Here is a 144179-nt window from a genome sequence, read left to right on the forward strand (position 1 = left end):
AAACTGTTCCCAAGATACTTTCTTTCTCAAAGGAATCTTAGAAAGTGCCTTTCTAGAGAGGACCGGGGAAGTTTCCCGTGACGCCAGAGGACCGCGTGTTTAATGCGATCACTGGAAATGCTGCTGATGAAAGAACTAGTTGCGGAAGAAATAGGGTACTAGGTGCTGAAAGCGGATAGGTGTGAGAATCTAAGTCTGTCTGAATAAAATACATAAAATCCGGGTATCCCAGTTATCAGTGATTAGCTCTGGCTTGACCACTGTGATTAAATTTAACGTAGTTTTTTGGTTTTGCACAGTACCTGATTTTCATCTGAGAAGCATTTAGTCTCTGAAACCTAGTTGAGTGAAACTTTCATGTTCTGTAACCTTGTAATAGTTCACTTAGTTCCCCAATAAAATTGAAGTTAATTTTTACTCCATTTCTATTCCAACTGGCAAGCAAACTGACTAGTACACGAGAAAATATTGTAGGCAAAGAGGTTTGGGGTGGGGGAGAAAGAGCATACTGTATTGTATACTGGGGGAAAAGTCCAGAGCCTAAACCAGCCTAAAAGCACCAACGCATACAAACAAAGATGCAACTCAAGTGCCTGGAAAACAAGAGATGTAGAATTTCATTCCTTGTTGGACCATCCTAGATAACTGCTGAAATAAAAGCCACGCCAAGAATAACAATGAGGAGCTAAAGGGATAGATAGTACAGCCAGTAGTGTGTCAACACAGCTGATCCAGATGTATCCCAGGCACCCTATATGATCCCCTGAGCACCATCAGGAGTGAGCCAGGAGTTAGCCTTGAACATCATTGGATGTGGGGCCCTGCTATCAAAAGAAAATCATCAACTGCTTTAACTCACCTCCTGGGCAACTATTTCTTTGGCTGGGTTGGGGATGGGGGTCGGGTAGATAGTTCCGGGAAACTATGTGAATTAACTTGGCAGAGGAAAGGTGCGCACTTGCCTGCATCTCCTCTTTAGGTACTTAATTTACCCTACAGATCTATTTGTCTTCCTCTTCCCTAGATGTATACTTTATTTTAGGATGCATTTACCCATTCTGGGAAGTCCCCTGCTTGGAATATGTACTTGACACTTGACACTTTGGAGGAACCTGTGTTCTTGAGCACCTATCTTCCCTTCAGTTTCTTAAATAAACTTGTTTCACTTCACTATTTGTGTTATCCTTGAAGTTATTTTCTGAGGGAAGGCAGTGGACCTAGAAAGCCTAGGTAAAACAGAACCAACTTTGCTTTTCTGAAAGGCATAATTCCTTGTTCAACCTGGGTTTCTGGGTGCCATGGGTCCCTGAGAAACTGGGTGGTAGGAATCATTTCCCATGCCAGGCAGAACAAGTATACCACGTAGGTGCTCCCAGTCTACTCTTATCAGTCCTAGATTTCCCCAGGCCCTGCCCGTGACCTGGGTGGATAGAGAGGGAAACAATGACACCCTTCTCAAGGCTGCCACCTATCTTCAACCCATGTCACATAAGCCACCTGGGGAACCCTCCTCCTTAGTCTCTTCTCCCTCCAGTCTCTGTCTTCAACAAACATAGGTCATTTTTAAATCTGCTGTCAAATGGAGAAAATTTAGGACCTTGTGTGTTTTTGTTGTTGTTGTTAAATTTAAGGAGACATACCCAGCAGCGAGTTTACCAGAATAGTTTTGCATTGCCATTTCCCTTTATCATCATGATGTATCAGCTAGGTATGGTATATGTTTACTGTATGAACTGAAGATGTTATGTTGACCCTTTGCTTTATGGGGAATGCGGAAGGGGGCTAGGGGTCACATCAATTGTGCTTTGAGATTACTCCTGGCTCTGTGCTCAGGGACCACCTTTGGCAGGTGGTGCTTGGGAATCATATGCAGTGTTGGCGAGATCAAGCCCAAGACTAATGGGTGCAAGTTGAACAGTATGTTGCTTAGGCCCCTCATGTTGACCTTTAATTAGATTTAAACTGCATGTATAAAAGAATAGAAATTGTCTAATTTCACATAGATGAGATACGTTCACAGGAGACCAATAATAGTTGCTAAAGGAGGGAAACAGTTATTAAACAGTTGCAGAGTTTAAATTTGGGATTATAAAAAATGATGATGACTGTACAACTGTGAATGTTCTTAATGTCATTCACTAAAATAGTAAAAATGATCAAGGTAGATTTTTTTGGTTTTTGTTTGTGCCACGGATTAAACCTAAGTATCATTCACACAGGGCAACCACTAAGCCACAACTCTGAACCCTAAAAATGTTATATTTTATTTTACATATATATAAAGTGACATTTATTTATATATTATATAAGAAAATTGGTCTATAAAAAGATATTTTGTTCTAAAATCTGAAGTATATTTTAGATATAGCAAAGTAAACAGTGTTGACAAATAAAATATCCTGTCATTAATATACACTGCAAATACTTCAGAACCAATATTAAAACAGAAGGCAAGTAAGAATTTAATATTTATTATGCATATTTATACATGAAAAATGCTCAGTAAGTTACATAGCTGTTTTCTAAAAACACTGCAAAAGAAGGTGAGGATCAAACAGTAGGAATGATATAACCAATATCACTCAAAACTTAAAGCATAGTTATCTTCTAAACATTTGATTTATTCATGAACCTAAACATTTTAAACATCTAAAAAATATTTTAATCCACTAGGTAATATATAAAGGCTCAGTCATACTACACATAACATTTGGTTTAGGCTTGTCTAATCAGGTAACATGCAAATAAATTATGAATATAAATTTAAGAAAAGTAGTTAGCATGTTATTTTGTGCTATAAAAACTAGATAAAAGATGATACATTTCACAGTTTAATCTTCAGGAAATTTTGTTTATCGTATAAAATCACTAAAATATCAGACATGCAAGCTAATTATAGTAAAATAGCTCTGTTGACATGTATGAACTCTATGAACTGATATCGACTCCCACTTCTCCTTGGTTATCCAAAAAGGAGGTAGTCCTACCAGCATTAAAAACATTAAATGACAAAAATATTTTATAATTTTTTTGGACCATTCCCAAAGGTGCTCCTGGCTCTGTGCTCAAGGGTGACTCCTGCTTGGGTTCAGGGGACCATGTGGGGTGCTGAGATCAAACTTGGGTCAGCCACATTCAAGGCAAACTTACTTTCTGCATGTACTATTGTTCTGACCCCTCCCCCAAAATATTTTTAAATATATATATTTAGCTCTGTCAAAAATATAGTTGGCACATAATAAAAGTTTATCATTTTAAATATGGAAAAGTGGAGTTAAAGATACTCTGTAAACTAATTTCTAAATCTAATGAATTTTGTTTTACCTTTTAAGTTCATTTGGTCATACACTTGTACTTAGGATCTGTAAACAATCTCACTTACTGACAGTTTTCTGAGGCCATCTAGAAACTATTGCTTTTATAGTAGTTTAACACTTTCCCTGGAAATGTGTTCTGGAAATACCCAAAATAACAAAAAAATTAAATGTAATTCTATATGTAACCCACCTGCTAGAGGCCATGAAGGGGTGGAGGGCTTTCTCTATTAAAAAATTACCTTTATGACATTCTTGGATATCCAAAATGTTTCTACAAGACCTGGAAAGGCATTCCTAAAGTCCAGGCTACTGGCAGTGGGGGTGTGGTGGGGGGAGAGGATTTCAGAATTAGACTATTTAACATTGTGAAAACTGATGGAATTGTCTCATTGTCATTTTACTTCTGAAACTTATGTGTAGCTTTCTAATTTAGTTTTGGGTCTCACCAGGTGGTTCTCTGAGCTGACACTTGGCTTTGTGTTCAAGGATCATTCCTGGCACTGCTCTGGAGACCATATGTGGTACTGGGGATTCCTTGTGGGTGCCCAGGTCACCACAAGCAAGGCAAGTGCCTTGCCTGTGGCACTATCTCACTGTCCTCCTTATTTTGTGGGGCTTTTTTAAAAAGTGTGAGGAGGGGCTGGAGCGACAGCATAGCAGGTAGGGCGTTTGCCTTGCACGCGGTCGACCCTGGTTCGATTCCCAGCATTCCATATGGTCCCCCAGCACCGCCAGGAGTAATTCCTGAGTGCAGAGCCAGGAGTAACCCCTGTGCACTGCTGGGTGTGACCCAAAAAGAAAAAAAAAAGTGTGAGGAGAGTACAGGTGTTCACATTATATATACTTAATAAATATGAGCTCAAAAGTATATCCTTCAGTACATGAGTACTGAGGCAATATTCTGAAGCTACAAGTCTATCAATGAAAGTTCAATATCACTGGCACTCAGAGTAAAGCTTAAAAGATCTATTTGATAAGTATAGCACTGATGTACTTCCAGGCATTATTATCAATGGAAAGAGGAATAATAAACTTTTCTTGATTCTTGCCTTCCACTATCATTCATCATTTTGGACTTTGTGTAAGAGATAAGGCAAAGGGAATAGAAAAGTATTCTCTCCTTTTCTGTCTCCACAAGCAGCAGATGACCATCTAATCAAAACTGCATACCTCTAAATGACATCTTTTTAGGAGAAAAATGAGGTCACTTAATATTTACATTTAGCTGAAGGGATGGCAAGTTCTGCACCACTGCTCTGATACTGAAATGTTAATTAATTTTAATCAAGAGAAAACCTGTTTATATTACTTATACAGAATACAATCTAGGTTTGGGTATTAACTTACAAAAATACATTTCTAGGGCTGGAGTGATGGTACAGTGGGAAGGGTGCTTGCCTTGCATGCAATGGATCTGGGTTCAATTCCTGGCATCCCATAGGGTCCCCCAAGCAACACCACGTGATTCCTGAGTGCAGAGCCAGGAGTATGCCCTGAGCACCACTGGGTGTGCCCACCCTCACCCCCGCAAAGAAAATAAATAAAACTGAAAAATTAAGAATTATATAAAAAATACATTTCTCCATTTCACAAATAAAAGCAAATTAAAACATTATTGCAGGCTGGAGCAATGGTAAGTGCACAGGGTGCTTGCCTTGCACACAGCCAACCTGGGTTCAATCCCCAGCACCCTATATAGTTCCCCAAGCTGGTCAGAAGTGATTCCAGAATACAGAGCTTGGAGTAACCCCTGAATACCTCTGGATGTGGCCCAAACAAGCAAAAGAAAAAAAAAACCACCCCATTATTGAGATATCAGCTTAAAAATTACTCATGTAATGATATTTTAAGCTCTGTATAACTCTAATTATAACTTCATTCATTCATTTATCAAAATGTGGAAGTAGCAACCCTGATGTTATATATACTTATAAATCAGAAAGTCAAGACTCTTGATTGGGCTGGAGTGATAGCACAGCGGGTAGGGCATTTGCCTTGCACGCAGCTGACCCAGGTTCAATTCCCAGCATCCCATGTAGTCCCCTGAGCACTGCCAGGAGTAATTCCTGAGTTCAGAGCCAGGAGTAACCCCTGTGAATCGCCAGGTGTGACCCAAAAAGCAAAGAAAAAAAAAAGACTCGATTAAATATTTCCACACATGATCTATAGTCACTAATCTTTATGCTGTTGTTGGTTCTGTTTTGGGGCCACCCCCGGCAGCGCACAGGACTTACTCCTGGTTCTGTGCTCAGGGATCACTCATGAGGGAACAAGGGACCATATGGGGTGCTAGGGATCAAACCCGGGATAGCTGCATGTAAGATAAGCACCTGCTGTACTATCTCTCTAGCCCTACTAATCTTATTCTTCATCACAAAATAACAATAAACTAGGACCAGGCACATATCAAGCATCTGCCTATAAAATATTTCCTAGGCATTAATAAATAGGATGGGTGAAACCATGGCGTCTGTGTTTTGATTCAATAATGTGACTCTAAGACAGGGTGATGTTTTGAAATTTAAGCCTAATATTTTCATGACAATTTTGACAGCCTAATGATTTCTATCCTGAGAGGAAAATTATCATTTTTGCTATTCTATAAAGAAAACTAAAAACTTTAAACTTTGTAAAAATGAAAGCTACGTCTTCTTGAACTTATTAGTCATGCATATTGAAGATGAAAGAAAGTGATCTCAAATTCTTAAAATCACGATTAATATTTACTTACCTACCGAGGTAGAAAATATATTTCTCTATTAAGTACAATAAGTATATTACCTGTCACTTACAAATATGTGGTACTTTATATTTCAAAAGTATAATATGATTACATTTGTACTAACAACTTCAAAAGACCAATTCTGCATGTTACGGTTATCTACATTTTGGGTCATGTAGGGAGCCACACTTGGTAGCATTCGGGGCTGCCTTACTCTTAGTTCTCTGCTTATAGGTAACTCCTGCAGAGCTTGAAGAATCATATGCAGTGCCAGGGATCAAACCAGGGTTGGCCACCTGCCTTACATATGCTTTAGCTCCTGTATTACCTCTCTGACCCTCTGCAATTGTATTTCTACTTCAGCTAATTGATTGCAAATTATCCTCAACTCTACCAGGTATGTTCTACAAGTATGTTAGTAAAATATCTGATATTTTAAAATATTTCAAAATCTCAAAGCAATAAAGTAATAAATATATTATTTGCAAACCCATATTACTGAAATTACAGCGGTACCTTTTCACATGGCTGAATCACACATAGTATGAAAGGCTCTAAGCCATATTAAAATATCATATACTTTAACTTCAGGTAATACCACATCAATGCCACTAGATAGTCCTGAGATGATGTTAAGAGGAGTGCTAGATGAAACAAAACAGTTTTTGATAGTTATACATTTATTGTAATATTTATTAGAAAAATATAACTGGCACATAAAATGATAGTATGAGTACTCAAAATAAGGGTAGGGTAAAAAAGGTAAAACTGAAAAGATAGGGTTTGAAATAGTAGTAAACAGAAAGCAAGAGATAGATTTATGTATCTCTGAGATCAGGAAAATCAGGAAAATGGTATGTGACTCTCACTTGAGAAGTACTGTTTTAAGGAATGACCTGATTAAGCCAGCATCATTTTTTAATTCATATAGAAAGCCATATCATAAAGGAGTTTCCTTTATACTACAAACTATGTTTTGTTTTGTTTTGTTTTTTTTTCATGACAAATATATCTCCTTTTCTCTTTTTCCTTTTTGGGTAGTGCCAGGGATGGAATCTAGCACCTCAGACATGCAAGGCAAGTGCTTTGCCACTGAGCTATGTTCCAAACCCCTGACAAATATTCTTTTAAAAACATGGCTTTAGAGTTATTTTTAATAATTTCCATTTGAAAGCACTGGGTAAATTTAAGTTTTCTTTAAAAGTATTCATCAAAAAGGTAAAATATTTTCAGGAGTATTTGAGGGGTATGCTTACTCCTATTAGAGAGAAAAGACTACAAAGGCACATTGCATAATATGGTCATCGCTGCAGCATTTAAATAAAAGCAATCTAAGTAATCGTTATCATAAATAATTAATACAGAATTATAATATTCTTTCATAAAACAGAAGGTATGCTTGGGCACTAAGTGCTCGTGCTTCGGGAACCGCCTGCACGTAAGTGTCACTAACATGGACCCACTGGTCTGCCGATTCACTCTCCGATTCCTTCAAACCTAGCAAAATAACAAAGTATAATTTTACAGTAAGAATGTTGTGTCCTTGCAGTATTTCATAAACAACATAGATTCATTGCAAACTATATTTATCTAATGTTAGATCTTATTGCTAAAGTCCCTTTCATGCACATGGCACAGACATTTTTTTTTCACCCCTTTGGTTTTGGGATCATAACCGGCTGACTCCTGGCCCTACAACATTCAGAGTCACTCCTGACAGCTCGGGGGACCACCAGGGATAGAACCCAGGTTGGCAACATGCATGGCAAGCAGCTTACCCACTATCCTATGTCACTGGCCCCTGGCACAGATTTTACAAAGAGAAGCAGAAGTCCCCACAGAGCTTGTAGAAGGAAACCCCAGCTATGGGGAAGGATAGGAGGCTACAACATGGAAGTGGCCTACTGGCCAACTACTACTGCCTTCAGCTTCCCACCAGACCCTTGCCACCCAGAGGCCTGAGGTCAGGTGAAGGCCACCTCTGATGGTTTGCTTAGGCCCAAAGGTGGGCCTGTGAAATCACTGGTCTGGCCCTGACAAGACAACCACAGCAAAATAATGCAAATGTTTGACTAAATAGCTAGCTGATTTAAAGTTGATAACTCAATAAAAGCCTACAAATAATGTTATAAATAAATAAATGGCCCTTGGCTGAACAAACGTTCCCCACCCTTGCTTACAAGAAGGTGGGACAGAAAGGGAGGAAGCCCAAAGTAGGCCTGGCAGAGGGCCAGAGGGGCTACAATTCTTGCCTGAGTGTTCCTGAACCACTTTGCCAGGAAGCCCCACACATTTAGATATAACTGTCCTGATGGGGCAGGGAGAAAAGGATAAAAAATCAAAGATTGCTAGTCCATAAACAAAGCTAGCAATATATTTTTAGGGAGTTGGGGGGGAGTTTTCAGGGGACACACCCAGTGGTGTTCAGGGCTTACTTCTTACTTGGTGCTCAGAGATCACTCCTGGTGGGGCTCAGGGGACCATATGTGGTGCTAGGAATTGAAACTGGGTCTACTACATGCAAGGCAAGTGTTGTATTTGCTGTACTATCTCCAGCTCCATTCAAGCACATTTTTAACTGTGACTCTATTCTGAAGACCTGGTATGCCTTCAAAATTTGGGGGTATTGTTAAATAAAAAGCTACTTCACTGAAAACACATAATGACTCAACATTTCATGTTAACTAGAGGGTAAATACACAGTCTTAAGATATTTCATTCTCTAAGAATTATCTAAGTAAGCTTACAGGTAATTTTCACTTAATATTATTAAAATGCATCCACTTAAGGTATCCATGAAATCCATTATTCACCTCTTCTAAGAAAGGAAGAATAAATTTTATTTTTTTTTAGCATCCCATATGGTCCCTCAAGCACTGCCAGGAGTAAATCCTGAGGACAGAGCCAGGTGTAACACCGCTGGGTATATCCCCACCCAGTGAGAATTACTGGGTGTGACACCCCACCTCCCCGCCCCCCCCAAAAAAGAGTAGTTAGGATAGCATACCAGGGACATTTTTCTTTCCAGTTATATGTTCCAATAACTTCCTGGAGGGTGTTCTCACTTTCACATAAGCAGTGTAGTGACCTCCTCGCATAGAGCCGCTATGTTCCACTATGCCATAGAGGCCATAGAGAACTTGATCGCCAGCATTCACATTCTTTCAAAGAAAAAAGCCCAGATTAGTAATGGTACATGTGAAGAACTAAGATTATTTATAATATCGAAAGACTGGAACAGTTATGAGAGAGAGCTCAATGGGCTACAGGGGGCCCACGTTCAATTCCCTGCATGTCCTGGTAGGCCAAGCACCACCAGGTGTGACCACTGGGCACTGAGTAGTCCTTGAACACTGATGAGCATGGTCCAAACACATGCAGAAAAGAAGACTGGAACCTGGGGGCTGGAGCAATAGTACAGAAGGTAGGGTGTTTGCCTTGCACACAACTGATCTGGATTTGATCCCCGGCATCACATATGGTCCCCTGAGCACTGCCAGGAGTAATTCCTGAGTGCAGAGCCAGGAGTAACCCCTGAGCATTGCTGGGTGTGACCCAAAAAGTCAAAAAAATTGAAAAAGAAGACTAGAACTGTACTAAAATCTCTAAGTTGGGGAGACTGACTGAATAAACTGCGACACATCCACGAGACTATTATGCTGCTTTACTCCATTGAGTAGTGGAACACAAAATATCTCTAAACATTGGCTATAGAATAATCTCCACATTAAGAATTAGGTAAAAAACAAGAATGCAAGGGCCAGAAAAATAGTAGGTAGGGCATTTGCCTTGCACATGGCTGACCCGAGTTTGATCCCTGTATCCCATATGGTTCACTGAGTACCACCAGGAGTAAATCCTGAATGCAGAGCCAGGAGTAACCCTTGAGCATTGTTGGGTGTCACCCAAGCCAAAAAAAGAAAAAAAAAAGAAAAAATGATGCACATTGTAAACTATGATAACTCAAAAGAGAGATGCAGATTCTTTCATCTTAGAATTTATAAACAATAATACAAGAACGCGCCATAACTTTCCCTTATTTCTTTGTGGTGTTAGAAATCAAATCTAAGACCTAATACACACAAGGCCTGCAGCCTACTGCTCAGCCATGTCCCCTGTCTTGATGGGAAGACTTAAGACTTCTATAAGGGATGGGAAGGAAAAGATGGAACAGACATAAAGAAAAGGTGTACTTCTTTGAATTTATCTTGTTTTGTACATTTCATGTACTTAATTTAGAAACTATGTAATAATTTATGTAATTATTAAACAAACTTTAAATAATCTCTAAAAGTGACAATAAAAAGCTAAGCAAATAAATGACATATCCAGCTGGTGGCAGTTGCTTTAAAGAAGATATAAAGGGTCATATCCAAGGAATCCAGCAGCCAACTTAAAGCAGCTTCAGCACAAACCATTAGAATAAAGTCAGTGTGTGAATAAAAAGAATAGTAATTGAAACATATTCATATGTGTGAGTCCACTAATTCACAGTTATTTACGGTCAGAGGTTGCCACTGAACAGATCCATTATTCTAAAAATTGGTTCAGGGCCAGAGTGAGAGGACAGAGGGTAAGGTAGCCTTGCACCCAGCCAACTGAGTTTGATCCCAGACATCCCATATCATCCCTCAAACTTGCCAGGAGTGAATCCTGAGCACAGAGTTAGGGTTAAGCCCTGACAATCTCCAGATGTGGCCCCCAAACAAATAATTAATAAAACTAATATTAAACGTCCTGACATGAATGCCATCTTGTGAGGTATCCTAAGGGAGACATCAAGATTGCTGAAAATTCCCATTCATCAATCATATTGTAATATTGTATAATTTTGCAGTTAAGATGTGCTTGGAGGGAACAGAGCCGTAGTAGTATCACTCTATCACTGTCATTCATTGCTCATCGATTTGCTCGAGCAGGCACCAGTAACGTCTCCATTGTGAAACTTGTGGTTACTGTTTCTGGCATATCGAATACACCACGGGGAGCTTGCCAGGCTCTGCTGTGTGGGCAAGATACTCTCAGTAGCTTGCCGGGCTCTCCGAGAGGGGTGGAGGAATCAAACCCGGGTCAGCCATGGGCAAGGTGAATGCCCTACCTGCTGCGCTACCACTCCAGCCCAAGCCGTAGTAGTACTCAAGGATTTGCAGCCACTCCCAACAGTGCTTGGCCCCAGGCTTGGGAGCCTACACGATCAACAATGGCAGTGCTTAGAGGATCATGCAGGGCCAATGACTGAACCCAGGCATCCTGCATTCAGGACCTGCATCTTTACCACTAAGCCATATTTTCAACCTCAATTCTTCAATTCTTAATAAACTCATGAACTAGAGGCTAGAGTGTTAGTACAGCAGGTAGGGCAGTTGCTTTTCCTCGGCATCCCTTATGGTCCCCCAAATACCACCAGGAGTATTTCCTGAGTGCAGAGCCAGGAGTAACCCCTGAGCTGCCAAGTGTGACCCCCAAAAACAAAAAAAATTAAAATTTTAAAAATAAATAAGTAAACTTACAAACTAAGCATTACACATTATTGGTTGCTGATACATACAAAGATAAATGGCATCATGTATGACTTAATAAAAAAATATCACACTTCATATCAAATAGCTTTATATCATGGGGGGGGGAGGACTATCAAAGCTTCTCTAGCTCTCGACTACCTATTTGTAGGAAATGAAACAGAGGAACATTCGAGGACGAATGGTCCACAGTTGGATGCCTGCCTCAAGGGCTGGGGGAGAGGGTAATTGAGATAGAGAAGGGACCATTAGGACAATCGTGGTTGGAAGGGATCACTCTGGATGGAAGATGTGTGCTGAAAGTGGGCAAAGGACCAAACATGATGCCTCAGTATCTATATTGCAAACCACAATGTCCAAAAGGAGAGAGAGAGGAGAGAGTGCTGAGAGAGAGAGTGGGGAGAAGGTGGGAAGGGGAGAGAGAGGTGTGTGATGAGAGGAGAGGGGAGATGGGAGGGAGAAAGAGAGAGAGAGAGGAGAAAAGTGTTTGCCACAGAGGCAGGCTGAGGAGATGATAGGAGGGATACAAGAAATATTGGTGGTGGTAAATATATACTGGTTGAGTTATGGGTATTGGAACATTGTATTACTGAAACTCGATCATGAAAGCTTTGTAACTGTATCTGATTGTGATTCAATTAAAAAAAAAAAGCAAAACTAAATAAACAGGAGCTGGAGTGATAGCACAGCAGGTAGGGCATTTGCCTTGCAAGCAGGCGACCAAGGTTCGATTCCCAGCATCCCATATGGTCCCTGAGCACCACCAGGAGTTATTCCTGAGTGCATGAGCCAGGAGTAACCCCTGTGCATTACCAGGCGTGACCCAAAAATTAAAAAAAAAAACTAAATAAAACAAAGAAACATTGTAAAAATCTAAGATGAAATGACCAGGAAGGTGCCCTGGTTTTGTCAACAAATAAACTGTAATTGAGAGGAGAGATGGGAAGAGGGTTATGAGAGTAGAAACTGTATATTAAAGGAGATTAAAAGAATCAGAGAGATAGTACAGTGGGTAGGACGCTTGACTTGCATGTGGCTAACTGGGGTTTGATTGTTAGCACCATCCAGTCCCCCAAGCCTGCCAGAAGTAATCCCTGAGCATCACTGGCTGTATATACCACATGGCCCACGCTTGGATATTCTACGGGTGATGCGTAAAATTGAGGATTCACATTTGAATGTCACACAAGACAGACTGTGTCAGCAGAAATGATTATTGTTGCCAAAATTTCATATTACACTTTAGACAAAGTGGAGCACTATTAATGAGCTGGCAGATGGTAAGAAACACAAATTGCAATGCCAGCATCAAATACTAAGATACTAATTCACCTTTAATTTTAATATATAAGACAACTGGAAATCTAGGCACTACATGATATAAAGGAAATACTGTTATTTGTTTTAGTATGGAAGAGATATTACAGCTACATAGTATTTGTAAAATAATTAGGTGACTGAATAAGATGCACTTGTACTGTACCTTACAAGAAGCAGAACAGAATGGTGCTAAATCAAGCGTAAGTGGAAAATCCACATGTCTGTTTACTTTGCGAAGACTCATGCCAGCCTTAAAAAGATGCAGTTAGAAAAAATTAGTGCAACAACAATTTTAATTATACTTAAATCACTATTTGTTAAAGCATAACATAAGGAATCCAAGAAGTTACATTTTGCACACACACACACACACACACACACACAGACACACACACACACACCTAATGAGCAATTCAAAACTGAAACAAGACTTAGTTTTTAATTAGGTTTCAAAAATTATTACTGCAAAACCTATCCATTTACATGAAAATTTTTACCAGAAGTATGGAAATAATTACTTTTATGATGGCCTTTGAACATAAACTCAATGTGATAAAAAGTGAAGTGAAAACAAAATCAAGTAGAATAGGTGCCTATTGTTAAGGCCCAGTTCAATGACTGGTTAACAGTTAACTTGATTCGATACTACTTAATAAGATCAAGGCAAAGAATGAGCAGCAATGAATGGTAATAGTTCCTGATTTCTAAAACTCAGTGATACTTATTCATTAGAAAGAAAACTTATGGGACTGTGGAGTTAGTACAACAGGTAAGGCATTTGCCTTGCACATGGCAAATTCCATCCAGCTCAATTGCTAGCACCACATATGGTCCCCTGAACACTGTGAGGAGTGATCCTACAGAACCAAAACTAAACCAAGAGGGAAGAAGTGAAGAAGGAAGGCCCTGAGCACCAGTATGGTGGCCAGGTAATCCCTGGAGTTTTGAAGCCCTCCTAACACCCCTACAGCTCCCCGCTCCAACCGAAACACACATGAAAAATCTTCAATACTTAAATCATTTACTCAATCCTAGTAAATGTTAGTACTAAGAAAAACAAGTCTTGATGTTCTCACATAAGCTCTACTTTTTGTTCTGGTTTTATTTACTTGCTTTGTTTTTTGGGCCCTCCTGGCAGTGTTCAGGGTTACTCCTGGATTTATGCTCAAGAGTGACGTCTGGCATGGCTCAGGGAACTATATTTAGGGCCAGGGATCAAACCAGGATTAGCCACATACAAAACAAGAGCGTTAACTCCTGAACTGTCTCTCTATCCTTATTTTCTATCTTCAATTTCCAAAGGAAAACTTTGAAAATTATATATACTTTGTATTTTGTGATAATAAAAGCTACCTGGGTAGACTGCCAGAAGTATTAAATAAGACCCATAAACATAAACAGACTTATGAGAATGAGAAAATTTATACATGTGTGTGTTTTGGGACCATAATTGGCGGGGGTGTTCTGGAGACCATGTAGCATAGAATGAACCCAAGTTTCTTGCATGCAAAGCATATACTTGGCCTCTTGAGCTCTCTGGCCCTAGAATGATTAAGACAGTAAGTCTGAAATCTTTGGATTTCAGAACTAAACTTACATGTAGGGCTTTCATGACCTACTTCAAGTATTGGTCTTTTTCTATTTTTTTCCAAAATTGTAATTTATTAAAGCATCATGAATTACAAAGTTAGTCATAGTTGGATTTTTGACATAAAATGTTCTATCCCACTTCTGCCACCAATGTCAACTTCTACCAGTGTTCCCAGCTTCCTTGTCCTACCCCCTAGCCCCAGCCTCTATCTTAACAGGCACCTTTTAAATTTGGTTATAAATGTTTGAATCTTGCAACTTCAGTGTTGTTGACTCTGTGATTTTGATATTTAGTTCTATCATTCCTTAATACCACCTATGTACCTGGATTCCACATCTCAGGCCCACAAACTTAATTTTGTGAACAAAATATACTCACACTGATGTGTTTTTCTACTGATCTTTAGAAGACTTAACATGGTATCTGAGAGTCCTTTTCCCATTTGAGAATTTTCCTCTATCAAATAGCTTTAAATTATACTGAGGCTTTATAGCATTGACAAATCCAATTATATATTTTATCAAGTGCAAAAAAATTACTAAGATAAAGCATTGAATAACACCATACATAACTGGAAAAAATCTGATACACTGAAAGAATGTGATTCTTCATGACAGAGTCCTACATAAAGCTTGCATTGAAGCTCTTTCGAATTTATTTCTAGTCAACAGTACCCACTCCAATCCCAGAGGAATTACATGATTTCATAAAGCTAAGATTTTCTTGCTTCTAAGTGCTGGTAATACATCTTTTCCATTCACACACACACACACACACACACACACACACACACACAAACATACACAGATACCATTTAATTTCCTACCATCTATGTCTTCAAATACTGAAAATCAAATAATTTTAATAAAAAAAAAGCCTTACAAAGTTCCTTTTTTTTAATCTTAAAGAAGCCACTTTACTGATAAAAATTTATTTATTTATTTATTTTATTTTTTTATTGAATCACCATGTGGAAAGTTACAATGCTTTTAGGCTTAAGTCTCAGTTAAACAATGCTCAAAAACCAGAGTGCCCAAAAACAGATGACTGGTCAAAGTTTTTATTTGGGGGCCATAACAACAATGCTCAGAGATTACTCCTCACTCTACATTCCACATTTAGGAATCACTCCTGGAGGTGCTCAGGAACCATATGGGGTGCTAGGGATTGAACCCGGATCGGCTGCATACAAGGCAAGTGCCCTACCAGCTGTATCATCTCTCCAGCCCCAAGCAAAGAAAGCCTTCAAAACCATAGTGGCAAAAAAAAAAGTAAATTCTAATGACAAATCTTTAAATTAATAAAATTATAGTCTAATTCATGGCAGTATTTATAAAACTTAGAAATTTATAGAACATACAATGAAAATGACTACAATGCTACTCTAGAGACATTTTACCTGATGGAATCTTTTAAGATGGAGAATTAGGATAGCAGGAACAGCAGAAATGAGTAGTTGCTTTCTGGCATTGGTATAAACCCCTTCTGCTTTGCTTTCTGCAAAAATATAAGGCATTTACTTGTAAACTTCCACTTTATACAGTACTATATAACTAGCATTTACAGAAACTCACCAAACCACTTTTTTATTTTTGGACCACACCCAGTGGTGTGCTCAGGCTCTCCTGGCTCTGTGCTCAGGTATCGCTTCTGGTAGGCTCCAGGGACAAAATGGGGTGCTGGGCATTGAACCCAAATTGGTGGTGTGCAAGGCAAGCAACTAATCTGCTGTACTATCATTCTGACCCATCTATAACTATTTTTTTCTTTTCTTTTTGGGTCACACCCAGTGATGCACAGGGGTTACTCCTGGCTTTGCACTCAGGAATTACTCCTGGCGGTGTTCAGGGGACCATATGGGACGCTGGGAGTAGAACCTGGGTCGACCGCGTCTGAAGCAAAAGCCCTACCTGATGTACCATTGCTCCAGCCCCGCATCCATAACTCTTTAATGTTAAAAAGGGACCCAGACTTCTGGTTTCAAAAACATGTTTTCTTCCCAAAACTCCACTAAGATGAAAGTATTTTGAAAGAAAAGAGAGACACATTTATAAGTATAATGAATAAGTGAGGTGACATACAACAAAGTTCAGGAACTGGGAAGCAGATTAGGGTAAGATTAATGTTAATGTTTTCTGTCCAAGATGATCAGAAACATACCTAGAGTTGAAAACATCTCATTATTCATTGCAGCAAAAAGAGACCACACAAGTAAACCTTGGGCATTTTAATAAAAAGCTGTTGGAAAGGACCTATGATATAACTGAGAACAGATATAACTTGGGGCCAGAGAGATAGTACAATGGATAAGGCGTCTGCCATGCACGCAGCTGACCCATGTTCAATCCCCAGAACTGGACATGGTCCCCAGAGCCCCAACAGGAGTGATCCCTGAGCATAAAGCCAGGCGTAAGCCCTGGGTACTGCTGGAGGTAACTCCAAAATCAAGACCAAAATAGAATAGAGACATTTTCCAGTTCCTCTAACTTATTACTGGTCAGGCTATCAGATAATAAAAAATCAGTATTGACACGTAAAAAATTTTAAGATTAAGCTCAGTATTTACCTGCAGAACTGGTTTCATTTTGGTGCTTCTGTTTCTTTTCAGTACAGTTCTCACACAGAAGCTTGTTATTCCCCATTAGTAACTCCATTGATGTAAACTGGTAGAGGCAGGACTGAACGGAACATTCTTTTGAAGTCGTTATATAGCTCTGAGAAAGGGTCTGAAAAGCATTTTGGGGGCTGGGAGGTATCAAATGCTTCTCCGAAAAACATAAATTATTTGGAACATTAAGCAGCTGGTTTTCTCTGTCAAAATTTTTCTCTCTGATCACAGTATTGGTCAAACGAAGTTCAGACACAGCTTCAGCCAGGCCCTCATCACCACTGTCGCTCTCTTGGGCGTGTCGCTGTCCACTTGCCAATGAGTGGTGAAGGTGGCCATTGGTATGCAAGAAGCATCTGCTACTGGACCGCAGCAGCATGGTGCACTGGGAAGCACTTTCCGATTCGGAAGCCTCACTGTCTGCATCAGCGCTGCTGTCAGAGCCGCTGGCCTCCCTGTCGCTGCCGTCCGTAGGGCTTTCCGTCAGAGCTGATTCCGGATGCCTGATGCTGGCAAACACCAGAGAATCCCCATTCATGTCAAGATTTTCGTTTCTCTGGTATATGACAACACCGTTATCTACTCCAGATGATAATTTTCTTACACGTTTTCTGTCATGAATTAGTTGGTTCTGTAAGTTGACAGTGTTTTCAAAGAAAAGAATCTTGTGATCTTACTGAAAATAAATGCTAATTATTCTCATTTAAACGTTGAAAACTGAACAATTGGTAAGCCAACTATTTCTGGGATTTCTCTGGGTGCCATTTCCTAATGACCTAAATCACAACAGCAGAAAATATACTAAAAACAGTTTTGATTTAAAAAACAAAAACCAAACAAACAAAAAAACAACCTATGCTGAAGAAACTGCAATGGACACTCCTTTTCTGTCACAGAAAAGGAGACAGGATTTTTGTGGAACAGAATGAGGTTGGAGGCTGTTCTGTATGGTTTGACTTTGGGGTCACACCCAGGGTCCTAGGGGTCTGGCAACACTCCATGCACTCACGGGCATCATTGAAAAACATTCACAGAGCCCTCTGAGCTGTCACTCTGGCCCTGAAGACAGTTTTTAATTTTTTAGTAAAACGAAAATTTAATTTCTTTAAAATTATATGGGATTAATTTAACAACTATGTATGCCCCCAGTGAATGGGTCTACTGTAGATCAGTATTTCCCAAAGAGGGCAATACTCTTCCCTTACCTCACCCTTTGATGGAACAATGAAAGGGGCAATAGAAGTGTCAGGTACAATTGGGGAAGAGTTTTCTGTTTGTTCACTTGAGGAGGATGAGAATATAGTGAATAATTTCCTAAAATTAATTTTTAGAAAATAAAAATTATTTTTAGTAAAATAATTTTTAGAAATTTAGAAATACCTAAAAAGGTACTCGTAAGTCAAATAAGTTTGGGAGCCTCTGGTCTAGACAACAGTCATCAATGACTGGCGGCATCACAGGAAGACAGCATTGGGCACCCCTCCATGATGAAAGCATACTCACCATTTAAAAGTTGTCTGGCCACAACTTTTGGGGGGACAGTATAGTGGGTGAGGCACTTGCCTTGCATGCAGTCAACCCAGGTTACATCCTCAGTACCACATATGATTGCCCCAAGTACCATCAGGAGTAATTCTTCAGAGACCAGAGTAACCCTGAGCATCTCTAGCTATAACCCAAACCACAGTCCCCTCCCCCGCAAAAAAGTTTTCTGGCCTACAAATTAACAATCAAACTTGAATCTAATTTGATCTAACGTAGAGCGAGAATAAGGACAAAAGAAAGAATCTATTAACACCAAAAGGGTGCTGAGAGCATTAATTATTAATATTAGTACCATATTAATGGTGCTGTGATTATATTTTTAAGAGGAGGACACTTACTTTTAACTTATCTCTAATCAGGAACGGGAAGGAGGAGAATGTAGGATACAGACAAAAGACGATTAGCCACTAACATAATTATGAAGCTAAGGAATAGGTATACAGGAGATAATACTACTTTATTTTTTATATTTTTAGAGATTTTCTTAATTAAAAAAAAACTTTAAAAGTAGATGTTATACAAATGCACATTTTCTTACCCGATTTTTGGGTGAAGAATGCTTCACAGTAGCTCTGGAGTGATGAGTATTTTCTAACACAATAGTATTATATTGACCATTGTCTGTCTCCTGTAAGCTCCTACATTTATTAATTTTCCCCAGAAGTACAGGTTTTGAAGCCTATATAGATGCATATACAAAACACAAAGCCATAGTAAGTAAGTCCTCGATATTACATTTTAAAATGTTTAATTTATTTAAAATATATACAATTTTCTTAATATTAATTCTCAAAATATAAAGCATGAGCTTAAATTCCTTGGAAATAAATATTATGCCTTGTTACACATACATACATAAATACCAATATCAAATATACGAAAATTCTGTCATATAAAAGTGATTCTCAGATACCTGTAATGTATTTAACGAACGTTAATGTATGAACAAAATAAGTTCTTCTCCTTACCCTTTCTTCTATTATAGGAAGTGAAATATCAATGAAAGGATCCTTCACCATAGAGATCTTTAAAAAACAAAAAGTTCAGTTAGAATTCAAATACAGTAGTAGTGTAGTTTTAGAAAGTCTGGGGGAAAAAAAGTCAAATATCTCAGGAAACAACATTTTTGCTTTTTCGGTATTGTTTTGGGGCCACCCCTGGTGATGCTCGGGCTTATTCCTAGCTCTGTGCTCAGGAATCACACTTGGGGGACTCAGGGGACAATATGGGGTATAGGAAATCAACTGAAGTCGGCCATGAGCTAGGCAAACACCCTATGCACCAGACTATAGCTCAGGTCCTGATTTTCTTTAGGGAACTTAAACTTTTAATTAAACAATGTTCCTGGAGCAAAGTGATTTAGTTTGGTATAAAAGTTCGTATTGTTATTTCTTTCTTTATTTTGCTTTTTGGATCACACCTGGAGATGCACAGGGGTTACTCCTGGCTGTACACTAAGGTACACTAAGGAATTACTCTTGACGGTGCTCAGGGAACCATATGGGATGTTGGGAATCGAACCCGCATGCAAGGTAAACACCCTACCTGCTGTGTTATTGCTCCAGCCCCTGTTATTTCTTTTAAATCATTCAAAATTTCAATAAAAGTCATCCAATTGAATTTTACAATATAGCAAATATAACCGGTAATATCTAAAAGTTACAAAATAAAGTGGGTTATTTTGGTTTGGGGGTACACCCAGGGCACTTGCGACTGATCTTGGCTCTATACTCAGGACTGACTTCTGGTGATGCCTTGGAGACCAAATCTGATGCTGAGGACAGAACCCAACACACCTTACCTTCTGTACTATCTCTCTGCCCCCAAAAGAAACTGTTTAAAAATGGTAAGTATTTACTTCTTGAGAGGTTATTTTGTTTCTTTTGTTTGTCTGTTCTTGGGCCAAGTATAGCACAGTTCAGGGTTTTTGATTTTTGTTTCGGGGCCACATCTGGCAATGCTCAGGGGTTGCTACTGGCTCTGCATTCAGAAGTCTCTCCTGGCAGTGCTTGGGGGATGGCGGGGTCAAACCCTGCTTGTCTTATTCTGTACAAGGAAGCACCTATCCACTGTACTATCTCTTCAGCTCCAACTTTTCTAGAGATTTTGTTTGTATGTATGTGTAAACATGATCGTCTGTTCCATGTTGAAGGGAATACCAAAATACCTACATTTGCACATTCTTCACACATGACTGTGCTGGTTAATTCACCAATAAAGATCCGATCAATGAAGTTCATTTTCACACCTTCTCTGCCATATGCTGTAAAAATAAAACTTTTTAATGCAAAAAAAAAAAAGTCAACCACCACCGACCAATGCAACATCTTTCTTTCTATTTCAAAAGAAATCTGAATAAGGCAGATGTCCACATTTAATAATACATTTTGTTATATAATAATGCTATGTCTTTCTGCTTCACAATTACTCAACTAGTCTCCAAGGAATGAGTAACTACTAAAATTAAGAGTCAAAATTAATGATTACAGCAAAGCCCAATCTTTGTATCATTCTTCAACAGCTCTCAATAAACCCTTGACAGCCTCTGAATCTCACCCACAGGTTGATGGAGGGATGGGAAAGGAGATTACTCATTTAAGGTTATAGGTGCCATGGAAACAAGAATAATAAAAAACAAGTGAACATAGTAAAATTAATTTAACAAGAGCAATTAATGACTCAACTATATGTATATAAGTTATGTGATATTATTCAAATAGTTCCAATATTTATAAATCAAGAAATTATGCTTACTATTGTCTGCAAAATAATATAAAATATAAAACTAAGAAAACTGGGGCCTGGAGCGATAGCACAGCAGGTAGAGTGTTTGCCTTGCACTTGGCCAACCCAAGTTCGATTCCCAGCATCCCACATGGTCCCCTGAGCACCGCCAGGGTAATTCCTGAGTGCAGAGCCAGGAGTATCCCCTGTGCATCACCGAGTGTGATCCCCCAAAAAAGAAAAAATAAAATGAACTGAGAAAACTGATAAAGGATAATGCATTGACAGTAGTATAAGCATGGATTACGGATACAAGGAACTTCTGTCTTCAGAGGAAGTGGCTAGGACTGCACCCAGCAGTGCTCAGGCTCCTTCCTGGTGTGCTAGGGATCAAACCTGGTTTGGCTACATGCAAGATAAGTGCTTTAAAAAAGAAGAAGAAAAAAAAAGATAAGTACCTTAATCCTGTACTATCTCTCTGGTGCCAGGCACAGGGATCTTAATTATACCATTTGCTTCACTTTAAGATGGAAAATTTCCATAGAAAATTTCAATTTTCCGCAGAAACCATAAAAATTTCCATATAAACCATGTGGGAAAGAACACTAACAAACCTATTCTCTACTCTTTCAAATGTCTCTTCTTTTTGGTTTGAGCGTCAATTCAAATTTCATACAAATAACACCTGAAATCACTAAAGACATTACTTGTAGCACTAAATTACAGAGCAGACTTACATATGGATAGATAAAAATGTTATGCTAAATTAAGCAGCTAAATTTTAAAAACGCAAAGGATTGAAAATAAAGGTAACAGGAAAGCGAAAGCGGGCAATTATTCTAAGCATGCACTAGATGGCAGTCTCTCAAAACAAAAGTACAAAAACCATATACACATACCGGCTATTTTTTAAATCTGTTTTTAAAAACAGGTACCATTAAGTGTAACATGGTTTGGGAATATATAATCCAAATAATAAAATACTTAAAATTCTTTTTCTAAAAATTATTTCCTTCTATATCGCAGGGCAGAATGTACATTTACTAAAAGGTAGGTTTAAATCTACAATTATAAGTGATGGGCTCTGATTAATTGTTTATGTCTCACACTTGGCTGGCAAAGGGTCAATAGGAGTGGTTTTAAAAGTTTACATGTAAGCATGACTTAATACTCTGGTGAATAAATCATTTTTAGAACTCTTTGGAACACTTAAGCATTTTACCTAGTTAAAGCAGACAATATAATAATAACAAAATTAGATAATAGTTATTAATCCAGTTATCCAAGCATATTTTAACTGCAAAAATTGTACACTAAGATTGATGAATGGGAGTTTCAAAAGCATTTATGTCTCCCTTAGGATACCTCACAAGATGGCATTCATGTCAGGCTGTTTATTATTAGTTTTATTCCTTTATTTTTGGTTTTGAGGTCACACCCAGCAATGCTTACAGCAAACTACTATCTCTTCGCACAGGGATCACTCCTGGTGAGCTTGGGGGACCATATGGGGCGGTGGGGATCAAGCCCAGGTCAGCCATGTGCAAGACAAGTACCATACAAACTATACTATCACCCCAGCCCCTGTTGTTTTTTTTAAATTCTTTTTTTTTTTTTTTTTTTTTTTTTTTGCTTTTTGGGTCACACCCGGCAATGCACAGGGGTCATTCCTGGCTCATGCACTCAGGAATTACCCCTGGCGGTGCTCAGGGGGACCATATGGGATGCTGGGATTGGAACCCGGGTCGGCCGCGTGCAAGGCAAACGCCCTACCCGCTGTGCTATCTCTCCAGCCCCATTTTTAAATTCTTTTTAATTCACACCAATACATTTCTTTTTTTTTTTTTTTTTTTTTTTTTGCTTTTTGGGTCACACCCAGCGATGCTCAGGGGTTACTCCTGGCTTTGCACTCAGGAATTACTCCTGGCGGTGCTGGGGGACCATATGGGATGCCGGGGATCGAACCCAGGTCGGCCGCGTGCAAGGCAAACGCCCTACCCGCTGTGCTATCGCTCCAGCCCCTCAAATTTTTCTATTACTATTTTGTAGTCATTTGAATATACTCTCATTTATTTATTTATTTATTTACTTTGCATTTGGAAACCATACCATACCTGGTCATGAAACTATTCCTGGTTTTGTGCTCAGGAGTCACTCCTGATAGTACTGGGGATTTAATTAGGTTAGTGTGATTGGCCACACGCAAGGTGAGCACATTAACTCCTGAACTATCTTATTAATCCACCATACTCTCCTCTTAAGACCATTGCATTAAAGAATTAATTCATACAATGCTGAGCTTCTCCCCCTACCTCCCAAAAGAAACCTAGAACACTTTAACAGAAAATGAATGAACATACCTTTGACTTTCTTCCTAGTTTCATCATCAGCAGTTTTAGTAGTGGGGTTGTTAAATGCTTTTAGAATGCTGGCTTGTATTCTCTATAAAACAAAATGAGTAAAAATTTAGTAAGAATCTATACTAGAACATACTCTTTCAAAGCAGTTGGTTTGTATTTCCACTGAATAGTTACTGGCCTATTAAACCTCATTTGGTGGGAAGGAGCACACTGGTGGCTTTGCACTCAGGGATTGCTCCTGGCAGTGCTCAGGGGAACATATGCAGTACCAGTGGGGCACCCTACCCATTGTACTATCTCTCTGGCCCAAGCCCCATTGAGGGAGGGGTGGCACACCCATCTAAATACTCCAGGCTTACTCCTGGCTTTATACTCAGTAATCACTCCTGGTGATGCTCAGGGAACCATGTGGGGTACTGGGGATCCAAGACGGGTTTGCTGTGTCCAAGGTAAGTGCTCTGTTCTATCTCTCCTGTTCTCAAAGCAACCACCTATTACATATTTTGAGGCTCTTAGTAAATTATGAGCTTTATATTTACACATCCCTTGCATATGTTCCAGAAGAAGCCAGCTTAATTGATAGTTTTCAGAATAAAAGTATATATTTCAAGAAATAGGTGAAGTTAGGAAAGGGACAAATATAGAATGATCTCTATGTGAAATATAAAGAAGCATAATAAGGGGATTGAAAAACAGCCAAAGGCAATTGAACCTGAGAACTGGTCTACAAAACTGTGCTTACCACCTTGGGGACAGAACGGATAGGCGGTTTTTAAGGGGAGGACCCTGAGACAGTGCGGGGGAAGCAGACACACTGGTGGAGGGCTTGGTGCTGAACATCGCTGGCATGAAGCCCTATCATTACTAATATTAGAAACCATGATGCCTTCTATTCGTAAATTTTGAAAATTTTTTTAAGTTAACAAATATTATTTTTTCCACAATAATTCCTGGATATACGTATGCCCTGTTTTGTTTAGGGCTTCTCCCACATCACTTGCAGCAGTGAATCAGTAACTATGTAGTGTTTAGGATCAAATATAGAAGTTCAATATGCAAAGTAAAGTGGATGTTTCTAATCTCTAATTCACACTGTGAAAGTAGGGGTTAGGGTAAGCTTGTTAATTATCCTTCAAAAGTTTCTTTTAAAGACTTCAAAGCAGGTTCTCAAATGTGAAACCACTGTTTGACTGGGACTTACTAAAAGATCCAGATATACCAAACCCAAATTGTTAACATCTCAGGGAAGAAAAAAAAAATGACAAATTAGAATCCAGTGCTTCCAGTGTTGAGAAGAAAATTCACTACATTCGGTGTCAAGCCAATTGAACAGAATTAGAACAAATGATGAGTTCAGCAGCCAAATAAAAAACTTAGGGGAAAAAATACAAAAACTGAACAAAAGCAGAAGGAAAGTATTAATGAAACTTAAAAATCAAGAGAAAAAAATTAATCAAACGCTGCCTGAGGGGCAAAGTAACAGAAATTGCCTTGCTTTGCCTGGGGCTGGTCTTGTAGGATTTCTCAGCACCACAAAACTCCCTAGAGCACCTCAGGGGTCACATCCCAGCACAAAGCCAGAAACAGCCCCACAGCACCACTGGTGTGCCCACTGCACCTCCCCCACAAAGATACTGACTGAGAATAACCCACTACCTAATCTTAAAATAAAGCTGAGTAGCCTAACAAACACACCTAAGAGGAAAGCCACTTTAAAAAATGAAAAACAATTTAAATAATCATACTTGACTGTACCACAAAAATGTGGAAATTCAGATCACTTCCCAAGAAATTAATGCCAGAAGAGAAACAAAATCTGCCAGCTTTCATGGGAGCATCTGGGGAGAGGGAATGCATTTTTAAAGAGTGATGCCCAACAAAAAGCTCCAGCCCCTAAAAATTTAAGAAGAATGCCCATGAAACCAATGTTCCAGGGCACAGAAAAGAAAGAACTATTCAATTATTTTCATGAAGAATTAGGTTGGTACCAAAATCTGAGAGAGTGTACACAGTCCACACCAATATCATTTGTGAAAAAGTTCTAAATAAAATATCAGCTACATATAATACAGCAACATAGGCCTAAAGAGTTTAGCATAGTGGGTAGGTGCTTGTCTCACATGTCGACTTGGGTTTGATCCTTAGTACCATATAAAGGTTCCTTGAACTACTGCCAGGAGTGATCCCTGAGCACAGAGTCAGAAGAAAGCCATAAATCCTGCCAATGTGGTCCAAAATCCACCCACTCTCCCCAAATACAGCATCACATTAATTAAACTGTGGCAGATGCATCCTCGCTGGAGTGACCCATAGCATTCAGGAACCGTTTTCCCGTGAACTATTCCTGAAAGCTCTCAGGAGCAGAAAACACAGAGTGGCCTATAACTTATTTTTTTAACCAGGTTGCTATTTGTGATTGCTCCTACACCTCTACCAGATGTTTGGATTTAGACAAATCTAGCTCAGAATGTATTCCTGATCCTGCCCACTGACCTCTGCAAAGAGAGCCTTCGTCAATGCTAGGATACTTCAGGGAGCCACAGCCAGGCAATGTTTGAGATTCTTTGAGCTATTCTTTTAGGAGCTCTTATCGAACAATGGCAATTAATTTGTGCTTGCTACTCATAAAGACTAAGTAATGCTATTTAAGCATGCACAGCTCTCAAAGCAATTGAATAATTTAGATAAAAATCAAAATAGTAGTTCCCTCCAAAGGGGTAGTCATGCTTGGGAGGAAAGGAATCATTAGGGTACTAGTAACTTTTTTTTAAAAAAAAAACTCTGGGGTGGAATCTGGAAAAAACCCGAGTGCCCTAGGACAGATGACTGGTTGAAGAAACTCTGGTACATCTATACAATGGAATACTATGCAGCTGTTAGGAAAAATGAGGTCATGACGTTTGCATATAAGTGGATCAACATGGAAAGTATCATGCTAAGTGAAATGAGTCAGAAAGAGAGAGACAGACATAGAAAGATTGCACTCATCTGTGGAATATAGAATAATGGACTATAAGACTAACGCCCAAGAATAGTAGAAATAAGTACCAGGAGATTGTTTCCATGGCTTGGAGGCTGGTCTCTCATTCTGGGCAACTCAGGGAAGGGAACACCAAGTAAAATGTGGTTGGAGGTCATGTGGGGGAAGGGTGAGGCGGGCCGAATACAGACTAGAGACTGAACACAATGGCCACTCAACACCTTTATTGCAAACCACAACACCTAATCAGAGAGAGAGAACAAAAGGGAATTCCCTGCCATAGTGGCAGGGTGGGGTGGGGGGAGACGGGACTGGGGAGGGGGGGAGGGATGTTGGGTTTACTGGTGGTGGAGAATGGGCGCTGGTGAAGGGATGGGTTCTCGAACTTTGTATGGGGGAAACATGAGCACAAAGATGTATGGATCTGTAACTGTACCCTCACGATGACTCTCTAATTAAAAATAAACTAATAAAAAAAAGAAAATATAGGATAAGGACAAAAAATCATAAACTTAGACAAACTGATTAAGAATTAAAGAATATTCAAAGTAAATTTCCGATTACCTCTACCAAGGCAGGAAGAACAATAAAATAACTATTAATCTTTAAAAAAAAAAAAAAACCTCTGAGGTGGTGGTAAGAAGGAGTGTTATTGTAAATAATTTCTGGGAGGTCAGGGACATGCTCCTAGGGTCACAACCATCATTACTTATCCCAGCTCTTGGGATATATAAGATGGTTCTGTGGTTGGGTTTGGCAATGGGATGCTTCTTAGGGCCCAAAGTGATGAGGGCCATCAGAGGCACCCTGGAGAGGTTCTTGGGTTAAGGATATACTCAGTGATGCTCAGGGGACCATACACTGCAGACACCAAACTCAGGGGGTGGTGCTCCAGCCCTTTGACTATCTCCTGGTCCATAAATGACTCTATAATATGCTTTAAACTGTATGTTTGTGTACACTCTTCAGTATACCTGGTTTGTTAATACATTTTTAATGACATCCCCTCAAAACTCTGAAACCAAGTTTCATTTCTCAACTGGCCCATGCTCAGCACATTATATTTCCTAAATACTTACTATAACTGTAAAATTCTCTTAGATATCAAAGACCTTTAACACAACTTAGAAGTCTAAATTTATATTACAATTTAAACATTTTGCTAATTCAGATATGATTTTCAAGATAATTCAGTGAGCCCTTACTATATTCTGAAATGTAATTTGTGATATCACTTTTTAAAAAGTAAAAACAATGAAATTATTTAAATATTAACTGGTAGAATTTTGCATCTTTCTCATATTCAAATCATGAATTTATGATCTCTAATTTCCATTAATAAGTAATTTATCAAGATGAACAAAATTAATGGGCTTGTACAAGCTCACATTGTTAGGAGCTATTCTTTGGGGCATTTAGGTTAAAAAAACATGCATCCTTCAGTCAGGGGTACTGCTAAACAGTAACACATCAATCACTTAGCAGTTTCAATGTTCAACTCTTTAAAAATCTTCATCTTAACTTTTTTTCAAACATAGGGATGTGAAAAACATGTAAAGTTGCCAATATTCTTACCTAAATGATCCTATTTGGTAAAGCATTAGTGATGTGGGAATGAGAAAAGTCTGTATCATTTAATGATTGCCCAAATTGAGAAAAAAGCTATAGCACATATTTCTAAGTTGAAAAGAAAAGACTGCCTATAAAGATTCTTAGAAGAAGTTTAAATTTAGTCTACACATGAAAATTTACAATCTTTGCATAAATGAACCCCTGAGGGTTCATATTCTAAGAGCATGTCCTCAACCTTATATCACAAAAAAAAAAAAGAAAGAAAGAAAACCCCACAATAAGCAACAGGAACAATGGTTTTTAATCATTACTAAAAGATTCTGGTGGCAGACACAAAGCTGTGGCCTTTCTTCAATTAAAAAAATACATGCAGTGACAAACTGCAACAGCAGCACGAGTGACAGCTGTGGCGTTCCCACGCCAGACAATGGGGCTCCAGCTCGGGCACTCACTGTATCTGACCTCCAGGACTGTCCTTGCAATGGAGGGGACTGAATAGATCTACAGAAGTGACATTTTAATTTTGTCACACCATCTGAAACCCTCAAGCAGGGGAAGATAAGAGCTTCAAAAAAAAATAAATAAACACCAATGTTTTCTGTTTCACTGTCTGAATGTTTTAGATACCGTGTATCACACCACACCACTATGACAAAACTATAATTGTATGAGAAAATATCACTGATAGAAGTAAAAATTTAAAAGAGAGGCATGGATTTTATTTGTAACATCAACAGGGAAAAGACCAGGTAAACATCATTCTAAATTCCACTTACAAAAATACATTTATAATACTGAATGGCTATGTGTAAAAACAAACAATTCTGCAAATTTCAGGGAAAGAAAATCATTTTACCAACTGATAATTTGAATGAATCTTAAGTAACTTTTATTTGCAAAGCTCAGAAACATCATAATGCATTCACAAGAGAAGGACAATCTCTCTCTCTACCTTATACTTTGTATGTATTTATCCCCCAACAAAAAATATCAATTTATCAGCTAGTGGCTCAGGCTTCTTATATTTCCAAAAAGTGAAGCAATTACAAATTTTAAACAGCAAGCATAAAAAAAATTATACTGGTCACCGATGACCACACACTAAAACTAAACCTTACAAGAACCAGGAATGGGCTGGGGAAATGACTTAAATGGTAGAGCAGATGTGTTACATGTTTGAGGTACTCAATTCTATCTCTGGCACCACACGCCTCCCCCGACCCAATGTGTATGGCTCAAACTTAAAAAAAAAACTATACATAAATCTAAATACATTTAGACAGACTTAAATTTAGATTAAATTGATATTTTTATTTCAAAAATTAAGTAACCACTTAGGGTTAAGCACAATTTATTCAACATTCACTAAACATCTACTATGTACAGGCACATGGAATACAGAAATAATACATAGTACTATTTCTTTAAGGGATCACAACCTGAGAGATGACAATGACATAAATCTAAACATAAAGTCAGAAATATGGCAAAAAGGAAGAGACACTTTGAAAAGTTGATTTACCAAACTAGTTTAACATGGTAAACTAGACCAATAGTACAGCAGGCAAGGCTTGCATATGGCTGACCTGGGTTCGATCCCCAGCACTCTATATGGTCCCCTGAGCCTACTAGTAGTGATTCCTGAAGGCAGAGTCAGAAGTAAGCATTGCCAGTTGTGGCCACTACCCCCCCAAAAAAAATTAGAACGTAACTCTTCATTAAAAACTGTCATTAGGAGTAAAGAAACAGCAATGACACAATTCAAAGTAGAACTTAAAGTGTAAATAAGAAGTCACCCCACCTCAAGTATATGAGGACTTCAGTTTCATGCACTTGCTTTACTATTTAATAAGAGAGACTAGTAAGTGTATTCAAAAATGCACAGAAAAGCAGAACTTCTAATATAAGCATTATGATTGACAGGGACTGCAAACAGTACTATGTTGCGTATTCAGAGGCTGAATCCACTCAGCAGAAATGATTAATTACTAGAAATGTTTGTTCTAAGTGAAAAAGGAGCAAAAATAGACAATGTGTGCTATGTAATCGACATCTTTAATCTCTTGTATTTCTCTGAAAATCCTATTTCCATAAACCCCTACAAAAAAGAAAGTAGAATTTACCTGACTTAAAGCCAGCAAACAGTCAAATAAGGGCTAGGATTGTAACAATCACCAAAGAATCTATCCAGTCCTTCTTTCCTTCTTTTCCCAGAAAAGTTCCCTGATCCAAGCAAGACGCTGGGACTCCATGCCTTTGCCACAAATGACCAACTGATCCCTGAGTGCATCCTGATCCAACACCGAACAATTATGTTTCCCTCAGGAATTTAGAGCTGGGATTCACAAATGACCAGGTCCAGTTTGCTATGTTGGATCGGCGACATGCCAATAGTGGTGGTGTCAAGTGGTACCATCAGAGAGAAGCTACTCAGTCTGAAAAGAAATTAAAGAAATCTGGGGAGCAAGAACACTTCTGAATTTCTGAGAATTTTCTTATTCCAGTTTTCCCAGCTATTTCTTCCTGTACCTGAACTCTTAGAGTCCTTCATTCAAGCAAGTTTAAATTGGTTTGTTATCTATAGTCAAGGGGATCATTTATAAACAATAATAGAGATGTGTCTCGTAAAAGAAAACCTTACAGGAGAGGAAAAATAGAATAGATAGGGAAAAATCAAATTATTCCCAACAATATATTAAAACTATGGTAGACATTAAGGAAATTTTATGTTTTGTTTTGTTTTGTTTTTTAGGAATTTATGTGATAAAGAAACCTGACCTTTGTTTCTTCTGTCCTCACTGCATCCAGCAGATAGTGAAGAAGTTCCTGGCTGTCTTGCTGTTGCAAACTTTTAAATCCAGGGGCTCTATGATTTAAAAACAATAAGAAAACAATAGCAATAACAAAATGATCCTATTGTGATACATCAACAATATGTTAGTATTTTAAATCAGGTTGATATAACAGAGTTGAAGGTTTAATTTCCTTCTTTTTTCCTTTAATTAGGTAAACAGAGGAAAAAGGTGAATACTAGAGGAGGTGATAAGTGCACTAACAATAATATAGTATTGCTATCAGTAAGCAATTAACACATGCAAAGCACATTACTCAGAGCTTTACTTGAGATGTACCATTTTCTCCAGCTTATAGATTTTTAAATCAGAGATTTTTAAAAATAACTTGCAAGGTCATATAAATATTAAAACACAAACAAACCAGTTTTCAAATTCAAGCTGTTATAATCAATTATATTTGTACCTTAAATAATCAAAAGCAAAAGAATATTTACATTAACTATCTATAAAGTAGTATCTTTGTGAATGTATTTCTTTAAATGAGTCAACAATTTTATTTCCTTGACATTATTTAAAAATGAAAAGAGCAGGTCCTATTCATCGACACACAGGAACAGCAAATGTTTGATTGCAGCAAGTTTAAAAAGCAGTATTTTCTTCAAAAAAAAAAAAAAAACCCGGTGCTAAGGATGAACATTTTTGCTTTAAATGAAAACAAGTACTTAATTTAGAAAGTTCTCTTATCAAAGATAAAGGATGAATCATGTCAAAATACAAAATAAAGCTTGCAGTAGTAAAAGACAAATTTGCTGTAGTCTCATGACATACACAATAGTGTTATTAACACAAACTTTCTACACTTGAAAACTGAAAAAGCAGCTAATTCATATAGCCACTGACATATACCCAGTTGTTTGGTTCTTTTTGTTTGTTTGTTTGGTTCACACCTGGCTATACTCAGGGCTGACTCCTGGATCGGTGCTCAAGGATCACTCCTGGCAGGGCTCAGGAGATCAGGGATCGAACAGGGTTCTGCAAGCGTAAGTACCCACCGTCCTATCACTCTAGCCTGTCTTTTTTTTTTTTTTTTTTTTTTGCTTTTTGGGTCACACCCAGCGATGCTCAGGGGTTACTCCTGGCTTTGCACTCAGGAATTACTCCTGGCGGTGCTTGGGGGACCATATGGGATGCCGGGGATCGAACCTGGGTCGGCCGCGTGCAAGGCAAACGCCCTACCTGCTGTGCTATCGCTCCGGCCCCTCCTAGCCTCAGTCTTTTGATTCCTTTTTTTTTTTTCCTTTTTTGCTTTTTGGGTCACACCCAGGATGTTCAGGGATGACTCCTAACTCCTGGCGGTGCTCAGGGAATCATATGGGATGCCGGGGATTGAACCCGAATGGGCCTCATGCAAGGTAAATCCCCTACCTGCTGTACGATCACTTCTGCCCAGTCTTTTGGTTCTTACAGTTCAGTACTTTTAAGAATTACCCCTCATTATCTAATGACAAATATTCATCCTAAATATTTCACTAAAATATGTCCTTCTGCTTAAACACCTATCAACTAGCAGTGGCTCCCATTTGTAACAGGAATCTTCATTTACTTTATGCACTTCTGCTGAGCAGAACCATAAGGTCACAAAGCTTTCACTTACTCCCCTGGCAAGCTTCACTTTCTATATGTGGTGGATGGTGACCCCCTCACTTGCAGATCACAGTGGAGGACAGAAACCAAGCTGAACTCAAATTCTAATCCTATTTGGGAGAGGCAGGAAATACATGAAACTCCACTTATATTACAGCTATGAGGGAAGGCCAGTGAAGTGGAGCAAGATTGGAAGGGAAATTCTTCAGAGATGCTCAGCAGCCAAGAGGCAGGCAGGAGGAACATTTACAATTCTCAAAGCACATTTGCTGGAAGGAAATCAAACTGTTGCTGAATATAGAAAAAAAACTCTCCGACAAGCTTCTGCTTATAGCTCTATCTCAGCCACACACAAATCACTCAAATGCCTTCTAAACCATAGAAGAGTATATAATAAACCAGAATATTTTTACCAAGAACTCAGCAAAAAGAATCTTAAATGACTTACAGAATCTCTAATAGCAGACAGCTGAGCTACCCACTCTAGTCAAAATAAAGGTAATCCAGGCTGGAGTGAGAATACAGAGGAAAGGGCACTTGCCTGGCATGCACCCAGCCCAATTTGATCCCCAGAATCCTATATCCTGCACTGCCAGGAGTGACTCCTGAGTGCAGAGCTAGGAGTAACCCCTGAGCATTACTGGATGGGGCCCCAAAAATACAAAACAAAAAACAACCCAAAATAAGGGGAAAGCCAATCACAGAAAATGTACCTCACCTAAAACTGTTACTTGTAGGCAAACAGAGTAAACTTTCCAAAATCTTAGGTTATAAGAAGAAAATGTATGCACACTCATAAAATGGGAATGAACCATCAAAAAGAAATTTAGAACAAGAGAGAATTTGTGAAGAGGTCTTATGGGAGAAGATGAGTCAGTCTGATGAACAAAATACAAAAAAAAATTTTTTTTTTAATCCAAAGAAAGTATGGAAAAAGAGAGAAATGGAACAATCAAAGTAGAACTGATCACAAAACAAATCACTCAAAGCAAAATCAGGACACAAAATTGTAGGATGAGAGAGGGAATAATACATAAACAAACAAACAAACATAAATATCAGTATCACTGTCATCTGTTGCTCATCAATTTGCTCGAGTGGGCACCAGTAATGTCTCCATTAAGACTTGTTGTTACTGGGTTTTTTTACTGCTTTTTTAAAAACACTTCCTTTTTTTTTTTTATGAATCTGTTGAATCTGTTACTGTTTTCGGCATATCAAATATGCCACGGGTAACTTGTCAGTCTCTGCCGTGCGGGCGAGATATTCTCAGTAGCTTGCTGGCTATCTGAGAGGGGCGGAGGAATCAAACCCGAGTCAGCCACATGCAAGGCATATGCCCTACCTACTGTGCTAATGCTCCAGCCCAAATAAATAAGTACATACATACATACATACATACATACATAAAACCCAGACTTGATAGGCCACTGGCCCGAAAGAGTTCATTCAACCCTGTACGGTAGAAAAAGCTGTTTAACCTCAGACAGGGACCAGGCCAGGCTCTAAAAGGAAGTCCTCAGGCAAATACAATCTAAAGATTCAACAAAACAGACACAGCCTCTGGATAGACTCTTTGCGAATCCCCCAAGCCAGTGAGGTACTGAGCCATAAAGAGACCTGGATCTCCATGGTCAGGAGGGAGGTCTAGGGAAAGGCAATCCCCCGCCCCTTTTCAGATCTTAAGCAGAAAGGAGAGAGGCAAAGGAGGGGAAGAAGAGCTGGGGTGGGAGAAGGGTAGAGGGAAAGGGAGAGCAGAGTGGGAAAGACAAAGAGACAAAAGAAAATCTATACTACAGGAGTCTACAAACCAACACTATGAAAGTCATAGTAAGAGGCCGGAGCAAAAGTAACGGAAGGTAGGGCACCTGCCTTGCATGTGGCTGACTGGGGTTCAATTCTGGGCATCCCTTATGTTCGCCCAAGCCAGGAGTGATCCCAGAGTGCAGAGCCACAAGCAAGCTCTGAGCAATGGTGGGTGTGGCCCCCAAACAAAACAAAACAACTCATAAAAAAATCCAATGTTAAAACACCCAACAAATGAATTTACTTCAGTCCAAAACTGTCAGAAAAGATGCTAAAAATAAGCACGTTCCAAATATTCAGACACACCAAATAAAGGTGATCATTACCAATGAAAGACAAAATTAGAGTACAGAATAAATAAGAGCATGAAGATACTGAAAGACAGTTAAAAACAGTAAAAATAGGGGCTGAGGAGATAGCTCAGAGAGCTGGGACAGTTTTCTATTTTGTTTTTTCAGAGGAGGGAGGGTAGGGTACACCTGGCTATGCTCCAAGCTTACTCCCAGCTCTGCACCCAGGAATCACTCCTGGTAGGGCTCAGGGGACCATATAGGATGCCAAGGTTCCAACCAAGGCCAGCCGCACAAAAGGCAAATGCCCAACCTGCTCTATTATTTCTCTGGTCCCCAGAACACACTTTTCATGCACAAAGCTTGGGTTAGATGTCCTATATCTCAGAATTCCCAAAGCATTGCAGCTACAACAGGCCCCCAAGTATCAAGTTGGGAGTAGACTCTGGGCATTGTCACACAAGAAATACGGGCCCGTGGGTACAAATGGCACTTGCCTAGCATGCAGCTGACCTGGATCCAATGCCCAGCAGCACCAAGAATAACCCCTGAGCACTCCAGATGTGGCTTAAAAACCAAAACCTTATTTTTCTTTTTTTAGATATCATAAGTAAGATAAGGTCATAGGTACAAGAACATGAAGGGTAGAGTCAAGTCTAAAATTTTAAAAATCTAGATAGTGGAGTTGGGTGCTCAGGTCGTACCCCTGGCTCTGTGCTCAGGGATCACTCCTGGCGGTACTCAGGGGACTACAAGGAGTGACAGGGAACAAACTTGGGCCAGCTGTGTGCAAGGTTAATTACCATCTCTCCAGCCTGCCAAAAACAAATTTGTAAAACATATAATGTCCTTAGGTCAGAGCAATAGGACAGAGGTTAAGGCACTTAGTCCTACAGTGCCACCAACCCCAGCATGACCCCAGGCACCACATATGGTCTCCAGAACACCACCAGGAGTAACGCAGCACCGTGTCCAGAGTAAGCTCTGAGTTCTGCCGACTGAGACCCAAGCCCCACTCGACTACCCAAAAGAAATATACAATGTCCTAAAAACTTTTGAACCCTTTGAAACACAGCACCAATACATCTGGAGACTTTGAAGGAAAATTTTTGTATTTCAGGCTTTAAAAGAACAGTATGTGCCGACTAGATGAAACACAAAATAAATTCTCTACATTTCTGTTTTCATTTTGCCAGTCAAATAGGGTGATGGTCAGGGTTCCTAAGTGGTACTCTGGGAGTCTGTGAGCCACACCTGGCGATATGTGACCTGGTGCTTCTTGGGCTCAGCAGTGCTGCAGGTCACCAGTGCCACACAGATGTGCTCAGGGACCGTGCGGTGCAAGGAATCGAACTCCAGGTCTCCACAATCCAGGCAAGAACTCTCGTGCTATCTCCCCAGGCCCATCCATTATTCTGGACTAATTTAAAACACTACAAAGATAAAAAAAAAATTCTCTTTCCCTTAAAATGTTTGTCCAGTGTTGTTCAACCCTACTGCTGCATGCACCCCCATATTACAAACTTATTAACACTAAAAATAAAGCACCAGGACATTAAGCTAAGTGACTAGATAAGTGACTAGAAAATGACAAATATTTGTCATTTTCCCAATATGAAGAATCTAAAATTGCCAGATTCAAGGAGTCAAAGAGAAGAATGGTGGTTGTCGAGAGTCTGGGGGAAGGAAAAGAGGAACTGATGCTCAGTAGGCAAAGAGGTTCAGTCAAGGAAAATGAACAAACTTTGGAGATCTGCAGCTGAACATGAGAACTATAATCAACAATAAATTATACAACTTAAAACATTTTTTAAAAAGTAAATCTCAGGGGTTCTCTCCACAATAAAGAAAAACAAAAAATTAAGTATTAGTATAATACAATTATGTGAAAAATAATAAAAATAGGGTCCGTGGGAGCAGAAAGATAGTTTAATGGGCTGAGAGCACGTTGGGTATAAACAGGAGTCAGGAGTTGTCCCAGAGCACTGCTGGGTACAGCCCACAAACAAACAAATGAAAAATAGGGACCAGGGAGACAAAATGTATAGACAAAATGTATAGGCCAAGTATAGACAAAATGCCAAGTATGTGCAAAGCTCTGGGTTTGATGTCTGGCACGACACACCCCGCACTCCACAGCCCCACTAGGGCTAGTTCTGGTGGGACCCAGACACTGAACTATCAGGACCTCATGTGGAAGCCAAGCCTGGCGGGGTGTCCACCCTCTCCAGCACACTGGGTACAGCTTGAGTTCTTGAAAATGTAAATCAAGTAAGACACCATGGCAAATATAACCTCATATAAATTAAAATCAGATTTTATACCAGCATATACAAAAACTCCTATTTTAAAATGTTTCTATATATTTTATGTAAACTAGAATAGCCTATGGGGTCCCTGACAAAGTGCTTTTTTAATACATTATGTATTGTGCATCCCTGGATTCTAGAAAATACAACAAAACAAACTACCAATTTTCAAGATTAAGAATTAAACAGATGCATTAAAGTCACATCTTTTCTGTTATGTACTTATTTCCAGGCACACGAGAATTTTTTTTTTCTTTTTGGATCACACCCGGCGATGCACAGGGGTTACTCCTGGTTCTACACTCAGGAATAACTCCTGGTGGTGCTCAGGGGACCATATGGGATGCTGGGATTCGAACCCGGGTCAGCCGCATGCAAGGCAAACGCCCTTCCCGCTGTGCTATCGCTCCAGCCCCGAGAATTATTTTTAAAGAGATCTATTATCTATTATCTCGGCATCCCATATGGTCCTCCAAGCACCGCCAGGAGTAATTCCTGAGTGCAAAGCCAGGAGTAACCCCTGAGCATCGCTGGGTGTGACCCAAAAAGCAAAAAAAAAAAAAAAAAAAAAGGATCTATTATCTTGGAAAAAATTAAGCTTAAAATTTACTTGTCTCAAGTTCATCCTTCAAAATAATGAAGCTAGATTAAATGATCTATTAGAAACCATTTAGAATCTTACAGTTCAGTTTCATAGTAATACTACAATACGATAAGGGCTTCCAAGTCAGGCGAGACCTTTAAGTCCTGTCTCTGTCATGTGAACTGGTTAAGGCCCTCAACTTCTATTGGCCTCAGCTTCCTTACACATCACATGAGGATAAACAAACAACTTCTATAGAATATCATGAAACATTTATATAAAGCAGAGGTGCAACAAATATTGTTTCTCTTGCTGAACTAGGCAATAATTGCAATGTAACAGTAAGTAAAAATTACTCATTAAGTATACATACATTAGTACTTTTAAACTCAATTATTTATATTAAGAACATAGGTGCACCCACTTCTGACAAAGCTGATTAAAAAGAACTTTGGGAGAAAGTGGCCCCTTTTCCATCTCCTTCATGTTTTGAAGAAACAGGAACAAGGCTGAGGTCAATGGTCCAGGGCTGGAAAGTTCCACCACTAGTGGGTCCTTTAAAAACATGATCAGCTCCATGTCAGACACACAATTTTAAAATACTAAAAACCTACAAATTATACTTTATTTAAATGATAAACACTAAATTACCCCGAGGGTATTCAGAAACTTTACTCATGTACAAAATGAATATATAAAAATGAAAAATGAGATTAAATACCTTGCCTGAAAAAAAAGTTATTCTCATAACCCCTACCTTTTATATAAAACTACTAGCTTAAGAGTGAAATCATCAATCTTTACTTATTTGCAACTACTTGTCTCTCAATGAGCTCTCTGAGAAGTAGAATTAATCATCTACTTGGTATCTGTTTATCTTCACAAATCATAAATTACATTTATTTTCACAGCATCCTTTCCTTCAAATATTTTACTAATGATGAGTTTATGTCACAAATTGACACATGTCCTTCTGTTGGAAACAAAGCTTCTAGAAATGTATGGAGATCAATATATCTATGAGATCAATATATCAAATACAACTTGATATATTAGATATACCAATATATCTAAGAGCCCAATATATGAAGTACAACTTGAAATATTTGGGTATATGCTTATCCAAATATGTATGTGAAGTTCTCTCCTCCATCTCTATAACCTCAAAAAGTTTTCTGTTGTCCTAGCCTTTTGATGTGTGTGTATTAAGAATGCTTACCTTGATATCTACTTTTCACAATTCCTTAGTACACACTATTTTATTGTTAGATATAGTCCCCATGTGGTAAAGATTTCTAGAACTTACTATATACATATATATATACATGTTATTTTTAAAATAATCCCCTCTCTTTAAAACAATGAATTAAAATCAGATCCCAAATATAATTTTAGGACAACTTCTGGGGCCAATGTGGTAGGACAGCCAGTAGGGCACTTGTTTTGTAGACAGACCTAGAGCCAATCCCTGGCACCACATATGGTCCCCCAAGCCCCACCAAGGGTGATCCCTGAGCACAGAGCCAGGAGTTAGCCCTAAGCACCCCTAGGGGTGGCCCCAAAACAAAAAAAATAAAATACCATCAGCTGAAATCATAGAAAGAACAGGCTATAATTCCTCATAGCTTCTGAATATCTAAAGAACTCTTTGCAATATTAAGTAAACTGAAAATAAACCATCAAAGGTCAAAAATAAAATCTATGGCAGATTTGGAGTCCAAGCACCTAGATGCAAGGATTTCCTACTACCAATCACAGCATTTTTAAACAAAGTAAAAACCTCCAGAATTCAAAGAAGAAATAAAATATTTTTAATAAACTGAAGCTTTGAAAACAAGTTTTCTGATGAGAACATAATACAGATGAATCTCTGTTGATAAGCCAAATGCAAAAGACAGTATGATTTCAGTGATGTACATAAAACAGGCAACATGTAAATGCCTGCAGAAATCAGATTAGAGGCTATCCTTTGGGCAAGGGAGGTAGTGAATGGAAAACAATCTGATGGATGTTTCTAGTCTCTGGTAACATTTCTTGAGCAAAATATTGGAACAAAATAGCTTCTGTTCAGTATGTGGAAAGTTATTAGCTAATTCAGTTATAGCTAATTCAGTTATAAATATAAATGATATATGCATTTCTGTACAAGTACTTTCTAATTTATATTAACAAAAAGTTTTAAAAAGTGTACTACCAAAAATGCATATAAATGTTAACAAATTGAATCAAGCAAAAAAAAAACACCATAAATTGAATCAAGCTATATATAAGAATATATCATCTAAGATTTTTGTCTTAATATAAGTTTAACATTTGAAAACCAATGTAACTTACCACAATGACATATAATTAAAGAAAAGCTGTATGATAGTCTCAACAGAACATATGACAAAATTGAACATCCCATTCATGATAAACTACCAGAAAACTAGGAATAGAAGATAATGTCTTCAACTTTATAAAGAACACTTGTGAAAAATCTATAGTAAACTTCATTCTTAATAATAGTCAAAGATTTTGCTTTCCCTCTATTTGGGGGTTAACACAAGAATGTCTCCAAATCATCACTTTCACTTAACATGTCACTAAATGTTTGGGCCAGAAAAGGAAAGGAAATAAAAGAATAAAGATTTAAAGGACAAAGCAAAACTAGTGATTCAAAGATTAGTGACCTACACTCACAGCCAAACTGTAGATCAGTGCAGGTAAACTCCTAAAAACCAATGACACAAAACTAAAGTGAGCCACAATGATATCTAATTGCCACATGGTCATCTTGAGACATAACTCCACCTGTGAAATACTCAAACTTATCCTCCAATCACACTTGGAAATTTTTTCAAATGCCTAAGAATTACATTCCATTTAGAAGTCTACCTAAGTTTGGAAAAGGGCATTAGGCTCAACCGTAACATTTCGGGGTGCCAGAAAGACAGTGATCAGGCCTGAAAGAAGCCCATGTTTGAGTCTTGGGCCGGGGCCGGCACAGGCTCAAGCTCCGCCAAGATTCAACCCGGGTGGCCATGCCTTTGCACAGCCACTTTGCTGCTGAACGACCAGGATCCAGAACCAGCTATATGACTTCTGGTCCCAGCAAGTGCTTGCAGTCATGTCTCCAGACTGTGAACTAAGCTTTTGCTCCATGCTGCCCCAGGAAGGGAAATGATGCAATTTCCAACTTAAATCTTCCTGGACTTAATTACTAAAATACAGAAATTCTAAACTTTATATCTCTTCACTCTCATCAGTGGAAAACTAATTATCAAATGTTTCCTTGTCAATAGGGTCGTATTTTGGGGGGATAAACTCCAACAAGAATAGTGAGTTCTGTGTTGAAACTCTAACAACAATAGTGAGTTCTGTGTTGAAATATGGAATGTAATCAAGGTAAAGAGAAAATGAAGTGAAATTTATCAGTTATGCAGGTGGGGGTGGGACTTGGGGGATGAGGGGGTGGGAGGTATACTGGGTTTTATTATTTTTTTCTTTTTTTTTGGTGGTGGAATATGGGCACTGGTGAAAGGACAGGTGTTTGAGCATTGTATGACTGAGACATAAGCCTGAGAACTTTGTAACTTTCCACATGGCGATTCAATAAGATAAATTAATAAAAAAACAAACAAAAAAAATAAAGAAGAAGAAGCCCATGTTCAATCTGTGGCACAGCATGGCCTCTTGAGAATACCTGGGAATGAGCCCTAGACACAGAATCAGGACAAGGTCGAGTGGTGTCGGGCGTGTCCCCACCCCAGAGAAAACACTGAAAGGAAGCTCCCCAATATTCAAGCAGTGCTCAGGGTGGGTGGATAACCCTTGTGGCAGTACTGGGTCAGGTTACTCAGGCAGGATAGTTCAACAGCCCAAGGGTGCTGAGGGCCAGTCAGCAGTGCTTTGGGGTCCCTGCAGTGCTAGGGATGTGCTTCAGCCCTCTGAGCTGGGTCTTTGGTTCCTACCAGCAACAGTTTGTTGTTTTGTTGCCATACCTAGTGATAGTGGTTACTCCTCGCTGTACACTCAGGAATCACTTCCGGTCATGCTCAGGAGACCAGGTCGGCCATGTGCAGGCAAGCATCTTACCCACTGTACCATCTCTCTGGCCCCTCCTATCAATATTTTAAGGAGCTGAACATGCACTGGGTTAACAGACTATAGTTCCAACCAGAAAAGGAAAAAAATGTATGTGTGTGTGTGTGTGTGTGTGTATACTTTAATATATATATCATCATCATCATTATCATCATCATCATCATCATCTCTATATCACTGTCATTCCTTTGCTCATCAATTTGCTCGAGCGGGCACCAGTAACGTCTCCATTGTGAGACTTGTTGTTACTGTTTTTGGCATATCGAATACGCCACAAGGAGCTTGCCAGGCTCTGCTGTGCGAGCAAGATAATCTCGGTAGCTTGCTAGGCTCTCCAAGAGGGGTGGAGGAATCGAACCTGGGTCGGCCGCATGCAAGGTGAACACCCTACCTGCTGCACTATCGCTTATTGTATATATATGTATAAAAGCTGCTCCATGGAGATAAAAATCTAACATGGTTATATTGGACCAAGAACTTTTAGAACTCTAAGTGTTTTTAAAAGACAGATCATGAGCTCTGCATGGTCTTCTTACCTGTAAAATATACACATCGAACAATTTTTTTTTCTTTTTGGGTCACACCCAGAGATGCTCAGGGGTTACTCCTGGCTTTGCACTCAGGAACCACTCCTGGCGGTGCTTGGGGGACCATATGGGATGCCGGGGATCGAACCCGGGTCGGCCGCATGCAAGGCAAACGCCCTACCCGCTGTGCTATCACTCCGGCCCCAACACATCGAACAATTTTTGACTGAAATTATTATTTCAGTTTTAATACCCTCAACCAACCACTGCCAAGAACACACTTGCCACTGAACAAAGGTCTATTACTTGTTGCACCAAGAGAGGACACACTCCATGGAGGACCGCAGGATATCATCGGGAGAATGAGAAAGAATCTACACAGGATTTCAGCTTTGGGTAACTGGGAGAGACCCTAGGGAAGTGGGTGTGCTCTTGGTTGGATGCTATTAGAAAGTGGAGAGAGACTGCGTATGTCTTGATGAACACTACTGATGGAGAGATGAGAATGAAGATTAAAGCTAAGATTGGTAAAGAAGTTGTCATCATTTATTTGGGCCAAATGAGAGGGTATGTGGGATAGAACCAGTGACAGAGTAACCTGTTTTAGTCTTTGCTGAGAAAAAAGTTATGAAATGGCTTGCTTGGGCTAAATATTACCAGTTTTCAGTTATCTAGCCTGAGGTTGATATTTTGTAAGCATGCTTGAATAACAAATGCCTGAGGGTGCTGGGACAGCTTCTGAAAGTCTGACTGTTCTTTTTAAATTCTTCCTTTTCACTAGCTTTAAAAAAACAAAACAAAACCATAAGAGTAGAGCTCCAAAAGCTCTTCAGATGCTCACTATTAAAATTAAATCTACAAAGGCCAGGATATCCCAGTGGTCAGGACCAAAAGCCTTACATGCACAAAGCTCAAATAAGCTTCTCAGCACTACAATCCTAGTCCTCCTCCACTCCGAACCAGCTGAGGTTGTGCTGAGAGCAGGCCTGATGGAGAGGCCACTTTTGAAAATAAAAATTAACCCTACTTTTAACATTGTAACACTGTCATCCTGTTCACTGATTTGTTCAAGCAAGCACCAGTAATATCTCCATTGTGAGACTTGTTATTACTGTTTTTGGCAAATCGAATACACCACGGGTAGCTTGCCAGGCTCTGTCCTGCAGGTGAGATACTCTCGGTAGCTTGCTGGGCTCTCTGAGAAGGATGGAGGAATCAAACCCACGTCGGCCGCAAGCAAGGCAAATGCCCTACCCGCTGTGCTATCGCTCCAGCCCAACCCTACCTTTAGAGAACAAAAATGCTTTTCTGAAGCAGATCTCTGCACTAACTATAAAATAAGCACTCTAAATATTTTGTTCAACAGAAATCAAAGTGATTAAAAAAAAAAGGCAAAACCTCTTCCCCCATGTGAACCCTAATATCTCAAAATACTTAATTAGTTTCTAACTTTTTTGGGGTTTTGAACCACTCCCAGCTCTGCTCCGGGCTTATTTCTGGCTCTGCACTCCATTATACTATCACTCCAGCCTCCATGATTTTAGAACTTTTAAATCTGATCATATTTGCTGATTTTCTTATAGGGGCTAAGGGGAACTTGGGAGAGTTTACAGGAGTTCCAGGTCAGGCTGGGAAAAGGGCTAGGGAAGGACTGGAATGGGGGTAGGGCCACATACGGCTTGCACATGCAAGGTGTGTCCTCTCCCAGTTCAGCCACATTCCCAGCCCTGATTGCTTATTTTATAAATGGCTTTGGATTAATTTTCAAGTCTGCCAACTACTGTCTTAGTTGACAGTTCTGAGAAACGGAAAAAATAGATTGCAATATCGTTACTGGTCTGTCTGAAGTATTATTACCCAATTTTACTTCTTACCAGCTGAGAATCTGAGGAAGGAAAAATCTTGAGTTTTGTACCATTTTCTTTGATCTCATTAATCAGCTCAGTAAGAATGTAAGACTGTGCCAAGTTCTGAAAGAAAAAAAAAGTAAAGCTTTCTGACTTGGTTATAATATGTCTATGATTTTACAGAGTATTTAACTCTCTCCCAGTTTCAAATTTCATACAGCATAGCGATATTTTTTTGAAGTTTTCAACAATTTAACTATATCTTATATTTGATTAATAGAACTATTACTTATTAAATAACATTAAAATAGATCATTCAGAAGCACTGGGGAGGGAAAAAATGGCATGTAAGTATGTGCGTAAAAATAGCCAAAGAAAGTCTGAAATCTGCAGGCAATTACAGCGGGTAGGGTGCTTGACTTGTACACAGTCAACCCAGGTTCAATCTCCAGCATCTCTTATGGTCCCCTCAGCTCCACCAGGAATAATTCCTGAGTGCAGAATCAAGAGTAACTCCTGAGCACTGCTGGTTGTGGCACAGAACACAAAACAACAACAAACTGAGGGTTGAAGAAGCAGCTAGCAGGCTGGAGCAACATGATTTGCATTCAATGAGGTGTGGGCTTGATCCCTGGCCTGAATATTCAGGGGTGACCACCAGGGACAGAGCTGGGAGTAGGCCCTGACCCCCCGACCAGGTGCCTTGCATATGCAAGACCCTTCACTGCAAAAAAAAAAAAAAGCTAGAAGAAGCAAAAGACAGATATTTCAAGTGAAGCATTTTGCAGTCACCTGATATTCTACAAGCATGCCAATAAATATAAATCAATTAAAATAGTATTTTACATTTAATAAAGCTTTGTTAGTTCTTACCTGCAAGACTGCATTGAAAAAGCAAGTATTTCCTAAATTTGTAATTCCTTTTATAGATGTTACACTGCTGCCTTTTCTTCCCTTCTTCTTTTCACCTATTTCACATTTTTCTTCACAAAGTTTTATGATTCTAGAGACTGCACCTACATTGGAGAAAACATAGTTGACATGAGACACAAAGTTAAATATAAACAATACAACTAATAAAATTAAGCAAGATTTCCCCTGAAGAAGATGAAGACAAACATAAATGTCAGTTTGCATCTTATTGCAAACACAATTAATTTTAAATCATTTTAATATACACATTTATACCTCATACCACACTGTAAAAAAATTCCAGATAAATTCAAAAAATAAGTATAAGAGAATAATTTTTTTAAAGTAGAAATATCAAGATCTCTGCTTCTTCATGCCAATTTTCACTAAAGGAAAGGAAGAATCCCTGAAGAAAACATTAAATCTAAACCTGGTGCAGTAAAGAGACAAGAGTCTACATATTTCTGCTGTGCCAGAAAATAACAAAGTGCTCAAGATAATGAAGTACTGAGCATGTCAAGTTATACACTTGCCATTTTGAATAGATTCTCACTGGTCCAACCTGGGACAATTTGAATAAGAAAATAAGGTGAAGAAAAAGAAGAAATAAAACAAGAACAAACCCAAATCTATAAAATACCTTAAATGAAAATACACGGCTGGAGTCGGAGAGATAGTACAGAGGGTGAGACACTTTCCTTGCATACAGTCAACCCGGGTTTATTCCCCGGCATCCCATATGGTCCCCTGAGCATCATCAAGAGTGATTTCTCCGGGGGCCACACGCATGTGCGGTCTCTCCGCAGCTGCACAAGCGTGAATCCAGACCCAGCAAAACCTCTTTCGGTGTGAGCAACTCCTCGCAGAATGTCTCCAGCCTGAGAACTAAGCCTCGGCCCCGTGCCCGGGAGGGGAAAGGTATTTCTCTCTCTCGCCTCTTTCTCTCCGGGGATGAAGGGCGTGGTGGCCGCCATATTAAGACGACCACAGATTGGGTTTTCAAGCCTGCAATTATCTAATATCTGGAAGAAATCTCCCTGGACTTCTTGTTAAAGTACAGAAATTCAAAACCGCGCGACCTTATTTGTCTTCACAGTAGGTCTGAATCTAGTGGGGTACTCCTAACAACAATAGTGAGGTTTGTGTTGAAATATTGAATGTAACCAAAGTAAACAGAATGTAAAATGAAACTTATCAGTTACAAGGTAGGGGGTGGGGGAGGCAGGATGGGAGGTGTACTGTGAGGTTTTTTTTTTTGGTGGTGGTATATGGGCACTGGTGAAGGGATGGTTGTTTCAGCATTGTATAACTGAGACCTAAGCCCGAAAGCAGTGTAATCTTCCACACGGTGATTTAATAAAATAAAAATAAATAAATAAATAAATAAAAGAGTGATTTCTGAGTGCAGAGCCAGAAGTAACCCCTGAGCATTGCCAAGTGTGGCTACCCCAAAAAACAAAAGAACAATAACAAAAACACATGGCTATATGTCACACTCGGCGATGCTCAGGGGTAATTCCTGGCTCTGAACTCAGGAATCACTCCTGGCAGTTCTCAGGGGACCATATGGGATACCGGGAATCGAACCCAGGTCAGCCACGTGCAAGGCAAACGCCCTCCCCGCTGTACTATTGCTTTGGCTCCGATGGCTATATATTTTTACTTGGGAAATACTTTGAGACACAAACTGCATCATAATCTAACAAGAACAGCACTTTAAAAATCAGAACATGCCAATCATTTATGTATCTGTGCAGCACATTAATCCATCAGTTTCCAGAACATCTGGGAGAGCATCCTAAAGTAAACAATGTTCACGAGGCCATCTGGGCAGAACTGCAGGCCAAAAAAAAGAAAGCATCAACATATGGAAAAACAGATTTGACCCTTCCCTTCAGCAGTGAGGCTGACAAATGTCCAGCCTAGACATATCCACGCTTCACTGTGCGAGGCTTGCAGCACCACCTGGCTCTCTGCGCACAGCCACCACATATGGAAAACGCGGCCAGAAAGAACATCTCCACAGGGCAGAGACAATAAAAATAGTTTGTTTCATGGCTAAATAGCCACTTCACACAAGTGGCAAGGGTCTGTCTGTTGATATTGACATGTAAATCTGTGAGAAAATATTCAAAATTAATTATGCTATTAGACTTGAGTATGAAACAGAACACAAAATGTAACTAGAAAAGTGAACCATCCCTTCAAAGGGCTCCTTAGGTGTGTTTTGTTTCAAGCTCAAGTTTGTTTATTTTATGAAGTATTGCATTTATCCTTTGTAAAAGGTGCCGACACAAGTTTACTTGGCTTATCAAAGGTACAGTGTATATTAAATATGATATGAAGACACTATATACTTGTTTATGACTTATGACCAGAATATAAGTAATTGATATCGTGAGCAGCACAGGAATATTAAGCCTTAAATTCATAGTAAAATCTTAGAAAATCTTTTCGAAACTAAGTACATTTGCTCAATATGAAACTGTCAGGTTTGGAGCCGGAGTGAGAGTCTAGTGGGTAGGGCATTTGCCTTGCACACGGCTGGCCCAGGATTGATCCCAAGCATCCCATATGGTCCTCAAGCCAAGGCAGGAGTGAACCCAGCCAGGAATGAGCACAGAGACAGGAACAAGCCCTGGCATGCTGGGTATAGCTCCCCCACAAAAAAGGGTAGGGGGGGACTTACCAGGTGAGAGGTATAGATTCTAGTTAAAACAAAGGTGACTGAATTAGTCTTTCAATGGTCTGATATCCAACAGGTGTGTGTATTTTGATACAAAATAATCTGTTACTTTTGATGAATAACGATGATTATTTTGTATTTAGAGAAAACAAATCTTGATCAATCTAGCAGAACAAAGATATTTAGAGCGTATTTTAGAAAACTTCATCAACAAAATCAAAGACTTAGAATTGAGGTTCAAATTGTTTTGAAGTATGGTATAACTAAAAGACAAGCTATAAAGCATTTTGACTTTCATTAAATTGTTTTGTTCTTCTAAGTTTTGCCAGAACCTATGAAACTCTCATAATGAGAAATAGTAATTACAGGATTTCAAGATTTGAAGGCTATTTCATCAGCAGGAATGATCAATTTTATTTTATCTCCTTTATAATATCAAAACTATCATCAGATACTGCTCTTACAATAATAAAATGACCAAAACCCATGAATGCAAAGAACATAGAAGATTTCAGGTAGTTAAAGCTCTTTTATATATATCTCTAATTACTTTTAGGCCTGTAATTTGAATATTCAAGAGCTGACAGTCACTGGGGACCAGAAGGATAGTCCAGAGGGCAGGGAGCTTGCCTTGCATGCAGCTAACCGTGGTTGGATCCCCCACGTCCCATATGGTCGCCAGAGCCCACCGGCAGTCATCCTGAGCGCAGAGACAGGAGTAAGCCCTGAGCACCACCAGGTTGACCCAAAAACAAACAAACAAACAAAAAATAATTGCCAGTCAATTGAAATTGCCAGTCAAAAAAATAAGCAAAAAAAAAAAAAAAAAGTTTCTACAATTTGGCAAAGGCTACCTAAAAAGTAAACCCAAATACCTCAGATATTTCTATCATGAGGACTCCTATAGGGACTAGGGTAATGGACTGAGTACAGAGCAGAAGCTGAGCACACAAAGCCCTGAGTGCAATCCCTACCACATAGGCCCGAAGAGCCCCGCTGGGTGTCAACCTGGTGGTTGCTGAGTATACCAGCCCTGCACCACACACCAGCAGTGACCCCTCTAAAAATTTTAAAACGAATCCAATACTGAAAGATACCTTTTGATACCAAGTTTTAAAATATTGAGCCATGGAAAGACAGTACAGTGGGTAAAGCACTTGCCTTGAAGATAGCTGTCAAGTTTGATCCCAGCATCCCATCAAGGTTCCCTGAGGACCACTAGGAGTCATCCCAAAAGGCAAAGTCAGGAGAAACCCCTAAGCACTGCCAAATGTAGCCAAAAATTTTTTTTAAATATTGTCCAGAGAAATAGGTACATGCATTAAGGCACTTGCCTCGCATGAGGCCGAGCTGGGGAAATAGCTCAGTTGCCAGGGGCACGTGTCAAGCCTGCTCCAGGACGGAGGCTCAATCCAGACACAACTCAGGGTCTGTGCCCACCCCAGCATCACTGGCTGTGGCCTGGTGGCCCTCAGCACTACCAGGCCCAAGCACTAAAATATCCAGCCCATGAGAGGCACATGAGAAAATGTTCAACATCACTAATTATCAGGGAGATGCAGATCAAAACAACAATGAGATGTCATCTCACACCACAGAGACTGGCCCACATCCCAAAAAACAAAAGCAACCTGTGCTGGCGTGGATGTGGGGAGAAAGGGACTCTCCTTCACTGCTGGTGGGAATGCCGACTGGTTCAGCCCTTTTGGAAGACAATATGGACGATTCTCAAAAAGTTAGAAATTGAGCTCCCATTTGACCCAGCAATACCACTCCTGGGAATATATCCCGGAGAGGCAAAAAGGTATAGTAGAGATGACATCTGCATTTCCATGTTCATTGCCGCTCTGTTTACAATAGCCACAATATGGAAAAAAACAGAGTGCCCGAAAACAGATGATTGGCTAAAGAAACTCTGGTATATTTACACAATGGAATACTACGTAGCTGTCAGAAAACATGAAGTCATGAAATTTGCATATAAGTGGATCAACATGGAAAGTATCATGCTGAGCGAAATGAGTCAGAAAGAAAGAGAGAGACATAGAAAGATCGCACTCATATGTGGAATATAAAGTAGCTGAGAGGTACAAGCTTACAATGTTGCAATTCCTGGCAGACATTTCTCTGGACTTAGTTACTAAAATACTAAAATACAGAAATCCAAAACTATGCTGCTGCTAGTGCGGCCTCCTGACCTCATATCTCTTCATTCTCAGCAATGGAAAACAAATTACCAAATGCTTTCTTTTCAGCAGATCGACTTTAGGGGGGAGAAACTCCAAATCAATAATAGTGAATTTTTGTTTAAATATTGAATGTAATCAAAGTAAAGTGAAAGTAAAGTGAAATTTACCAGTTACACATGCGGGGTGGGGGGCTGGGGAGGTGGGGAGGTATATTGTGATTCTTGGTGGTGGAATATGTGCACTGGTGAAGGGATGGGTGTTTGAGCATTGTATAACTGAGACTTTAATCTGAACGCTTTGTAACTTTCCACATGGTGAATTAATAAAAGAATTAAAAAAAAAAATCCAGCCCAGCTGGACAAGTATCACCCTTACCAGTCACCTGACCCCAAATAAAAATTGTCACTGTCATCCCGTTGCTCATCGATTTGTTCGAGCGGGCACCAGTAACGTCTCTCATTGAGAGACTTATTGTTACTGTTTTTGGCATGTCCAATATGCACGGGTAGCTTGCCAGGCTCTGCTGTGCGGGCTCAATACTCTCAGTAGCTTTCCAGACTCTCCAAGAGGGGTGGAGGAATCGAACTCGGGTTGGCCTCGTGAAAGGCGACCGCCCTACCGCTGTGCTATCCCTGAAAAACTTTCAAGTATTAGAAAATTTTAATCAAATACACAATACTAGTTGATGAGAGACTTTCAAAGCATGATTCTAAAATCACAAATTTAAAAATTCAATACTGGAGCTGGAGCCAATAGTATAAAAGTTAAGGCCTTGCACGCAACCGACCCAGGTTTGATCCCTGGCAGCTCACACAGTTCTCTGAACACTGCCTGGAGTGATCCCTGAGTGCAGAGCCAGGAGTAAGTCCTGAGCATTGTTAGGTATGACCCATTGTTAGGTGTGACCCAAAAAAAATAAAATAAAATAAAGTTTTCTTTTCTTTTTCTTTTTTGTGTCACACCCAGTGATGCTTGGGGGTTACTACTGTTTCTGCACTCAGGAATTACTCCTGCAGTGCTCTGGGGACCATATCGGATGCCAGGGATTAAACCCAGAGCAGCTGCTAGGAAGGCAAATACCTTACCTGCTGTACTATCGCTCTGGGTCCCAAATAATATTTTTAGTATTATTATTTTTTAAAATCTGGGGCTGGAGGGATGGAGTGACAGCACAGCGGGTAGGGCGTTTGACTTGCACATGGCCGACCAGGGTTCAATTCCTGGCATCCCATATGGTCCCCTGAGAACCGTCAGGGAGTAATTCCTGAGTGCAGAGCTAGAAATAACCCCTGTGCATCTCGGGGTATGACCCCAAAAAGCAAAACAACAACAAAACAAAACAAGTAAAATCTGGGGCTGGAGTTATTATACAGCAGGAACATGCTTAACTTACACATTGCCGACCCAGGTTCATCCCCAGAACCCCTTCTGGTCTTCTGAGCCCTGCCAGGAGTGACCCCTGATCACAGAGTCAGGGGAAAGCCCTGAGCACTGCGGGGTGTGGCCCCAAAGCAAACAAACTGAGGGGAAAAAAAGAAAAAAAAACCCTAAACACCTTAAGAAAATCAAAATATGGAAAAATGAGATTGGGGAGGTGGCTCAAAAACCTTGAGGTATGCCCCCAAAGCAAAAGAAGAAAAAGTTATGGGGAAAAAAGTATTCTTGTCAATTATATCCTTTGTCTAATCTTTCTGAATGCACACATTATATTTCCTAGACACCCTCAATTAATTTCTCCCTGATAATCTTGAATGATACTAGTTCTAGATCATCTTTGGGAGAACTAAGAAAATAGTCACTCAAATAATTTTCTGTGTTCTGCGGTTTCAGAGGAGGAAACTCAGATTTACAGTCATATGGGTAAAAATTGTTTTTAATTTCAATATCTTTTTGTTCTGAACCCTTCAATACATGGAAATAATTTTCAGTGCTTACTTTGTTGTCTCTGTTTTTTGGGCCACAGTTGGCAACGCTCAGGGCTTACTCCTGACTTTATGCTCAGGCATCACTCCTGATGGGGCTCGTATGGAATGCTAGGGATGGAACCCTGGCTCAGACATGGGCGAGGCAAGCGCCCTGCCCACTGTGCTATCCCTCCCCTCTGGCCTTTTAGCACCTTAGTTTTTAGTTTACTGAACCAATATAACTTTGAGATACAAAGTTACAAAGTTGTTCGTGATTGAGTTTCAGGTGCTCAATGTTCCACTCCCGAGTGCCCACTTCCCTCCACCAGTGTCTAGTTCCCCTCCCACCCCCAAGCCTGCCTCAAGGCAGACACTTTCCCTTTTTTATTTTTTCCTTTTAGGCATTGTGGTTTGCAATACTGTTAACTGAATCCCAATTAAGAATAGCACTTTATCTCCTTTGGTGCTTAATTTTGAAGATGCAAATTTCTTAAGAGTACACGGTCACTTGTAAGAGTGAAACCTATTACTTCTTTTAAAGATGAATTACCACAAAGAGTTATTACAAAAGGGCACAGTTCCTTCATCCTTGGATACATATACTAATTCAGATCCCCAATATACCACTGCCTTTATTTCAAAATAAGATACAGCAAGTCTACTTAATAAAACCAAAAGAATCAACATAACCTGTCTTTTTTTTTTAATACCAGGAATATAAGTTTAGTAAACCTAACAGAATATGTAAATATATTTAATTTTGTTTGGGGGTCAAAATCAGCAGTGCTCAAGGGCTAGTCCTTGCTAGTTCTTAGGACTGACCTCTGGAGGTCCTCAGGGGATTCTATGTGGTGTTGGGGATTTGAATGGGCAAGTGGAGCTACAAAGCAAAGGGCCTTAACACTATGCTACCACTTCAGCCCCACAGACTATATTTTATACTCTCTTTAGGATCTGTGAAAATGGGACCCCGTACTAAGTTTATTGCCTTAGAAAGAATGCAGGGTTGTTTGTCCACCACCTAGTTAAAGAAAAAGCAATCCTACGCTGAACAATGTTATTGTATCATGAATGACTGTATTCTAGTAGAAATATTTATATGACATTTATAAAATTATTGAAATAACAATCTACTAGGGTTTTTAGAGCATATCACATAAACTTTAACAACAAATAGTTCTGGGAGTTCTCCAGAAAGTTTTCTTACTGGCTTCCAGTTTTGTTTTATATATGACTTCCACTTTCATTATTTGTTGGTTTTAGTTTCCTGATATGTAAGAGGCAAGGTGAGGAGAGCTGTTTTTGCTTTGTTTTTCGTTTTTTAAAAGCAAATCCTAGCATCAGATGTGCGATGGACACAGCTGTAAGCATTCTTCTGGGAATAAGCACTGTGGGTCTTCAACTGCTTAATGCAATTACCTAAACCAGCCATGTAGCATTAATGCAATTTGCCCATTTCTACAGCTAAAAAGAGTTTAGTCCTTAAAGAGAGACTAAAAGGGAAAAACTTATACTCCACTATTTCATCTTAGAACTAAATAATAATTACTGCACCTGGACACTCTTGAAATTCCACTAAATCCTTATTTAACCATTAGGAATTTTTAGTTATATAATAGATACTTTACATGATGGACGGGTAGACATAAACATTTCTATCCATCTCCACACTATTGTCAATTATCTTCTGAAACACAACTCATCTTCTGCTTCTTACAATCTTTCAGTGGGCTGGAGAGAGAGCTCAATAGGCGGCCTACATGCTTGCATGCAGGAGGCCAGAGTTTGAACCCTTGGGCCACCTGATCCCCTGAGCACAGCCAAGAGCAAACACCAAGTACACTAACAGGCATGACCCAAAAACTAAAACTCCAATCCAATCAATCAATATTTGGCTCCTCTTTTTCTGCACCTAGGGTCCTTTATAACCTATTCCTAATTATTTAGTCTGTCCTCACATTGTACATATTTCATACTGCATCCAACATTTAACCCTGCAGCTTAGAAAACTTCCTGAACATATCAAACTCACTCTTTTCTTAGAAAACTTATAGTTACCCTGCAGCTCTTGGCTTAGAAGGCGCTTCCTGAAAATGAAATGTCCCTGGGTTCCTCTGGTCCAAGTTAGAATGTGCTCTAAAGTGTTAACAGTCCCTGTATTGCCTGCATGATGGCATTATTTAACTCAGCAATAAAAATTCAGTGACTTATCCCACCAGAGCAGAGGAGAGAACCAGAAATAGTCCTTGATCACCACTGGGAATGCACTTCAGCACCATGTCCCCCTCTCCCCACAAATAAAATTATACAATTTGTCAACAGTCCTCACTGGACCAGAAAACAGTATCAGTGGATCTGTTTAATTCACTATTCTATATTATCCAGCACAGCACCAAGGTAGAAACTTGGAACATTTTTTTAAAAATAATCATTTTGGCATCAGAATTCAGTGTGTACTTTTAGTAATACTATAAAGCTTGGCCGGGAATTCAGCTCAGTGCTAGAGTGCATTCTCCCCAAGTATCAAGCCTGAGGGTCAAGTCCCAGCACCAGGGAGAGAAACACCAAGTTCATTTACTTCCTCACCAAAAACTGGCCACGTGCTAGTTCAGACAATTCAGAAAAATATTTACCGCCTAGCCACTCTAAGAATGAACCAGGATATAATTCTCAAAGAATGTTGTAACTAAGACCTGTCTACACACAAAAGCTAAACAACCACAAAATCATGCATTACTAGGTTCTTCTTTTAAAAAAAAACATTGCATTAAATTTTAGTTTATATTTGGCTCTTACTATGGTAATAAGATTCTCAAGTATGATTTTACTGCAGAAGAGATGAGAGAAGGCTGGGAAAGTAGCAAGGCACTGAGTCTTAAGTGATTAAAATTTGCTGGTGCGGCAATTCTCAAAGTGGATCTAGAGACACCCTCCTTCCTCCTTTCAGGGATTGCTATAGTCAAAAGTATTTTTGTTAATAAGCCTAACATGTTACTTGCATTTGTTCACTTTCTTTCATTCTCAATTACACAAGGCAGATTTCCAGAGGCCACATATGTCACGAAGTATCACAACAGATTGAATTTAAAGGTAAATATGAGAGGGGCTGGAGCAATAGCACAGCGGGGTAGGGCGTTTGCCTTGCAAGCGGGCGACCCGGGTTCGATTCCCAGCATCCCATATGGTCCCCTGAGCACCGCCAGGGGTGATTCCTGAGTGCAGAGCCAAGAGTAACCCCTGAGCATTGCCAGGTGTGACTCAAAAAGCAAAAAAAAAAAAAAAAAAAAGTAAATATGAGAATTCAGCTGTTTCTACTAAGCCAAACATTAATAGGGTAAGAAATTACTATTTTTCAGTAAATTAATACCTACTTTAGATTTTTTGTTCATTTGTTTAAATTACTAATATGGCAGACATCGACAGATACGACCTATCTAAGCAAAAGCCAAGTGCTCAAAAATTTGTCTAAAAGGTTAATGATTATTGAAACCGGTGGGAGGCCTTTTGAGACTCACAGACCATTGATCTAGATTTCTGTGTAAAGAGGCTGAAGTAAATGTATTAGATAAGAAAGAAAGAAAGAAAGAAAGAAAGAAAGAAAGAAAGAAAGAAAGAAAGAAAGAAAGAAAGAAAGAAAGAAAGAAAGAAAGAAAGAAAGAAAGAAAGAGAAAGAAACGCTCATATATTAGCTCCCTAAAGCATGATTAGAGGGATTGGGTATGTGGGGAGCATGCCTTGAATGCATGAGACCTAGTTTCACTCCCCAACACAAAAAAGAAAAAAGACGAAGCTTAAGGTCACATCTAGGCTTTCCTCTCAGTAATGTCATTTTCACTTTGCTAAAACATAGAAAAAGAGCACGCATATGCTGCCTGACCCCATGTGCTACTTGTGCCCACGTGGCTGAGCACACATGATGCCTGAGCACAAATTGTCGTCTGCATCTCCCCTCTTGAAATGTGTACTTCATGCTTTCATGTCTAATGCTGGAACATGGGTAGGGGTTCTCTCCGCCCTTGGAGAAGCCCGGGTTCTCTCTTGAGCATATCATTCTCCATTCTCTCCCACTTTCTCTCCCTTCCCTTCATAACCTCCAAATAAAAACTGTGTAATTTCAAAAAATACATATGTAGAAAAAGAAACTTAAAATAATTTATGAAGACTGCAGAAATAATTCGGCAGGTAGGGTGCTTGCCTTGCAGGCTCTAACCTGGATTCAATCCTTGGCACCCCATCTGGCTCCCCAAGCCCGCCAGGAGTGATTCCTGAGCACAGAGTCAGAAGTAAGCCCTGAGCACGACCGAGTGTCCCAAAAACAGACAAAAACAGTAAGACAGCTGCATAATATATCTTACATCATATATCTTACATAACATAGGACTATTGTCTCGTTCTTCACCGATTTGCTCAATCAGGACTCACATATCTTACATAAAGTATCTTACTAAAAACACACTGAAAAAACTCTGATGGGACCAGAGCAATTATGTAGTGGGTAGGGCGTGGCCAAACAGGGTTCCATCCCCGGCACCCAAGACACCACCAGCAGTGATCCCTGAGTGCAGAGCCAAGAGTAAGTCCTAAGCACTGCCAGGTGTGATCAAAAATCAAACAATAAAAACAACACAATAAGAACTTATATTCCTTTTTTTTTTTTTTTTTTTTTTGCTTTTTTGGGTCACACTCAGCGATGCTCAGGGGTTACTCCTGGCTGTGCACTCAGGAATTACTCCTGGCGGTGCTCGGGGGACCATATGAGATCCTGGGAATCAAAGCTGGATCGGCCGCGTGCAAGGCAAATGCCCTACCAAAATGCTGTGCTATTACTCCAGCCCCCTGATATTCCTTTTTAAAGGTATTTTTAAAACATATAGTGCAGCCTTTAGATAAGAAAGAATATAGCAGATTTATGTCCCCCAAAAATTTTAGAATAAGGAATCTTATTTTAAGTCAAACTTGCCTGAGAGCTTCTGTAGCTTGAAACACAAAAACAGTAACATTTCGCCCTACAACTTCTAAAGCCTTGACTTCAATGGGTGTGCCTCTCCCTGGCTTTCAATCCTTTACACTCTCTTAACCCGCTGTTCCAGGTGTAATTTATGATTGTATAAGCACAATCAAGGCTCAGACTGATGCTTTCCACCACCTGAAATTATTTCTTCCCTCGTTTCTACCTATGAGGCACAGGACTCCCTCTGAGTGCCTTGTTCTTTGAATAAGTGAAGGGGTTTGGTTTTAGTTTTTTTTTAAAATTTTTAATTCTCTCAAAATACAAATTCATCTCTACTCTACTTACAATATCTCACATCTTCTTTTAGATTTTAAAGTTCTTAGGGGAAAAAAAAACTGTCTTACCAAACTATACTACCAAACACTACGGGATAGAGGGAGAGAGAAGGGTAGAAAAGTGAAATTCAAACGTATCCAAGGTCATGTCACTAGTGATTGAAAGAGATAAAACTACTCCACCAGCCCCCCTTCTGGACTCAAAGCCTATGTTCTTTGAGTTCTACTATCACACAGTATACTCCTGACCATATATCTATTCTTTGAGATAATATTCAAGAAATCTAGACTGTAGAGAGTACAGCAGGTAAGGCACTTATCTTGACATGTCCAACCTGAGTTCGATCCCTGACACTATATATGATCCCCCAAGCATCACCAGGAGTGATCTTTGAGCACAGAGCCAGGAGTAAGCCCTAGGCACAATCAGTTGCATACCAAAAAATAAAAACAAGTAATCTGTAAAATTTAATGCAGGCAGACTAGCTTTGTTCTAAACCTCAAAGAATCTCTAAGATTGAAAAAAAAAAAGTACTGAAGAAAAATGGGCCAGAATGTGGCTAAATGGCAGGGCAAGTGATTTGCATATGTGAAGCCCTTTGACACCAACACCACCAAAAAAAAATGTTGTTTTTTTTTTCAGAGAAAATAACCTCACAGTTGTACTGTCACAACTCTTGATGTCAGATCCCAACATATTAATTTATTATAGTCAACAAATTGAATGTGCAGTTTTCAGTTTAAAGTTTTATGGGTTCTTTATTTCAGCAAATTGTGAGTTATGACAAGATCTTACTAGTAAGATCTGGATACTAGATTAAGATAAATAAATAAAAAAATATTGTGGAATCAATAATGAACAAGTGACAAAATTTATCATTTCCTCTGCTCTCCAGGAAGTGCAACCTATTTCCTTTAGTTCCCACAACAATTCCTTCAGCATTACTGTCTCAGCAATAGCTAACAAAAAGTTATATGTTGGCTATAAAAACAGAGCTGAGGGGCTGGAGTGATAGTACAGCGGGTAAGGCATTTGCCTTGCATACGGCTGACCCAGGTTCCATCCCTGGCATCCCATATGGTCCCCTGAGCACCACCAGGAGTAATTCCTGAGTACAGAGCCAGGAATAACCCCTGAGTATTGCCAGGTGTGATCCAAAAAGTAAAAAGAAGAAGAAGAAGAAAAAGAAGAAAAAGAAAAATACAGCTGAGGGTACCTGGAAGAGAGTGCAAGGTATCTTTTCAACCTAAGATCAATCCCTAACTAGAATTGCACCTAGAGTGATCCCTGGGCCTTCTGAGCACCAACTAAAAGGTCTTTCCCCCCACTTAAAAAAAAAAACAACACTGCTGAGAGCTGGGGAAATAAGTTAAAGGGGTAGGGAGCATCCTTTGCATGCAGGAGCCTTGAATTCAGTCTTTAGCACCGTGAGGTACCACCGAGAGTTGGTCCCTGAATTACCACTGGGTGAGGCCCCACCAAAATAAATCCAGCTGAAGTGTTCCCATTGTATTCGGTCTCTGATACCACCTTCTAAGTAGTTCAAATTCTGCACCACAAATATTTGAAAACTACTATGTCCATCCCTTGTCCAGTCTCTTGCCCGCATGCCTGGCTGTCTTCCCCGGGGCCCCTCGGAGGGAATGGGCTTCAGCTTCCCTCTCCGCCCCGAGCAGAGCTCCCAGCAGCTGAAAACCACCGGAACCTAGCCACAGCCATGCTCAAGGCCCCTCTCCACACATTCAGACAAGCCTCATCTCATGCATGAAGGTACCGGCAGAGGAACCCAGGTGTGTGTAATCCCATCAACGGCCAACATCCAGAGACTTAAAAGCGAACTCCCAGGGGCTGGAGCAATAGCACAGTGGGTAAGGTGTTTGCCTTGCACGAGGCAGACCCAGGTTCGATTCCCAGCATCCCATATGGTCCCCCGAGCACCGCCAAGAGTAATTCCTGAGTGCATGAGCCAGGAGTAACCCCTGTGCATCGCTGGGTGTGACCCAAAAAGCCAAAAAAAAAAAAAAATCCAAACAAACAAACAAAAAAAGCGAGCTCCCAGAAGAGATCGATGCAGAGTCTCTTGCCCTCATGCCTGGCTATCTTCCCTGGGGCCCCTCGGAGGGGATGGGCTCCAGCTTGCCTCCCCGCCCCAAGCAGAGCTTCCGGCGGCCGAAGACCACCGGAACCTAGCTACAACCATGCTCGAGGCCCCTCTCCACACGTTCAGACAAGCCTCATGCATGAAGGTACCAGAAGAGGAACCCAGGTGTGTGTAATCCCATCAATGACCAACATCCAGAAATTTAAAAGCAAGCTCCCAGAAGCGATATCTCAGAACCTATTTCTACCTCTGGGAGAAACTGGCAAGCTTCTGAGAGTTTCCTGCCCACATGGGACAGCCTTGCAAGCTTCCATGGTGTATTCATATGCTAAAGCCAGTAACAAGCTGGATCTCATTCCCCTGACCCTGAGAGAGCCTCCAAAGTGGCATTGTTGTGGAGGCCGAGTGGAGAGAGGCTTCTAAAATCTCAGGGATAGGACGAATGGAGACATTACTGAGCCCGCTCGAGAAATCGACGATCAATGGGATTTCGTGATTCGTGATATGTCCATCCACCTAACCATGTCAAGTAGCATATACCTGATTCCTCCAACTCTTCCCACTCACTACACTGGATCCATCCAACTTCCAGAGCTTCTATAAGCCCTCCACCTGCCCTTAACACAATAACCTCCTTTAATTTACTTAAGTCATCGCTCCACCTCCACTCAGCCCACAAAGGTCTACACAGCAGTCATCTTTCTTTAAACAAGAAGACCCAGAAGCTTCATCTTGGGAACCTTCCCAGATCTCACCCTTACATATCACTTTTTTGGGTTTTTTTTTTTTTTGGTTTTTGGTTTTGGTTTTTGTTAGGCCTGATGTGCACTTTTGAGGGAGATGTGGGGGGAGTAATAAAAATTGTTGTTGTAAGTATAATATTCTCCTGAATTTTCTGAGTCATTGTAGCAAATTACATAAATCCTCTAAGAGGATTTCCCCTAAATCTGTAGCCAATTGTTAAGAAGTACTAGTGGCCTGAGAATACTTGTTACTGAAAGGCCTGAAAGAAATGTGATCATGTGGGGGACTGAATCCTGACTGCAGCATTAGGCTAACAAGAAGTAGCTGGAGTCACAGCTATGCTACATTACATTAAAAATAATGTATCAGTGCTGGAGCTTACTACAGCGGGGGTAGGGTGTTTGCCTTGCATGGGACCCAGCAGGGTTGGAGTCTATGTATCCAACATGGTCCCCAAGCACCACCAGAAGTAATCCCTGAGTGCAAAGCCAGGAGTAACCCCTGTGCATCGCTGGGTGTAACACAAAAAGCAAAAAGCAAACAAACAAAGCCAACAACTTATTAGGGCTGAAACAATAGTACAGCAGGTAGGGTGCTTGCCTTCATGCAGCTGAGAAGGGTTTGATCTCCAGAATTCTATATATTCCCCCAAGCAATGCCAGGAGTGATGCCTGAGTGCATAAGTATGACCCAAAAACAAGACAGCGAGAGAAAGAGAGAGAGGGGGGGGGAGAGAGAGAATGGTCCCTGAGTACTCAGCTATGAGCCCAAAACAAAAAAGTTTAAAAAATAAAATAAAATCTTTATAGACTTTCTGTGAAATATGAAATCTTCTTCTTTAATACAAATGTCTTCAACAAAATACTTAACTTACCTCTTTGTGTTTTAGCAACATGTTTCTGGAGAAAATCAACAATCTGAGCCAAAACCTTCTTATTGCAATGTGTTGATAATTTTTCATCACAGTCATAACACCTGAAAAGATACAAACATTTAAGCATATATTATGAAGGAATCTTCAATAATCTTGCATATCAGATAATAAAGTTGATATTAACCCATTTCTGTCTTTAAATTACAAAGGCACGTGGGTTTACTGGGTGAAGCACCAGGATAAATCTAAAGTGACGGGACTAAGTTAGATTAAAGTTTTGGCACTTCATCCTCAGTACAATGGAATGCCAGGAGGGTTTCTTAACACAGAGAAATACTGTGACCCAACTTATATTGGGTAAGAGATAGCGCAATGAGCTAAGCGCTCTGTTTTGCAAGCAAGAGGCCTGGATTCAATCTCAGCACCACAAGGTCCCCCAAGCACCAAGTCAGTAGTAGCTCCTGAGCATCACTAGATATGGCCCAAAAGCCAAAAGAAGGAGAAGGAAAACAAAATTAAGAAAATGTCACTCTGACTCTAGTCAGATTGGAAAGTGGCCAGAACTGTAAAAGCAGCAGATCTGGAGAGAAATAACGGTTTGATTTGCAAGTAGAAACAGTAGTAATTTCAATTTTGTTTAAAGATCAGGGAGATAGGCCAGAAAAGCAGTGCAGGTGCATATGGAGACGCAATGTGATTCTGACACCACATGGTCTGCCAAGCATCACCTGGCTCAGCTCTGAAGGCCCCCAGAGCTCTGAAGCATGGTGGCCAGTGTAATACCCAGCACTGTGGGGACCCAAACTCAGACCGGAGGCTCAGTTTACCAAAAATCAAGGGAAGGGACCCCTGGGCCAAAGGGAAAGCTTCATAGGCTGAGCTCATCCTTCACAGGCTAAAGTCTGGTTCAATCCCCGACACCACAGGGCCCCCCAGCACTACAAGGGGTAACCCCAAGCACAGTATCAGCACTAGCACTCAAGCACAGCCCAGTGTGGCAGAAAGAAAAAAGGTATAAGTGGGTACACCACCTTTTAAAAAATTTTTAAGAGATTTTTTTGTGTAGTAGTAGATATAAATACTATCAAATTTAACTCACCATATACTCCAAGTATTGAGGCTAATTACAATACAGTGAGACTCCGATCTATAACTTGTGAAGTGCTTCAGTGAATGCTGGTTTTCTGAGTTCTTACCACACCCCTGAAGGTGAACAGAGTAAGATATTTGTAAGATTTACAAAGAAGGCTCTTAAGACTGATCAGAACTTCAGTCATTCTCAAACTTATAGTGAACAGTTTCTCATTTCAAGCAGCTGGAGCAAATTTCGGGCAGCAACATAACGTCATAAAACTTAATTTCTTGCAAAGAGGCTAACCTGCATTTTGTTTATTTCCCTAAAATAATCACGAGCCAAGCCATTCCCCTCTCATTTAAACACGTTGGGCCTCTCTGCCTCTTCAGGAGAAAGTTCCTCTCCCCACACATACATTTCCTCCTATTGGATACACCAATACCCCAACCCCAGTGAGAACCAGAGAGACTCAGACCAGAGAAGTAAATAAACAAGATTCAGTTCCCGTCCATGGGACATAAGGAGTAGTTTGCTGGATCTATCTGTGGAAGTTTTACATAATTTAAAAAGGAACACAGGGGAGGGTTGGAATTTTGTCTTCTTTCTGACCTCTGGAGGTAGCTGTGTGATATGGAATGCATGAAGCATGTTTGCCCAGCCTGAAACCAGAAAATTGAAGCTGGCATGGCAAGAAAATGGAAGATAATTCAGTGTTTTTGTTTTTTGGGTTTTCTTTCTTTCTTTCTTTCTTTCTTTCTTTCTTTCTTTCTTTCTTTCTTTCTTTCTTTCTTTCTTTCTTTCTTTCTTTCTTTCTTTCTTTTTTTTTTTTGCTTTTTGGGTCACACCCAGCGATGCATAGGGGTTATTCCTGGCTCTGCACTCAGGAATTACTCCTGGTAGTGCTCAGGGGACCATATGAGATGCTGGGAATCGAACCCGGATCGGCTTCATGCAAGGCAAATACCCTACCCGCTGTGCTGTTACTCCAGCCCTGATAACTCAGTGTTTAATGTTCTCTCTATTTAAATAACTAGCTCTGTAGTAGTCATAGTTTCTAAGTGAAATAACCAAGATTTCTCTTTAAAAATAAAGTACAGGGGCTGGAGCAATAGCACAGCGGGTAGGGCGTTTGCCTTGCATTCGGCCGACCCCAGTTCAATTCCCAGCATCCCATATGGTCCCCTGAGCACCGCCAGGAGTAGTTCCTGAGTGCAGAACCAGGAGTAACTTCTGAGCATAGCCGGGTGTGACCCAAAAAGCCAAAAATAAAAATAAATAAAGTACATACTTTAAAATTTATTTGAAAATTCCAATTTTCAATGGCTCTTTTGCTATTTTTATTTCACAAAAAAAAATCAAATAAAAAGACTGAGAAGATAAGAGAGCAGTACATGTGCTTTGCATACAGAGCCCCTGATGGATCCTGGCACTGCACGGTCCACTGAGCACTGCCAGGAGTGGCCGTCATCAACGAGCCAGAGATGCTCCCTGAGCACCACCTGATGTGGCCCCCAAACAAGTAAATAAATAAAAATAAATATAACACTCTTGGGACTGGAGCAACAGAACAGTGGGCAAAATATGATCCTGGAAGCCCACCTAGCCCCCCAACCACTGCTAGGAATAATTCCTGAGTGCCAGGAGAAAGCCCTGAGCACCACCAAGTGTGGCCCCCAAACAACAAAATAATAAATAAGTAAACAATACGGTGGGAAAAAATTGTATACAAATAAAGGTTGGTCCAGAAATAAAAATTATGGCAAGTGGGTTATATTCCCTCTGGAAACATTTATAAACCGTATGCCATTTTTTTCTGAACATAACCCATCTTTTATTTTACTTCATCAAACATTTCTAAGCACTAAAACCTTAGAGTTCATTAAAACAAAGAATAAATTTATCTTAAGATTCTACACACAATCAACAATCCAACTTACAGCAAGAATTTTAAAGATAATAATTAAGACAAAGTCACTCATTTGGAAAAACAAAAAACAAAAAAAACACTTTTCTTGGCTGGGGGGGGTCTAACTTCCAAGCAGGGGGCCCTGGGTTCAAATCCCAACACAAAACAAAACATTTCTCTCACCTGAAAACCACACTTGAGGCACAACCAAATATCAGAAGCAAGTACTGGCTGTCCATCGAAGAGTTTTCTTTCCTTTAAACATTCTGAGCAAACTGACCACAGATTCTCAGCTACGGCTCTTTTCACCTGAGTCACACTGACAGCAGAACTTACATGCTGACAAGTAAAGCCTACTGAATGAGAAAAAAAAGTGTGAATGTTTTCCTTGTCAAAGCAAAGTGCTTGTCAAAGCAATGAGCAAATGTTAACAGCCTGGGATGTGGTTCAGAGCACTTGCCTGGCACCTGGACCTGGTTCCATTGCTGACACTGCCCGGTCTACTAAGAACCCCTAGGAGTGATCCCCAAGCACTGTGCTGGGAGAGATCCCCAAAGATGTAGCACCCCCCTCAAAAAAAATAAAAAATAAAAGAAATCTGTAAGGGGCCAGAGAGAGATAACATAGGGGGCAAAGGCGTGTATCTTGCATGTTGCCTACCCCAGTGCTGTCGCCACCTCTGGGATGGCCTGGGTAATCCCTGGCACTGCAAGGCTCAAGCTGCACCGCATCCTGGGACCCTCGCATAGAGCTCCTCACTAGGAAGGCCCCCAGGGGCTCCTGAGTACCTATGAGGAACTCCCATCCAAATAAACAAAAACTGAAAAATAAAAACATTGTAATTAAAAAGTACAGTGCAAAATAAACCAAAATAAACTCAAATAATTTCATGCTGTATTTCATTTATAAAACATCCAAAAACAATTATAGAGCTTATGGACAGAGGGGTTATCATAGTCCTCACAGACCAGGACTATGGCTCTGAGCAAGGACGTGTGGCCGTAACAGGAAGCCCCTGGGTACTGAGAGCAAAGTCAAGTACCTTGACTGTGTTATACAAAGCAACCCGAGTCCTAAAACCTGCACAGAGCTATACACACACAGGTGTTATATATGTCTGGTGACACATCTATATACTCTAAGAACTGTCTGTATATTACTTTCCAGGTTTCAATATTATATTATGAAATGTAATATATTAAATCAGCAAAGGCTGGGTGAATGGGACCGCTTTGTATATTTCTTTATACCTTCCTGTGAACCTAAAAAGTTCAAAAGTAAAATATAAAGTTCAAAAGGAAAAAGTAAAGTTCAAAAGGAAAAAAGTTAAGGGCAGGCGAGATAATGCAGGGATTAAGGAGCTTGCCTTGCACGTGACTAACCCTGATTGGTCCCCCAGCACCACATATGGTCCCCCAAGCACTGCCAGAAATGAATCTCTGAGCACAGAGCTATCAGGAAACCCTGAACATCATCAGGTATGGGCCACAAAACCAAAAATTTAAATACATGCATTTATAAATTTATATATATATACTTAGTAAATGACATGTTTGAATAGCTACTATTCAATACATTTTTGCACTTTTTCTTTTCATTTAGATACACAAGTAAAATATTTTCATGTAGACGAGCATTATTATGATGCAATTTTCATCACTTTTTAGGTACCAAAGAGACAGCTCAAGGTGCTACCAAAGTAGCTCTGAGCACTTCAAAAACAAAAATATCTTTTTCTATGGAGAGCAAGAACTCAAGGAAGTTTCCAAGAAATTCAAATGAAGGTACAAGGCTAAAGGAAAAAGCAAGTCAAGTCAGCAGTTCTTAAGTCATCAGCACAGCACAGTGGCTGGGAGGCCTGGTTCTAACAGGTCATGAGAAATGGATCTCCCCCGTCTCATCCCCACCCCCCCAAAAAAAGAAATAAAATAGGGCCAATTCTAAGTTCCTTTATAAAATATAATCAATAAAAACACCAGTAATGGGTCAGGATAATACAACAGGTAAGGCACTTGCCTTGCATGTAACCCACCTGGGTTCAATCCCTGACACCCAATATAGTCTCTTAAACACCACCAGGTGTGATCCCTTACTGCAGACCTAGGAGTAAGCCCTGAGCACTGCTGGGTGTGGCTTAAAAAAATAATAAAAACACCAACAGAATTTTTGTTTGTATTTTGGCTGTTGAGTACTCAATCAAGGCTTACTTACTCCTAGCTCTGAGTTCAGGGATCTCCTGGCAGGCTTCAGGGACCGTAACAGGTGCTGGGGATTGAACCCAGGTGGGTCGAGTGCAAGGCAAGTACCCTATCCACTGCATGATCTCTCAGGCCCCACCAATAGGATTTTTTGAAACCAGACGAGGTCATTTTAAAGCTCACACAGGAAAAGGGAGAAAATAAAGAGCAAAGGATTTCTTAATTAAAGATATATGGGGGGTGAGGGAAGAAAGAGTTCTCAAGTGGCTGGAGCACATATTTTGCATGTAAGAAGCCCAGGTTTGATACCTGTCACCACATATGGTTCCCCAAGCACTGCCACAAGTGACCCCTGAGCACGGAGTTTCAAAAGTAGCCCCTGAGCATCACCGGGTGTGGCCCCAAGACAAACAAAATATGTATGGGGGGGAGAGGGGTTGAAGCTCAGTGCTGAGAGCTTGCACTGCATATGCAAGATCTTAGGTTTGATCCACAGCGCCCTCCAAAACATTTCTATGCTTTATCCATGACCAGTGATATCTGTCGCAGGGAATTTACCAGTGATATCATCTGAGGAGTCTTCATCATGAGGTATAGTAGGTCTTTTACTTCTTTTGACTTTTTCAGGTAAAGCTCTGGATGGCTCTTTGACCCGCATCTGTTAACCTACTGAAAAGGGTTGAGAGGAAAAATGAATACACTTTAATCCTTAAAACTAAAATTTGACGTATTTTATATCAATTTTATATCAATGCATATTAAGGTTAAAATGACTTCAATTGTAGCTGGTCTGGTAAGTCAACAAAGAAAAGACAAATGTCAGCTAAAGCCAAATAAATTTTTGTTAAACCAGTATACATATAACACTTTACTTCTGATTTTACTAAGTGGTCCTGAGCTATGTGAGGTCCAGAGGAGGGAAAAAGACTTCAGTTTTGACTGGTGGCATGAGAGGTGCTTCTGGGTCATAAATGAAGCAAGCTGGCAGATGGGGAGCCCCAGCAATGAGTTTCTCAGGAAAGAATAAAACCCAGTTGCATGCAGCCCTAAAGCGGTCCCAAGGAGGCAGGATCCCCTTCAAAGACACAGAAACTGGGGTGAGAAGCCTCAGGACCCAGGACAGGACTCAGGTGAGGAGAAGCTCCAATAGGAACGAAAGGCTATGATAAGAACATAAAAGTGGCCAACAGAAACTTTAAAGCTCTTCCCTGTGACAATCCCCTGATTAATCTGTGTAATGCGCGAAGCCAAGCCAAGGAAATGACTCATAAATAAGCCCTTCCCAAAGCCATCCCAGGCTCTCCCTCCTAGAAGCCCATTCTGTTGCTCTCTCCTCTCTCCCTCTCCCCCTCTTTCCCACCCAACTGACCCCCCCGCCATATGCCCTAAGTAAAACTATTCTATTTCACCAATGGTCTCCTCCTGAAGTTCTTTTTCACGAGGGGAAGCCATGAACCTGGGAAACCTGCTGAGTTGTCAGAACTTCCCTGCAGAGCCAATCCTTCGCCTCAGCCCGAAGCCACAGCTTCATGAAAATTTGGGCAGGGGGGAATCAAGTTCCATGCCCTGAAGATCAAGGGCACAGTAGGAACAACTTTTGGCTGCCTTGTGGGGCTGGTGGAAGAATGGTTCTAACTCCTCGAAGGCTTTCCCCAGGAGCCAGGTGGGTTCAGTGGAGGGAGACAGATGCCCCATAACACTCCGAACTCCCACAAGATTTCATCAGCCACCCAGGAGACCAGCCTCATTATGCTCCCCTTTCCCATTCTTGGTTAAAAACAGAGTATGTTTAAGCTTTCACGAGACTTAAAAAAGCACAGGGGATTAGGAAGACAGTATAGGGGTCGAGGCGTGTGCCCTGCATGAGCTGAAGGAGGGTCAATCCTCACTGATGTGGGTTCAATCCTCATCACCACAAACATGGTCCCCAATCACTGCAAGCCTAGAGCACCAGAGGGGTAGCCCGGGTAACCAGCACATCCCTGGGCCCTCATGCTAAACCAACAGCCAGTTCAGACAAGAATCACCCAGAGGCATCCCTGAACCTTCTGAGCACCACTTAAGTAGGCCCCAAAGCAAAGAAAATCACATCATTATCAAATATAAGAAAACAATAATTTGATGGCAGGAGTGATAGTACAGTGGACACAGCACTTGCCTTGCACACAGCCAGCCCCTGATGATATCCCATATGATCCCCCAGACACCATCAAGAGTGGTTCCTGAGCACAGAGCCAGGAGCAACCCCTGAACATTGCCAGATGTGGCCCAAACAGCAAAAAACAAGAAAACTAATTTCATTTAATATTCCATCATACTTTTTCAGTTCAGCTAAAAGTTTCTTCGATATTGACTTTTTTGAGTGATTTAACCAAGGTCATAATGATTGTAGAACTACTCTTTATAGTGGTTTATGTCTCTTTAATATTTATTTGTTTTTCGTTTGAGGGCTACACCTGGTGATGCTCAGGGGTTACTCCTGGCTCTGCACTCAGGAATTACCATTGGTGGTGCCCAGGGGACCACATGGGATGCCAATCCCAGAGACTGAAACTCAGGTTGGCACATGGGTGGCAAGCACCCTACCCACTGTATTATCACTCTAGTTCCTCCTTAGTATATTTACTAGAGACACTTACAACCGTTCCCATCTTTTAAGGTCCCAAGACACTCCCTGGTTAAGAGACAGTATATGAGTCACTTTGGAGAGCTTGTTAAAATGCAGGCTTTTGCTTCAGTCTGGCACAGGACCGAAGATTCTGCATACGAGTTCCCAAAGGGAAACTCATGCTGAGGAGTCACTTACCATACTGTGAATCGGAAGCTCGGATAACATACCACAACGATGAGTCTTTACGGTGGTATTTACCACCATCCCTTATAGTTTTGGTGTTTTTTTTTTTTTTTGGAAGTAAACAGATTTTATTTAGAGGTTTCTGAGGGAAGGAGGAAGGGATAAGTGGGAGAGAGAATAGTAAGAATAACGCGCTCAAGAGAGAACTCAGGCTTCTCCAAGAATGGAGAGAGCTCTACATACATCCTAGAACTGGACACGAAAGCATGAAAGTACACATCTCCAGGGGGGAGATGCGGGCAACACATGTGCTCGGGCACCGCATGTGTTCGGCCACGTGGGCGCAAGCAGCACATGGGCTCAGGCAGCATATGCGCCATCCCTTATAGTTCTTCATAACTCCAAGTTGGGGTCAGAGCTGTATGGCAGGTACAGCTGCTTGCCTGCATATTGCCAATCCAGGTTCAAATCCTGGCACCACATATGGTCCCACAAGTACAGCCAGCAATGAACCCTGCGCAGAGTCAGGAGCAAGCCCTGAGTACTGCCGGGTGTGGCCCAAAAATCAAACCAAAGCAAACAAAACCTCCAAGTGAATACTAAAGATTTTAGACTCAAGTCAAGCATTTTCTTTCAAACCATTCTATTTTGGAGTCTCTGTTAGAGCAGCTTAGGCTAAATTCTAACTCCTAACTCTGTAGCTAAGTTACATTATAATATTCATGGTTATTTGTTTGCTTTTGTCGATCAAGGCGAAAGAATCTTTCAACAATAAATTTGGAATGTTGATTGAGTCATTCCATGTTCCACAAAAGGGAGTTTTTGAGTTTACCATTTTTTTTTGTTTTTGTTGTTTGTTTGAGAGCCAACCCAAAGGGTGGTGGGGCCAGGGGTGGCAGGGGATGTTGCTCCCTGCAGTGCTTGAGAAGACCACTCAGATCCTGGACTGAAACCCTGGTCTGCCACATGCTAATTCACGCCAATCCTTTGCACCATCTCCCTGGCCCCTAAGATTCATGGAAATCTATCAGTCATCACAACTGAAGCCCCATAATTAAGACCTTCAGAGCTACAGACATGTACAAGGTACTCCTTAATTACTACTTCATCTGTTACTGCTTTCTCCCACTAATCTTTTCCCACCAACGCATATTAACATATGATAATGCTCACAGGATAAAAATAACCTGGCATTTAACAGACTCTATAAAACACTTGTATCTCTTTCCACAACTCCTGACTCGAATGTAACTTGGCCATGTAGTTATTTTTTGGGTTTTTTCCACCTACACAATATTTCTACACGTATTCCCTTACTTTCACCGTTCCTCTTGCAAAAATCACTAATTCAAGTATTACTTTCTCTGCATCACAAGTTCCAAACTGTTTTTGCTTGCTTGATCAGCCACTCCTATTTTCAGCCCAGGCCAACAAAAGGAGCTCCCAACTGCCATATAGAAGCAAAAGGGGTATTTTTCTTTTTCTTTTTTGGCCAGGGGTGGGAGTGGTGAGGTGCTCCTCAAGCACTGCTCTGGAATGGAGCTGCTTCCATCCATACCTGGCAACCCACCAGTGCTGCGGGGTCGGGACCATGCTGTGCTGGGGGGTGAACTCAGGGTTTTCCTTTGACTCCTTAACCATCTCCCTGGTCCAAAGTGCCAGTTGTTAAACCTCACCAGGACACATCATCTTACATCTGCTATTGTACTGCGCAAAACAAGTATCATGGCCACATTCAATTTCAAGCAGTCATAAATGTAAGTATACAAAGTGAAATCTTAGCACGTATCCTTATCACGTACGAAAACAGAGTATGTGTGCAAAGCCTTAATGACTAAGCTGTTACCCCTTGTGGAACAGTGATCCTAAGTGAACCCAATGAACTATTTTTTTTTCCATGTCTGCATCCAATCAAGTGAGATAAAGGCCCATTAAAGAAGGTGAACAGGGACTGAGAGACAGTACTGCAGGTAGGTCACTTGCCTAGAACAGGGCAAACCCATGCTCTACACATAACATCCCATGTGGTCCCCTGAGCCCTGCGGTCCACTGAGCCCTGCCAGAAGTGATTCCTGAGCACAGAGCCAGGAGTTAAACCCTGAGCACCGTCGGGTGTGGCTCCCCCATAAAATAATTAAAATAAAAGAGGCAGACTTGATTGCTAAATTCATAATCACAACCTCAAAGAGTCCAAGACATACCATTATCAACATTTTCTGCAAAATTTGCCTACCTGGACTCAGAAAATCATCTGAAACCTTTTCTATTCTCCCAAATCTTCAACTCCTTCATCTCCCCACTTTCCTAAGAAAATCTAGTTTTCTACTTTACTGAGGCGGAAAGAATCAGATGGCATGTGATCTTTCCGACCCCCAAATATCCAAACTATTTGACTTTGAGTTATCATAGCTTACAGTACTACTGTAATAGTAATTTCTAATTTTTTTTTTTTAAATAGAAATCACTCCCAAATGTGCTTGGGTGCAGGCAGATGGGCTGGGAACCAAACTTCACCTCAAATTTGCTAGCTATGTGTTCTATCACTTCTGCTCTACTCCTCAGCTCCAAACCATTGTATCTTTTTTAAAAATTTTTTCCTTTGTATTTTTTGTTTATATTGTTTCCTACTCTGCCCTATCCCCTAAGTATTTTACTTAATATTGGATGCCCTAAAAGACATAGACATAACTACTAGGATTCAGAAAAAACAATTCATAAGAAACAGGTCATAGACTTTTCTCAATGATAAAGGCAAACACTTAATAAAGATGCATATTAACATATGATAACGCCAACAGGATTAAAAATAATAATAGCCTTGGTATTTAACAGATTCTATAAAATACTTGTATTTCTTTTCACAACCATTGAGTCAAATGGAGATTAACTTAGCCATGTAGTCATTTTTTAATTTTTTTTCACCTATAAGTCTGCAGCACTGTAGCACTGTAGTCCTGTTGTTCATCGATTTGCTCGAGCGGGCACCAGTAACGTCTCCATTGTGAGACTTGTTGTTACTGTTTTTTGGCATATCGGATACTCCTCAGGTAGCTCGCCAGGCTCTGCCGTGTGGGCAGGATACTCTCGGTAATTGCTGGGCTCTCTGAGAGGAACAGAGGAACCAAACCCAGGTCTGCTGTTTGCAAGGCAAACGCCCTACCCAAACGCCCTACCCGCTGTGCTATCTCTCCAGCCCACAATATGCCTACACATGTCTACACATGCAGAATCATTTTTGAATAGCAACCCAGTGCTTAGCAATAAGTTAGTTATTTGCACAGTTTTCTCTTCCCATTATCCTTTAAGGCAAAAGAGATGAACTAAAAATCCAATGATTAGTGCTTCATATACTTTCTACTATTAGTACTGTATCTGGGCATTTCCAAGACCAAGATTATTCCCACATTTGAAAAGTCACTAGGACTCAGTGTATAGATATATTCATGGCTAATGTTTTCTTACAGCAGCAATTTAATATTACTACAGCCTGATCATATGGAAAAGACACAGAGGAGAAATGGAAGGACCCATGGGCTTCCTTACCGGGACTCCCTCCCACTGGTGTCAAAATTAGAAAATCCTACCCCTCGTATCCCAATAAAGAAAATCCAGCAAATGCTAGTGTGTTGTTTCTACCCCAGAGTCTCACAAGATTTTTTATAAAGACTGGTAACTACCCAGGAACTCACAAGTTTGTATAAAGACTGATAATTTTACATCTATCATACTGTTCACCAAGAACCATACTACCCCCACTCCGAAATCGAAGTCAAAATGTCAAGTGAGGGCTAACTTTGCAAACAGGTCTTCTCAATACTAGCAGTTTCAAAATTAGAAGTGAAATTTATTTTTTTTTAAGTTAGCTCTTTTTCCTATCAACTACTTTCTGGCTATTTTCCCCACGTGATTTCTCAAGCATCATACTTCACAGTTTTCAACTTCAGCTTTATTCTAACATCTATCTTTTTCCTAATGTAGAATTGTAAAACCAAGCTTTTTGAACATTTTGATTTCTGGAAAGACTTTGCAAATAAAAACCCCTATTCTCAAAACGGAAACACACACCCCCCTTCCCAACTCTTAGGCAATCAATTTCGGCAGGGTGGGGAATATGATCGTTTTAGATACCAAGGTAAAAGAATGTGGACTGCACTTATTTTTCTCCTGAAACTCATGGGAGGTGATAGGGGCACTTGAAACACTACCTCAATGCTCGCAACCACTTTCTAAAGAAAGAGGTTACATGATTACCCGCCTCCCCCCACCCCCTTTGTAACACTCAACAGACACACACTCAGGTCAAGTGGCTTTGCTGGGGCTTCCGCGGCAGGAAGTGGGGGGTGGGGATTATGACCCCCCAAAAACAGAGATCTCGAGAGCATCTGACACTTACTCAAAGCAGTCACAAAAAACACAAACCAAGCTTCATTGGGGAAAAAAAATGCGTTGGGAGGAGAGAGCGCCCCGAACGGAAGATGACGGGTGTGGGGCTGCCGTGCACCTCGATCGCCGCGAGGTGGATGATGACTCGAGTGAGGGGGGGGGTGGGACCCTCCCCGGCCAGCCCGACTCCCCCCTGGGCTTCCCCCATCGCGTCGCGGAGGTCGCGGAGACCCTGACGGCGCCCTCTCCCGCTCGGCCCTCCGTGACCTCCGGGGCGCCCGCGGCTCCGCGGCAATCGGGAGGACAAGGGCGGAGGGCGCCTCTCTCCCAGCTCCGTCACACCACCACCAGGGACCGAGGTGGCGGAAGCCGAGACGCCCAAACTGCGACCACCCCGGCAGGACGCATCCCCCACCCAACTCACCCCCGCCGGCCCGAGCAGCCCGAGAGCCCGAAGAAAGTGCGCCTGCGCAGGCGACTGGGCGGCCGGCAGGGGCGGGGCCCCGCGCTGCCCCCACGTCCGTGAGAGTTCGGGGCGCCCCGCCCGCGATCGCGCGCGCGATCAAGGGGAATCGAGCTCTTAATAAAACGTGCTTCTGGCTCCAGAGCGACAGAGCAAAGAGCTAGGGAGCGAGAGAAAGAGAGAGAAAGAAAGCACAGCAGGTAGGGCGCTTGCCTTGTACGCGTCTGCTTTGTATGGGTTCGATGTCCAGCATCCCATAGGGTCCCCCAAGCAATTTCCCATGGGGTCCCCCAAGCACCGCCAGGAGTAATTCCTTGAGTGCACAGCCAGGAGTAAACATAACCAAGTGTGCCCCCTCCTCCTCTCACCCCCTCAACACACACACACCAAAAAAAAAAAAAAATCACAGAAGTTTAAACAAGATGATAGGAACCTTCCCGTGATAGACTGAGTTAATGCCCCTCCACCTCCCAAAGACGTTCTAATTCCTAAACCTTTATAGATATTACCGCACATAGCATAATGACGTCACCTCAGGGGAATTAAACGAGTTAAATCGCGTCAGTTCCACCGGCGCCCCGCCAGAGGGCGCTCAAGAGCCGGGCGCCGCGTGCGGCAGGCGGGGCGCGGAGCAGGGGCGGAGCCGCCGCGGGAGGAAGTCAGAAGCCCCGCGGGCGCGCGCCGGCCATGGTGCCGCTCCAGCGACTGCTCGACGGCGCGCGCCGGCTGGTCCGCAGGTCGGCGGAGGAGGCTGCGCCCTGGGGTGAGCCCAGAAGTCCCCGGGAGGCTGGGAAAGGAGGGCGGCTAGTCTCAGGCGCCGGGGGTTTGCTCTTTTTTTTTTTTTTTTTGCCTTTCTCTTGGCTCTTGGAGATGGTGACACGCGCCTTCCTCGTGCCTGCAGCCCCCCGGGCGCTGGGGTGGGTTGCAGCATTGGGGAGACCCTGCCGAGAAGCTCACCCCGCCTCCGGGAGCCCGTGGGGAAGGCAGTTTGTCAAGGGATTGCTGCGTGCTAGAGCCGCCGGGTCCGGTCCGGGTCCATTCGCAACTCCGAGGACGGAGTGAGCCAAAGGTCAGGTCCTGCCGAGTGAAACGTCCCCACGAGCCCCGAGAGGTGCACGCGTGGCCCTTCGTAGACGGCAGCGGCCCCTGGAACCACAGGGCCTTAGAGCTGCCCAGGCACTACAGGTTTACCCAGCTGCACGGAGAGAAGCCGTTGTCGCGTTGTCGCGAAGGTGGCTCGTGGATGTGTCCGAGCTAGACACCTTTGCTTCCGCCCTTGTCGGTGATTGCAGCTGGCTTACCCGAGCTCCCCGCAAAATCTTCGCTTCCTCTCACCGCCTCCCACCTTCCCTCGTTTTTTTTGGCACGTTCTCCCTTCACTTCTTTAGCACGGGCTTTTCTAGGCAAATTTCTCATTGTCGGCTTTCCACCCGCCTCTGCGACCTTTCACTGCCTTGCATAATCTGGATTTGCTCCTGGGAGTTTGGGGTAGGAGGGGTGCAGATGGACGCAGTGAACCATCACTCCACTCACTGCCCGGTGGAGCGAGGCAGCAATTCCAAGAACCACGGGCACTACCCGAATTGGAGGAAGTGATGTGAGAAAAGTTGCCGTTTCGCTTAAAAATGTGTATCAGTCATTCATGATTATAATTAATTTTAATTATATTAAAATATACAATAAAGCACAGAATACATTCTCTAGAACGATCCCTCATCGTTCCAGTCTCCTCAAATATAGTTTGGCACACATTTTCAAATGCTTTTCTATTACCATAAACATCCATAAAATATACAGAAATGTAGAATATAAATATATTATCATATATATATATATATATACATAGAGAGAGAGAGTCTCTTGCCCACACGCCTGGCTGTCTTCCCTGGGGCCCCTTGGAGGGGATGGGCTCCAAATTCCCTCCCCACCTCGAGCAGAGCTCCCAGCAGCCAAAGACCACCGGAACCTTGCTACAACCATGCTCGAGGCCCCTCTCCATTCGGACAGGCCTCATGCGTGAAGGTACCGATAGAGGAACCCAGGTGTGTGTAATCCCATCAATGGCCAACATCCAGAGACTTAAAAGCGAGCTCCCAAGCTATATCTTTTTTTTTTTTTTCTGTTTGGATCACACCCAGCAATGCTCAGGGGTTACTCCTGGCTTTGCACTCAGGAATTGCTCCTGGCAGTGCTTGGGGGACTATATGGGATGCCGGGATCCAACCCGTGTCCGCCCTGTGCAAGGCAAATGCCCTACCCTACCCGCTGTGCTATCGCTCCGGCCCCAGGCTGTATCTTTAGCCTACTTCTCCCTCTGGGAGAAACTGGCAATCTTTTTTTTTTTGCTTTTTGGGTCACACCCAGCGATGCTCAGGGGTTAGTCCTGGCTTTGCACTCAGGAATTACTCCTGGCGGTGCTTGGGGGACCATATGGGATGCCGGGGATTGAAGCCGGGTCGGCCGGGTGCAAGGCAAACGCCCTACCCGCTGTGCTATCGCTCCGGCCCCAAACTGGCAATCTTCTGAGAGTTTCCTGCCCACATGGGACAGCCTTGCAAGCTTCCCATGGTGTATTCATATGCTAAAGCCAGTAACAAGCTGGATTTCATTCCCCTGACCCTGAAGAGCCCCCAGTGCAACATCGTTAGGAGGGCCGAGTAGAGATAGACTTCTAAAATCTCAGGGAAAGGACGAAATGAGATGTTACTGAGCCTGCCCGAGAAATCAGTGATTAACGGGATTTTGTGATTTCATGAAATCATACATATGATCTACTCTGCACAGTTCTAACACTTAAGTGTTCAGAAGCCTTTTTTAGCAGCAGATACAATTCTAATCACTATATAGTTCCCTTAGTATGGATTGTCAGGCTTAACAAGTACCTACTGTGGGCATTTAGTTTCTGATTTTTTGCTGTTTCTATAACTATATAGTATATATATATGGTATATAATATATATTGTATATATAGTATACACAGGAGAGCCTCGCAACTCCCTGTGGCGTATTCATATGCCAAAACCAGTAACAATGATAAGTCTCATTCCCTGACCCTGGACGAGCCTTCAGTGCGGCACCATTGGAAAGGACGTGTAAAGAGAGGCTGCTAAAATCTCAGGGCTAGGACAAATGGAGACATTACTGAGACCACTCTAGAAATTTGACGATCAACGGGATGATGATGATGATGATAGCTATATAATATTCAACCATTTATTATTTGTATCTCTCTGTATACATATAGATTTTACTAGAATGGATATCTAAAAGTGGAATTGTTGGATCAAAGAGCCATTTAACAAGTGACTTAACTGAGTCTTTTTTGGGAGAGAGTTGCACCTGGCTTACTCCTGACTGCACTCAGAGATACAGCTCAGGGGACCATATGTGGTGCCAGGGAATCAAACCTGAGTCCACTGCAGGCAGGGCAACTCCATTATTCACTGTGCCATCTCTCCTGCCCTTTAACTAAGTCTTAAAGGAAAGAAGGATGCCAGGGAGAAATACTCCATTGAGAAAGAATTGCACATAAATCATGAAGGAGAGTCAGAAATACTTGTTGATTGCATGGTATAGATTATTTAAACCTCAGTAACTCTGTAAAGGTTAAATAGTAGTATCTCTACTTTTCCTCCACCCCTCTCGGAGAGCCTGGCAAGCTACCGAGAGTATCCCCCACCCCCACCCCGCTACCCGTGGCATATTCTATATGCCAAAAACAGTAACAAGTCGACTCACAAATGGAGACATTACTGGTGCCCACTCGAGCAACTCTTTGAACAACGGGATGACAGTGATAGTAATCTCCACTTTATACATGTTTATACATGCTTAGATGAGGCATGCTGTTCCAAAAAAAGCACACTATAGCTTCAAATAATTGATGAAGGATAGAGGCTCATACATTGGGAAGCCTAGAGGAAGTGAACCTCAGGTTAAAAAGTGCTTGCTTCAGACTTCTCAAAATGGAAAGGCAGCAAGTCTAGCCTTCACTGGTGGCACTCTTCTCTGCCACCCCTATCAGGATTAGAGCTGAATTCTGGAACGTTAAATGTCAAGTTGATGTGACTGCTATCCAGAAGCGTAGCTACTTGGGACATACATGCTTCTGAGCTGAAGAAAGTTTTCCGTCTTTCTCCAAAGGGTTTACTCAGCTGGTGTCCCTTGATCTACTCTTGCCTGATATTAAAGCTCTGTCATTTTGAAGTGTTCCTGTATACAGTAAGATCTGCACTGTGAAGGCATGACACACAGCAAGGGCTGAGAACCTGTCTGACTAGCAGAGGAACTCAAAAAGATGTGGGTGTGGTAAGAGCTGAGAGAGGTTAGGAGGTAAAGGTCTTTCCTTGCAGGAAACTGATGCTGGTACTACATATGGTTCCTGGAGCACCACCAAACACAACACTCCACCCAAAAAGAACTTTGGAGAGGGAAAAAGTATGAGCAGCTAGAACAGATGTTGGAGTTTTACTTATATAAACTGGTGAATCTCCCCACTCTGCCGTTGGCCCGCCCATTTGGCAATTTGAAGGGACTTAAATGGCTTTCTTCTTTCCAGGGGTGAAGTCAGTCAAGGGAAGCTACCATAATTTTTGTACTGCTCCATCTAAAGATATCACTTATAAGGAACTTAAAAACCTGTTGAATTCCAAAAAAGTTATCTTAATTGATGTTAGAGGAGCACAGGAAATTCTTGAGCATGGAAAAATTCCTGGATCTGTCAACATACCATGTAAGTAACAAGTTTTTAATTCACTTTGTATCAATTTAATAATTGCTATATCTAAAACAATTGAAATTCCTAACATTTTCTTTTAGTGGATGAGGTAGATGAAGCTCTACAGATGGACCCAGAAGACTTCAAAGAGAGGTACAAGGAAGCAAAGCCACTTAAATCTGATAGAGTGGTGTTTTCTTGTTTGGCCGGATTGAGAAGCAAGAAGGCTTTGGGTACAGCAATATCTCTGGGATTTGACAGGTAATATCACTCTCTTTGTATGACTGTCATCCCGTTGTTCATCGATTTACTCGAGCAGGTGCCAGTAACGTTTCCATTCGTCCCAGCCCTGAGATTTTAGCAGCCTGTACTGTCTTTACCAATGATTGGAGGCTCTTTCAGGGTCAGGGGAATGAGACCTGTTGTTGTTACTGTATTTGGCATATCGAATATGCCACAGGGGGCTTGCCAGGCTCTGTCGTGTGACAGGTAATATATGAAGGATAAAAATGGATTCAAGGGCCAGAGTGATAGTACAGAGGATAGAGCACTTGCCTTAGCACAGCCAACCTGGAATGGATTCCCAGCATCCTGTACAGTCGCCCAGCACTGCCAGGAGTAATTTCTGAGTGTGCAGAACCAGGAGTCAGCCCTGAGCATTGCCAGGTGTGACCAAAAAAAAAAAAAAAGGATTCAAGGGCCAAGGACTTAAAGCCTTGCATGCTGGAGCTCCAGGTTTGGTTCCCAACACCCCTGAGCACTGAGCTTCCGAGTAATGCCAGATATGATACACAAAAAATTTAAAAAGGACCTGAGTATTTGTTACAATATTTCATATTCATAGAAACGTTCATGTTTCCTGTTCATATTTCAGTATATATTTATTGTAATGTTTCATATACAAAATATTCATGTTTCATATTTATACACCATTTCTATATTCCGTATGTATTTTTACCGATCTACCTAATAATTATACTGTATTTTAGCAAGACTAAAAACCTAACAAAATCCTACTCAAAAGTCTTTTAAAACAAACTTAAAGGTTTAAAAGGATGGTAAGTTGAGTAGCCATTGCCTCTTACAACTGCTACAGTTCTCTAAAATTTCCTTGAGCCATGTGTTATAAAACAAGAGAGAATGTTCTGTTTGTTCGAACAGTACTAACTACTTGATACTTGTTTTTAGTGCTCAACACTATCCTGGAGGATGGAAGGAATGGAAGGAATATGAATTTCCAGATAGGAAACAAAGAAAATGACTTGGAATACAAGCTGGTTCTTCCCTGGTCTACATGCAACCTAAGACAATGGAATGCACAAAAATAAATAAAAGTCTAGTCCTGAATCACTTGTTCATGGAAAGATGATTTTCTCTAAATTTTCTATTGACTCTTTCTCATATGTAAATAAAACTTCCCACTGCCTATTTCAAAGGCTAAGATAATGTATTTCCTAGCTTCTTTCACTGTGAATAACTGATTGTAGGGAAATTACAACAATTTTGGCAATAGTGAAAGGTTTCTGAATGCGCAATAAGAAAAATTCAAAATCAACCACATTATGAACTCTAGGTGTTGCTGTTTGCATTCATCCGTGTTGAATTTCTCAGGCAAAAATTGACCACTAGTAGGGACTGGAGATCGTACAGCAGGTAAGATGCCTGCTGTGCATGTGGCTGTCCCAAGTTCATTGTGTGAATAAATATATATTCACTGTCTGAGCAATGCCAGGTGGCAGTGGAATGGATATATATTTTTATATATCTTTTATATATATTTACATACCTCATGTGTATATGAATGGATTATATATATGTATATATATATACATATATATATATCTTCATCCTTTCATCAGTTTTTAGGCTTAATTTGTTTCCAGATGTTACTATTATGAATAATGCTGCAGTGAACACAATAATGCAAAAATCTTTTTTTTAATGTTCTTGTGCTTTGAGGGTAGATGCCAAAGAATCACCAGTGTAGGATAACATTGGTTTGTCCTTTCTCCCTTGCCACAGGGAGCTTAGGTTTATCAGGTTACAACCACCACAGTGCTCCTGAGTCATTCCCATTCCTCTGTGCTTATCTGTAACTTCTCTGTGCTCTCTTCCCCAGCTGTTCTATCAACTTTTCTCCCTAATCAGACTCTGTTAACTTTTAAGGTCAGATCCTTCAAAGGACACTGAACTTGTATTGAAAATTAAATATGGCCTTTCTCCACTCCTTATGTCTTTTGGTTTACTTTAAAGCAACGTCCTTTTTGTAATAGACACAGGAAGACAGTTAATATTATGCTTTTATAACTTGGGAGTTAATTGACTCCCAATAATATTCAATCTTGGGCATCTGCTTTCTTGACTTAAGCCTTAGTTGCCCTTAGTTCCTGGCACCCCAAAAGCAGGGTTCCGATGATGGACTGACTGGATCCAGGGCAAGCTGTGATCAAAATGGCATCAAAATGGGCCAGGCCAAAGTGCCACAATACTTAACTGTAAGTTAAGGGCATGGTCATGGACAAATTCTATCAGGATTCAAAAAGTAACGACGAGATTAGGACCCTGCTAGAGTTAGGAAAAATAATCTGGCCTGAGCACTGTAGTCTTAGATCTATAGCGAGATGACCCCAGGAGAGCAATCCTACAAGCTTAAATTATCTTTTACTGGGTCTATACAAAATGACTAATGTTATGAATATGTTTGTTGGACTAAGGAGAGGAGAAACACAGCCATAGATGGAAATTCACTCTTGGGAGGGTCATCTTACTGAATGAGAATTTGTCCTAAAAGCTTCCCCAGAGGGAATGACTTTACCTCTGTTGACTGTATGACCACACCTACGTGTAATTACCCCAACCCCAGATGCTTTGGGATATACTACCTCTGTAAGAGTGGGCTGGGGGAGGCAGAAGTAGGAAAGAAAGGTAGGAAGGAGCAGGATCCAAGAGGAGGATCAAGGGGTCGGGGAAGGGGAAGATCTGGGGGAGAATCAGAGGAGAACGGAGATGAGATGGGAATAAACTGCAATTGAGACTAACCAGCTTGGCCCTCGTACCCTCCTTAATCCATCCATCACCATCGGCTGCCCCGGAGTGGGCGAAGCAGTGCAAGACCACCGAACGCAGGAGACGAGAGAGCTGCCATGGCTTTTCGTAATTTATTTTTTGAATACACAACGAGGTCACATGGAAGCACTATTACTAGGTATCTTCACCCACACTGAATGTTAGACACTGAATCAGACAGCCCCACCAGAGTTGGTTGAGGGGCCCTTTCTCACTCCATCCCCACCAGCACTGTTATTTCAGGTCTTTAGATGTATGCCATCTGGCCTGGTCTGAGGTGGTACCTGTTATCTTGGTTTGTCTTTCCCTGATGGGTGCTAAGAACTCTCTTTCATATACTGCTCACCATCTCACCTATTTCTGTCTTTGAGGAAGTGTCTGCTCAACTTGTTCTCCCCATTTTTTTGAGCGTGGTTTGTTTTATTTCTTTTGAGTACTTTCTAAATCTTGGATCTTTTTCTTTTGTCAGATGTGTGGTGCCAAATATTATTTTTTCATTTCTGGCCAACATCTGGTGGTGCTCAGGGATCGCTCCTGGTAGAGCGTGGGCAGTCAGATGGGGAACCCAGGTTGGGGCACTGAAGGCACGCACTTCAACCACTGTACTATCTCCCCAGACCCCCAAATATTTTTTCCTACTTGATAGAACATCTTTTTAAAAACTTTTTAAAAAGTTTTAATTGAATTAGCTTGCAATAGTTACAAAATTGGTCATGATTGTTCTGTCATAGAATGTTTCAACACCCATCCCTTTACCAGTGTACATTTACCATCACCAGTGTCCCCAGTTTGCCCTCCCCCCAACCTCAGAGACTGCCTCTATGGCAGATACGTTTTCTTTTTTTTCCTTTAATGCACTGTGATTTTAAATACTTTTACTGAAAGAGTATCGTGTATCACTTTACCTTCTTTCCAGCACACAGTTCTTGTCCAGAGTGATCATTTCCAATGGTACCTTCCCTGTTCACCTCCTGCCCCATCTCTCTCTCTCTCTCTCTCTCTCTCTCTCTCTCTCTCTCTCACACACACACACACACACACACACACACACACACACACAAAACATACACATTCTGGCAAGCTTTCTACCATGAACCAGTCCTCAGCCCTCGTTTCTATTATCTCTGGATATTATTTTTGTACTGTATTCTATATATATCCCACTAGTGTCTGTGATCATTCTGTGTCTATCCCTCTCCCTCTGACTCATTTCTATCAGCATGCTAGTCTTCATGTCTGTTTATGTACAAGCAAATTTCAAGACTTCATTTTTCCCTTTACATTTGCATAGTATTCCATTGTGTAGATGGAATGTGTACCATAAGTTCTTTGTCCACTCATCTGGAGTTGTTTCCAGATTCTGGCTATTGTGAATAATGCTGCAATGAACATGGGAGTGCAACTATCTTTTCTTCATTGTGTCTTGGGGTCCTTGGGTATATTCCCAGGAGCAGTATTGCTAGGGTCATATAAAAGCTTAATTTCTAGTTTTTTGTGGTTGTTGTTGTTGTTGTTGTTTTTTCTTTTTGGGTCACACCCGGCGATGCATACAGGTTACTCCTGGCTCTGCACTCAGGAATTACTCCTGGTGGTGCTCAGCGGACCATATGGGATGCTGGGAATCGAACCCCGGTCGACCGCGTGCAAGGCAAATGCCCTACCTGCTGTGCTATTGCTCCAGTCCCTAATTTCTAGTTTTTTGAGGAATGTCCATATTGTTTTCTAAAAAGACTAGAGCAGTCAATGTTCCCACCAGCAGTGAATGGAAGGTAGGACATCTTGTTTGGGGCTTACTCCTGGCTCTGCACTTGGGAATTACTGACAGTGCACAGGGGGCCATATGGGACAACAAAGATTGAACCCAGGTCTGCTTCACTGTACTGCTCAGGCACACCTTTCTTTCTTCCTTTTTCTGCTTTTGGGTCACACCCTGCAGGGCTTGCTCATGAATCACTCTTGGCAGGGCTCAGAGAACCATATGGGGTGCTGGGGATAAATAAATTGGCCACCTACAAGGCAAGTACCCTACCTGCTTTGTTCTAACTCCAGACCCCCAACTTAAGTACTTTTAATATCACTTTCATTCTTGTGGCAAGAACTTCTAATATTATGTTCAAGAATACTAGGGAGAGTGGGCATCCTTGTCTTATGCTGAATCTTAGAGGGAAGGCTTTTCAGCTTTTGCCATTTAGTATGATTTTAACTGAGTTTTGTGGTAGTCTTTCCTATATAAAGATAGAAGAAAATTCTATCTTTGATTGATTGATTGATTGCCTTATGGGTCACACCCGGCAATGCACAGGGGTCACTCCTGGCTCTGCAGTCAGGAATTACCCCCGGCAGTGCTCAGGGGACCATATGGGATGCTGGGAATCAAACCCGGGTCAGCCGAGTGCAAGGCAAATGACCTACCCGCTGTGCTATCGCTCCAGCCCCTATCTCCACTTTAAAAAAAAAATTCATAAATAGGTATTGGATCTTATAGGAACACGTCTGATAGACCATGATCTTTATTTTTCCTCACATTAACATAGTGTGTCCCATTGAGTTGTAAACCATCCTTGAGTTCCTGGGAAAAATCATCACGCTGAATAGTTCTTTTATAATGTATTATATATAGGATTTTATTCACTAAGATTTTAGAAAATCCTTACAGCTATGTTCCTCAAAAAGCCCAGAGATTTCAGCCACAAAACCCGCATATCTGAACTTAATAGGTTAATATCTCAGTGAGGTCCATTCTGAGATAAGAGTTCAGCCAAGGGCCTAGCAGCGATTTTAGATTGTGGGAGCAACTGGCTGCCAGAGGCTCTGCTTTGGGCAGGCACCAGGCTGACCCGCTTCTCCTCCAATTTACCCTGGTCTGTCTAGCCTTTCGTGTGTCCGAGATTAACTGCAGCTTTTCAAGATTTATTTATGGGTCTCTGAAACAAGGCCAATAAATGAACTTATATAGCTGAGCCAGAGGTGGTTGGTGGGTGTGGCTCTCACATAACTAACCTTTGGCTCCCTAATATCTCAGGAAACTTAGTCCCAAGTTGTTGGGGTCTGGCCACAGGAATAGGGCAATTTGGGGGGTATCAGGAAGCAAGGCACCTTCAGGCTGCTGATGCACTTGCCCCATGGTTCAAGTTAACCTGCTTGTGGAACTGCACTCCCTGCACTTATGCTTTCTATCCTTAATTTCCACCTTTTTTAAAAAATATTTTTATTGAGGTACTGTAATTTACAAAGTTATTCATAGCTCCCAACTTTACAATCAGCCAATATCAAATTCCATGTGTATGGTTTACCCGACCTCAGATCTCAACCTCATCACACATCACTCCCGCCTGGGCTCTGGGGCCATATTGGGTGCCAGGGACAGAACCCAGATCAGCCACATTGCAAGGCAAACGCCGTAACCGCTGTCCTATCACTCTGGCTCCAATTTCCACCCTTTTTCTCATTTCCCTTCAGCTTACTTTGGTCTCCCATTGCTCTTTACTAGTAACTTAAGTGTATTTAGGTTATTTATTTGGGCGCTTTGTTTTTTCCTGACGAGCACTTGCACTCAGAGAACTTTCCTCTTAAAACAGCTTTTGCTCCAATTCCATGTATTTCTTTTCCATGCCTTTAAACAGATTTTGTTTACATAGTATTATTAAAGCTGCAAGAATGGGACCAGATAGTACAGCACATAAGGTGTCTGCCTTGCACATGGCTCACCCAGGTTCAATTCTCAGCATCCCATATGGTCCCCCAAGCCCACTCACCAGGAGTAATTCCTGAGGGTAAGCCAGGAGTAAGTCATGAACACTGCTGGGTGTGACCCAAATCACAAAATAAAAGAAGAATTTAAAGGATTTGTTCTCGAAGAGGGAAAGCTGTAGAGAACAAACCAACACTGAAGTATCAGGTCTATCAAGTAATAGTTTAATTTCTGGGTCAACATAAAAATGCCAGCCTCGGGGGGCTGGAGCAATAGCACAGTAGTAGGTAGGGCATTTGCCTTGCACTCAGCCAACCCAGGTTCAATTCCCAGCATCCCATATGGTCCCCTGAGCACCGCCAGGAGTAATTCCTGAGTGCAGAGTCAGGAGTGACCCCTGTGCATTGCCAGGTGTGACCCAAAAAGGAAAAAAAAAAAAGCCAGCCTTTTAACTAGAATCCTTAAAAAGCTATACTCATAGAGGTGGTGGTAATCAACTAATCCTTACAAAAAAAAAAACTAGTTTTTTTTTCCATCTTTTTGGGTCATGCCCGGGGATGCTCAGGGGCTACTCCTCTGTACTCAAGAATTACTCATGGCAGTGCTCAAAGGACCATACGGGATGCCAGAGATCAAACCTGTGTCCGACACATACAAGGCAAACATCCTACATGCTCCAGTCCCACTAAGACGAGTTTTAAATCAACCCAACTTCAAATGGGCTAAGGTGATCTTCCTGATATCCTAAGGACTTAATATAAGTTAATTCGGAGAGAGATACCATTATCTAGTTAGAGCTGAGGCTGTCACTAGTATGGTGGTTTGTGGCCCTTAGTCTCAGTTGCAAGTACTTAATATACTGTCCTGTAGCAGAAAAATAGCAATAGTCAATCAATACAAAAATAAATTGTACTTCATTCCAATAAAACAAAAACATACTGTATTTTATGTAAGTTTGATGTATTACCAAATATTCTTTTATTTAAATATTTAAAACAATATTAAAATATAACATATTCATTCTTAGGTTAAAGGTAAGTGAAAAACAGAAGACAGCTCTGATTTGACACACGGGGTAGAGGTAACAAGACTACTAAACCAGAGCCAAAATGGTCCCTAGTTTGTCATATACAGAGTTTTAGAATTCTACTGAAATTTGTTAGAAGTCAGGCAGGATGTAGCTCAGTGGTAGAACACTTGCTTGTCATGTGTGAGGCTCTCCCTGCATTTTATCCTTGGTGTATTTGGGGCACGGCAGGGAGTGGGTGTTGGTGGGGTTGGTAGTGGAAGGGGAGACACTAGAAGTAGTAAATAGAATCATATGATTGAAAACTAGAGAAAAGGGAAGACACTAGAAATACATCTCCATATTAGAATTTTCTGATGAAGATTAAAATAACTGTTGTCATATCTAGTAATTCTTAGAGGACAAAATAGAAAATTTATTAGAGAAGTAGAAACTACCAAAACTTATTAAGTGGAAAGCCTAGAACTGAAAATTACAATGACTAGAATAAATAGATGGCAGATGGTTTAACAGCAAATATAACAAAGCTAATGAAGATTACTGAAAATGAAAACACTGAGGTATACAAATTAACACAGATGACTCACAATGCTGAAACATACAATACAACTTGAAAATATGCAAAACATCACATATATATGCACATATGTAAGTATAATGATGACAATAAAACACCAAATACAAAATGGTTTTCTTTGGGGTTTAACAAAACTGTTAACATTTTATTTTAGCATGTTTCAAAGGTAAAATACTTCTTGTATGCATGTGATAAACTTATTTCTACGTGGAGACACAAACCTGATTCCATAATTGTGATTAGATTTCTGACATTTTTTAAAGGAAAATAAATACTAATGTATTTAATTAACTGTAGCTGTATTTACATATGTTTGAAGAGGCTTGTCTCTCAAATTCTGACAGCCTGGCTCATACTGCCTCCAGTGAAAAACTAGAACCTAATTCACTAGAAAAACGGACCCATCCCAAAGGGAAAACTTGAGAATATGTCTGGGGTAGGAGGGATGGCTAACAAAAAGGTTTGTTCCTTTTTTTACCCTACAACGAAGCTAACCATGGAAAAGTCCTACCTATGCACAAAAACTTTCAAATATGATGAATCCAAAAAAAGGGCACAGTTTTTAACTGAAAGACTACTGACCAAACCAAATAAAAAGAATTTCAAAAAAATGTTAAAGCAAAGAACAAAAAAATCACTTTTTAAGCCAAAAACCTAGATTAAAACCTTTGAAATATGCTGTGCTCTTAAAGCAAGAACAAGGTACTACTGGGGGCTGGAGCAATAGCATAGCAGGTAGGGCATTTGCCTTGCACAAGGCCAACGACACCCAGCATTCCATATGGTCCCCCAAAGCACTGCCAAGAGTAATTCTTGAGTGGATGAGCCAGGAATAAACCCTGTGCATCTCAGGTGTGACACAAAAAGCAAAAAAAATAAAGAACAAGGTACTATTCAAAAGAAAAAGGAACCTTTAGTGCATCTTTTCTCAAGAAATTACTTGATGTACCAAAGAATTTGGTTTAATTCTGCCTATTAAACCAAAGGCAGAATCAAAAAGACACAAAACTCCATTAAGAAAGATGCTTAAACAAAAACATGATGGACCTGAGGAGGAATATATGTTGGGGAGTCAATCAGAGAGTAAGTCATTAACAAACGATTTAATAATAAAAGACAAAGTAAATATTGCAAATTGTCATGAAGGTAATTACTTTCATAAAGCTGGAAGTAACATTAGTACATTATTGAATATATTATGCATACTTAATATAAATTTAACAAAAATTAAGCAGTTAAATTGTGAGGAATGATGGGAATAAAAAACCCAGTGTAGAACATAGTTGAGGATGGGGTCAGGGATGAGTAAGTGAAGTCTTCATCTTCCCTATCAGGAAATGAGCAGATATTGACAACTGAAAAAAAGATTCCAAAGAAAAAGGAAAAAGAAATGTATGGTAGCGGGAGGAGGTAAACTAAGAGCATGGGATCTGTAGCTCATTGATTGGTATTTTTTGCTTTTTTTGGGGGGGGGAAGGGGGACGCACACCCTGCAATGCACAATGGTTAGTTACTCCTGGCTCTGCAGTCAGGAATTACTCCTGGTGGTGCTGAGGGGACCATATGGGAAGCTGGGATTCGAACCCGGGTCGGCCGTGTGCAAGGCAAATGCCCTACTTGCTGTGCTATCACTCCAATACCATCAATTTGGTTTTTAAAGTAAAATATAATCCCAACTCTTGCCCCATGATCAGTAAATAGGTTAATTACGTAAATTTCTGTCCTAAGTTTCCTCATCCCAAAAATGATTTGAGAGTTTTAACCAACTTTGTAGCGTGCTAACATCATAGTTCCCATAAAGTAAGTACTCAATGAATGCTATCATTATAAGCTTGTTACTTGAAAATATGAAAATAAAAGCTGAAAGTGGTTGCTCTGGGAAACAGGAATGAGGTGCAGGGAAAATAGGAGACAGGGTTAACATTTTCCTAATATCACAGCAACACTAGCCAACAGAACTATAAAGTAGGCTATCATATGATCCTTAATTTTCTTTTGAATAAAGTAAAAAGCGAATTCAGCTTATAGCCTGGTGCATACAAAAGATATTTAAAATATAAGCACTTAAGCAAATTGCTAAGTTGCAAATTGCAAATTGTTAATTTTATATTCTTTTATTTGAAATCTGGTGTATTATTTTAATACAAAGCATATCTCAACTCAGACTAGAAATACTGAGTGTTAAATAGCCATAGGTATTACTGAATAATTACCATACTCAGTAGTAAGTGCTGATATCATAGTGCAGTCTATAATATTTAGTCTTTTAAAAACATACAGAGATTGAAGAATGTGGCTCAAGTGGCAGAGTGTGGATCAAGTGCCTGGCATGTGTGAAGACCTGAAAGTAATTTCTAGCACATGAACTCCCTTCCAGTACCTATAGGTGTGAGCCCACTCTCCCCCCATAAATACTCACAAAACCCCAAATGTGTCACAAAGGGCTGCTGAATGAGTGGTTTTCAACACTTTTACACCTGTAGACTGGTGGTTGTAAACAATTCTGTTAAATCAGAGAAACTAGGTTTTTATGACTGCTAATGGAACCTTACATAGTAGTCTTTTTGAAGAGCTTTGGCCACCACCAACAGTGCTAAGGGCTTAATTCCTAGCTCTGCACTTAGGTACCACTCCTGGTGCTCTACTTGCTCCTGCTGTACTATGGCTTGGACTCTCTATGGTATCGAGGACTGAATTTGGGTCAATTGCATACAAGGGAAGTGTCCTACCTGCTATACTGTAGCTTTGGCCTCACAAAGTAGTCTTGAAAAAAAAATAAAAGCAACCGACCCTGATTAGTAGATTCAGTCACCAATCAATTTACAGAAACCACAGAGGAAAAAGAATGATGTAAAATGACACATCAAGGATGCAATCAGTAAAGTTCATATGGTTGAAGACAAGCAAACCAAATGGGACATTTTAAAAATGTGATTAGGAGTCCATGAACCTACAAAGACTGAAAGGATTTATCAATGAATTATAATCATGGTCCTTAATTTGATCCTAACTAGATTTATTAATGCTTATAGTTTTAAAAAATTAATTATTTGGAGACCTGAGAGACAATTCAAAGGACTGGAGTGATTATTGTCAGATTTGACCCTAACATCACAAGGTCCTTTGAGTACTATGTGTGAAGGACCCAGTATCACCAAAAGTCCCCACCCCAAAGTTGAATCCATTACATTCTAGGATTATATCTTAGGAATACATACTAAAATAATCATTCTGAAATGTAATACCTTGGATTTGCTTACATATAATATGAAAGTTAAGGGAAGTGAACTGAAGTTTAGATGAAATGAAACTGGCTATAAATTGGTAATTATATCTGAGCAACAGGTTTATTACACTTTTTCTACTCATATACTGTTTTGACTTTTACAGTAAGGCTGCATAAGTACAAAGTGTATATACTTTTTAATTTAAAATTAAAACTGGAAAAGAACTTAACTAAGCTTAAGGGAAAAATCAGAATTATATATAATCATTCTGCCTTTCCAACCCAAGTCCAACCTCAATTCATTCAGACCTGAGGAGAGCTTTTTTTCCTTATATTTTATCCTGCTCAGAAAACAAGAGAGCTGTATTTATTTCTGGTATTGAATGTATGCATAGTCTTCCTTTCTAGAGGTCATCCGATACTCTCTACAGGAAGCAGTCTGTTGATAAACCATTTAAAATCATTCACTTGATAAAACTAGAGAAGGCTTTTAATATTCACCTTAAGGAAAAACTCTCAAAAAACAGTATAAAGCAGATTCAGAAAGATACACTGAAGACACTAGTCAATACAGCTGGAGAATTTACTTTTATTATTAAGTTTTATACTAGGAAGTCAACATTTAATAATTCAGTGTTCACAAATGATTTATTAAAAAACTATAACCCTTAAGGTGTACAGCAATATCCAATGACTCCAAATTTTAGCTATCATTCTCCTTCAAGTCTGAAGAGAATGATTAATTTTATTAAGTTCCACAGATAGCAGTCCCATCAACATAACATTGTCTTAAATCCTACACTCATAAATGAGAATTAAGAATAGTCAGTATCAAACTGACCTGAAACCTGATTGTGTTCCTGGCTCAGGATATCTAGAGTAATTTGTAAATCCATAGTAAGACAAAAAATAATATAGGGTGCGTTATGTCATATAAACTTTTCACAGTAGAATAAGAAGTAACATTAAAATGTTACCAAATTTCAACCATATTATGGTGTTTTATCCAATTAGGTTTCAAAATGCCTGATTAACTATGAATTAATTGCAAATAACTTTATAGAGAATTGAAACAATTTTTGCCCAGCATATCAAAAATGGTTATGGAATTTATGGGGCTGGAGCGATAGCACAGCGGGTAGGGCGTTTGCCTTGCACGCAGCCGACCCGGGTTCAATTTCCAGAATCCCATATGGTCCCCCGAGCACCGCCAGGAGTGATTCCTGAGTGCAGAGCCAGGAGTCAGCCCTGAGCATTGCCAGGTGTGACCCAGAAAGCCAAAAAAAAAAAAAAAAAAAGGTTATGGAATTTAAATGTCAGAGTATGCTATACATATTATAATTTTCTGCTAGGCTGGGCTAATATTTTCCATGGCAAGATACCAAAAGAAATGAATAAAATACACTTTAAAATCAATAGATATTTGATTAATTTCCCTGAAATTATGAATGCCATTACCCAAATCTACTATGATTTTGTTAAGATCTGATCCCTTAAATATAATTCCAAACTTAAAGGGGAGGGGGAAAAAAAAAAAACCTGCTCATATGCTTGATTTCTTAATGTCCTTTTCTGGTCCCTTCAATGACCAAAGAGAATTTTCAACAAATTATTTCTGGCTTAATAAAAAGCTAAATTTTTTATTATCCAAACTAAAATAATTATACTAATCACAACCTGTCTATGCCTTTCTATCTATAGGTCCTCTTAGAACCTTTCCAAGCTTTTATAATCAAGAGATTTTAATCAATTATGTACTAGAATCAAATTAGATAAGGAAAAACTTATTTTGCAAAAATAAGATCACTTCCCAATATGCTTGACAGAAACAAGCTATTCATTTTCGTTTGTGTTCCATTGAAGACATTACTGAAATCTGTCCAATGGGTTTATTTCCAACTGGTCCACTATGAAATTCTTCGGAATGTTTTAAGATTGGCTGTAGCTAGAGTTCTGACTTCCATTTGGACCCTGCTCTCCTTCACTGTTCATGTGGGGAAGAAAGAGATTTTATACCAATTAAAAGACTCATTTTCAATATTCTGGCAAGTATACTAATTTTTTAAATTATCCTGTGGCAAACTATAAAACATTATCAACTATAATACACAAATGTGGAAAAATTAAAATTCAGAACACTAACATTTGGTTTTATATTTTTTATTCTTATGTAACTTAGTGCCCTCACACATAGCAAGCATTCTGAAAGTCAGTGTCCAAAAGACTCAACAAATTTAAATAAGGGTATGGGATTTCATTGTCATTACAGGTATCACTCAACATAGAGATTAGAACTTCTGAACAAATTTTCTGTAAAATTAAATCTTACAAATAAAGTTTTATTCCTAGTAATCATGAAAATCAAGAAGTGCTCTTCCAAAAATAACCAAAAACTGTCTAAAGGCATAATAAAATCATATGTAAATACAGTAAGCCTTTATATGTCATAAATATGGTTATTTTCTGGAAAATGCCAAATAATTAAAATAAAATAAAAATAACTAAAACTGAAAATACCAGTAACTGTGGCAATAGGATTATTGCCTTATCTTGTCCATCATCATCTTGCAGCTTCAGGCCCTGCCACTAGTGGAGAATCACTCAGGGAATTTCTGTAAAAAATTCATCCAAAGGTAGCTGTTTGAATGACTGCCTTCAACAGCTCCTTGTTAAAAATTAATGTTGTCCAAATTACACATTTACTTATAAGATCTACAATCTATCTTAATTATACAACTTATTTTTTCTTGATAAATGATTAAGATGGGCTGCATTTTTTTTCTTACCCTCTGACCTGTTTTACCCCAAATGAGCTGATGTATAGTGAGAACTGAGAACAACTGAACTTAATGTGAACAGACACTTAAAAAAAAAATTAAGGACACCACCACCAACAACAAAAAATCCCTCTTAGCACAAGTGATTTATATCTGACAAAATTAAGTCATTGAGTGCCAAGGATCTTTGGGTCACTCAAAAACCAAAATTATTTTCTATAAATTCTTAAAATCTGCAATAAAATTTATAAAAGAGAGTAATTCAGGAGTGGAGGTAGAGGGGGAGATGGGAAAGATTCAATCTGATATGGGACTACACATAATTCTTACCCCTGAATATCAGATGAACTTAACTAGTTTTACTGTTTAAATTTATATACAGTATATACCCATATGTTGAGGAATACCTGTAATAGACCTGCCATTGCATTAGAAAAAGTTAGAAAAAGTTGGTAAATAGATGATCAAATTAATTTAAAATGAGACAATCAAGTCACAAAGTCGTTACAAATTATGTGTACTATAAAGTTTTAAAATAATTAAGAAAAAAATTTATGAAAAAAATGTAATAATGTATATGGAAAGAAAATTAAAAGGAATCAGTAATTAAAGTACCTGTTTGGAGGAGGTTTTGGTTTTGGCATCTTACTAAGAATAGTTGCCATCTCTTTTCTCTCATCAAAATTCTTCCACTGTTCATACAGTTTTAAAATAACCCTGATTATTTCCAAAATCTAGAAGAAAACATTAAGAAGTTTCAATGGCAACACCAAGCAGCATTTAGTACATAAAAACACCGCATATGAGGCGACCCCCAAGATGAGAGGAAAGTCTCTCTGCCCGTAAGTATTTGTAGCCCTTAAGATAATCTTGATTAATGTAAAAGCAGTTATTTTTATACTGCTGATACCTAGGCAAAATTCCAACCCTTTCATCTTTGAGAGAAGACGCCTTGGGTCTGTCCCTATCCATCTCTGCAGCAGGTTTCCTTTTTATCTGCTAGTATCTTAAAACAAAATAGGGCAAAGCAACAACAGAGCATATAAGGCACTTGCCTAGTCCATGGCAGACCTGGGTTCCCTGGGTTAGAACCAACCACCTGTAATCGATAAGGTCCCTTCAAGTCAAGCCAAGAGTGGTCCCTGAGCGCAGAATCAGGATAAGGTCCTAAGAACCACTGGGTGTGACCACCGCCACACCACCCCCCCAACCACCCAAAAAGAGTATGGAGGTCTAATTCAGAAAAACTTTGTCACTAGACTACCCACTACTGCCAACTGTTAATGTTAATGAATGAAATGCATAAAAGATGGTGGGCTGATTCTGTTTATAACAAGGTGAAATAAGGCGTTCAAACATGGCAGCTAAAAATATATCACATTCATTATTCATTTTCCAAATCAGCCCTTTCTTCATCTCCTAAGTAGACTTAACCTTGAATTATTCTTTCCTTCTTCTTTTTTTTTTTTTTTGGTCTTTGAGCCACACCCAGCAGTGCTTAGAGGAACAAATGGAATACCCAGGATCAAACAAAGGTCTGCCATATGCAACCCTGGATTATTCTAATGTTACCAACATTTCAGTGAAAGGGTTAGAAAGAGGAAAAAAAAAAAAAAGCAAAACCACATTTGCCAAAAATAGGTTTTATTACAAAAGTCTGCAGTATTATTTAAAGTTAACTTTATTTTTATTATTATTATTTTTTTAATAATTTGTTATTTTATTGAATCACCATGTGGAAAGTTACAAAGCTTTCAGGTTTAAATCTCAGTCATACAATGCTCAAACACCCATCCCTTCACGTGCGCACATATTCCACCACCAAGAATCACAGTATACCTCCCCCCTCCCCACCACCCTCCCGGTGTAACTGATAAATTTCTCTTTACTTTCATAAAGTTAACTTTAAAATAATCTTGGAAATTAGATGCTACTCTACAACCAATGAAATCAAAAGTTTTCTCAGTTATGCAGAAAAGAGAAATACAATCTAAAGAGTCAACATCAACACTTCTCACCAATACCACTTCTTTTGTAAAAAAAAATCAAACATATTAAGGCTGGAGCTATAGTACAGTGGGTAAGACACTTCCCTTGCATGTAGGCGATCTGGTTTGATCACCTGCATGCCCTATGGTCCCCCAAGCACTGCCAGGAGTAATTCCTGAGTGCAGCGCCAGGAGTAAACCCTGAGCATCACTGGGTGTGGCCCCCAAACAAAAATCAAACGTGTTATTTAAGGCTCATGATAAAGTACACGTAATTATTAATTTTCAAATATTTAATATATTAAACTCAAAAAATTTTAAAGAATACCTTCTCCATATCCACAGAAAGCTCAGCAAACCACTGCCTGGCATCTTTCTGCTGTACAACACAGGCCACATGTAGGCAAGCTGGAAAGAAGATGAGACAAAGGTCCATGATTAACTATAAATATGGAATGTATGGACTTAGGATTTATGATTTTTACTTAAAATTTTCGTGTGTGTGTTACTGTGCTAAACTAACCTTTGGAAATAAATCAATAGCACAACTTATGTCAGTCACCTCCAGACCAGTTAAAATAATGATGTGGGACCAGAGAAATGCTCCTGAGCATATATGGTTTGCTTATAGGAGAAGCCCTGAATGGTCCTGCATGGTCCCTGAAGCACTACCAAGGTGACCACCTGGCGCAAAGCTGTGTATAGCCCCCCAAAGCACCTCTGGGTGTGAAAAATATATAGGTTCATGTAACAGATACCACTGATTATCCCATCAATTATCTGTATAGATAAAAAAGAATTCCTAGACTATTAAAGTTTTTCACATATGCTTCTCTGTACTTGTTTATAATACAGCTATCTTGAGAGTAAAAGAGGGAAACACCTCCACAAGGAATGGAGCATAAAAATGATTCTGGGAGATGCCTGATGCATGTCTTGCATGCAGTCACCCCCGATTCAACCAAACCCAGCAACACATATGGTCCCCTAAATGTCAAGCAAAGAGTAGCCCCTGAACACAGCAGGGTGTGGCCCAAGTCCATCACTGTGTTCCATTCCCCCACAAAAGATTCCTGAGACTGGGAGAAGGTCAAAGGGCCGATGCACCTGCATCAGTGTTAAAACCAGAGTTCTCTGGGCTTAATTATAGCGTTGTATACCCCGGCCCCTTCTTTCTCCTTGCTCCAACTACTACCAGGAGACCTAGGAAGTCCCCAGCACTGCTAAACCAAACACATTAGGGCTTCAGGGCCAGCCCTCTGAGCACTGTGCTTGAGAGACCCCAGAGGTCCCCACAAAGATCATGAATGTTGAGTAAAGTTATGTTCAATATGAGTATGAACAGCTCTAAGCACTATATAAACTCAGTAACAGCCACGATCCAGAGACTTACAAATAAATCTCGGAGGAGAGCAACACTGCTGCAGAGATGCCCTGGCCCCCCAAATCACCATCCAGTTAAAAATTTAACTCTAGCTCTAACACCCTATTTAAAATTTTAGCATTCCTGGAGCAACATCTCATACTCTACATCCCTGATGTAGCAGGAATAGCACACCACAGTTGTCAGGGTATACAATAGAAGACAACTGATCTTGATTAAAAAAAAAAAGGGAGAAAAAAAAATATATATGTACATATGCATCTATATGTATATTAGCACCCACGGCTCAAGCTCTAACAACATGTTAGTGATCTCTTATACACGGGCTGAATGGCTCCAACGTGAGATACAATTTTCACACACTTTCCTCTGAGGAAAACTTTTGGATCATTTTTAGTGGATTATTCATAAGAAGCAATACAAAATAAATTATTTAGGATCTGTCACCTTTGGGGCAGGTTTGGGTGGTGGTGGGAAAATTTGAAATAACAGTGATGGGAAGTTGTAGTGGTGGTGGGATTGGTATTGTAATACTGTAGTATTAAATGCAATTATTGTGAACTACTATACAAAAATAAAATTTAAATAAAATAAAATAAATTAGTATGAACAGAAAACTCAGTCAATCAATATACTAATAAATTTCAACAATATTGATTATATTTCATTTTAATGTTTTGGTTTTCAGGCCACATCCAGCCTGCTCAGGGGTTACTCAGGGATTACTCCTGGCAGTGCTCAGGGGACCACATGAGATGCTGGGGATCAACTCACATGCAAGGCAAACACCCTACTTGCTGTACAGAAGGCTCCAGAAATGACGATTTTTTTGTTTTTTTGGGGGGCCACACTCAGCAGTGCTCAGGGCTTACTCCTGGTTCTTTACTCAGGGGTCATTCCTGGCAGAGCCCAGGGTAGCAGATGCAGTACCGGGAATCAAACCCACGTCAGTTGCATGCAAGGCAAGCATCCTACCCACTGTACTATCACCCTGGCCCTGTTTTGACTATATCTTAATGTTTCACTTCAAAGTGGTATTTTTGGGCTTTGGGGGTTTTGTTTTTGAATTTTTGGGTCACACATGGTGAAGCTCAGGGATTACTCCTGGCTGTGCACTCAGGAATTAGTTCTGGAGGTGCTCGGGGGACCATACGGGGGTGCTGGGGATCAAATTTGGGTCAGCCTCATGCAAGGCAAACACCCTATATATTGTTCTACTGCTCTGGTCCTCAAAGCAGTATTACCTCAGTTTTCTTAATATAAGGATAGTATCATTAGGTGAAAATGGGGTACAACTGTACAGAATTTAGTATAATCAAACTTAATTAATATGATTATACAATATGATATAGAACACACATATAACACACACACATATAAAACAAAGACAGTAGAAGACAAAAACCTACATGGTAATTCTGCATACTATAATTCCACTGACCAACCTTGTTACCCTGATTCAATACTCTAGTTGATTAAGAATTATATTTGTGTTCTGGTTATCATAAGATAATACTAAATGATACGTTAGTAAACTAATGTACTGACTGATTGCTCCAAGTCAAGAGAAGCTATGAAGCAGAACTTAGGTTTAGGAAGAAGAGACCAAAGGCCTGAAATTATAATAAAAAGTAATTTTTAAAAGTAGAAAATGCCATGACAGGGGCATGCATAAAGTAAATCAGAGCAAGAGATATTCATTTAACAGGTCAGGAGTGGACGGAGGAAGCAAAGGAGGGTGTTGCTCAAAGCTATCGCAGCCAACTCTAAAGAAGGTGAGAATGGAGGCATAGAATAGTATGGTTAATAAATGGTAAAAGCATCTAAGAATTTCATACAGAAATCGGGGAACAAATTTTTCATTTTCAAAGCTCCTTTTGATGCAAGAAAATCAATCTGACACTACTGACATTGTGAACTGATTTAATTCTTTGAAACTAACATGAGTACTACCTAGAAGTTTCCCTGGCTTTTACTATTTACTCACCAGATGCCAGAGTTATGACAACCAAACCACTTTTAGATGTGACAAACGTAGTTGGGGAACGAAATTATCCTTGTCTGAGAGCCTCTGGTTTCCTAAGAAGGGAACTAGTGCTATACCAAAATGTTGGGGATGGAATGAGCTATCAGGGCGAGCCCACATAGACTGTACTACGGACAGGAACATTTTCCCCCTTCAAGCTGCCTTCAGAAAATAATTTCAGTATGTTGAAAGAGGCAGTTTTTCCTTCTCTCACAGAAGCCTCCCTGGTCTCTGACCTCCCAGTGTTAGCCAGGCCTGACCTTTGAGATTGCAAAATGCAGGCTCTGGCCCAGCCTAGTCTTTGGGATGTAGATTTCAGATACTGCCCAGTTTGTATTTGAAGTGGCAGCCCAGCCTTGTCTTTGGGATGTAAATCCAAGTGCCTGTAGCCCAAGAAAGGTTTCAGTTTTGGTTTTCCTATCTTTTCCTTCTCAGTTCTGTAACTTTTTCCCGAGGCTACAGGCCTACAGGTACAAGAAAACAATATGTTGTACTGCCTCAAAGTTCTTCCTGTAACTTCTTTTGATGCCTTTGGTGACATCACCGTATTGCGCCCTTTAGAGGTACCATGATCAATAAAAGGAGATCCAAGAGGCCCTCTGCCTTTGCCAAGAGCCAGAGCGAGCTTTGGTCCTCTATGAGACATATTTCTTCAGCGTTCCTTATCTCAGCCCCTCCAACCGCACGAACGCTCACGCAACACCAAAATTGCAAAGATTTTAAAAGAAGCCCATATTAGAACAAAATGATTATTAGTGCCGTCCTGATCGTGCATGCATTCGAGGGCAAGACAAATGCCATAAAGAGCTATCTAAAAGGCAGCTGGATTTTAAATAAACTAAACTGCTCAAAGTAATATCTTTTTGTTTTGCGGCTACACCTCAGCAGTAATTAGGGCTTACTCCTGGTTCTGTGCTTCGGGGTCAATATGTGGTGCTAGAGATCAACTAGAACTAGCTGCATGCAAGAGATGTGCTTTAATCTGACCTCTCCCTCCAGTCCACAAGAATAAAATCTTGGTTAAGAAAATTAAATGATTTTAGAGTGGGGAAGATTGCTCAAAGGGTGGGCAAATGCTCTGCATGTGGCAGTCCAGATGGGGGCCCTGACATTAATCTCAAAGTCACTGCAGAAGCAATCTCCCAAAACTGCCAGGGATGGTAACTCACCAGACAATAAATAAGTTTGTTTTAGCACGTAAGAAATACGAAGAATCATGGGCCTTAATGAGACTAGCTAGAAAGAACAACAACAACAAAAGAATGTGAAATAGGGCTGGAGCAATAGCACAGCGGGTAGGGCCTTTGCCTTGCATGCGGCCGACCTGGGTTCGATTCCCAGCATCCCATATGGTCCCCTGAGCATCACCTGGGGTAATCCTGAGAGCAGAGTCAGGAGTAACCCCTGTGCATCGCCGGGTGTGACCCAAAAAGCAAAATAAAAAAAGAATGTGAAATATGTGGCATATGACCTGCTACTCACTCCTTCCTCCCATATTTTAGTAGTCCTTTGTTTTCAGGAGACACTAGCACTAAGAAAGTATAATTTGTCATTCGTGTAAAGTTTCCGAAACAGTAACATTTAAGAAATAACTGAAGGGGGCTGGAGAGACAGGTACTTGTTTTGTACATGGCTGACCCAGGTTTGATCCCCAGCATCCCATATGGTCCCATGAGTATGTCCCAGTGTGATTCATGTGTGCAGAGGCAGGAGTGACCAAGCATTGCTGGGTGTGGCCCAAAAAGCGAAACCAAAACCAAGCAAAAAAAGGAAGAACTGAAGGCCAAGGAAATGATTAGTAGGACTGAAGCATATGCTTTGCATGTAGGAGCCCAGCGATGGATCCCAAACAAGGCATGACTCTCTGAGCACTGCTGGGGATCATCCCTAGGCACCAGAGTGGGTGTGTCCAAAAACCAAAATAGAGATAGAGAAACCAATGAAAATAAATCCAAAGAGAAAAACAATGGTGAGGCCAAGAGAATAGAGATGGAAATCAAAAGAAGTAAGGGAAAACAACTACCAAGCAGTAATACACAGGTAGGTATTATGTACTTTCAGATACCATAAGCCATCTACAAGTACCTTTCACATTTGGATGACAGCTAACTTCTCCCTCAATCAAAGCATTAAGGACCACAATGCTACTTTACTGAACCTCTCAGGACTTAACTAGCTCAGTTAAAAAAAATTAGACAAACTGTTATATAAATAAATTATAATCCAAACCAGCAGAATTAGATTCTATTCAGATGTTTTTAACTAGAAAGTGCTGGAGAGACAATCCTGACTGTGACAGTTATTGTTCTTACTATTGAAACTCCACCAAAAACAGTCTATTACTTTGTGGAATGTTAAAAACACAAAGTGGGGGCACAGTGCTGCAAACAAGTCAACCTGTACCTGCAGGACATTTGCACCAGCAGCCTGATGGTGCCTTCAGGCTCCCTGATACCCAAAAATTTCCGCTGTGCCTCTAGCCAGACCCCAACAACTTGAGACCAAGTTTCCTGAGAAATTAATGGACTGAAACTTAGGTAGGTCAGAACCATTCCCACAAACTACCTCGGCCTCAGTTTACAAAGTTCATTTATCAGCCTTTGCTTCAAAATCAAAAGCTGCTGTTAATACTCTGACCCAGGCTAAACACACGAGGGTAAATTGAAGGAGGGTGGGTCAGCCTGGTGCCTACCCAAACAGAGCCCATGGCGGCCGCTTGCTCCTACAATCCAAAATCACTGCCATGCCCCTGGCTGGACCCCACCGTCTCAGGATGGACTTCACCAAGATATTAACCTATAGAAAATTCAGATATGCAGGCTTTTTGACTGAAATCTCCAGGCTTTCTTAGAGTGGGATGGGCTACCTCCCACTTCCCAATACTTCTGGTTGCACTGGTAGTCATCTCCATGAACCAACTCCAGCACCACCATGTAAATTCTTCTACTAGCCTTGCTTCGGAGAAAGCAATCAAAAACCACAGTTAATCTTGGACTCGCTCAAGGCTGAACAGACTGGGGTAAATCAGAGAGAGACCGGATAGCCTGGTGCCCACCCAAACAGACCCCCAGCAGCTGCTTGCTTCCACAATCCAAAAGCTCCAGCCACATCCCCGGCTGTACTCTATCATCTTGGGATGGAACTCACCAAGATGTAATCAGCTGAAAATTCGGGTATGAGTGTTTTGTGACTGGAATCTCCAGGCTTTCTTGGGGTCAGGATAGGCTACCTCCTCCCACCTCCTTGTACTTCTGGAAGCCTGGGCAGTTACATATCCACCCCAAAGCTGCCACCCAGTTAAAAAGCTACTCCAGTCTTACGTTCTCAATAAAAATACTGAGTGCCCTGAACAAACACGATGATGACAATGATCTCTTAAAACTTATATCACAAACCATAATGCACAAAAGAAAAAGAGAGAGAAAAAAGAAAGTGCCTACCATAGAGACAAACTGGGGAGATGCACTGTTGCGGAATGGTGCGAGGGAAACAGGGGACATTGGTGGTGGGAAGTGTACATTGTGGAGGGATGGATGTTGGATCATTATATAACTGAAACCCAATCATGGACAGCTTTGTAATGGTATATCTCATGGATAATGAATTAAAAAATTAAAAAAAAAAAAGCAACATGGAGTTCATGCCCACTTCAGTCAGTTTAATCAGTAGCTGAATAAATAGTAGTCCTACACTAAAAATAAATTTAAAAAAAAAAGTACAATAGGGTAAATTTTTTTTCAGGACATACTAATTGTAACAAAGGTATACAAAGCTTACATACCTAAAGCTATCATGAAAGGAGGATACAGTAGGCAAAGATCCGTCCTGTAGGTATCATTCACTATCCTCCTAGAGAAAAGTAAATTTTATTGTTACTTTGAGGAAGACTTCCTCCTATGACCATGTTTCCCATCCAGACAGCCACATTCCCCATATTTGCACAGATTTAAGTCTTGCACAGATATTAGGAGAAAACATAAGGGAAAAAAGATGGATACATAAATGTGACATATAAAAAAAATTTCAAGATTAAAGCTGCAGTTAAATCACTGTATCACTGTCATCCCGTTGTTCATCAATTTACTCGAGCGGGTGCCAGTAACATCTCCATTCGTCTCAGCCCTGAGACTTTAGCAGCCTCTCATTACTCATTTTTCCCAGCGATTGGAGGCTCTTTTCAGGGTCAGAGGAATGGGACCTGTTATTGTTACTGTATTTGGCATATTGAATACGCCATGGGGAGCTTGCCAGGCTCTTCCGTGGCATTTAAATATACCTTAGATATTTAAGCATCACAAATTAGAAACATTTCTAACTTTAAAACAAATCAAAGTATCAAAGATCCTTAATATTTTAGCATTTATATCAATATATCATTGAAATTTAATAAAGACATTTTGTTCAAAATAATCTCGGTATACTAGTTTAATTACTATAAAATTATTAATCTTCATTAAGTTATCAACCTGCCTAGTTACTAACATGTTATAACTATGAATAATTTCTGTTCTAATTACCATGCAAGGGGAAGCAACATGTCCTCTTGGCCCATGTCCTGCACATACTGGAGCAAAGGTCTATAAGGATGATACACTATCAAGCAACAATCCTAGAAACAGTTTAAAAAACGTGTATGTATAAAAACAGATTTATTACAACACCTTGTCATTACCCAAAAACTTATTATCCAACTGATTGTTGATTGTGTTCCAAAGTATTTTGTATCTAACTCACACTTGCTTCCCTCTCATTCTCTAAAGCAAGCAATATGGCAACCCTAAACTCTACTATAATAGTAAAGGCAGTGCTCTCTCTGAAATATACCTTGGCAAATCGGTTGGCAGTCAGTCAGCATCCACTCCCTTAGAGACTCAAAGTGTCACATCTGCAACACACTGAAACCTCTTATTAGCCTATAAATCAGTAATTCCCAAGTGGAGGAGCAGAATTCTGCCGAAGACATAATCTATCTTTAAATAACACCACACACAGACACAAATTGTGCAATATTTACAGTGGTTTAATGTCCTGAATGCTTTTCTTGTAATCTTCTTATAGTTATTATGAATAAAATTATGTTCCCATTCTAAGCAGGATATATCAATTTTTCAACTCTATTAGGATGTAAGTAACAAGCTACTAGATATGATTTCACCATCACATATTATTTGGGTGGTTTTAAAATATGCCTCCCTACATATAATTTCTTTAAATAATGTCTGACTTTGGTATAATAAAATCTTACTTCATTAATCATAGAGAAGAAATATACTTACCATTAGTTCTAAAAGATAGAATTCACATTCTAGTATCTGTTTGAAAAAAAAGGGAAAAAAATATATGTCAACAGGAAACCAAATTAGATGAGCTCACTTTTAGAACTTTGTTACACTTTATAGTAATAACAAATTTCTGTAAAAATTTTGAGCAAGAAAAATCAGTTTACATTAGAATAAACATGTGCATTAAACAATTACTTTTATACATTGCATACATACAAGTGTTACTACAATTAAATAAAAATTTTAATTTTTATGGAATTCTTTTATGGAATTCTGCCCCCTCGCCTGATTGTCCTCACTGGGTCCCCTCAGAGGAGGGCGGGTTGAGTTTCGCTTCCCACCCCAAACAGCCGGCAGCTGTAAACATCCAGAGCCCAGCCACAGTCATGCTCATAGTCACTCTCCACATGCTTGGACGTGCCTCACACATGACGGAACTGGCAGAAGAACCCAGCTATGTGGACCCAAGGCTGATATCTCCAAACCTGCTCAGATCAGGACTGGGCCTCCTCCACCCAGATCCCCCATTTCTAGTAGCCTCAAAGTCACACCCACAACCTGTCCCCAGCGGCACCATGTAATCCCATCAACGGCCAAGATGCAAAGACTATAAAACAAAGCTCCTGGACCTCTTATAGTCTAGCCCACTGATGTACCAAAAGTAGCACACGTGTTGGTTTTAACATACTTGCTTGTATTCTCTTATATACATCCTCCGTCCCTCTTGGAGAGCCCGGCAAGCTACCGAGAGTATCCCGCCCATATGGCAGAGCCTGGCAAGGTCCCCATAGCATATTTGATATGCCAAATACAGTAACAATAACAGGTCTCATTCCCCTGACCCTCAAAAAGCCTCCAATACGGCACCAATTAGAAAAACGAGTAAGGAGAGGCTGCTAAAATCTCAGAGCTGGGACAAATGAAGACATTGCTGGTGCCCACTCAAGCAAATCGATGAACGACATGACAGTGATGACGAGTGATAGAATTCAGCCTTGTATCAGCATTCTTAATACTTACCTTTAAAATAACATGTATAAATATAAGACTTTCCACTCAACAAATACAACAATGTATTTATTTAAATTATTTATTTTAGGGTTTTTTTTTTTTTTCTTTTTGGGTCACATCTGGCAATGCACAGGGATTACTCCTGGCTCTGCACTCAGAATTACTCCTGGTGGTGCTCAGGGGACTATATGGGATACTGGGAATCGAACTGACAAACCGAGGTCGGCCACGTGCAAGGCAAACGGCCTTGGTACATCTACACAATGGAATACTATGCAGCTGTTAGAAAAGATCGTCATGAAATTTGCATATAGGTGGATCAACATGGAAAGTATCATGCTAAGTGAAATGAGCCAGAAAGAGAGTGACAACATAGAAAGATTGCACTCATTTGTGGAATATAAATTAATAGGAGATTCACACCCAAGAATAGTAGCGATAAGTACCAGGAGGATTACTCCACAGCTTAAAAGCCATCCTCGCGTGCTGGGGGAAAAGGCAGCTCAGATAAAGAAGGGACCACCAAGTAAAGGGTGCTAGGAGGGCCTGCTCGGGATGGGAGATGTGGGCTGAAAGTTGATTATAGAACAAACATGATGGTCATTTAATACCTGCATTGCAAACCACAACACCCAAAAGGAGAGAGAGAGCAAAAAGGAAGGACCTGCCACAGAGGCAAGGTAGGGGAGGGGACGGGGTGAGGGTGGTGGGAGGGATGCTGGGACCATTGGTAGCAGAAAATAGCACTGGTGGAGGGATGGGTACTTGTATGACAGAAATGCAAGCACGAAAGTTTGTAAGTCTGTAACTACCTCACAGTGATTCAATAATAAAAAATTTAGGGGCTGGAGCAATAGCACAAAGGGTAGGGCGTTTGCCTTGCATGGGGCCGACCCGGGTTCAATTCCCAGCATCCCATATGGTACCCCAAGTACCACCAAGAGTAATTCCTGAGTGTATGAGCCAGGAGTAACCCCTGTGCATCGCCGGGTGTGACCCAAAAAGCAAAAAAATTAAAAAAAATTAAAAAGTAAAACATTTTTAAAAAATAACCTTACAAGGTAATGATAGACCATGTCTAATAAAACATCAACAGAAATGTACATTTTAAAATAATGTGAAATTTCAAATATGGTTTCCATAGAATTCCAATTTACTAGTTGTCATTCCCAAGTTATATATTAGCATCACCTGAGAACTTTTAGAAAATACTAGTGTCTTAACCTTCACCTTAATCCATAACCTAAAAATTATTTAACCTGAAGAAGACTGGCAAGAGTATCAAAACATCCTTAAAGTTTTTTTTTTTACTTTTTATTAGTGAATCACCGTGAGGTACAATAAGAGACTTACAAACTTTCGTGCTTGCGTTTCAGTTATACAATGATCCAGTACACATCCCTCCACCACTGCCCATTTTCTATCACCAATGGTCCCAGCATCCCTCCCACCCCCCTTGCCCCCCGCCTCTGTGGCAGGGCATTCCCTTTTATTCAATCACTCCTTTTGGGTGTTATGGTTTGTAATAGAGGCATTGAGTGGCCATCGTGTTCGATCCATAGTGTACATTCAGCAAGCATCTCCAAACCAGAGCAGGTCCTCCAAACACCCTCTATTTGGTGGTCCCTTCTCTATCTGAGCTGTCTTTTCCCCTAGCATGTGAGGCCGGCTCCCAAGCCATGGGGCAAACCTTCTGGTCCTTATCTCTACTATTTTTGGGTGTGAGTCTACTATTATGTTATAAAATATTCTTATTTTGCTGGACAACCAAGACTTGATAATTGTTGCTAATAGATTTAATGACAAGCAATTGTTATTTAGTTCATAATTACAATATATATATTGCCATATTTGAAAGTATCATTTCTAGGAGACTATTCAGTTTAATACAGAATGGAGTTAGTTTATATATAGCTTTGACAAGTAGTTTTTTTTTAATTGAACCATCATGATAGAAAGTTACAAGGTTGTTCATGATTCCGTTTCAGTCATACTACGTTCCAATACCTATCCCTTCACCAGTGTACATTTCCCACCACCAATGTCCCCCCGCAGTTTCTCTCCCACCACCTTCCCTACGAGCCTCCCTCCCCCACTCCCAACCCAGTCTGCCTCTATGGCAGGTACTTTTCTTCTTTTTCTCTCACTCCCTCTTTCCTTCTAGACATTATGGTTTGTAATATACGTACTGAGAAATTATCATGTCTATCTCTTTACCTACTTTCAGCACTCAGTTCTTGTCCAGAGTGATCATTTCCAACAGTCACTGTTTGACAAGCAGTTTTACTTTATATGATATACTTACATGGTTCATTCTATAAGGAAATTCCTTTGGAAAGGCGTACGAAAATCTAGTCTTTACTGCGGGAAACAAAAAAATAACCAATGAGAAAATGGCAAAGAAACCAAAACAAAAATCTCTTTAACACAGTATAAAAGATTTGAGAGAAGTCTGTATGTATCATTTTTAGTAGTAATTGGAGACTCAGATTTTGTTCATAGGGAAAAAAAGACTAAGTAGTATGAAGCACAGCTTTGGATATTTCCTGCCCTGGTACAGTTACTATAACCCTTCCCAGTGTCCTTACAAATTAAATTCTGGTGTGAAGGGACCAATCCCACGAGGCACTATAGGTCTACTCTTAGAAAGAAGCAGTTTCACTATTAAGGGAATTACTGTTCATACTGGGGTCATTGATTCTGATTATACTGGTGAAATAACAATCGTTATCTCAGTGCCAACTGTTTGGAAATTTAATATGGGAGAAGCACATTGCTCAGCTTCTCTTGCTTCCTTTTGTTATGCCAGACTAATCCACTCACACTAGCAGGGGAAGTTTTGGTAGCACTAATCCTATGATTGCCTATGTTGCCCATCTTAGAGATGGCAACCGCCCACTTCTAACTCTTGAGATTCAAGAAAGAAATTTAAGAGAATGACTGACTCGGAAGTCGATGCCTCTATCATTTCTACCCAATATTGGCCCCGTAACTGGGCCATGCAGGCAATACCCTATGGTTTGCATGGAATAGGCATGATGCCTTCTTCCTCTGTCCCGTCAGAGTGCCAGATGCTTAAAATGTATTGGCCACAAGGTCATTACAGCCACTTTCCAGCCCTACGTAGCACCCATACCTCTGAGTTTATGGGAACGAGATTTATTTGAGCAATAGCAAGCAGAGATGAGGATTCCCATTCCAGTTCCCAGTGTGGGCTCCAATTCTGAAGTCAACCCATTTAAAAAGGGAACACTGCAACTTTAAGCCCATCATCTCTTCATATTCAGTAGATATATGGCATGTTAAAACAAAAACAAAAAAGGAGGTACTTCCCCACTTGAATGTATTGGGGAAACTCCTCGTAGGAGGAAAAGTCTATGCCAATATTTTAACAAGTAACAGATCCACAAAGAAAATTTGGGTTCCACTACAACTAATTCACTGAATTCAACCCTCAAACCGTCAGAAACTATTTAACCCCCTAAATTCCAGTTAGCCAAACCGATTTCAGCTGGAAGTCAACAAGGAAATTGGAGGAGTCACCATCAGAGAAACTGCAAAAAAGATTTTCTAGCTTCTTTACAAGACTGTCTGACAATTTCTTAGACTTTTGATTAAAGTTCTCCAGAGACTCAATGATGTGACCACCACCACTACAGCTGCCAGAACAGCTCTACAAACCTCATCGAGATGCATGATGTTGTCGAAACGCAGAAAGGTGATTCATCACCCCTGGACAGTGCAAGACAACTGGAAACTTTATTACAAGCACTGCTCTGGGTCCAGGGTTGGACTGAAATCTTACTACAAATAATAAGACTGTATTATGATTTGGAATTGTTCCTTTAATTCAAAGTTTTGTGTTTTTGTAAAAAGAAAAGGGGGAGGTGTAGGATAAAGTTGGGTTTGTCCTTTCAGACTTGCGCAGCAGGGGACTTAGGTTTATGGCTTACATCCATCGCAGTGCTCCCATTCCTTTGTTTATCTGTAAACTCTTCTCTGTGCTCTCCCCCCAACCAATTAGTCACCTTTTCCCTAATCAGATTCTGTTAACTTGTAAGATCAGATCCTTCTAAGAAAACTGAACTTGTATTTTAAGTTATGTCTTTTACATAGTTTTCCTTAAAGCAATGTCCTTTCTGTATAGACACAGGAAGACAGTTAATATTATGCTTTTGTAACTCGGGAGTTAACTGACTCCAATAATATTTACTCCAGGACATTTGCTTCCTTAACTCAGTTGTCCTTAGTTCCTAAGCACCCCAAAAGCAGGGTCCCAACAAGGGACTGAATGGACCCAGGGCAAGCTGTGAGCTACCCTGATATAGAAATGGGCCAGGCCAAAGCGCCACAATACTCAACTATAAGTTGAGAGCATGGTCATGGACAAATGCTGTCATGGTATCAAAAGTAATTATTAGACTAGGACCCTGCTGGGGTTAGGAAGACTAACCTGACCTAAGGACTGTGGTCTGGTAGGATGTCCTCAGGAAGAACCAAACTTTAAGTTTGATATATCACTTACTGTGCTCATACAGAATAACATTGCTAGAAATACTAGAAGTAGATTTACTACAACTATTTAAATGAATTACTAGCTAAGAAGAAAGTGATATACTCTGGATGGGATCCCGCCCATAACGGATCTCCTAGTAATCTGGAGTAATCTCCTTAGATGAAATTTTATCCTTGAGTTAATGTCCTGGAGGACTGGCCTTACCTCTTTGTTGATTTGTTCAACCCTACCTTTGTACCACCACCCTACATGATTGCTATATAAACTAAGACTGTAGGAGAATCAGATGGTAGAAAAGAAAAGGAGTCAGGGAGTTGTCAGAGCAAGAAGTAGTCAGAGTCAGAATCAGAGGATCTGGGATCTAGGAATGAGGGGCTAGAAAGGAAGAGTATGTGAGATGGGAGAGACAAGACATTGAATAAACAGCAACTAATCACTATCAAGGAAATTGAAATGGTAATCAAAAATCTTCCCAAAAACAAAAGCCCAGGCCCAGATGGACTTACTAGAGTTCTTTCAAACCTTTAAAGAGGATATACTGCCAATGTTTTTTAGGCCCTCCCAAGAAGTACTTAAACTGTTTCATTGGTTTTAGGAAAATGCATTTATCTCTACCGCTACCCCTCCCTCTAAACACTAAACCAAATCATATTCCTCCAATTTTCAATGTAGGTCTTAACTTTTCAGAACTGTTTTAAAAATTTTTTTTTAAGTTTTTGGGTCACACCCGGCGATGCACAGGGTTACTCCTGGCTCATGTACTCAGGAATTACTCCTGGCGGTGCTCGGGGGACCATATGGGATGCTGGGATTCAAACCCGAGTCAGCCGCGTGCAAGACAAACGTCCTACCCGCTGTGCTATTGCTCCAGCTCCAGAACTGTTTTAATTTTACAGAAGAACTGAGGAAACAGTATTTCCCCATCTACTCCCTAGTTATGGACTAAATGTTTGTGTTCTTCAAAATTTGTATGCTAGAGGGGACCAGAGTGACAGTGAAGAGAGTAAGGGCACTTGCCTTGCATGCAGCCAACCAGGGTTAGCCAACCTGGGTTCAATCCTGGCACCCCATACAGTCCCCTGAGCATAGCAGAAGTGATCCCTGAGTGAAGAACTAGGAATAAGTCCTGAGTACACATCAATGGTTTCCAGAGCAAACGAACAAATTTGTGCACTCAAGTCCAAACTCCTAATACATTTGGAGACAGGCCTTGAGGTCACAGGGTGGGCATCAGCATTGAGCTACCAATGGTACGTGCCAGCATCACCATGAAAAAGTGAAGTGGAAAGATAGAGCTCCAAGTGAACTAATTCACTGGTCAATTTACACCTCACCCACAGATAGATAATGGAATGGCTGGCGATGGAAGATGGCAGCAGGGGTTTTTCTCGCCAATGTACCATGTGCTGCTGAGTTTTTATTGTCTCCCTCAACTCAATTCAACAACACATGATACGATACATAAGAAGTGAGAAACGGAAGAGTAGGCCATGGCGAAGGCAGGCCCGTGCACAAGGAGGACGCAGGGGCGACCTTCCCAGGCTCTTCCAGGACTACGGGCGGAGGATGGGCGGCGGGCACACTCCTTAGAGTCTTCCAATCGCTCCCTATACGGCAAAGTCGAAGTCGTAGTGGTAGTCTCGGTCATCAGAGCTAGTCTCTTCGAGGACCTCAAAGTCTCCAAAGTCTCAGTTTTCCTCCTTGTCTTCTTGTCTTCTCTTCGTTGCTGTGCTCTTTCTTTCTATCTTCTTCCTTTGTGCTCTGCTTCTATGTGTGCTGTTGTGCTCTTTTCCGTCTGTCCTCTGTCCGTGCCGTTGTGCTGTCTCAGTAAGTCTTCTGTCTCCCGTCAGTGCCGATGTTTTCTCCTTCAGTCTGTCTTTCTCTCTGGCTCGTGGTCTCTAGTCTGCTGCCATTGTATTCTCTTGTCTTCTTCCGACCTTCTATCTTTCTGATCTGACTTCGGCGACCTCGTAACCCCCTGACAGCTTAACTATCTGACTTTCTTCACCTTCTGACCTCGACGACTAACTTGACTTCTCCGACTAACTTGACTTCTCCGACTGACCAACCCAACTATCTGACTTCTGTGACTTTCTAACCACCCTACCCCCTTACAGCATAGTTTAGGGTGGGAATACAAAAGTTGGGTTGAACATTAACGAATCAAAGAGAGTTAAGGCCACTGCTCCAGGAGATTAATTACTCTGGACAAAATCTCATCTAAGGAGATTACTTCAGATTACTAGAAGATCAACTCAAGGGTGGGATTCCATTCAGGGTGTGTTGCTTTCTTCTTTCCACAGCTAGTAATCCACTTAAATAGTCATAGTATTTCACTGCAGCACTGTCTTCCCGTTGTTCATTGATTTGTTCAAGTGGGTACCAGTAACATCTCCATTGTGAGACTTGTTACTGTTTTCTGACATATCGAATACGCCATGGGTAGCTTGCCAGGCTCTGCTGTACAGGCGAGATACTCTGGTAGATACTCCTCATCTCTGAGAGGGATGAAGGAATCAAACCCAGGTCTGCTGCATGCAAGGCAAACGCCCTATCCACTGTGCTATCGCTCCCTATTTCTAGCAATGTCATTTTGTATGAGCACAGTAAGAGATACATCAAGCTTAAAGTTTGGTTCTTCCTGAGGACATTCACTATATATTCCAGACCACAGTCCTCAGGCCAGGTTAGTCTTCCTAACCTCAGCAGAGTCATTATTCAGTTACCTCTTTTGGGTCATGACAGAGTTTGTCCATGACCGTGCTCTTAACTTATAGTTAAGTATTATGACGCTTGGCCTGGCCCATTTCAATATCAGGGTAGCTCACAGCTTGCCCTGGGTCCATCAGTCTCTTTTCGGGACCCTGGAGTGCTAGGAACTAAGGGCAACTGAGGCTTAAGTCAAGTAAATTTGGATGCTCAGGGGTAAATATTATTATGGAGTCAATTAACTCCCATGTTACATACCATAGTATCAACTGTCTTTCTGTGTCTAAACAGAAAGGACACTGCTAAATAAACCATATAAATGACATAAAGGAAAGAGAAAAGCAATATAAGATTATTAGTTGTACCTCAGTTGCTCTGTTGTAGGAGTAGCTCAATAAACCTTAAGCTCCCACAGGGAGCAGCAAAGTGTTATCTAACACTTTGTTACCCATGGCTAAAGACTAAGGAAAACTGAGAGGAGAGAGAGCCTATGGGGTATGATCCTAGAGAGGTCCAGCAACAGGTTATAGAGCAACAAGATTCCTAAAGGGACACAGGTGAGAGGGCTCTGGCTATAGATTTCAGACAGGGAAAGCATACACTGGATAGAAAATGGTGCAGGGACAAGACTGGGTCATTGTACACCAGTGACAAGCAGACAAGGACTTAGGGCACAGTATAATGAACTGGGTATCAAGGGAGAAGATGAGTGAAGTCATACACAGGTGAAAAGAGAGGACTTAAGACAGTGGGGAGGGACTCAGGCCCATCTACTTGAACTATATAATAAACTTAAGGTTCTGGGTTTCGTATACAAATTTTCATACAGTACTTAAGAACCCAGACACACTGGAATAAATCCACTTTTGTGCTAACAAACATGTAAACCAAGTATATAAATCAGTATAGACTCAGATATTTTGCATTTTGGGCTATAATCCGAAACTACTTAAAACTTTTTGTTCCTCAAATTCTTCCAGCTTTGACCTTTGAAAAACCTTCCTTTTGTCTCCTTTGTGTATGATCATCTTTTTCCCTACTTCCCTTTGCTCTGTTGGTCTTGTGTCCTTTACATATCCTCTTTTTTTTTTCTTTTCTAAATTTAGTCACCATAAAATTACAAGGTTACTCCTGACTGGATTTCAAGCATACCATGTTTCAACACAGACCATTTTACTAGTGTCCTTTTATGCTCCCCATCTACCAGTCAGCTTCTATGAGGTACTTATATGAAAGCATGTGCTTACACACACACACACACACACACACACACACACACACACACACACACACACACACACACACACACACAGAGTTCTTACTGTGATTTGCAATACTGTTGCTGAGAGTATTGTCTCATAATTCACCATCTTTCTTGAATACCTCCCTCCACCATAGATGTTGTCCCCTCCCTGTCCTATCCTCTACCCCCTCCCCGAGGCAAGTTTCCTACTGAGTATCAATTCTTGTGTTCATTTATTTTCACTGTCGAGGTATTTGTTATTCCACACTATTCTTTATATCCCACATATGAGATTATTCTGTGTCAGTCTCTCTCCTAACTTCACTCAGTATGATACTCTCCAAGTCCCTTCACATAGCAGCAAATTTCACGACTTTATCTTTTCTTGTGGAGTAATATTCCATTGTATGTATATACCATAGCTTCTTTATCCAGTCATCTATTCCTGGACATTTGAGTTGTTTCTAGATTTTGGCTATTGTGGAGTTGACAGTGATAGTAGACAGAGCAGCAAGAAACATAGGGGTGTCTTTGCTCCATTTTGTACATATTGCAGACATTTTCGGTTTGCACAACCCTTCCCTTTCCTCTACTGATTGGGGCTTGCCAAACACTAGGTTATTTAGCACATTTAGCTGTGCTGCTTGCCAGCAGCTGCACACTAGGTTGCAATACACACTAGGTGTTGCTTCTTTTAGCTGCAGACCTTTCACACATGGCTGATAAGTAGAAGAAAATCACTCAAAATACCTGTGAGCGCAGACAGCAAATGACAAGACTGTGTTTGGTACATGTGATGGCACTGGAGATTGGACTTGCAACATCACACTTGCAAGGCAGACACTTTGGCCACGGAGTCATCTCCCAGCTCATTAGTATTTCTGACTATTTCATTACTTATTAGAACTATAAAATAGTCCACGTTCATCATATATATTTTCTGTCCCAGTCCCTATAATTAGTCATCTCTCCAAGATAATCTAGTTCCTATAATGAAGGATGATAAACAAGGATATAGAAACTAAGTGCACGCATTACTGAGATGCTATTGCTTCTAGATGCTATTAACTGATAAGCACCCCCCATGTCCATGCATATTAAAATATTAAGTGTGCAAATAAGCATTATATTTGTTAAAATATTCTAGAGTGTGTACACTGTGATTTACTATTAAATATAATAGCAACACTTACATTAACATTAAGTACAACTTTAGTTTCATACTAATATCTTTAACGCTAATTATTATATGGAATATTCTGATCTCCTCTTTTTACTTATCTTTAAATTCCCATTCCAGGGATTAAGAGACAGTACAGCAATTAAGACACTGGCATTGAATATGACAAACCCCAGGAAGATTCCTGATATCACATATAGTACCTCAGCACAACCAGAAGTGACCCCTGAACATAGTCTGGAATAGCCCTACGAACAGCCAAGTGTGGACCCAAAAATAAAAACCATCAAATCAAATATACATTGCTCTGTATCTGCCATCAATTTACCACAGATGTATTCATGTAGTGGAATTGTTCGATACCGCTCTCTCTCTCTCACTCTCTCTATATATATGTATATATATAAAATAGTGTTAAAATCATAAACTTGTACTTCTTCACCCTAGATATCAAATTAATCAACTAAACTAAACTACAATGCAGTTTGTTTTGTCAGACTATGTGCATTTCCAAAGTTACTCAGGTTAGCAGTTCTCCCTTTCTCCACTCAGGTTTTCTCATGCAATAGAGTTAAATTTGCTTTTTCTCACTGAATTCTTTGCGATGTAACTTCTATACTCATCTGATAGCATCTAATGATACTATGCTCTCTAAAATATTACATACCAAAAGGTCTGGTTCATATTGTCTATGCACCACAGTTCAACTACATCCTATTCTTAAATTTATTAAGCTCTGTATTTCTACCAGCTTGCTCCATTTTCTAGGAGAATTATCAGATATATAATACTTAGTATATCCAAGGTTAAATTTGTTTTTGAAACCCACTTATTCATTTCTGGAACTACATACAGCTCCCAAATGCCAAGGCATAAAACGTCAAATCATTTTTGATAGAGCTGGTGCTAAAATCTTAAACACAAACTGAGCCTACAGATTATAGAATTTAGGAAGTAAATACTAAAGTTTCGGATTTAGGGACAGGAATGTGGCTGAGTGGTAAAGCATATGTGAGGCCCTTGGTTCAATTCCTGACATGACAATAAAGTTATAATTTGTAATCAAATGTTAAAAATTTATCTGTGCATGAAATTTTTTTTTAAACTTGGTAATATGTATTTCACATTCAGTGGTACTCAGTACCCATTCCTAGCTTTGTACTCAAGAATGACCCTTGGGAGTGCTCAGTGTCAAACTGGGACCAGGCAGTACAAGTAAAATGCCTTATCTCCTGAAATATCTCTTTAGCTCTTCAATTTTTTTTTTATTTTTGGGTCCCACCCGGTGATGCTCAGGGGTTACTCCTGGCTCTGCACCTGGGTTGGCCGTGTGATAAGGCAAACAGCCTACCTGCTGTGCTATCACTCCAGTCCCCCCTCAATTTTTTTTTTTTTGCTTTTTGGGTCACACCGGCAATGCACGGAGGTTACTCCTGGCTCTGCACTCAGGAATCACCCCTGGCAGTGCTCAGGGGACCATATGGGATGCTGGGAATCAAACCTGGGTCAGCCACGTGCAAGGCAAACGCCCTACCCGCTGTGCTATTGCTCCAGCCCCACCCCTCAATTTCTTAATAATTCAATTTCCTAGTTGCCATTTCATTATCTCATCATTGCGGTGTATCTGGCATACAAGTTCTATGACCAAACTACTATTCATTTGTCCTTAAAAGTTACTAAAAGAAGGGCCAGGAAGATAGTTTAATGGACTGGAATATGTGCTTTGCATGCAGGAGGCCTGGGTTCAATCCCCAATGTCACATAGTCCTCCATGCTACCAAGTAAAGGGCACTCCCCAAGGTGCGGTCCAAAACCCAAATAAAGTTACCAATAAGATAGGACATAGGAAGGACTGAGTTAAATTATAACGTGCTTTTCAACCAGGTTGCTTTTCAACCAGGTTTAGTTCACAAACTTAAAAAACTTTTTTAGAAGATCACAGAAGTAAAAAAAAATAGTAATAATCCAAATTCTCACTTGCTTGATGTCTTTTTCCTTTAAAGTCATGACGGGGGCGGGGGGGGGGAAAGAAAGAAAGAAAGAAAGAAAGAAAGAAAGAAAGAAAGAAAGAAAGAAAGAAAGAAAGAAAGAAAGAAAGAAAGAAAGAAAGAAAGAAAGAAAGAAAGAAAGAAAGAGTCATGACTCACAGGTAGATAATCGGCATTTATTTATTTATTTATTTATTTTGCTTTTCTGGGTCACACCCAGCAATGCACAGGGGTTACTCCTGGCTCTGCACTCAGGAATTACCCCTGGTGGTACTCAGGGGATCATATGGGATGCTGGGAATCGAACCTGGGTTGGCTGCGTGCAAGACAAAGGCCCTAGCCGCCGTGCTATTGCTCCATTCCCAAATTCCATCATTTTTAAAATAAGAACTAAGTCAAAGATAAGGCAATGTGCTTAACGTTAAGCAGTTGTGGCATAGAGACAAATGTGGAATAATTGGTTTTACTAACTAGTCAACACTTATTTGATGCTTTTGAATGAATAATTACTATATACTTTAGGTATTAAAAGATAATGTTTTAAGAGATAATACTGTAAGTGGTTTAAAAAACTTCTGTATTTTCATTTAACTTCATCTTTAAAACAGGATAAGCTTTTGTTTTTAAGTTTTGTGTCTTTGGGAAAGACACACCTGGCAGTTTTCAGAGCTTTCTCCTGGCTCTGCACTCGGGATTGTACCTGCTGATGCTCAGGAAATCACATAGATAAATACATAAAGATAAATTTATACATTTATTTCATTTTTAAATTAAATAACACTAATTTACAAGGTTGTATATTAGTGGTACAACTTATTATCTCTTTAAGATGTGTATTATGATTCCACACCCATCACCAAAGTACCAATATTCCTTCATCATGCTTCTGATTATGGCGATAGCAGGTTCCGGCCAGAAGATCCTGATAGCACTACACCTGAATTTAGCACTCACAAACCAGTGAAGTACTGAACCCAAAAGCTATATGCACTTACATACAGAAGTAGCAGCAGCAGTCAATCTTGTATTTGAGACTACTCCAAATTCCTAGAGAAAGAGGATAAGATTAGGGATATAGTAATATGATGAAGCTAAAAATATGCAGATAGTTCTCTCATTTTGCATTTATTACTGATCTGTCAATATCTTTGTTTTGTTTAGTGGCCACACCAGTGATATTCAGGAGTTACTCCTGGATATGCACTCAGGAATTACTCCTGGCAGTGCTCAAGGGACCATTTGGGGATGTCGGGGATTGAATCCAAGTGAGTTCATGCAAGGCAAATATCCTATCCACGGTAGTATCCCTCTAGCCTCCCAACCTATTACTATTTTTAAGTAGGCAATATGAAAACTTGAGCAGATTAATCAATACACTATACTAACCATACTTAGATAAAAAGCATGTATTCCATACCTCAACTTTGGATGCTAAAAACACACAAGTAGGAGCCATTAATACAGGATCTATACTTTTCAGAGAATACCTAAAATACATGAAAACAAAATTAAATGTCATTTATATAAGAAACATTTCTTGAAAAAAAAATCATCATTCTATGCCAAATTCATCAACAGATTAAAAATTAAACAGGAGCGGGAGGGAAAAAAAAAGAAAAAAAAATTAAACAGGAAAACTGTAGTCTTCAAATTAACAATCCTACCTGGCATAGAATCTCTTGAAATAGACTGTAGCAGTGGCAATAACTTGTTGTCTTAATTTAAGATGTTCACCTAATGCCTGGATAACTAAAAGAAAAAAAACACAGTTTTAAATGTGCCTTCTGACATCTTAATATTAACAGTGAACAGTAACTTCTATATGGTTAAATCATGATGATATTCACTTTTTCCTATGAAATAAACCTATACATGTTTTGAAATTCTACTTGGAGCACAGTGGTCCAACATATTTGCCAACTTGTTTAAAAATATTGGTAGATATAATAAATAAATAGAAAAACTGGCAAACAATGGTTGGATTAAGTACTTTTATTATTTTCAACTTTTATATTAGTTTTAGAATAAATATTAAAAATCAAAAATGACGGGGCTGGAGCCATAGTACAGCGGGTAGGACTTTTTTGCCTTGCACGCATCGACCCGGGTTTGATTCCCAGCATCCCATATAGTCCTCTGAGCACTGCCAGGTCTGATTCCTGTGTGCAGAGCCAGGAGTAACCCCTGTGTATTGCCAGGTGTGACCCAAGAAGCAAAATAAATAAATAAATAAATAAATCCAAAATGAGTCCTGGAAATAATCTTAAATTTGGCTTAGCAGTATATTATAAAGGCTTAGAGAGATTAATGAATACTTTTGAAGTTGTCCTGAGTATCTTTAGGATGCAAAATTCACCAGAGACTTCATTTAGATCACTTCAAGAATAAGGACCTCAGCATAATCCTCATTTGGTGTGTGTGTGGGTAAGTGTGTGTGTGGAGGGGGGGAGATGGGGGAGCTGCCCATATCAACCTGAGATGTGTGATTCCTTTCTTGTACTTTACAGCATAACTAACTCTGCTTTCTCCCTTGTAGAGAAGCTCATGTTCTCTCTTGAATGTTTGTGTCTGCCTGCCTTCCTCTCCTACTTCCCTAAACAAAACTATTTTGCCAAAAGAACAAAAAAAAAATAGTCGGAATAACATCAATGCTATTATAAACTATGATACTGCAATAAAAACATAAAATAAGAACAACAAGAGGGCCTAGAGGAGGGGAAGTACTTTTAAATAAACCTCTGATCAAATGTTAAGAAAACAAAAAGATCCTGCAAAAAAGAAACTGAGTAACTTTTTATGCTTATGTTTTATTGGTTTGGGGCCACATCCAGCAGAGTTCATGGTTTACTCCCTGGCTGTGCTCAGGCATCATTCCTGGTGGGACTTGGGGGACCATATATGTACCAGGGGACAAACCCTGGTCAGCCCATGCAAGGCAAATGCCCTACCTATCAGCTGTACTAGCTGTTCTATCTCAAGCCTTGAGTACATTTTTAAATACATAAATGTAAATAAAAATTTAAGGACTAAAACAGTTCATCACAAATTACAAAAATTTCCTCAACTCATAAGTACCCAACTCTACCACTTTAACTGACTTTTAAAAAACTTACCATTTGTAAAAAATATTTGTAATTTCCAATATTCTTCTTCTGAGAGAAATTTTAAGTCCTTTTGGCGTTCCTTCAACAGATCTTGTTTATCCAAAATCCATTGTAAACTAGAAACAAAAATGTTAAGATATGCTACAGAAATCAACAAAATCACAGAAAATATTCTACAGGTCATCTTTTTGAGAGAGAAAAAAATAAACCTCTAAGAAGCAGCCTTCAAAGCATTTTCACATTTCTTGAAACTGATACTGAGAACCATTTCACAAATGTAAACACTCCAAAAAAAACAAATTCTGCTTTAACCATTTCTCCCCTTAGGGTCTTTCTGAGTCACAAGCTCATACTGTTTCATTAATCCTAACACTCTCCTCTAAGATGAATCTTATAATCAGCTATGCTATATGGTCTTTTAAGTTAAAAGTTGTTTCATAGCTTATTACAACAACCTTCTCCTACTTCTTCCTCCCTAATCAGTATCATATTTCTAACCAGTTATGAAATTGCCATAACCCCGTCCCCAAATGGATTCTATAACCTGATGTTCTCAGTCTTTTGTTGTTGTTTTTTGTTTTGGAAGGAGAGGGTGGAGCATTTGGTAGTCTTTTGTTGTTGTTTTTTGTTTTGGAAGGAGGAGAGGATGGAGCACAAGGGGCAGTTTGGAGGGAGGTGGGGGGTAACAGGGGTGGAGTGGTACTGCTGATAGGTACTCAGGAGCTATTTTCAACTCAATACTTCCTGGTGGTCATACCCCTTGAGCTATCCCTGTCATTTATCTCATCCGGTTTTCTTGGTCAAGGAATTTGTTGCTACGAGTCAGAAAGATAGTACAGTGGGTAAGGTGCTAGCTGTATGTACAAGGGACCAGGTTCAATTCCAGGCACCACACATAAGTCACCCAGTCCTGCCAGGAATGATTCCTGAGTGCGGCACCAGAATTAAGTCCTAAGCACCACCAGCTATGACCTCCCCATCCCCAAGGAATGTGTCACTCAACATCCTTTTCAATCGTATCATAGTACTATGGAGAGATAATTAAGCTTCATTAATAGATTTGATTATAGTTTTTCACACACAATTTCAAGGAATGCCTTTGTAGTTTATTCTTAAATATTTACTAATAATATCTTTAAAGAACCAATGATATGAGGCCAAAGAGACAGTACAGGATGTAACACATTTATCTGTCTAGCAAGCAGCTGTGTTGGCCATAATCTAGTTCAAGGCACAAGCATCGTCTATGGTCCCCAAAAGCATCAGGGTGAGAGTGGCCCCAACTCCTTCCCACGGCCAGCCCCTAAGCTCTCTGGGTGTGGCTCAAAGCTCCTCCTGCCATCTCCCACACTCCCCAAAAAACAATCTCTCTGATAACTCTGGAGATTATTTTCTTTATTTTTCTGGGCTATTCCTGCACTGCTCTCAGGAGACCATGTTGTCCTGGATAATGAACCTAGGGTTCCGTCATGCAATGCACACACTGTAGCCTATTGAGAAACCTCTTCAGCTTGCTTTGGTAACCTGACCACAGTTCTCATTCCACAAAAATCACACAAATTTCCATTCCTATTGATAGAAAACGAATGTGTCTTGAAATATGGGCATATACTGTAATTCTAAAATGACCGTTTTTCTAACGAGATTGTTTACTATAATTAAGAAATCCTTCTCATCTATGGCCTGTGGAAATGGCTCTGAGGGCCAGTACGTGCTTAGAATGCAGGCGGCTAGGTTCAATCCCTAGAACCTCTTGGTGTGGCCTGAACACGAAATAAAATAAAATTACTCATCTGCAATAGTATCGTAGACAATCATTTGTCACAAATACTAGAACAGTCCCCAGATTTAGCACAATCTCTCAGTATTTATTTGCAAAACAAACTTAATGAAATATTTATGCAAATTTCCTCATAGTTATTGACTTCATACTTTTCAACATGGACTGGGCTTCTCAGACACAAAAGGACAAAAAACAAAATTCCCTCTTTTTTTTTTATTTTTTTTTGCTTTTTGGGTCACACCCGGCGATACTCAGGGGTTACTCCTGGCTTTGCACTCAAGAATTACTCCTGGCGGTGCTCGGGGGACCATAATATGGGATGCCGGGGATCGAACCCAGGTCGGCCACGTGCAAGACAAACGCCCTACCCGCCGTGCTATCGCTCCGGCCCCAATTCACTCATTTTTAAATACTCTTAAAAAGTATCTTTTCTTTCATCACTCATCTGGAATGTGTTCTAGAACAGCGTATAAACAGAGATCTATCTAAATGTTCTGTCAGATACTCATTAAGATATATGGATAACAATTACAAAGAATTTCCTAATGAATAATTTTGTCTCCTTTGTCTTCTCTCTCTCTACATCCCCTTTTCATTCTTCACCTCCCCCACCCTCTGTGTACAAAATAAAATCGAGCCTTATCATACATATTTCTACACTATCACTGAACTACATTCCCCACCCAATATTCACTATTTTAAAGTTTAAAACAAGGGCCAGAAAGATAGGAATTAAGTAAGACACTTGACACTTGCCCTGAATGTGGTGAATCCCTGTTCAATCCTTAGCACCACATAAGCCAAACAATTTAAAAACAATCAAACTCTGTGGTCAGGGGCTACAGGGATTATGATCTTTGCCTTACATATAGCTAAATCTGATTCACCAAAAGTGATCTGAGTAGAATGACAAGGGTACCCTCCAAGTGTTGGCCACTAGGTGTGGCCAAAACACCCGCCCCCATTCAAAAATGAGTTTAAATAATATTTACTGTGGAAAACAGCCCCTTACTACTATTCTTCAAAATTTTTCTGGTTATTTTATTTCATTACTATTCTAAAATCCAGCGGTAGCAGGTCTGGAGCACAGCGGGTAGGGCGTTTGCCTTGCACATGGCCAACCCGAGTTGGATTCCTCTGTCCCTCTCGGAGAGCCCGCCAAACTACCAAGAGTACCCCAGCAAGCTACCAAGAGTATCCTGCTCGCATGGCAGGGCCTGGCAAGCTCCCCATGGTGTACTCGATATGTCAAAAACAGTAACAAGTCTCACAATGGAGATGTTACTGGCACCCACTCGAGCAAATCGATTAACAACGGGACAACAGTGCTACAGTGGATTCCAAAATCTAAACTTTTATCAAGCTCCCCAAATGGAAACCAATTTAAAATATGGGGATACTGGAGCTGGAGCAGTAGCACAGTGGGTACGGCGTTTGCCTTGCATGCGGCCAACCCAGGTTCGATTGCTAGCATCCCATATGGTCCCCCGAGCACTGCCAGGAGTAATTCCTGAGTGCAGAGCCAGGAGTGACCCCTGTGCATCGCCAGGTGTGACCGAAAAGCAAAAAAAAAGGGGGGGATATTATATTAAATTTAGGTGTCATGCAGATGGCTCAGGACCCAAAACACCTGCCATGCAAATGGGAAACCATGAGTTCAATCCTCAGTGCAATTCCTATGTACTAAGTGCAGTCACCATGGCTATGATGTCTGGAATTCCCTCATTATCACAATGAAGAATGCAATCTCAGTACAAAGCCCAGTGTCTGAAAACTACAAATGAAGACGTGTGGGCACCAGCAACCCCTACTGTCAGAAAGTGTAAACACCACAACTAAAAGTGTAGCCCTCAGCAAGCATATGTACAAGCACCGTAACAAAAAATTGTGACCAAGCACTGAGTCTGCATGTAAATATGACCCTCAGTGAGCACAACCACCAGAACTATGAGAATCATCACTCATCAAAACAAGCATCAGGTTACATCCATCACAGGGCTCTAAAGAAACTGCCATTTCTTTGTTTTATCTGTAACCTCTTCTCTGTCCTCTCCTCCCCAACCAATTAATCACCATTTCCCCCTAATCAGATTCTGTTAACTTGTAAGGTCAGATCCTTCAAAGGACACTGAACTTGTACTGTAAGTTAATTCTCTTATGTCTCTTGTGTAGTTTACTTTAAACAATGTCCTTTTTGTATAGACACAGGAAGATAGTTAATATTATGCTTTTGTAACTTGGGAGTTAACTGACTCCAAATAATATTCACTCCCGAGCATCTGCTTTCTCAGTTGCCCTGAGTTCCTAGCACCCCAAAAGCAGGGTCCCAACGAAGGACTGAATGGACCCAGGGCAAGCTGTGAGCTACCCTGGCATCAAAATGGGCCAGGCCAAAGCACCACAATACTTAACTATAAGCTAAGAACATGGTCATGGACAAATGCTGTCATGATCTGAAACGTAACGGTGAGATTAGGACCCTTCGAGGGTTAGGAAAGACTAATCTGGTTGAGCACTGCAGTCTGAGATCTACAGTGAGATGATACCAGGAGAGCAATCCTATAAGCTTAATGTATCTTACTGTGTCCATACAAAATAATTAATATTATGAATGTTTATATGTTTGTTGGACAAGGAGAGGAAAAACACACCTATGGGATTCCGCTCTTGGGTGGGTGCTCTTGGGTGGGTCATATTGCTGTCTTGCTGGATAAGTCTGTCCTAGAAAAAGCTTCCCCTGAGGGAAGGACTTGACCTCTGTTGACTGTATGACCACACCTATGTGTAAGCCCCAACCCCTCATGCTTCGGGATTTAAGGAGGGAGTAAGGGTGGGCTGTGAGAGAGAGAAGCAGGAGAAGCAGAGGAGAATGGAGGAGAGATTGGAATAAACTGCAACTGACACCAACCAGCCTGGCCTTTGTTCCCTCCTTTGTCCGAACATTGCCATCGGCCTCCAGGAGTGGGGAACACCACATGAGACCACGAAAGCGGATAGTGAGAGAGACAGCTGGCGAAGCCCTTCGTAATTTATTTTTCTGAACACACATCCGGCGGCCCTGGGTGCATACACACCACCAACCTTTTGGATAACAGCCGAACCATCAGCCAGTGCGCCGCTGCACAACTAAAGGTAAGAACAGGGTTCGGTAGACCCCACTCTAGAAAAGTTCAGTGGGAGAACAGGATTTTGTGGTTCGGTGAATTAGAATACTAGCCGTACTCCCCCACTAAAATGGGACAAAAACAGTGCCACATCAAGCCCTTTCAAAATCTTTCATGGCAAACTGACGTGGCAAGTTCTTTATTCAGTTGATAAAGCATTTTGAACATAGAACTGGACATCGTGTCTCTCAGGACCAACTCCAGTCCTGCCTAAAAACCATCTACAAATTTCATCCTTGGTTTCAAGATAATGGTACTCTGGAGCCTATGGTTTGGGAAAGGATTAAGGAAAATGTCTTCAGGGAATTTAAAGAAGGTGCTTGGATCCCCCAACAATTCTGGGTAACTTGGGAAATTGTTAACTCCATTCTTAAGGCTTTGGAAGGTGTCTCCAAGGAGGAGGATGTTAGATATACTATGGGATGCTTTCCACAGGAATTAAACAGAGAGTATCTTAAGATTAAGAATGAAATAAAGTTCCTACTACTGAGAGAGTCGTGCCCTCGGTTCCTCCCACACCCAAGCCTAGAAAGAAGCCCGATGCTCAATGCCTGGCTACACCCATACCCAAGCCCCGAAAGCAGCTCAACGCTTTTCCAGTGGAAACTCGTTCTCAAAGTAAAAATCTCTCTGATGCTGGTGAATTACTGCCAATTAATTAATGTCAATGACTGATATCAAGCCGGAGAGACCCCCACCTCCTCTGAATGACTCCACTTCTAGTGCTTCAGAGGAAAGTGATGTGTATGATGAGCCAGCTACCACTTTCTCAAATTCTGTGTGAGAGCGGCTTGGTAGAGAAAGCTTCTAACAGGAGCCGCTGCTCCTCAGCCAAGCAGCCTCTAGGCCACTCAAGACACGCTCCTGATAGAAGCTTACAGCTGAGACCTCTTGACTGTAAGTGGTCAATTCCCCCAGACACCTTGAGCTCTTGTCTATTTTTTCCCATCCAGCTGGAGGAAGATCAGTCTCTGTCTTAGGAAGGGTTAAGAATGGATTCACTCAATCATTTCTAAAAGGCCTGTGCCTCCTGCAGACCTACATCTCCATACTGTAGGGAGTATCTTACAGGCTGGAGTTAAAAGCTTATTGGGTACCTCAAGATTTTCATGTGGTCGCTAAGATCTGCTTACGCCCTTCTCAGTACATGCAGTGGAGGATGTGGTTCAATGATGAGGCCAAAGCAAAACTCCAGAGCCTAGACCATTGTGGGGAAATTTTTCAGGGATTAAATTGACTTATGAGATGTTAATATGTGAAAGTGGCACGACCCTAAGAAGCAAGTCACCTTGCCTCGCACTGTTTTTGCTCATGTCCATGAAGCCGTCCTGTAGGCCTGGAAGAAGATTGATGCAGATGCTGAATTTAAGGGAAACTATACAAAGATTATTCAAGGTGCCTCAGAACTTTATGCAGACTTCATAGGAGATTGATGGAAGCCACTGAAAGGCAGGCAGGCAAGAAAATTCAGGAGCATTTGTTGAAACAACTGGCCTTTGAAAATGCTACCAAGGATTGCCAGGCCATTCTGCACCCCATTAAGGAGAAGGAGGACATAATGGAGTGCGCAAAGGCATGTCAGAATGTTGGTTCTATCAAACATCAGGCATGCATTAATGCTGTTGAGGCCTATGCAGTACAGAGGCAACATCAGGGCTAATGTTTTAATTGTGGGAAATCAGGCCACTTCTGTAAGGACTGCAGGAGGCCTCCCAACCGTGCCACTGTGAGAGCGCCACCTGGACCTTGTCCACAATGCCCTAAGAGAAACCAATGGGCCAGGGACTGCCAAGGCAGATTTGCATCTCCTGGGCCCTGTCCCCGGTGTAAGAGGGGAAACCATTGGGCCAGAGACTGTCGCTTCAATTTTGATGCAGCTGTTGACCCCAATTCAGGAAACCTGCAAGGGGGCCAGCCCCAGGCCCCGCAAAATCAGGGTATGTTCCCAGCTGCAGCCCTTCTCCCTAATGTGGAGTTTCAAAGCTCCAATCAGTAGAATCACTGCAGCCAGACACAGCAGGAAGCGCAGCCTCCGATATTTCCTGCCCTGATACGGTTACTATAATCTCTGCCCAGTGTCCCTACAAAAAAATTCTGGTGTAAAGGGACCAATTCCACAGGCACTGTAGGCCTACTCTTAGGGAAAAGCAGTTTGACTATTAAGGGAACTACTGTTCATACTGGGGTCATTAATTCTGACTATATTGCGGAAACAGTGATTGTCTTTATGGTACCAACTGTTTGGAATTTAACGAGACAATGCATTGCTCAGCTTCTCTTACTTCCTTTTGTTATGTCCGGTCATTCCACTCGCCCTAGGACTGGAGGTTTCGGCAGGACTATTCTTTTGGTTGCCCATGTCACCCCTCTTAAGGAGAGCGTCCGCCCACTTACAACTCTTGAGATCCGTGGGAAAAGATTTAAGGGTATGATTGACTCAGGAGCTGGTATCTCTATTATCTCTACCCAATATTGACCCCATAACGGGGCTGTTCAAGAAATACCATATGATCTGCATGGAATTGGCATGATGTCCCCTTCCTCTGTCCAGCAGAGTGCCAGGCAGTTAAAATGATGCATTGGCCCAGGAGTTACAGCCACTTTCCAGCCCTATATAACACCCATACCTTTGAACCTCTGGGGACGAGATTTACATGAGCAATGGCAAGCAGAGTTTAGAATCCCCCCTCCACTTCCTCCTGTAGCCTCTGATTCTGAAGCTACCCATTTTTAACTGGAGCCATTGCAGTTCAACACTCACCACCCCTCCACATTCAGTGGAAATCTCACGATCCCCGTGTGGTGCTCGCAGTGGCCCCTTAGTAATGAAAAATTAAGGGCATTAGAATCATTAGTAGAAAAACAACTGAATTTGGGGCATACTGAAACCCCATTTTCAGAATGGAATTCCTGTCTTTGTTATCCAAAAGAAATCAGGGAAATGGCATTTGTTGACTGATCTAAGGAATGTTAATTCCACCATTTCCTTGGGGCTCCTCAGCCCAGCCTTCCTTCCCCTACTGCTATTCCTAAAGATTGGCCTCTGGTTGTTATTGACTTGAAAGACTGTTTTCATAATATTCCCATCCATCCAGATGCATAAGCGCTTCACATTTTCTGTTCCTTCCCTTAATGCTGCATCGATGCAACAGGTATCAGTGGACTGTTTTACCCCAAGGAATGACCAACTCCACTACCATGTACCAGTACTTTGTTGATTTGGTTTTGCGCCCTTCTTGCACTGTTTCCTCAAGTTTACGCTGTTCAGTACATGGACAATATCTTACTTGCCTGTTCTTGTGATAAGAGAGCTCCAAAGATTGTATGAGGATGTAATAACCCGCCTACCAGCAGCAGGATCACAAATAGCCACAGAGAAAGTCCAAATTTTGCCCCTGCATGAATACTTAGATTATGTCCTTGAGTGGACCACAGTGCAACCTCAAAACATTTCTATTTGTCATGATAAGCTTAAAACTCTCAATGACTTTCAAAATCTGCTGGGAAACATTAACTGGATCCGCCCCTTCCTCAGCATTCCCAACTCAAACCTCCGTAATCTATTCCTGACCCTCAAAGGTGACCCTGCCATCGACAGTCTGAGGCAGTTTACTCCTGAGGCTAAGAGAAAATTAGAATTTTTCCTAGACAAGCTCCAGAAATCCCATTTTTCTCAGTTTGCTCCAGAAGAAAAATTGTGGCTTCTGCTTTGATACCCCCCAGTCACCCACTGCCCCGCTCTGCTTTCAGGCCCAATGAATGGCTCTATTTTCATAATAAGGAGTCTCTGTACTCTGGTGCCCTGAGTTAATTGCTAAACTTATAATTAAAGGAAGACTGCTAGGAGCCCTTGCTTTGCTAGGATTTGACCCTCATATCATTGTCCTCCCTTGTCCCCACAAGGAAATCGCCTCCATCCTGCCCTTCAGTGATGTTTTGCAAAGAGCCTTAGCTGATTTTTCTGGAGAACTTTCCTCCCATTATCCAGCAGAAAAACACTTGGGATTTTTTTCAAACGAACTCCATTTGTCATTTCCTCCATCATTCACTTTTGCCCTTCCCCTATTCCTGATGCTCTCTGTATACTACATTGATGGCTCCGCCTCTAGGAAAGGCGGGATTGCCAGATCACCCCTATCTACAACAGTAAACACTAATTATACCTCTGCCCAACAAGTGGAACTTGCCACTCTGATTTACCTACTCTCCCATGTGCCAGGGCCTGCAAATGTCATCTCAGACTCAGCTTATATTGTTGGCATCTTCCCTGGTACCATGCCCCGAATCCTATATAGTTCAACAATTGCTTCAGCAGCTACAGGCTCTTTTACAAAGGCACTCTGAACCCATTTGTATTACTCATATCAGATCTCATTCTGGTCTTCCTGGACCTCTGACTCAGGAAAATGAAGCTGCTGATCTTCTGGCAGCACCAATGTTTACCTCAGCTGCAGAAGGGCACCAGGCCTTATACACAAACACCCACTACCGTCCTGTTCACCATAGTATCCCAATGCGGGAAGCCAGGCATATTGTCCATGCTTGTTCTATCTGTGCTCCTTTACACTGCACTCCCCAAGGAGCTGGAGCTAATCCCCGAGGCCTGCAGACCAATGATTTATGGCAAATGGATATTACCCATATCACATGCTTTCCCAAGAAAACTTTTCTCCACGTAGCTATACTTATTCTCACTTCCTATGGGCCATTCCCATATCTTCTGAGAAAACCAAAGCAGTCTATTTGTTTCTACTACAATGTTTTTCTGTCATGAGCGTTCCTTCTGCTATTAAAATTGACAATGGCCCAGCCTATACTAGTAAAGCTTTTTGAGCTTTCTGTGATGAATGGCAAATTAAACACATTACTGGAATCCCTTGTAAGCCACAGGGACAAGGCATATTTGAGCACGCTCATAGAACTTTAAAAACACAGTTATTAAAAAACAAAAAAGGAGGTATGCCTCTGCTTGACTCCTTTCCTTGACATTGTTTACTTTAAATTTTTTTAAATTTACCTCAAGGAGAGACTGGAGCAGTAGCACAGTGGGTAAGGTGTTTGCCTTGCATGCGGCCGACCTGAGTTCAATTCCTCCATCCCTCTCGGAGAGCCTGGCAAGCTACCCGTGGCATATTCGATATGCCAAAAACAGTAACAACAAGTCTCACAATGGAGATGCTACTGGTGTCCACTTGAGCAAATAGATGAACAATGGGATGACAGTGCTACCTCAAGGAGAGCAGCTGAAAGGCATTTTAAGGAAGGTGCACAGGCTCGGGAAATTATTAATTCTCCTATTTGGATTAAAATTGACAAAGAATGGGTAGTGGGAAAACTCCTCATTTGAGAAAAAGGCTATGCTTTTGTTTCAACAGATAATAACCCCACCAAGAAACTTTGAGTCCTATTGCGTCTCATCAGGAGTCGAATTCACCCACCTGGTTTGGCCCTCGGATCATCAAAGACTCCACAGCCCTCAAAAATCCAACTCCAAGCCATCGCCAAACCTGTCCCAGCTGAAAATCAAGAAACCAGAGGAATTTCCAGTGACAGAGGATCTGCCGAAGAAAATGCGATCCCTACAGGTCAGCAGAAGAAACCCCCAGACAAAGGCTTCTTGCTCTTGTAATGTATCATGGGGTCACACTAAGGATCGGACCCGAAGAAAAGCTATCCCCAAAGCCCCCTACACTCTCTTTAGCCCTGAAAACCTATTCCTGGTCATACTGGCTGTCTTGTCCTACAGTCCTGTGGCAAGTGAAGCTCAACACATCTACTGGACCTTCATTCCTCACCCCCCACTTTTACAGGTTGTAGATTGGACCATGCCAGGACCCCGTGTTTGGACTAACAACTCCTTCCTTTTACCCTCTCCTTGGGATTCAGAGATGCCTCAGTTACCTAATGAAGAAGGAACTCCTTTTAATTTTTCTCTAGGATACTCACTTGATCCTGTTTGCATTGGAGTGCCTCCCTGTCTTCCTCTTCACCCTCAGACGTGGATTCATACCTCGCCCCCAATACATACCTTCTCTGATCATTTGCAAAGAGATTTTTCTTTTACACGTGTCCTTTCCATTGATGTGACACCCACCAACTTAACCTCTCTAGGTCAACCTTCCATTCCAGTTTGTGAATCCATCTCTACGAAAGACTGGAAATACTCACCTAGGAAGTGGACAAAATGCCGGTCCCCCCTAGGCAAACTATCTCATCGTGATGATTATGAACTGGTAGACTGGGGACCTAGAGGCAAGTTCGTCTCTGATTGTACTGACGATCCTGATTATGTTAAATGCCATTTTCTCCCTGCAACCAATTGGCCTAGCACTTCTGCTTTTAATTTTTCTCATATAAAGACCCACAAACCGCTGGAATGGCACGATGGAGGATACGCCCCCCCTCGCCTTCGAGCTATGCGTAATGGAACACTCTATCCAGAACATACTGATCTATGGAAGGTGGCTGCAGCCTTAAGCCCTGGCCACTATTGGGAGGGATATTTAAGTGGCTATAAGCAGATCGTTTATACTTATTACGTCAATTATAAAGCCTCTTTCCACATGAAGGCATGTGTCAAACATCCTTATGTGTTTGCTCGAGGGACTCTTTCTTTTGACCCGGTCAAAAAACAGGTTTCTTGTCGTGACTGTGCATTATTTACCTGTCTCAATTCTTCCCTCTCAGTCCAAGGTTCTTCCCACAGTATAATTTTGTTAAAGGCCAGATCACATATATGGCTACCAGTGAACCTAACCAGAGAATGGCAAAAGTCCCCTAGTGAAGGACTCCTGACTCAAGTTATGACACGACTGCTCCGGCGTTCCCGACGATTTGTTGGTGTCCTAATTGTAGCTATCCTGGGACTCATTGCTATAACCAGTACTGCCGTTGTTGCAGGAAGAGCTCTTCAAACCTCAATCCAGACGCACAATTTCGTCAAAACATGGCAAAATGACTCTCACCACCTCTGGGTAATGCAGGATACATTCAACCACGATGCTGAGCAACGACTGGACGCTTTACAACAAGCGCTATTCCATGTCGAGGAGCGGGTTGAGATCTTGGAAGAACAAATGAAGCTATTTTGTGACTGGAATACTACTTCTTTCTGTGTCACCCCACACAGATATAACGGATCAGCTCATACTTGGGACAAAATTAGATACCATTTGCAAGATCTGAAGGGAAAGATGTCTCTAGATACTTTCGCCCTTGAGAATGAGATTGTTCAAGTGTTTAAGGAAAAAGTTCCAGAAATTCAGCATGAAGACTTAGCCCAGGCTATTGTGGACGCATTACAGGGCCTTGACCCGAGGACATGGTGGCAAAGCATTACTCACGCTATTGGTAGTGCTGGTGCGGCCTTACTTATCATGCTCATCATATTAGTTATAGGATCCTGCCTCTTTCGGAAAAGACTAGCCAATACTGAGTCCATGATCGATAGGAAGTATTATGATCTTTTGCGTTTTGTAAACAAAAGAGGAGATGTTGGAGTATAGCTCTAAACATTTTAGGGTAACAGTGGTATGTCCTTTCTCCCTTGCAACGGGAGCTTAGGTTTATCAGGTTACACCCATCACAGGGCTCTGGAGACACTCCCATTTCCTTTGTTTCTCTGTAACCTCCTCTCTGTACTCTCCTCCCCAACCAATTAATCACCTTTCCCTCAATCAGATTCTGTTAACTTGTAAGGTCAGATCCTTCGAAGGACACTGAACTTGTAAGTTAAATATTGCTTTTCTCCTTCTCTTATGTCTTATGTATAGTTTACTTTAAAGCAACGTCTTTTTTGTATGGACACAGGTAGACAGTTAATATTATGCTTTTGTAACTTGGGAGTTAACTGACTCCAAATAATATTCACTCCCGAGCATCTGCTTTCTCAGTTGCCCTGAGTTCCTAGCACCCCAATAGCAGGGTCCCGATGAGGGACTGAATGGACCCAGGGCAAGCTGTGAGCTACCCTGGCATCAAAATGGGCCAGGCCAAAGCGCCACAGTACTTAACTGTATACTAAGAGCATGGTCATGGACAAATGCTGTCATGATCTGAAAGGTATCAGTGAGATTAGGACCCTGCTAGGGTTAGGAAAGACTAATCTGGTTGAGCACTGCAGTCTGAGATCTATAGCGAGATGACCCCAGGAGAGCAATCCTATAAGCTTAATATATCTCTTACTGTGTCCATACAAAATGATTAATATTATGAATGTTTATATGTTTGTTGGACAAGAAGAGGAGAAACACACCTATGGGATTCCGCTCTTGGGTGGGTGCTCTTGGGTGGGTTATATTGCTGTATTGCTGGATGAGTCTGTCCTAGAAGCTTCCCCTGAGGGAAGGACTTTACCTCTGTTGATGGTATGACCACACCTATGTGTAAGCCCCAACCCCTCATGCTTCGGGATTTAAGGAGGGAGTTAAGAGTGGGCTGGGAGAGAGAGAAGCAGGAGAAGCAGAGGAGAATGGAGAGATTAGAATAAACTGCAACTGACACCAACCAGCCTGGCCCTCGTTCATCTGCACATCACTATCAGCCTCCCAGGGTAGGGGACACAGCACGAGACCACCAAATGCAGATGGTGAGAGAGCTGGTGAGGCCCTTCGTAATTTATTTTTTTGAATACACACCACTTAGAGCTAAGTCCCAAACCCTTACTGTTGTTTTTTATACTTTGAATATCATGTTGGACTTTGTTTAATCATGCATTATATTAGCATCAACATTCAAAAGTGACTTATTTTAGTGCTAGCTTCGTTAGACTTCATCAGCATCAGCAGCATCATGGCTTCATAAAGGGAACTGAAAAAGGGCTGGGAGACATCAGAGGTTAGGGCACATGCCTGGTCTAAGCCTGGGTTAGGGCTCAGTCCCAGTTCTACATACTTTCCTACTCTCACCAGGGATGTATGGTCCTGGAGGGTGGCCTAAGTAATCCCCTCTCTGCATCCTAGGGCCCTAGCACAGAAACACTAATCTGGTTAGTGGAATATTGCCAGGGTGACCTCCTTACCCCAAACCAACTAGTAAACTATGAAGATAAGGAGCTCCTCCCAATTCCAAACAAATTTCTGGGTTTGAAACATCTTTTTAAGGTTGTAACTTTCGTATGATTTATTTTGATCTTCAGATTTATTAACTTGGAGATAACCTTAAGATATACTGAATTTATTTAAAATTCTCATTCCTAATATTGTATTTATGTCTATCTTTCCCCCTTGATCTACACTGCCTTTCAATGAATCAGTTTTTATAATTTGATTTTCCCCTTTTAATAGATTGCCTATGCAATCCTTATTGTCATAAGTTTCCTTTTTAATATTTTAAAATAAAGCACCTAATTTTTATCTTCCTCAATTATTCAGAATAGCAATTTTCTTAAACTTTGCTTTAGTCATATCCCATAGGTCTTAATGTCACTTCACTGGCATTTTAGTTTATTTTTTATAACAATAAAGTATCTAGAACTGGGATTTGGGGGTTGCGGTTTTTTTGTTTTTCGGTCATCTGTTCAATTCTCTAGCAAGTACTTATTTTACAGTGTCATGATCAAAAGATGTGTTGTATTTAACTTCCTGGAAAGTACTGAGATTCACTGTTCAAAATCAGCATTAATTTCATCTCCCCTGCCATTTTATATGTTTAGAAAGATAAATCCCACAAATATTTAGAACTTTCCATCCCTACAGTTTATAACAAGATGAAACCAAGAGCCTGAAGAGGTTTCCAAGACCAGTGTTTATTTTTCCTCATTTAAGGAGCTTTAAAACAAAAATTAGGAATCCTAGCCGACTCACAATCTGAAATTAATTACCTTACCAATGCACACAGCATCAAAAGCTATATATGCGAATGAATACACTCTTATTTATCAGCTAGACTCATCATCCTTGAGTGGAAACCCTTCCTCAAAATGCAATCCCATCTCCCAGCTTCCTAAATGTTTAAATCTGTGCACTTCAGGAGAAAAGTTTTATTACTGTAGCTCTTCACGGTCACTGACGGAAAGAAAAGCTTATGGGGGCGGGGGGTGTGTAAAAAAAAAAAAGGCTGAAGAAACTGGCAAAATTACTAGGATTCAGTTCTACAACAAAATTTAAGGCAAAAGCTTAATACCTGTATTTGCAAACCATAACAACCAAAATGAGAGAGAGAGTAAGAGGGAATGTGTCTGCCACAGAGGCAGGGAGGAAAGGGTGGGGATGGCGGGAGCGATACTTGGAACACTGGTGGTGGAGAATGGGCACGGGTGGAGAGATGGACACTTGAACATCATATGACTGAACCGCAGTCATTAAACTTTGGAAGTCTGTAACTGTATCCACGGTGATTCATTAAAATAACAAAAAAAAATCAAATACAAGACAGCGACTTGGAGGGTACCTACACCTCTACCGTCGGGGGAACGGCAGGAAGTGCTCAGAGTGGGTGAAACCATCTCGGGGGATTACACATAATTTACAAAACGGAAGGAAGGAAGGAAGGAAGGAAGGAAGGAAGGAAGGAAGGAAGGAAGGAAGGAAGGAAGGAAGGAAGGAAGGGAGGGAGGGAGGGAGGGAGAAGACGGCGACTACGCGGCCAATCCACGCGAGAAATCCCACGCACAAGTGGATCCCAACAGTCGGCGAGGGCCAGCATCCCTCCCCAGATCTGTGTCAGTCTTTCCCCATCTGATCCCAGCCCGTCACCCCGCCCCCACCCCGCGCGCCCCCCATCCTTCCCGGGACCCAGCTAATCCGAACCCGAGCGACCGGATTCCAGGTGAAATCGCCGAACCTCCCTTGCTCCGAGACCCAAGCCCCGTTTGGTTTTGTTTTTCCGTCCCCGCGCGCCACTCTCCGTTCTTTCCCAAGCACCCACACTCAGCCCGGCGCTGAGGCGAGGGTGGTCGCGGGAGAAAAGCGCAGCCCGCTTCCGGCCGCCGCCGACAGACCCTCACAGTGGCGCTCCGGGCAGGGGCCGGAATCCGCGTCGGGGTGGAGAGTGGGGGGTGGGGTCGGGGAGAGTCACAGCCCCCCCCCCCCAACCTACCCCAGAGCCTGCATCAGACTAGAAGACGGCAGGTCACTTACTAGTGGGAGCTCTGCCAGAAGTTTCCTGCCATGGAACACAGCTTGCCCTGATAGAAAAGCACCAGCCGGTGGAACGGCCCGCGGAGCGACCATAGACCCAGTCCGCCCGGTCACCGCGCTCCGCGATCTGCTCGCCTCGGCTCCACTCCGCGGCGGCGAGAGTGAGGGGAAGAGGATGGCGCCGTGCTCTCCCGCACGCCGACCGGCAACACGCGGCTGTGTCAAACGCGTTCCTAAGGAATAAAGTTCCGGCCCGGCGCGCGACTGAGGAGGAAGCCGGAGGGGCGGGGCGGGGCGTGTGTGGGCGGGGAAACAGATGCGGATGCACAGTGATGGGAGACCGGGAAACAGGGCTCAGGCGAGCTCTCGCGAGAGCTTAGCGCCGGTTCCGGTCTGGAACCCGCGTGGTTTGGGCGTCTGTGGGGCAGCGTCCTCGTTTGCGGAGTTGGTGTGTAAAGCGTGCATTTGTGTAGCCGGCTAGGAGTACAATATTTTTCTTTTTTTCCCCACGGGCTTCCCAGTCAGCACCGTGACACTATGTTAGGCTTTCCTTTCTTTTTTCTTTCCTTTTCTTTTTTTTCTTTTCTTTTTTTTTTTTTTTTTTTGCTTTTTTGGGTCACACCCAGCGATTTTCAGGGGTTACTCCTGGCTCTGAACTCAGGAATTGGTCCTGGCGGTGCTTGGGGGACCATATAGGATGCCGGGGATTGAACCTTTGTTGGCCGTGTGCAAGGCAAACGCTCTACCTGCTTTACTCCGGCCCCACTGTTAGGTTTTCTGACTGAGATTATTTCTTCCACAACTAGAAAGAGAAAGATTATTTTGACCTCAAGATCCTACCAAGATCTACCTGCACAAAGCCGAATACTTCTAATGGAGTTCTTTTGGAGTTAGATGCAACCTTATAGGGCAGTAGTGCTTCCGCTGTTGAATGCAAAAGCCAAACCGGTTCCCCCTTTGTTGCTTGTGTGTAGGTACCTGTACCAAATAAAACTACAGCTCAAAGTGCAGTGACTCTGCATTTTACAAGATGCCGTATTTGTTTCCTGTTTCTACTACTAAGTGTGTCACTGTATTCGTGTGAAATCATTATTTTTCTAAATAATGGAGCCCACCTGTCACTTCCTGAACTATACCAGTGTGCTTGGATAACTTGTCTTGAAATACTCCGGGGAAGCAAAGTATTAAGTATGACAGAAATAGCAGAGTATTATTTCAAAAATGGACCACAATGTTATTTTAATATTTTAAAATAAAACAACTAATCATCCTCATTTAGAATGGTAGTTTTTTTTTATTTTTTATTAGAGAATCACTGTGATGTACAGTTACAAACTTAATAACTTTCGTGTTTGCATTTCACTCAGTGATCATTTACCGATCCCTTCACCAGTGCCCATTCAGCCCCACCAATAATCCCAGTATCCCTCTCACCACCCCAATCCCATCCCACACCACCCCACCCTGCCTCTGCAGCAGGGCATTTCCTTTTGTTCTCTCTCCTTTTGGGTGTTGTAGTTTTCAATAGAGGTATTGAATGGCATTCATAATCTACTTTTAGCTCGCATCTTCTAACATGAATGGGTCCTCTGAACATCCTCTACTTGGTGTTCCCTTCTCTATCTCAGCTACCTTTTCCCCCAGCATGTGAGGCCAGTTTCCAAGCTGTGGGGCAGACCTCCTAGTCCTCATCTCTACTATTCTTGGGTGTTAGTCTTCCACTCTTATTTTATATTCCACAGAGGAGTGCGATATTTCTATGTCTGTTTCTTTCTGACTCATTTCACTTAACATGATACTTTCCATGTTGATCCACTTATGTGTAAATTTCATGACTTCATCTTTTCTAACAGCTGCATAGTATTCCATTATGTAGATGTACCAAAGTTTCTTTAATCAGTCATCTATTTTGGGGCACTCTGTTTTTTTCCAGATTTTGGCTATTGTAAACAGTGCTGCAATGAACATACAAATGCAGATGTCATTTCTACTGTACCTTTTTGCCTTTCCGGGATATATTTCCATGAGTGATATTGCTGGGTCAAATAGGAGCTCAATTTCTAATTTTTTAAGAATCATCCATATTGTTTTCCAAAACGGTTGAACCAGTCGGCATTCCCACCAGCAGTGAAGGAGAGTCCCTTTCTCCCCACATCCACACGGACACCGGTTGCTTTTTGTCTTTTAGCCATTCGGATTTCTTCTTTGAGAAAATTTCTGTTTATTTCCATCCCCCATTTTTTGATGGGGTTGGAAGTTTTCTTCCTGTAGAGTTCAACCAGTGCAGAATGGCAGTTTTCTTAAACTTTGCTTTAGTCATATCCCACAGGTCTTAATATCACTTCATTGGCATTTTAGTTTAAAATGGACACAATCTTGAAATAATATACTATTATACAGCTAGTATAGTGGATAAGGTGCTTGCCTGGAATGCAGGGGACAAGGTTTTATTCCCAAACCATATACAGTCCCCTGAGCTCTTTGGGGAGTGAAATTTAATGATCATGGGTGTGACCCCAGAACCAAAAAAAAAATTTTTTAATGTGAGTCAGATCAGATGTATGTTGTCCCATGTGTGTTAGTGATAAGTTTCAGGTTTAAAGTCCTTGGTTAAATTCCCTCATTAGGAGCTGCCATGCATTGGGTACTTTGGTGTTCTGCATAGGAAGCAGAAGTAAGGTTGCAGTCAGCATTTTTAAGTAGCATTTCTGGTAAATCAAGTTCATAGAAGGATGACTACTCAATCTCAAGGCTTTCCTAATTTATGATTTCTTTTTTCATCCCACATAGAGAGAGAGGTCCAGACTAATACAGGAGGTAAGGTACTTGCATTGCGTATGGCACACCCAGATTTGATCATGGGTTACTCCTGAGTGCCAGCACGCACACACACACACAAACACACACACACACACACACACACACACACACACACCCCTAAATGCCCCCTTCACACACAAAAACAAAAAGGGACTTTATTGAGAAAAAATATTTATACAGGCCGCAGAAACCTGAGAAGATGGTGGTTTAGTCTCAAATAAACATCCTCTATGTTGTCACAAGAAGCAGTTTTTATAGGAGAAGAGAAGAGAGAAGCATATTTTTAAAAAGGGTGGGTTGAAGGCTGGTGGGACTCAGACCAACGTCAGCTGAAACAGACAGGCTATTCTTAATATTGGGGAAAATAGTTATTTAAAATAACAGAGCATTTGCCTTTATGGGACATATAGTAACACGTAATGTGCTGGCTGAACAAGAAAATGCCGATTTTGATCTCAGGAGGCCAGATCTGAGGCAAAAAATGATTTTAGGCATAAGGAAATGTAAATTAAAAGCCCAGGATTTTGGGTGGTTTGTTTAGGTGGATATTTGACTCTGTTCTTATGGCTGTTCTGGTGGTCCTTTTATACAGTGGCAGCAGGAGACTGCATAGCTTTTTATAACAGGAAGATACTTTATGTCATTTCTTAGCCTGTCTTAAAGCCTTCCCTAATTCATCTACTCTGTCTAAAATTGCAAACTCTGTTCCATGAGGTCTTAAATAGAATGCTACCCTAGCAAAGTTTAATATGAACACTAGGAACAAAACACTTAATACTTATTTGTCACTATACCCATATTATCTGAATGATGTCAGACTGACAAAAATAACCACTCAGAGAGTTAAAAAAATTTCAACCTCTCGGAGCTGGAGCGATAGCACAGCAGGTAGGGCGTTTGCCTTGCACTCGGTCGAACTGGGTTCGATTCCCAGCATCCTATATGGTCCCCTGAGCACCGCCAGGAGTAATTCCTGAGTGCATGAGCCAGGAGTAACCCCTGTGCATCAGCAGGTATGACCCAAAAAGCAAAAAAAAAAAAAAAGAAAAAAGAAATTTCAACCTCTCTGAAGCAATTTATTTATTTATTTTCCCTTCCCTTTGTTGTTGTGATGTCCTGGAGTCACACACTCTGTTGCATGCAAGGGAAATTACCAGTGTACCAGGGATCACAACAGTTTTCTTAAAAAAAAAAAAAAAAAAAAACGTGAGTGTGGTGCTAGGCATGGACCTTACAGCCTCATGTCTGGGCTCTCCCTCTGAGCATCTTCAGGGTGCTATTTATTTTATTTGTTTGTTTCTTATGGAGCCACACCTAGCAGTGCCCAGGTATACTCCTGGCTCTGTGCTCAGAGATCACTCCTAGCAGGGCTCAGCAGACCATAAATGGCTTGGCAAATTGAACTCTGATCATCTGCAAGCAAGGCATGCACTCCACCCACTCTACTATTTTTCCAGCTCATACTATTGATTTATTTTTAGTGCTGGCACTAGAACCCAGAGTTTTGTAGATGAGGAGCATTCACTCTTTTTTTTTTATTAAGTCGCTGAAAAATAGTTATAAAGCTTTCATGTTTGAGTTTCAGTCATATAATGAGCTAACACCCAGCCATCCACCAGTGCACATTTTCTACAACCAATGTCCCCAGTATCCCTTCTCCCCCATCCCAACCCTTCCCTCACCTCTATGGCAGACAATTTCACCCATAGTCTCTACTTTTGGGCATTATGGTTTGCAATATAGATACTGAGAGGCTATCACATTTGTTCCTTTATCTACTTTCAGCACACATCTCCCATCCTGAATGATCCCTCCAACCATCATTGATTTAGTGATTCCTTCTCTATTCTAGCTGTCTTCTCCCCCAGCTCAAGAGGCAGTCTTCCAACTATGGAGCAGTATTCCCGGCCCTTGTGTCTACTGTCCTTGGGTGTCAGTCTCATATTATGTTATTTTATATTCCACAAATGAGTGCATTCATTCTACATCTGTCCCTCTTTTTCTGACTCATTTCACTTAGCGTGATACTCTCCATGACTATCCACTTATAAGCAACTTTCATGACTTTCATAATATTCCATTGTGTAGATGTACCAAAGTTTCTTTAACCAGTCATCTGTTCTCCTGCACTTGGGTTGTTTCCAGATTCTGGCTATTGTGAACAGTGCTGCAAAGAACATAAAGGTGCAGATGCCATTTCTATTGTGCTTTTTTGCACCCTCGGGATATATTCCCAGAAGTGGTACTGTGGAGTCATGTGTAAGCTCAATTTCTAGTTTTTAAAGAATGCCTATATTGTTTTCCAAAAAGACTGGACCAGTTGGCATTCCCACCAACAATAAAGGAGAGTCCCTTTCTCCCCACATCCATGTTTTCACTAGTTGTTCTTTTTCTTTTTGATGTAGAGCATGCACTCTTATACTGAGTTATATTCCCATCCCAGCTTAGTGTTTCTTGAACTATTGCCTTTAAATTTTACTAGGACCCGAAGCAAGCAGACATTAGTGTTTATAAAAGGAACTACAGGCCTCTCTTTGTTTCTCAGTTTCCTTTGCAACTAAAAATGCGCCAATTCTGGTGAAAGGGTCTAGTGAAAGAGATTGTGCTGCTTCTGGTTCAAGTCTCATAACACTGATTAAGAGACAGTGAGAGCCTTCTGAACTATCTCTAGAAAGATTTTTAGTGGGGGCTCCTAAATAGTGCTAGTGTAGGGGAAACGCTAGTGCCTGATTATGTGAAGTTTTATGTACCTATCATGCCACCAGGACCATCCCAGTTGCTGAGGGCCTCCAGTTATAAGTCTGGTAATGCTTGGGGATCTCTAGAAATATTTTAAGTCTCAAGCAAAAAACGGAAATGGAGAAATTGAAAGATGAAAATACTTGAATTCTTGAAGATCTGCATGTCAGCAACTAACAAAAGCAACCTAGCCCATGTCAGACATCTTGGGATTTTATAGGTATGACATAAGATACTTTTATGTTAATTTCCCCCAGATTGATTTCAGACTTTGACATATAAAATTGATGAATAATATTTCAGGGAGGGTGTGAGTTCAAAGTGGAGGCAGCCACAACATAACTCAAGAATAGGAAAACTATTTTTTTAGAGGAAAGACTGTATCACAGTGCCATTTGTCAGATCCACTGACTATACAGTATTTTTACCCCCATTACTACCCTCCCCCAGAGCTTCAGACTCTAGTTTTTGAATGGAATTTCTTGAAGTTACAAACTGATCGTAGGTGGCAGTGTTATATTGATTTCGCTTTGCATCACTCACAACCACATTCACAGATCCTCTACACACAGTAATGCACATGGCAGCCTCATGCTTACCCTCAAACCATAACTCTAGGGACTGGAGCAATAGCACAGCAGGTAGCATGTTTGCCTTGCACACGGTTGACCCGGGTTCAATTCCCAGCATCCCATATGGTCCCCTGAGCACCGCCAGTGGTGATTCCCGAGTTCATCGCCAGGTGTGACCCAAAAAGAAAAAAAAAACATAACTCTAGAATGATGATTGCTATCTCCAGGCAGGAGCAGCACAGCTGCAGAGAGAAAGCAGGGAGCCTGCAGGTTGGGAGGGAGGGGGCAGAGAGGGCTAGTGTCTAGGAACTCCCAGCTGGTGAAGCATGCATCAGGGATGTAGACTATCCATACAGACACATGTGTCCTCATGTGTCCCTTTCCTACTGACTGTCCCCTAACTAAAAGACCATTCCATCACTAAAGCTGGGCTCAAGAGGACTGATTTAGCATCCAGACCACTTCCCTGGAAGGCTCTTCATCATGTCCTTCACTTTACACATAAAGAAGTGCAAATGAGTCAAACAAATCAATCTTGGAGAAATGGAGGAGGGAATAAATAAAATTTTTTTAAAAATTAAAATCAGCATTTAAAGATTTCCCCTTCCAGGGCTTAGAAACCACCCTAACAGTGGTAGGGTGTTTGCCATGCACATAACCAACCTATGTTTGATCCCTGGAGGCCCATAAGTTTCCACGAGACCTGCCAGAAGTGATCCCTGAATACAGAGTCAGGAGTAAGTCTTGAGCACAGCTGTGTGTGGCTATAAAACAAAGCAAACATTTTTAAAAAGATTTTCCGTTCCTAGCATATTGCATATTTGCTTACCTCTTTTTTCATTTTTGGAGGGAGGGCGAAAGTAGGGGGGTGTTGTACCATCACCAATGGTACTCGGGAGACCAAATTTGGTGCTGGAATTTGAATCTGGTTAGCCACATATAAGGCAACCGCCTTAACCCCTGTACAATCGCTCCAGCTCTAGGGAATATTTTCAAAGAGCTATTTAGGTTCTCTTTTTACATTACCCCCAATCCATACAACGTTTTAGTGCCCATTACTAGCATTCAGATCAGTCATTAAATAACTACTCCCATTTTTAATAAATGAGAAAATTAAAGGCCAGAGAGATTCAGTATATTCATAAGAAGCACTGAGCATAAACCGTTGAGCTGGTCTCACTAATTAATAGCATTCACCACCCAGTTCAAAAAACATGACTAGTTGGTTCCCTCTTATTGAGCTTGGTATTTTAAACTTATCCCCAAATAATGGACATTCACCATGGTCCAGCTAACTGAGCCCCCTCAACACACCTTTCACCTATTACCTCTAATAAGATCTCACCTCAAGTCATCCAACCTTGGAGCCCAGAATAGAGCTGCAGCACACATGCATTCATGAAGGTCGTTCAGTTCATACTCTTGTTCCCCTCCCAAGGATGTGGAAAATACATGCCACATATGTGGCTGACCAGGTTCAAATTCCAGCACCAAACTTGGTCTCCTGAGTACCTTACTCTCCGCCCTCCCCCCAAAAAAGATGAAAAAGAGGTAAGCAAATATACAATATGCTAGGAACTGGAAATCTTTTTTAAAATGTTTTCTTTGTTTTATAGCCACACACATTTTTTTTCATGGGGTGCCAGGCTTTGGTATGAGACTTTGGGGCATTGTCTGATGGGAGCCTGACTAGTATATCTGCTGCTTGAGCACCCTGGGTCAGCCCTTCACTGTGTGCCCTGCATGTTAAGTAACTCATCTCAGGACTTTTATTCTCCAATTGGTAAAACCCAGAAAACCAACTCGCCTCAGATTGCTGATTTAGTAAACTAAACAGAAGCAAATCCTGAAAACCAACTCAGGCAATCATTGTAGCACAATTGGGAACTCCTTCATATTGAGGTTTCTGGTTGTGTGTTAGGCATACGTCCAATATTGTTAAAAATTAATTTCATTTATAATTGCGTGGGCCCCTCCTCTCTCCTGTGGTATTATGCTCTATCCTTAGCTACTAATCCATTTAATTTTTGTCATTGTTTATGAACACAGAAAGAGATATATTAAGGTTAAAGATTGACTCTTCTTGGGGACATGTCGCTATATATCTCATACTACAGTCTTCAGGTCAGGTTAGTCTTTCCTAACTCCTGTAGGGCGCTTATTCAATTACTTCTTTTCAGGTCATGACAGAGTTTGTTCCATGACTGTGCTCTTAACGTATTATATTCCTTATGGCTAATAGCCTGTCCCTTTTTGATGCCAAGGTAGCTTATGGCTTGCCCTGGATACAAGTCCCTTGCCAGGACCTTCCCTTTAGGGGTGTTAGGAAATAACGGCAACTGAAACTTAAGCCAAGTAAATATGATAGATGCCCAGGAGTAAATATTATTCAGAGTCAATATCCATGTTACAAAAGCATACCATTAACTGTCTTCTTGTGTCTATACTAAAAAGGACATTGCTAAACCATTCAAAGGGCATAAAAGAAAGAAAAAGCAATGTAGGATTAGGAGTGCCTGGTGGAGTTGGGTATGTCTCGGGAGCACTATACTTAAAATTTAAAGAGGGAGGAGGTGAGAGCATGTGCTTGGCATGCACACGGCCAGGGTTAGATACCTGGTATTCTACCACCTCCCTAGCACTGCCAGATGGAACCCAGGTGCTCCCCAACTCTTTGAGAGAGACAGAGAGACCTAATCTCTCTCTGCAGGAGGAGCAAGGACAAACCAATGTTAATCTAATAGGAGGGGAGTGGGCCATTCTCAGCTGGTGTTCTGAGGATTGCTCCTGTGCTCAGGAGACCATATACTACTTGGGATAGAACTGAGGATAGGCTCTATGCAAGGCAAG

At 40.9% G+C, this 144179-nt stretch overlaps 3 protein-coding genes across 10 annotated transcripts; 1 reads left to right on the top strand and 2 right to left on the bottom strand.

Annotated features, from left to right (window-relative positions):
• Window positions 1-2338: 2338 nt before the first annotated feature.
• On the bottom strand, window positions 2339-73669 carry USP45 (ubiquitin specific peptidase 45). 6 transcript variants are annotated; one of them, XM_004605687.2, is made up of 18 exons: window positions 73623-73661; window positions 66580-66690; window positions 64007-64179; window positions 61942-62045; window positions 60843-60943; window positions 45019-45161; window positions 44173-44268; window positions 38110-38240; window positions 31037-31124; window positions 23707-23788; window positions 20794-20885; window positions 19591-19647; window positions 19161-19301; window positions 17036-17708; window positions 15869-15966; window positions 13042-13128; window positions 9047-9200; window positions 2339-7536 (listed from the first exon to the last, which is right to left on the bottom strand). In XM_004605687.2, the coding sequence occupies exons 2-18, from the start codon at window positions 66677-66679 to the stop codon at window positions 7406-7408; spliced, it is 2451 nt and encodes an 816-aa protein (XP_004605744.2). In that variant the 5' UTR covers window positions 66680-66690; window positions 73623-73661; the 3' UTR covers window positions 2339-7405. The 6 variants fall into 6 exon arrangements, 5 of the variants coding, with proteins under 5 accessions (XP_004605744.2, XP_054992559.1, XP_054992560.1 ...); XM_055136584.1 differs by having other exon boundaries at window positions 64007-64176; window positions 73623-73659; XM_055136585.1 differs by lacking the exon at window positions 44173-44268 and having other exon boundaries at window positions 73623-73662.
• A 623-nt stretch (window positions 73670-74292) lies between these two features.
• On the top strand, window positions 74293-80066 carry TSTD3 (thiosulfate sulfurtransferase like domain containing 3). Its single transcript, XM_004605756.3, has 4 exons — window positions 74293-74424; window positions 78220-78393; window positions 78480-78639; window positions 79567-80066. The coding sequence occupies exons 1-4, from the start codon at window positions 74349-74351 to the stop codon at window positions 79637-79639; spliced, it is 483 nt and encodes a 160-aa protein (XP_004605813.2). The 5' UTR covers window positions 74293-74348; the 3' UTR covers window positions 79640-80066.
• Window positions 80067-90534: 10468 nt separating this feature from the next.
• On the bottom strand, window positions 90535-135421 carry CCNC (cyclin C). 3 transcript variants are annotated; one of them, XM_055136423.1, is made up of 13 exons: window positions 135199-135421; window positions 119183-119289; window positions 117734-117818; window positions 117487-117556; window positions 117065-117116; window positions 106739-106794; window positions 103417-103452; window positions 102658-102749; window positions 101922-101989; window positions 95059-95138; window positions 93358-93476; window positions 92483-92577; window positions 90535-91949 (listed from the first exon to the last, which is right to left on the bottom strand). In XM_055136423.1, exons 1-12 carry the CDS (start codon window positions 135228-135230, stop codon window positions 92526-92528), a joined length of 849 nt encoding a protein of 282 aa, XP_054992398.1. In that variant the 5' UTR covers window positions 135231-135421; the 3' UTR covers window positions 90535-91949; window positions 92483-92525. The 3 variants fall into 3 exon arrangements, with proteins under 3 accessions (XP_054992398.1, XP_004605745.1, XP_054992397.1); XM_004605688.2 differs by lacking the exon at window positions 92483-92577 and having other exon boundaries at window positions 135199-135417; XM_055136422.1 differs by lacking the exon at window positions 90535-91949 and having other exon boundaries at window positions 92110-92577.
• Window positions 135422-144179: the final 8758 nt, after the last annotated feature.

Source organism: Sorex araneus, chromosome 4 (assembly GCF_027595985.1).
Source record: "Sorex araneus isolate mSorAra2 chromosome 4, mSorAra2.pri, whole genome shotgun sequence".
NCBI lineage: Eukaryota > Metazoa > Chordata > Mammalia > Eulipotyphla > Soricidae > Sorex > Sorex araneus.

What these genes read in the sequence shown, in the direction of transcription:
- CCNC (XM_004605688.2), bottom strand. Translation starts at nt 135,230, where the DNA reads ATGGCAGGAAACTTCTGGCAGAGCTCCCACTA. An exon ending in ATGTTGCTTCCCCTTGCATG is followed by an intron (nt 101,990 to 102,657) that starts GTAATTAGAACA and finishes ACTTTTCTCTAG; the next exon opens with GAGGATAGTGAATGATACCT. An exon ending in TCCTTTCATGATAGCTTTAG is followed by an intron (nt 95,139 to 101,921) that starts GTATGTAAGCTT and finishes TCTTCTTTCCAG; the next exon opens with CTTGCCTACATGTGGCCTGT.
- USP45 (XM_004605687.2), bottom strand. Translation starts at nt 66,679, where the DNA reads ATGCGGGTCAAAGAGCCATCCAGAGCTTTACCTGAAAAAGTCAAAAGA. An exon ending in TTCCTATAATAGAAGAAAGG is followed by an intron (nt 19,302 to 19,590) that starts GTAAGGAGAAGA and finishes GCATCTATATAG; the next exon opens with GCTTCAAAACCTGTACTTCT. An exon ending in TGGAAAGAAAAATGTCCCTG is followed by an intron (nt 7,537 to 9,046) that starts GTATGCTATCCT and finishes TTATTTTGCTAG; the next exon opens with GTTTGAAGGAATCGGAGAGT.
- TSTD3 (XM_004605756.3), top strand. Translation starts at nt 74,349, where the DNA reads ATGGTGCCGCTCCAGCGACTGCTCGACGGCGCGCGCCGGCTGGTCCGC. An exon ending in TGGATCTGTCAACATACCAT is followed by an intron (nt 78,394 to 78,479) that starts GTAAGTAACAAG and finishes ATTTTCTTTTAG; the next exon opens with TGGATGAGGTAGATGAAGCT. An exon ending in ATATCTCTGGGATTTGACAG is followed by an intron (nt 78,640 to 79,566) that starts GTAATATCACTC and finishes ACTTGTTTTTAG; the next exon opens with TGCTCAACACTATCCTGGAG.